The sequence below is a fragment of the Python bivittatus genome, unplaced genomic scaffold, assembly GCF_059951505.1.
Source record: "Python bivittatus isolate LINGU-HERP-01145 unplaced genomic scaffold, Pbiv_v1 ctg000060_np1212, whole genome shotgun sequence".
In the NCBI taxonomy this organism is placed as follows: Eukaryota; Metazoa; Chordata; class Lepidosauria; order Squamata; family Pythonidae; genus Python; species Python bivittatus.
The window spans coordinates 8,120,191-8,264,369 of NW_028277044.1; the positions used below are offsets into that span (position 1 = coordinate 8,120,191).

Here is a 144,179-nt window from a genome sequence, read left to right on the forward strand (position 1 = left end):
GATAAAGGTCATTAAAAGACAGAAGGATAAACAGGGGAGAACACTGGACTACAGATGTTTGGATAGTGACATCATCTGGATTCTCTGGAAATGTTGGGTGAGTAAATGATAACTGTTCCAGAAGAAAGGAGTTATTTGGAAGGAATCTTGATGAACTTCACTTGGGAATTACAAACCTACAGCGGTGCTTAAATGTTTGTGAATCCTTTTAGATTTGCTGCATAAATATAACCTGAAACATGACATGTTCTCTTCACAAGTCCTAAAACTAGATAAAGAGAACCTAATTAAACATCTGAGTAAAAAAAAAGATTAGATGTGTCCACCATTACTTATTTATTTACTGGATCAATTTAAATGTATATTTATATTGATTTATTATATTAATTTATGCATCCAATTTAGAAAAATAAGCAGTCAGACAAGAAAGGCTGGGAAGTCTTGTAATCAGCATCAAATCCCTAGCCTTCTCAATCCACAAAAACATCTTTTCCCATGCTACCAGTGTGCTGAAAAGACCTCTTCATTTTGCAAATATTGTCCTAAAGAATCATGAGCACTAATTTGTAATAATGTATTTGCTAATATTATTAAATTACTCAGCAATAGAGCTATTCTAACAAAGCTTTACTCCTCCCCAAAATTTTACTACTGTTATGGGGAGGAAATGTACATGGTACATGGAGCCTATTTTGCCTTTTCTTCAATGCTTATCATTCTCAGCCATCTTCAGCAAGTCGATAGAAGTCTATGAGTAGATCTTGCTGCCACTTAAGACTGCTAGGTTGTCATGTGATTGACAGGAAGCATAGCAGCTGCAAGAGGAAATAACTATTGCTCTTTACACTAATATTATAACTCAAGGTCATTTCTATTTCCTCACTTGTTGCATGTTAAAAGCAATTCCCTAGTTAAGTGCCTACATTCCTCAATGAAACTTCAGGCTGACTCAAATCCAGTTAATGTTCCATTCCAGGTTCCATAACTCTTAGGCTGTCTTTAATCAAGCTGTACTTGTTGCTTTCTCTTGTTGTGTCTCTGGTACAGCCTTAAATAAATTATACACTTTTTCTGTTGTTATTAGTTCCGGGAATATTGCTATTTACCCTTACTAAAGAGCACTTCCCAGCATACGTTATAAATTTGTTCATCAAAGTTGCTACACATTTAAAGCATGATTCAGTCAACATGAATCACTTTTAAATTTGTATTGATTTTAACAAATTAAATGCAACTACTAAGGCCACAAAGTTGGTGCATACTCTCAAGGAAGTGCATATAACTTATGCTTTATAACTGAAACCAGGAGCAATTAAAATATAATTAATTTTGGCAGGATCAAGCACTCATGAATGTGATATTGATCAAATAATATCATATTTTCTGATTGCTAAAATGCAGATTTTTGGGCTAGTATTCTAGTCACTGGATTTTCCATACAGAGTTCATATATATGCAAAATAAAAGAATAAAAGGAGTAAGAGTAAGAGTAGAGCAGTGGAAGAAGGAACAACTTTTTTCCAAATTCAATGGAGTGATAGTAGGGGCTTCATGTTCATACTGTTGCATGAAGATGTTCTGTTGACCATCTTTAAAGGATATGGCCTTCATCTCATCTCCAGTCTCCTGTGGAGACATCCTAAACCCATCCTTAGCTGTTCAGTTTTAAACTAGTGTTCTCTATCTCTTCCTGACATAGGTCTCGGCATATGAATAATCAACAATATCTCCTTCATAATCATAATGATGATTCTGTCAGTGGTTGACATCTGCCAAATCACATTGGCTCCTTCAGGTCACAGAACTGGTTCCTCCAAGCACATTTTGGCTTGGGTTGTGGATGAAACCACATATCTGGTTTTTGTAGAGACATGTGCCTATGTATGCCTGGCTCACACTTCACAAAGTCCTATTCAGGCATTACACAAGCCTGCTTATATACTGAAATATTAATCTTTGGGAAGAACATTAGACCTATTGTTAAACCTATGTTCAGAGATCTTTGAAAAGACTGGTAGGCCAGTCTGTAAAATAAAAGATTTTAAACTGGGAAAGTTGTGGGTTACTGGTTCTCTCTCAAATAAATGCATCACAGGTTTTCTGTTGCTTCTTACTGGAAGAAATTAAGCAAACTAATTTAATGATAACTTTGTACTGCATTTACTACTTTGAGAAATGGTAACGCCATTTTTGTCTAGCCTAATGCCAATTTGCTTGTTCCTTGGGATACTTTCAGGTACTCCCAACTGTTTCCTTACATCCTGGTATCTATCTGGGAACGAGGATAAAATTGATAAGATTTCTGCTAGTTTCTGCTTATAGCCCAAGTGAAAGACCAGTAGCCAGGTTGACAGCTCTGTGAAATGAAGGATGGCCCAGGTTGAAGCAGGAGGGATCTCTCTTTATGTGCAATGTGAGTTCCCTCCCAACACCCCACAACTCTTCTCTGACCCACAAATCCATCAGTTTGGCTACCTCTGGACATGATAGACAACCCCACCAGAATACTGGTAGACATTCAGAAACAGCCTAAGTGGCTGTTATCAGCAAAAAGCACCACTGCACTGAGAATCTGTCACTCAGGCAACTTAAAAGGTGGTTAAAGCCTCTGTCCTGGGCACCCTTGCACCCTCCTCAGTGAATGTGCTTGATGGAGATTATTTTTTCCCAGCAGTGGGTGATGTTGGATAGAAGGGGAAACATCAGCACATCAATCTTAAGAATATACTATCAAGGGTTGCAAAACTCTGAATGCCGAGTAGATCATTTAAAGACATAGAGTTTTCTGTCTCCTTGCTGCCATCTAATGATAATTAGATGTTTTATAGCCCAGATAGGTTTGGTATGATATGATTCAGTATTGATTTAAATTTATTAAATTGATTTAAAAATATTAGAGCCAGAGTACAAGAGTAATCATTAAACTTGGACTTGGACAGATGAGATTCACTTGGCCAGGAAGCTTACTGGGTGACTCACTCTATCTCAGCCCAGAGACAGGTTTGGTGTTCTATAGATAAAAATAGAGAAGACACTCCCTTCCCATTTAAGCTAACTTGAGCTTTTTTATTATAAATGCACTATATAAGTTAAATAAATACACAGTGCATAGGATTATACCCATTGTTAGAGATGTTCATAAAGTGCAAAGTCAAATGCAGTTGGTTTAACATCCTTTTACTTTGCCCATTTTCCAACATGACAGTCCTGTGCCAAAGCTAGCTATAATGCTCTGACCCAGTTGCTTCAGCCAATAGTGCTCAATCCCTACTAATACACCTGCTTATGGTGTTTCTACAATATTTAGAATACTTAGAAGTACTGTAAATGTAGAAGTATTTACAGTGATAGTTTATTGTGGATCACAGATCTAGGCTATATGTTTTCGATTTGAGTGTAGAAAGCCAGTAAGAAATGGAATGAAGTTCTGACTGCTCTTCTCAATTTCTTCTAGGTGTCCAAAGATTACTTTTTTTCTTTTTCTCTTACTTTGCTATTGGATAGATTGTAAGATTAATTCATAGGATTGTCCCAGAACAAATCATTTAAATATTTCAGATATTGAATTTCTGTGTGGGAGGCAAGAAAAGGGGTCAAAAGTGCTTTGAGCTCCTCTTTCTGAAATGTGGATCAATGTCTTATTTTCACTATGATCATTTTTTAAATAACTTGCTTCTTTTATGTAGCAAAGAAAAACACTCAGTTACTGTAGAAAGAGAAATGGACAAAGGGTGGGGATTAGCCTCTGATTGATGCCGACAGTCAATTAGTACTTCAAAGGGAAACTGACTCCTTGTTTTATACACAGACTATAGGATTAGATGTCTTGTAATCTCTGTTGACCAAGACAGCATGATACGAAGATTTCTCATAAATTAGAAAAGCCCCACGTCAGCCTCTGATGAAATGTAAGCATTGAGAAAGATGTTGATGTTCTCTTATCTGTTCACCTGGGCTTCACTGTAGTGTCACAAACTAATCTAACTCTCTGAAATTCTGTCTGTTCAAGTCAAACAGTGTTCTTAGTCTAGAAGCGCAGTATCGTCATCCCAAAAGTCAAATTGTACCTTAGTCACAGGGGAAAAAAAATTCTCCACAGCTATAACATTCTATATAAATAAATTGAACGTTATGGGCTAGAATCTATATCCACTAGATCCTCATAAAAAAGCAGGGATCCGTATAGTTAGTATCAAAGCACGCTGCATTTTGCAAAAATGCAAAATTTCTGGGCCTGAAATTCTAGGAATATCAGGAATCCGAATGTTGCTTCCTGATATAATTCAGAAAAATATAGACTGGCCCTGAATCTTGTCTGAAAGGTATGTTCCTTCTGAAGTCTACATGGAGCGTGGGATGTTAGCAGCACTTAGCCAACCTTGGCTGATCCCCAAAAGCTGGACAAAGTCAGATCTGATCAGGGTTAGTTTAGGATACCACTAAAAAATTTCAAGGCTAGATTGGGAAGCCTAAAACAGGATCCTGGAAGGAGTCACTTCTGAGCTGCTGCCAGTATAAAACTATATGGATATGTCCTTGTAATCAGTACAAGTCAAGCTTGACTCAATGTACTCTTAGTTATCTTTTTAATCTGTTAATGGTTAAGGGTTGCATTTAATAGCTCTTGTTTTTGTTTTTGAACTTATTCTTGTTTTTTTGAGGGTGCCATGACAGTCTCAGTAGGCAGGTCAATAGTATGAATCTTCCTTCCTTCCTTCCTTCCTTCCTTCCTTCCTTCCTTCCTTCCTTCCTTCCTTCCTTCCTTCCTTCCTTCCTCCCTCCCTCCCTCCCTCCCTCCCTCCCTTCCTTCCTTCCTTCCTTCCTTCCTTCCTTCCTTCCTTCCTTCCTTCCTTCCATTAAAACTATTTTAAAACTCACACTGCGAGTTTTTTTCCCGTGTCCTGCTTCAAAATAATAGGAAACTGCCCTACCAATATTCAGCAATTTGATGGTGTGGCTCCACTGATATTTGAACAAACTTTATTGCAGTCAGTGACCAGTACAAAACTGATATTTGACAATTATGTTATATCAAAATTTGGTGGTATGACCAAGGAGCTGAAAATGCTGGGGGGGGGGGGAAGGAAGAGGAGGAGGGAATCAGATGTTACGTATCCGCTGCTTTATCTATCTATTTATTTATTTATTTATAACCCTAGTTTAAAGATAAAGAGTCATAAGTAGGGAAAGCAAACACTTTGAAGTAGCAAAGTAGCTCCTTATCACACTTGGATTATGTATTAGGGTTGTAGAAGAAAACTGTCATGGATTTCTTTTAGAATGAAATAGCATAATTTGCTGCTTAGAAAATCTGCCTCAGTATTGTGCAGAATCCATTAATCATGGATATTGGCTCAGAATTTTGAACTAAACAGTGTACATTTCAAAATATGATATAAAAGTAAGAATACTGTAGAAAGAGAAAGTTGAGAAATAGAACAGTGAGAAAGTTACAAATAGAACAGCCTTATGTTACTGGTAGTTGCATAAAAAGATATAGAAAGCTGCATATAAGCAAAGAGTATGTTAGAATCATTTTGTTAAAATACAAGTAATTGTGTTAAAGCAACATATAGCTAGAAAGCTGTATACAAAACTGGTTTGGTCAGGGAAAATAGTGTATTTGAATACATACTTTTTTTTCAGATCTTTCAAAAATAACTTTCAGGAACTAGGACACAATTGTCACAAGTAAAGCCAACCAGATAAGTCAGTGGGCATTTCCCCTCACAAGAATAAGATATGTTGTATTCTGTTTACAAGATTACAAAATTTGCATCAATACATACAGATTAGCATGTGTACATTTTATGTAAACCTGCCCCATTTTGCTTTCTTTGGAGATGTATCCCCCCCCCCGCCCCATAATATGATTAAAGGAAGCCTTTGATGGAACGTCACTGCATTCAATGTTTCCATTTTATCAACTAACGAATTGGAGCAACAGGTGCTGTATGTTTCCAAATTCATTCATGAACATGTGCGGCGATGATATGCTTCAGAGACGGCCACATATTTTTATATATCACATAGGTACTAGTCTGTCTGAGGACTCAGAGAAAAAAAGGTGGATTAAAATATACTGTGTTGAAAGTACTGAACCCAATAAGTGAGTGAAAAAGATGATCTGTTCTTCATTTGGTATCTTTGTACCTGAAAGGAAAAATTTAACCTGAGCAATGATTAGTGAAGCGGGTTTTATAGCGATTACAGAAATGAAATTTATTTACAGGAAATAGGAATAAGCACCTACCTCACTATAGCCTATCAGGAAAAGTGTCAAACACCATGTGCTCCATGCACGTGCACCTGGAGGCAAAGGAAGTAATCTCAGATCAGACAAAAAGCAGCCAGAATGATGGAAAAAGAAGAGACACAGATTAAACACCTATTCTCCACTACATCTTAATTATATCATGAGCTGCTAAAGAATCAGTGCCACTTGGACTGGGACCTCCAACAAAATCAGTAAGCCATGGGTTAGTGAACAAGCCCAGTATGTAAGACAGGCCTTGCAATATGTGACTCATCAACCAAGAGAGACCCTTATAATTCACTTGAAATTCAGTTGAACGTCCTGTTTATACTGTTCACTGGGGTGGGTGGGGAGAAAGGTCACCAAAGATCTGGCAGGATGCAAACATGAAATGTTTCTTCTACATTCAAATGCTAGGCGGAAGACATAAAAAAACTGTTAATAGTTCTGGACTGTTAGTGTAGTCTAATAATTCCAAATCTGTGTGTGAGATGTTAAAAAATGAATTAAAATAGCAACAACAAAGGTGTGTGTGTGTGTGTGTGTGTGTGTGTGTGTGTATGTTAGGACCTAAAGGGATTTTAAAAAAATGTCATGGGACTGATGCAAATTTAAGTATCAGTGTTGGGTTCATATAGGTTGGTGTTGCCCAAGACATCTTCAACATAGTAGCATTAGCTTTCTAAGACTTCCTGCTAATTTTTTACTTCCTGCAGTAAAATCATTATTTGCAATTGGCATGGATGTCTTGCTTTTAACCAGCTCAACATTCAAAGTCTGAGTGAAACCCTCACAGCAAACAACAGGTTTATTGATTATAAAGCCCAAGTTCTGTTTTCTGGCCACAAGAGTAAAAAAAAAAAAAAAAAAGTTGGAGGGGAGCCATTTTTATTTTAAAAGCCTTTTTCCTCCGAATCACCCTGTTGCCTCAGCAACCACTCATTCCTGTTATCTGGCAGAAGAGGGCTTTCTTTGGTTGAATCGCTTCCCGAAGCTGAAAAAGGAATGGAGGGCAAGCTATGAAAATTCCCCGTTTCATTATTTGGAAATGTGAATTAGCTTGAAATGGAGCTGCTCCGAGAGCCATCCACAGTGCCCTTCACCACTCATTCAAATTCTTCAATGCCATGATGCTTCATTTCCGTTAATTAAATAATTATACCAAACTGTCTAAAAATAACATTCAGCTGAATTCATGCATTCTAAACTGCTCTTCGGTTTAAATGAAGTTCATATTGTTCTGCAGTGGGTCGATGAAAGACTTGGGCTATTAATTTATTTATTTTTTAAAGCTTCCTTAACATACAGTAGGAATTGTGGCACTTTAAATAAATAGCACACACACACAAAAGTTGAAATAAAGCTCTTCAGACTTCTCAGCTGTTCTTTTCATTTGCTGAACATGAACTTAAGACTGAGTATAATTAAATCATACAACTCTAAGATGCAAGACATTTAGAAAAAAAAAGGCTAGTGTTTGTCTAAGAGGGGGTCCAACAATATTAATTGAAAAATTAGAAATAGTGATTTGGTAGCTCCTTTATGAGATGATCTGATCAAAGTAAAATGTTAATTACTGCAGGGTTTTTTTGTTTTTGTTTTTTCCTTATCAGCCTAGAAAACATCAGCTTACATAGAGCTCACCTCTGAATTAACATGCACTGAATTGTTAGATAACCAATATTCTGTTTTCTTATATCATCCAAATATTGAAAATAATGCCTCAGTAATTGTTTGATGAATCTGCAAGTGAAAATAAGAAACATGTTGTATATTATTGAAGGTAAATGATTTCTGAAGGCAAATATAAGTCATGTCAAACTATATGAAATAATAGTTAATATTGTGGATATACAGTAAGTTAAAAAGAAAAGAGGTCTGCAAGTCAAGTTCAACTTTTGGAGACTACATGGACACGTCATGTAATTTTCTTGGCAACAGTACAGAAGTGGTTTGTTACATGCTGTGAATGCATCAGAAATAATTAGGAAAAAGTGCTTCAGACCTCTCTGCTATTCATTAAAACACACATTTTTTTCAGGCTTCTTCACAAGCCAAGTCAAATTATTCATCTTTAAATACTCAATAGTATGTCAGATTTGTAAGTACTAATGTAAGAAGCCCCTGCCAATGCCAGACATATTTAGAAGAATCTCTTCTGCCATTCTTTTAATCTCCAGGCAAGTTCTTAAGGAGACAGGTGGATTCTGTGATGGACAATCTTCTCAGAAGAACTTGTTCTTTAAAGCAAGTTTCTCTCTCTCTCTCTCTCTCTCTCTCTCTCAGGTTCTACCACAACAAAGACAAATGAAACAATAAAGTCATGGGAGAGGCAGGAGAAATATGTTCAGTTCTCTTTCAAACTAATTCATGTGGCTGGAGAAATGTAACACACCAGAGACTTATTTGGTGTTAATTTTGCTCTCAAGTGACAAAAAATTGAGTCACATTAATGAGTAGTTTGCTACTGAATCTCAGTATTGTGAACTTGGAGTGGGTGGGAGGGGCCTGAGAGATGCAGTAGATTGGCTAAGGATACATTCAGTCCAGGGTTGCCAACTCATTTTCTTAACAAAGGACTGAATAACAATCTGGGGAGAAAATATGAATTAGAGATGCTGGCAGAACTCACACTATCTGGTTTGGATGACTCACTACAGTAGCCCCAAAGATGGAAGTAATCCTTAGGACCATCTTGTATGCTCATGTAGTGTTTTGCAGTGTGCAGAAGGCTACAAAAAGGAGAGAGATAGTTTAGACAGAGCTTCCTCCTCTTCCCTACATACCTTAAGAGTTCCTGTTGCTAGCAAATAAGAGAAGGCAGAAGAGGTTGAAAGAAACAGTCAGAGATAAGACCTCTCAACATCAAACTTGAATCTACAGAATCGTAAAATTCTATAACTAGAAGAGATTATTTAGGCCAATTTCCAAGCATCCCCAACAAGTAGCTATCTACCCTATTCTTGAAGAAATCAGAAAAGAAGAAGTTGGTTCTACTATTGAATTGTCCTTATGTTAAGAAGTTTTTTTAACATTCAATCAGAACCTTCTTTCCTGTAACTTAAGAACATCATTCCCCATCCTGCCTTCTGAAAACAGTCCTTGACTATCTTCTCTGTGAACATTTCACAGAAGGTTCCATCCCAGCTTAACAACCCCAAATCATAAACCTTCAGATAATGAGATCTTGAAAATATATTTACTTTATGCATATGCAAAAGCTTGTCCACTATTTTGGACATATATAAAATACATATATACACACAAACACAAGACCAAAGAACCCCCCAAAAGTCTTCCAAACAGCACCATGAAGCAAAATCTACACACACACACACACACACGAACACACACGCATATACACCTTCACTTGCATAATGAGATCTTTCAGTATATAATAAATACAAATACACGAAATCCGAGTAACAGAACTACAGATAACAAGTACTACCTCTGCTTGTAAAGGACTGCCATATTCCCCATTTCAGATGTATTTTCAGTTCTCTCATTCTCATAAGACTTATTTCCAGTCCCCTGATTATCCCCATTGATTTGTTTTGCTTTTTTCCCAATTTCTTCCTTTTTTCTTGGATTTTTTTTTTTTCCCCTCCTTAAAGTCTGGTGCCCAAAATTGGACATGATGCTCAAGATGGGATTCAACGACACAGAATAAAATGAAAATATTAGCTTTTGTGAATGGGAAATGGTATCTGTTTATTTATTTCATAGATTCATAGATCCAGCCTACTCAAACAATGTGACTCTAGGTGGAATACGACAAAAACCAACAATAACAAAGAACAATAACCATACAACATTTAAAAGAAGAAGAAGCCAATATATATAATATAAAAGGCAACCAAACAGGTAATTAGACAATTAAAAGGATACTCTTTTTGTATCAACGCAGCCTAACATAGTCCTTGCCTTTTTTTTGCAGTGACATCACACTGCAGACTCAGATTCAATTTGTATTCAATTATTGCAAAATCATTTTCACAAGATTAACAAACCAGATATCTCCTATTCTACACCAGTGCATTTGCATTGTTTCCTAAAACTATTGTTGGAAGGCATGCAACAAACTATTACTTGAAAAGCAGATGATGATGATGATGATGATGATGATGATGATGATGATGATGATGATGATGATGATGATGATGGTGGTGGTGGTGGTGGTGGTGGTTCATTCCCATTTTAAACTGCTGTGAGTGAACAGGAAGAAAATAACTATCATTAATATGAGTGTCTGACCTTCTTCATCAATTTGGGGATGAAAGTCCTTAAGGACAGAGGTAAACTCTTTCTCCATTTTCCCAGTATCTCCCTAAAGCTCCTTTGAGTAATAACAGAAAGATAAAAACCAGTTCTTGGGAGTTGATGAACTACTCCTTATTAAAATAGAAGTGACTAAAGCACCATTTCTTGCAACACTCTTTCTATGTTGAAACATTTTCTCCCAACACTTACAGTAGAAGTGTTTAGAAATAAGTAGATCAAGAGCTTCATTTAATTCATAACCTATCAAACGGACTCCACAGTAGTGGGTAATGGACAAATTAGGCTTGATTTCTGGGCAGTGAATTAAATTAACTGATTACTGACCTGAAAATTAGTGTGGTATTATAGTTAAGAATTCTGGATTAGAACTCAGAAGTTTTCCATTGAGCTTTGGTCAGTCGTTATCTTCTAGGCTAATGTATCTCAAGGGGCTAATAAAATATGCTGTGGAAATACATACATTACTCCATCAATGTTAATAATATTGTCTACTTTTTAATTATAGGTTTCTAGGTCATCTGTGAGCACCAGATTGTTCTTATTCCTAGTCACCTGCTCAAGATGTTTCTGCATTACCTCTATTTCTCCTGTCACTACTGCTGGTTGATACAACCTGTGTCCCAGTGACACAAATTACCATGATATTAGGGATGCAGTAAACTTCCTATTTTACCTGCTTATCAAGGGCTTCAAAAATACATTTTTATATTGATAGAACATAAATTACAGATTTTGATTTACACTCTTGGGATCTAGAAGCTATTTCATTCAAAAAGCTTTCATCACATACACACCATGTTCAAATTTTTACTTTAAACTTCTAAAGTTTCAGATACAAATGCCAATGAAAAACTATTGCTTTTCTTTCAAACATTCCCTTGCCAACTTTTACAATATTTTTTTTTCTTTATGAAACCTCATCCCATTAGATGTCTTTCTTAACAGAACTATTAAACTGATATGTTATTTCATGTTGAATTAGAAATACAGATGTAGGATATCTGCTCACTGAGGCTAATCAGTTTGGTACAGGCTGGAGGAGAAACTACAGCTTTCTTAGGAAGCCAACCTGAAAGTATCATCAAAGTGTCTTCAAGTTCTATTTAAATTAAATCATTCAACATAAAACCATAGCAAAATGTAACTTTAAGGAGACCAAGCACCAAAACTAAACATGGGTAAGAACCTTCATTAAGGATTACTTGTGGCAATAAGAGTGAAAACGTAACTATTTTCCACTCTTATCACTGAGATACAATCCAGGCTGGTTATCTGGGAAGAATTTTAGGTTATTAGTCTTGAGGAAGTGGACAAGGTACTTCTAAGTGTAGCTACCATTATATTAGATTTATGCATCTCCTGGTTGGTAAGGGCCTTCTGGGAGATGACATATGATTAAACCAAGGCAGTGGTAAATTAATCCTTAAGTGAAGGGGTGATTCTGATGGTAAGTTGTGGTCTACCCCCTCCTCAAGAAGCCATTGCTGGATCCAACAGGGTTGGACAATTTTCATTTTGTGTCCAAGCTTTCCCTTCTAGCAGACTTTAGTACTATCAGCCATAGTATTCTTCTGGACCATCTTAAGCAGTTAGGAGTGATGGGCACAGTGTTGCAATGGTTGTCTTCCTTCCTCTGGGCCTAGTTCTAGTTGGTGCTGATTAGGTGGGAAATGGGGGGAAGAAGTCCAGCCTAAAACCCTACTTGTGCAGATCCTCAGGGGTCTATTCTCTCTCCCCACTCCTTTTTAGCATATACATGAACCTGCTGAGTGAGGTCATCCATCACCTGGGTTTAGGTTTAGTCAATATGCAGGTGAAATCTGCCCTGTGGAACAACTACCTGCTGAGGTTAGGATGGCTCCAACCCTGCTGGCTGTTTGTAAGGTATTGAAAACTTGTTTATCCCTCAAGTACTAAACCAGGGCATTAGGTAAGCCCATCTTTAGGAGTTACTAGTTTCAATGACAGTGGATTTAGACATGCTATGTTTTTACATGGGTTATTCTTGGAGTTCTTTTTTTTTTTTAATCATTATTTTAACCCAATATTTATTGCCCAGTATTACATTCTGCAGATGGGGTGTTTGTACAAAATGAATGAATGAATGAATGAATGAATGAATGAATGAATGAATGAATGAGACATTATTAGAAGTGACACTGAAGGGCTTGGATTTAAAAAAAGAAGGAAGAAGAATAAGAAGACATGCATATTTTGGCTTGAACAATTTGAAGTTGACTGAAGAGGAGAGGAAATACAATGGTAAAAACAAAGTATTGCTCATCTTTATTGTGGTTGAATTTCAATCCATTTCTGTATTTAAACATATTACTGAATTCATCCCTCACTCTTAAGATTTTAAATACCTTAAGTAATGAACCATATTTGTCTTCACTACACAGTCCTTTTTCCTCTGTATTACCATTATTGATAAGGGGCAGCTCCCCAAGCAGTGGATAAACAATCTCCTAGCTTTTCTTTTATGACCCAGCCTTTCCCATTTTCTTGATCAACAGTTCAGCGGCTGTGATTTTTTACTTCTTGCCAGAGCTGGTCCTGTCACTAGGTAAAGGAGGCAACTGGCTCAGGCAGCAGATGTTAGAGACAGGCTATTGCAGCGATCCCTTAAGGTTCCAGGAGAGATGAATTCCTTCAGCTGCTTCCTGTGGAATAGAAGAGAAGGCTCCATTTTCTCCATCAACTCAGGCAACACAAATGTTTTTGTGTTGTTGTTTCTTTCTGGCTGCCTCACCCATTTATCTGCTTGCAAAGCATCACACAAACAACACAGTTAGAAAAAGGCCCTGGTTGGACAAAGAGTAAAAGAGGGGAAAGCAGGCTAGATCATACATCCTAGCAGAAATTATACTTGGGTTGGTAGTCTCCATTACAGCTACAGGGGATAAGCAAGCATCAGGCAGAACTGGGTACAGAAAGTGGTGCTGTTTTGAAGGATAGAGTTCTATGTGCCACATGGCTTGATCTCCTAAGTTAACCCACCTTCAGATCACCACAGCTGAAGGTCTCCCATCTTGAACTTGCATACTCTTGTTGCAGCAATCATTTTATAACAGACTAGAATAATGTGATTTTTAGTAAATAAAGGGGGTTGTTCGGACAAGCACAAAGTCAAGAAATATTAGATGAATAACTGAGAGGTAATGTGTAGTAGTGATGGTGGTTAAAGAGTAGGACTGAGAAGATCTACGTTCAAATTTACGTTCTGACTTGGAAGCTCACTGAGCAACTTTGGACCTGTCACTCTCTCAGTCTATGTCACACAGTTGTTGAAGTGAGGATCACCTTTGAAGTGGAGGTGCTATCTAGGCTGCCTTGTGTTCCTAGAGAAAAGGTAAAATATAAATCTCACAAAAGAATGTATAATGTACAACAGAAGCCAGTAGACTAAAGGAAAGAAGGCCTGAACCAGACAAAAGACTGAATGGATGGCTGCTACCAAAACCAGAAGATGCATGTTTGGCTTTCTTCTTCCCTTTTAAATGTCTCATAGACTATATTCATATACCACATTTCCACCATTTTTTCCAGCACCAGCACACAGTTATGTGGAAGAGTAATACATTGGAATAACACATGTGTCAATACATTGGAATAGCACAGTGTGTTAGGATTCCATTAAATTATGGTCAGTGTAACAGGACTATAATAAATATGGGGACTTTTGTTAATGGTTTAATATCTACTTGGACCTGAGACGACCAGTTCTGAACAGGCCTGTACAGGATGAGATCCAACAAGCTAAACACAGAACACCAGTCATGTAGTACATCCTTCCAAGATTTCCATATCAGCTCTCCTTCCCTCCCCCCAACCTCCCCCCACAATTTTCCTGAGCTGGCTAACAATGTGCCAGCTGTGGCACATTGTGCCAGAGAGTTGAAAAGTAATAATTGGCTGCATTTTAAGTTATGGTACCCTAATTGCATATTTTGGGATGGAGCATTGCAAAAGCAGCGTTTGCTGCTATCTCATCAATTCTCATGTGATACACAGCAACGTCCCCTCACCCCCAAACCCAACTTGATCCCATTATGGACTGCATGAGTCCTACATTTCCTTCCCTTAAAAAACCACACTCAACACAATCATTGTTTTCTGAATTGATTTTGCTGCCTCAGCCACACTAAAAGATAGATGCTTTTTTGGCTTCTATGTGAATGAACAATTTCCTAGTTAGACACACTGGATTTGGAGCTGGGTCAATAAAAGCTTTACTGTGCCCTTGTCTCTTTCCTCACAGAGCCTACAAAAGAGAACGACATTCCATTCATCCTTTCACTGGGCCACTGTGGAATATTGAGCAATGCCATTTTGGCTTGGAGGAAAAAAAAGAAAAACATGGAAAGAGCTGGAAGCGGCACAAATAGGAATTCTCTCATTTCCCATGCTCACTGCCCAAAGATCTGTCACTGCTTGGGATGCATGCAAATGTTTTGCACTTTTACCACTTTGTCTCTGCTACCAAACTGCTTGGAAAACAGCACACATTCAGTATCAAAAGAAGGTTCAGCTTAACCTCGCTGCATCTCATGTGGTTAACTGTAAGTTATTTGCACAGCATCCACAGTGAGCTCTTTTGGGCCGTCGATTTAAGTGCCAGAGAAACTGGAGCCTTGGAAAATTTTTCCATGCACGCATCCAGTCAAGGTTTGGGTGAGTGAGTAGGAGGCTGAAAAATTGTAAGGCTGAAGGTTAATATTTAAACTGGCCTCAACCTTACTGATCTTTTAGAAGGTCCTGAAGGCATGGTTTTACCATCTGGCCTGGAGATGTGGTGGTGGTGGTGGTGGTGTGGAGCTCACAAAATGGCTGTACTGTTAGTGAGATTGATTGCACTCTCCCACAAATTTTGGTTTTTTTAATGATTTTATTGTTTTTATTGTTTTTAATGTTTTCATGGCCTTTTGTTGTTACAATTTTGGTTATTTTTATATTGTTTGTGTGTGTGTTTTTAACTCTGTAAGCTGCCCAGACTCATGTATGGGCAGCTATGTAAATTAAACAGGTAAATAAATAAATAAACACATGTATACATACAAACATAAACACACACACACACCTCTTAAGTAGCAATGCTGAACTTTCCCCAAAGCAACACAGCTGCTTAAATGATAGCATTCATTGTTGAACTGCTTGCCAAATCGGAAGTAAAAACAGTTATTATACATTAAAGGGGGAAAAAAAGAGTTCCAGGTAGTCCTGGTGATAAATAAGGCATTGAATAGAAATAGAGTTTTATCTAGAGAACTGGTGTTTCTTCATTAGCTATTAGTTTACAATAATATATCTTATTTCCAGCCAAAGATAGACATTAAGGAGGTAGATTTCTTCTACCACTCTCTCTTTGCCTTTGCTGTTAGGAATGAAATGCTCCTGGCATTACCAGTCAAAAGATACACAGTTTGTTCTTGCCTCAATAGTAAGAACTTAAAAGAATTCTCCACTGATCCTGCTGGAAACATGGTTGTGACTGCTGTTGTTGTTGTTTACTCCAGCAGCAAATATATTCCAGCATCTCACACCTTTCTAAGCCTCCCTATGAAGACTGCAGATCTTTTGCATTCTGGAATGCATTTCAGCTTAATAGGCCTTGTTCCTCCTTCCCACCTCAAAAGAAATGCCCAAAATGCTGGTGGATAGGAAGCCAAGAAGCTTTAGGGAATAAAGAAGGAATAAGGAGATAAATGGAGCTAGAAGATGAAAGTAAGAGAGACAAAATAGAAGAGAGATACAAGGATGCAACAGGAAGAATTCCTCTGTGTCATTGGTCTCTGTATGTGTGAATGCACAAAAGTACACCAAAATTATTTATTTATTACTACAGCTTAAAAGTCGCTCCACTTCCAGAGACTCTAAGCAGCATTCATTGTTAAGATCAGGTGTCAATCTGGGCAAAGAAGACAAAAGAGTGTCCCTCTATGTATGTAAGTGTATGTATCTGTCCACTGGAAAGAATGAGTATAGGTTATCCCCACCCTCCCCACTCCAAATTTTCATACACCCTTACTTTTAACCCATATGAAATAAAGGTCTGATGAATGAGGTTCAGCCAGTTTACTTACTGTAGCATGTTACCAATTTGCAATGCCCTTAACAACCCTAAACCTGTAATGGTATGTGGGAAAGACCTTGGGAGACTGGACAAAGAGATGCTGCCAAGGGAACAGTCAGATAAGAGGCAGCATAGCCCACAGCTGGATAGTGGGTGGGGCAAGAGGCTCAGAAGGGACCCTCCCTAGTTTCTTGGGCTGAAAAGGAGATGGGGTGGGGAGAATTGTACTTTAAGATTTGCAAGCTTCTGTTAATGCAGTTTTACAATAAAGTAGAATTAGCTCATCTAGTCACATTTCCTGTCTGTACTCCCTTGTAAGGCTGACAAATCCCCTTTTTAGAAAAGGCACAGAAATAACAAGGGTCATCTTTAAGTTGACATTTAAAACATTTTCTTTTAACACTTCTGCAATGAGCTCATTTTCAAAAGGATTATTGGGATGTTATGTTGATGACCAGCATGGATGAGTTCTGTCTCTCCCATATTAAGCCAAAATGTTACTATTTAGGGTGTGAGTCATTTGCAGAGAAAATCAAGCATTACCAATCTTTCCTTGTACCTCCCACCTCCAAAATCAGCCTTAGCAAAGGGTTTTCCCTACTTAATTTCATTACTATATACATCAATTTTGGATTGATAACACAACCTTAATTGTGTTATCAAGAGAGATAACAGAACAGAGCAACAGTTTACATAATAAAATGTGAATATACTCATATATCTATACCAGATATATGATACCAAATCCAGAAATAACAGCTATAATACTAACAAAAATGTATTAATACCTTGCCATGATGGAGGAATGTGGTCACATGACATGTCTGCACATCTGTCTTCCAGATGCTAACTATGATTGACAACTTGGAGGTCCTAGGTCTCTGAATTTGAAATGGACAACTCAAGAAATGCAAGATTTGATATGTGTCTGAAAAACTCACTGAATGAATGACTTCAGGTCAGGTACCTTCTCTCAAACCCATCCCTTTCATAGATTGTTTGGGGAAATGAAATTAAGGGAAAGGATACCATACAGTATACATCACTTTGAAGCTTTGAAGAAAAGGTGGGGAGGATGGGTAGATAGATGATAGACAGATGATAGATAGGACTGCCATATATAAGATATGATACATGACCACCATATTGCTATATAGCCTGAGAAGTATGAACAGTAGAAAGGTAAAACATGCTTCCATTTCCTCCCCACCCACCAAAGACCTTCCTATACAGCTTGGATGAAAAACTTTGATCCATTGATTAAATTCAATCAGAGCTTTGGGTTTCCCCAACTGGCCTCTTTGGGGCTTTGATGGTGGCCTTTCCACTTCCACAAACCATTAACCCTAGAAGAAGAGAAACAGGTTCTGACTCTGTCAGCTATCAACCTTAAATAACAATTGTCAAAGTTCTATGTTTGCCTTAACTTATTTACTGGAAAAGGTGACACCTGAAAGGTCTTCTCAGGAAAGGGGAGCTGGGGAGCTGCTGCTTCAGTGTGAAGCTCCTTAAAATACAACGTTACCAAGCTAACTAGCTTAGAACATGGGAAATCCTAATGAGAAAACATTTAAGCCCTCATGAAATCAGCTCATCCCTGGGAAGGTCCTGCCAAGGTCCAGCTCATCCCTGGGAAGGTCCTCAAGATAGGACTTTCTCAGAGTAGCACTCTTCTGAAGTAAATATTGTTGGCCACACAAAGTCCTGTTTTAATGAACTGAAAACAGTTTTGTTCACCTGACTCCTTGCAGAGTAATAACTACTCCAGGACTAAATTACTATTTTTAATCAATTTTGTTTTAAATGTTGCATTTCATTGTCTTTTATTCTTTTTTTTCCCCCCTTTTCAGCTGAGTTCTTTTTATCAAACCCATTTTACTGAAGTGTTACTTATGTATTGATTTCCCCCCCCCTATAATCTTTGGGAGGAAAACAGTGTCAAAATGAATAGTAATAACGATCTCTCCCATGGGCTGTAAATTGTCTGGTACAGCATTTGGAAAGGGTACTTTACGAAACATATGAGCAGACCAAAGGACCTGTGATGCATTGAGGCAGCCACATCTTTTGGAAGGCTCAGCACAGCTGTTTGGAAAGCTGTCCCCAATGATCTGTGTGTGTGTTTGTGCACACATCGCAACACTTCCTCTAGGACCACCAGTGAAGTCAAGTGGTTCTGCATGCTCCCACACATGCAAACAGTCAGAGAGAGTCTTCAGAGAAGCCACATGAGCTCTCCCTAGGTGTAACTGCTTTAACACTTTGAGACAGGTGCTTTGCTTGCAAAAATATGTTTTAGAAAGAACTTCTTGATGCTATTATGTTTGGGCATGAAAGCTGCTTCTGCCTTTTAAACACCTCTGTGTGATTTCCTCCTCACCATTTTGTATAGCCTTTTTATAGCACATTTTAATTTAAGAAAGCTGCAACCCACCAGCAATTTACTGAAATCAGAATATTTCAAATCAGTATATTTCATACAGCTCAACTGGTTCTCAGTTAGGCATCTTAGTATTCAGCAATCCTTATAATAGAATCCATATTAACTGCTGCATTATTGTGATGCAAAGAAGGTGTCACAGTAAAGATATGGTAGCTTGTCTACATTCACCTAATGAGTTTGTGAATACAGTGACATCTGAACTGAGGACATTTCATATCATCCCCTTAGGAATTATACTATGTAAGATTTAACATCAGCTCTTCACTTTAATTATTCTGGCTCAGATAAAGGGCTAACTCAGGTGCCCAGAACTTCTAAAGTTCTTCCAAATGAAGCCCCACCTGAGCACAATGTTTTGATTTATTGAAGTTCACATCAAGCCTTTTCTCCTTGAAAAGTAGGAATTCTGTACTTTTTCTAAAAGTGACAGACCATATTGTATACGTCCTTTTCTAGCTTTCCTTTCCTTCTCATCGTGGCATAATCAGAACACCAGAAACTCAATGGAATAGTGGTCTCACATCTGGAGCCTGAATGTTTATGTGCACATGAATCCCTACATAGACCACTGCTTAAATGGAAGACAAAGGGCATGATGGGTAACAGGGCAATGTGCAAAATACAACCAAAAGTTTGCCTCTGACTGGCATACTAATTATCTTTCAAAGCTGGGTCCTAAGAGGAAAAATAAATGCAATGGCGCCTGGATTTTGCAACCTTTCATTCATTCCAGTGACGTGGTGATTCTCACTGTTATTAATCCCATAAAATACAAATTAAAATATTCTTTTCCCTTTGTCCAATATCCAGAGATATTTCTTTGTCAACAGAATGTGATTGAAACCATTTATATGCAAAGATCATTGGCTTCATCAGAGGGGGAAAGAAACCAAAAGCCTTTTTTAATGTGTGTGTCTTTATTTCCCCCATAGGCAGAATGTCTTGCCAATATTGTGCATTCCCTCCTGCCCCACCTGGTTTTAAACTGAGAACCAGATGTGTGGAAGGAATAGTAAAATAGTCAGCATAAATATATTTGAAGCACTTTAAGTTGCCCCCCCCCCCCAGCAAATTCCAAATGAAAATTCAAATAACAGCCAAGCACTTATGTTTTGTTAGAGTGGGGAAAACTGTACTGAAAGCAGATAGAAAAAGATGGGGGGGGGTGAGGCCTAGAGGTATCCTGAATGTGCCAGTACATTGCATATATCTCCTAGATGCTGGGATGCAGGCAGCAGCACATGGCTTACAAAGTAGTTCATATATTTGATCTTAGCTTGCAATAGAATAGCTTAAGTATACTTGAAGTAAAACCAGGTTTTGGTTGAGCATGTAGCATGCTCATCAAAATGTGCTTAACTGACTGGTACTGTCCTTAACATTAGCATGGAATGGTGCATATGTACAGATATGGATAGACGTTCAGTGTCTTGCTAAAAACCATTATTTCAAAGTCTTGATTGACTGCCCAAGCCATGATGTGAAACAGATGTCAGTGTCTATGGGTCTGTATAGAGATGAGCATATGGAAGATCGTCTTGTGGAATGTTAAAGAAGTAAATGGTTGAGGGCATGAAAAAGGGAGGAAGGAAGGAAGGAAGGAAGGGGAAGGGGAAGAGGAAAGAATTTTGCATGCAGATAATGCCATGCTGTTGGCTGAGAACCCAAAAGAGTTGCAGATAACATTAGCTGTGTTATATAAATAAATGAGAAGTTTGGATCTGAATATTAATGTAGTAAAGATCAGTTGTGTATGACAGGGAAAACGAAGTGCCCACATTAAATATTACATATAAACAGGAATAGAATGTTCACTAAAATAGGGAAATGAATGGAGAAGTTATGCAAATGAGAAATAGTTTGGTGTAGTGGCTGGACAAAAAACAGGGAGACCATGTGGGTTGTTGTTGTGAGAAAAATAGAAGGAGGTAAGAGCACTACGTATGCCATCTTGGGTTGTACAAAATAAAGGTGGGAAATGATGATGATGATGATGATGATGCAACACCCCCAGTGAGGCACTACCTTGATGTGGCTGTGGGGCTTGTGTCCTGAAGAGGATGAGAGCTATGCCAGAGGTTCAACCATATTGGACCAGTCTCATCAAAGGAGCCAGATGAAAAGTGCCTCTCTCATAACAATATGGTGAGGCGTAACTTACAGAAACTTATACCGGATCAATCATTGTCCAGGTTAACAAGGACCGCACTAGATGTTCTAGTTCCTGGACATCTGGTGACAAGTCAGCTACAGGACTCAGGACTCTTGGCTGAGCAACCAGGGCCAGCAGCTACAGGACTACTGGAACAAAAGTTGTTTACTCACTGCAAATATATGAAGGCTGAAAATAATAAAATAATGATCTGCTATTACAAATCAAGTCCAATGAGAAGAGGATATCTGAAAAGAATGCACCAGTTCTGGAAAGAACAACATCCAGAATCAGAAATAATAGAACAGAGGCTAGCAGATCAATGTCGATTTATAATATGAAATAATGTATTAACAGAAGTAGAATTGGAAGAACTACAAAGGTCTACCCAGGACAAAGAAACTAAAGCATTTCCAGAAGAAGCTCAGACTGTAGAGGCAAACCGGGGGAGTCGCCAGTAGAGCCAGCATAACTATTGAATTGTTTTCATTCCCAAACCAGACACCCTGTCCTCTGCCTTCTCTTCAGAAAAAACAAAGCCCTCTAACTAAAAAAACAAAAAGAATTGAAACAAAGAATAACCGAGCATCTAGAACAGCACAAAAAGAACAGAATAAATTGCATTGCCTGCACTGAAGCTTGTTACAAAGAAATAGCTAGCACAAGTATTAAAATATGCCAATACCGTAATATCAAATATAACCACCAGCTCCCTTCAAGAAACAAAGCAACTAATGTACAGCAACATGACTGCAGTTATAACTGAATACCTTGGAGGCAAAATCAACAAACAAGAAAAAAAGCCAAACAGTGCACCACTAAAATGGAAGATCAGGTTGGAAAATAAGATCAGCCTACTAAGATCAGATGCAAGCAATCTAGAACATATGAAAGAAAAGAAACTGAAGAACAAGAAGACCAAAGGATACATGATCAAGAAGGATCGCCTAGAAACAAGGAAGATTAAGGAAGCACTGGAAATAATAAAGCAGCAAATAAGAGCCATAGCCAAGAAGATCAGCAAATACAAAGCTTGAATTGCACACTATAGGCAGAATCTCCCATTTCAGCTGAATCCGAAATGTTTCTACCAATCCATCAATGGAGAGACTGCATGAACCAATCAACACCTGACAAAGAAGAAACAATGCAGTTCTGGGACAAGCCAAAGAAATACAAGAATGTAGCTTGGGTAAAGGAGGTGGATAAGAATAAAAAAGAAGCTGAAATGAAAGAACTTGTAATAACAGCACAAATGGTGGAGAAAAGGGCAAGGACTAATTGGTCTGACCACGGATTGCATTGTTTTTGGTCTGACCAAGATGAACTGCATGGTTTTTGGTTGTAACATCTGACTGGTAGCACCCACTCATTGCCAAGCAGTTTAACAAGATACTCCAAGGAGGTAAAATTGAAGATTTGTTAACATCTGGCAAAACCTACCTGACAATGAAAGGTCCAACAAAAGGTACAGCACCAGGCAACTACAGGCCACATACATACTTACCAACAACTTTCAAATTCAACATTCAACTTTCAAAGAAATAGAATGACTGTGGCAAAAGAAAGCAAAGATAGCACCAATAGTAATAGGCATCTTGGGTGCAATCCCAAAACATCTGGAGCACCATATGAAGACCATCAGCATTGACAAAATCACCATCAGTCAATTGCAAAAGGCAGCTTTATTTGAAACAGCTTACATCCTGCAACAATACCTTCAACACCATCAAAGGACTTGATAGGTGGATAAAAATGCCAGATCTGGTCTAAATATCTGGCTGACTGTATGACCAACAATAATAAACAATATGGTAGTGGATTGTATGTGGTCTGTTGCAAGACATAAATATTTGTCACATGCTAGAGGAGGATGGATAATCAGAAGTAGTACAGATTACCATCATGTCCTAACTTCATCCATAGAGATGAATGCATGTAAAACAGGAGTAAGGAAGGTCTCACCATTGAAGAAAAATATCAGAAAAAAAGGAATCATAATAAAAGCAACCAAGACAGGGCAAGTTTGGAAGAGTCATTACCAGTATTACTACTCTCAACATCATGGGAAGAAATTATATTTTATCTAGTCTTTCTTGAATAGTTAAGAGCTAAATATGTTGTTGGTTAGAATATGTTTGCCTAATATATGTTAGTAGCTGCTGCTAGCTATTTGTTAAAGCATCTTTCTTTATTCTATTTGATTGTAGGAAAATAATATACTAAGAATATCAGAAGATCCTTGCTAGATCTATGCAGCCCTAACTCTAACCCTAACCCTGTGATTTGGAAGGGCTCTACAGTTCAACAATGATTCAAGTGAAGCACCCTTTCAAATCTGTTTTGTGAAGTAATGCAGTCTCTAACAGCGAGGCAAAGCTGTCACATTGCTGTATTTTGAGGGACCATCTACCCCAGCATAAACAAAAGTTTCTTCTGGTGACTGGAAATGCTGGCAAGCACTTCTAAAATGATGTGAAGCCCCTCCTTTAGGTGAATCATACCATCGCTGTGCCTGAAGAAGATGAATAGCACTGTTTTTGAAGTGAAATAGCACTGAGTGAAGTGCTATCACTCAGGCAAAGTTCACCTCACACAGTCTCCACTGCCTTGGAACAAAGATCCACCTAGTTCAGTGCCCTGTTTCTTTTAGAGTCAGTTCCACTCATTTATTTTTTCTGCTGTCCATGCCTAACAGTCATTTTATGGCTCTTTCAGTAGGAAAATTTTCCTCTTCCTGTCGTTGGTGCTTGCAGACTTCAGGATTCTTCTACTTATAGCGATGTGTAGTCCCATTTTTTTTCAGCATAGAAGAATTGAGTTCACTCTCTAGTAAATTATTTTTACATGTGCGCGCGCTCTCTCTCTCTCTCTCACACACAGACACACACACAGACACACACACACACACACACACAATTCCTAGTCCTTGAGGAAATGAAAATAGCATCTATTCACAAACACACTTAATTTTCATGGGGATTGTAATTCTCCTTGTTTGATGATGATCGCAGTGATTAGAGAAAGTAACACCCAGGAAGCTCAGTGAAAAGACTGCAACAATACCAAACATTTCAATCTAAGGACCAAGCCCTTTTCCTGTATTTTGTCTAGCCCTTGACTGGCAGAGTAAATGCTTGAATTTTGGAGAAGCAATTTAATTCACTGCTGATTGCCTCCGGTCTGAGTGCTGCAAAACGATCTCAAGCAACATCTGTTAATGTCAGCAGGAAAGCTTTTCTTATCCTAATTGTATCAAGGTAGGATGTGAAATGTATCAAATTGTTACATAAATTATAGCTGCCTTGCCAAATCCATCCATTATTCTGGACATCATTTAATGGTCATTTGCAAGACAGATGTTGTAATATACTTGAAATTTTTATTCATCAAGTATACTTAAATTTATTTGTTAAGAAAAATGCATGTGTGTGTATATTTCAAAAGTCATAAAGCAAGCTATAAACAACCATTCTACATTGGTTCTGGGAATTATCTGTTTATCTTTTTTCATTTATTGATCACAGAATAATCTGTGATAGAATAAATATTTTAAATTTAGATTCAGTGGATGTATATTCAAATAGGAAACCCATCTCATTTGCTGTTTCCTAGATGACCCACCAGTGTGCATCAGCTATGCAGTATAATATTTCATATCCTCCATTTCCACCAGTAGTAGAGTTTTCTAATGCAACTTCTACCTTCTATAAGAACTAATTTATTTTGCAGAGGTATAGGTCTGGGGAAATAAAGCATCTCTCTTTTATTCATAGGGATAAAATATTCAGATCAATTCATCTGATCAAGAATTTGTGTTTGTAAAGGAATTTCCACCATACAGTTCTTCTAGGGTCCAACAAGCTTTATGATATAATCAGAACAACTTAAAGAAAAATGTCATTGTCATCCTTTGAAGAATTTGAACTCTGGCATAAATAAATTTCTTGTGTGTTTGCATATAGTCTGTGCTTACCAAGACTGGCAAATTGTCACTAAAATCCTCCCCATTGAACATTGTCCTCACTGAGGAACATAGTTTGAAAATTTCTACATTGAAACTTTTAAAATAAATTTAGAGGACTGTAAGTCTGAGGGTATGTTTTCTTATGCTTCACATCTATCATCTCTATCTATCTATCATCTATCTATCTATCTATCTATCTATCTATCTATCTATCTATCTATCTATCTATCATCAGTAGTTTTAGACAGCCCCAATTTTAATGACTCTGGGTAGTATACATAAGGAATCCAAACAAAAAATATCTCCATACATTAAAACAATCCATACTCAAACAGACAACAGTCACAAACAATAAAAATTAAATGCATTGCAGAAACACTTTAGACCCCAAAGACCCCTTGAAATAAAATCATTTCACCATATGTAGGTGAACATGTTCTGTAAAGCAGGCTACTACCAGAAAAAGCTTTTTGTCCTTGTCCTACTTCTCTTAACCTCCTATAGCAAGGGCTACTCTGAGCAGTCCCTCCTTTGATGTTTGAAGTAGGCAGGTAGAATCATGTTTGGCAAGGAGTTCCCTGATGTATCCCAATGCTACATCAGAGAGGGTTTTACAAGTAATAATCAACACTTTGAATTGGGCTTGGAAGCCAACTGGCAGCCAGCACAGTAAATTCAATGTTAGTAATGGGTCTCCTTGAGTAGAAGTCTGGTGCTGTATTCTCTACAAGCTAAATATCAAAGGCAGTCCCACATTTAAATAGATGCTGTTTCCATTTCCTAAAGAACTAGGAATCCTCTCTCTCTGTCTCTCGAGAGAGAAAGAGAGAGCATGTAAAAATTATTTACTCACAATTGTGAGGTGATCAGGCATGAGTGACTGTCCCCAAGGAATCCTGGGCCAGGTAAGGCCACTATTGACACACCAGCTGAAATTGGGCAAAGACCTTTCCAGTCATGGCCTCCACCTGCTGATCCAACAGGAACTGTATGTCTAGGAGGAGGCCCATTTTGCTAATGAGAAAAACTATGGATATGAATATAGGAAGCTGGTATTTATAGACATAGAACCACTGTTTTTTGCTAGGGTTTAATATGAGCTTGCTTCCTCCCATCTAGACCTTAAAAACCTCCAGACACCCATTCAGGATCTCAGCAGCATCTCCAGCTTATTCTAGGTTGGTGGTGTATAGCTGATATCTCAAACCTATAGATGACCTCTCTCAGTAGCTTGATATAGATGTTAAATAGCATATGGAAACAGATTGATTCCTGTGTACCTTGCTTTAAAGCACTGAAGGGTTTGACTGCCATTCCCCTGCTATTACTTTCTGATATTGACACTCATGTAGGAGCAGAACCATTGTAAGACAGTGCCTCCAACTCGCAAACCCTGCAGGAGGTCCAGAGAATATGACTGATGGCACTGGAAGCTACAGTGTGAGCCAAAAAAGGGGCACATACCCCCATCCAGGTCCTGATGAAAGTTAATTACCAGAGCAACTAATGCTATTTCTGTCTCATGGCCAGGCCTGACCCCTAACTGAAAAGGATCCAGATAATCCACTTCCTCTAGTATCCATTATAATTGAGTCCCTACTAACTGCTCAGTAAGGTAGGAAAGTGGTGAGACTTATCAAAGATGGTGGATTAAAGGGTGCCTTCTTTAAGAAAGGATTCACTATGTTTGCTTCAAAGCAGGAAGCATCAAACCACCTTCAAAAAAGCATTTATAACCTTTCAAATCCAGCTGCACATGCCTTCCCAGCCATCTGAAGGAGCCAGGAGGGGTATGAATCTAGATCAGAGACTGTGCTGCTGAAATCATACTTCTGAGGATCCTACTCACTTCACCAGGTTGCACAAGCTTAAAAGAATCCCAAACTGAAATGCAAGATACTACCTCAATCACTTCACTTGGCTCTGCCCAAGTGGCATCCAAACCAGAGCAGATACAAGTGAATTTATCTGCAAAGAAACCCACAACTCATCCAGTCAGCCTAGCGGTGTCTTATTTCACCCATTCTTTCCAAAAAAAGGTCTAGGTTATTCTGAACATCAGGCAAGAATCTACATTCTCTGTGCAAGAAGCATAGAGAAGGATGTAAAATGAATGCTTTCCTTTCTATGAAGGTCAGAAATTCCTATGACTTGAAATATTCTCCATATAAGAGACAGAAGAAAGAAATTTTGCAAATATTATTAGAGTTTTTTGTAAATTATAAATATTAATAACTGGGATATTGCAGTTGTCTGTTTTTGTGAACTGTTCTTCACAAATAAATATTATTAAGCATCACAGTATGAAAAAAAAAACATAAATTTTAGGAATATGCAAGGAACAAAAATATAATAAACATGAAACAAACCTATCATATTTATATTCACACTTTCATAAACTTCTAGCAATATTCTTTATTTAGATGTTACATTATTCAGTTGACTTAAATGAATGTTTGCATCAAACAGAACTGAATGAACTTTAATGCATTGTGGAAAGAAAAAAATGTTTGCCTGCGGAAACACATTCTGTTTCTGTGAGCGTGTTCCATTCAATAAATTTCAATGAACTAAATATTCCCAGGATTGGATAGATTCATCCATGTGACTAATCATTAAGAAGAAAGCAATCACAGCCAGCACTGACACTGAATAGGACTGAAAACAGAATGAAAGGAAATTGGTACTTTCTATCTACATATAAAATATACAGGACAACAAAAAAAGGTAAAAGAAAATTGGTTTCCTAAATCTAAATGGTAAAAAGCCACTTTAAAAAAGGAAATGGTTGATTTGGCTAAAGGTGAAGTGAACTAAGAGATGCACATTATAACCAGTACCTACTAGCAAAAGAAACTAGCAGGAATGTAAAAATCCTCCATGTTCTGTAATGAGAAAACATTCCTTCATCTTGGAATAATGATGCAATGAACTATATAAAGGCATATTGGCATGGTCTAAAAGTGTGTTCTATGCCCAGATGTATGAATCTAGTCATTGGCCCCTTGACCTTGGTCATGCTACATTTTGCTCTTCAGCAGTTCCTGTAGAGAAACCTTTGCAGAGCAGATTTTCTGTGGCTCTCCTGCTGTGGCCTCTTGCAGACCCAAGAGTTCATGCAAGGTCCATCTGGTAGGTAAATATTAAGGTAACCTAAAGGTTGTCCATGTAGGTGTAGCATATGCATGTGGTATCTCCTTATGTCAGATAGATGAGGTATCACAAACACAGTACTATAGTCCTCTCATATTTTTAGGAAGTTTGATGTCATGTTGCCTTAGGGCAAAATAACCAGATATGCCCTGTACTTTTTAATCAGAGCAAATAAGTGACTTCTGCAAAATTATAGCATTTAGGCTTAGAGAAAGAAAAAGAAAGAAAAAAGTCCGCTCTGGATTCATGTGGGAATGAATTTGAAATTTCATTTTCAGTGGAATCTGTAGTAGAATGACCACCAGAATCTAGTGAAGTCAAGCTAGTATTCAACCTCCCCTTTAAAATATATAGGGGCAAGAATATAAGAATTTCCATTATGAGGGTGGATATACCTTGTGTGTTCACTAGTGCTTTCTTCTCACAGAGCTTCTTCGAATACCCAAGTAATCAAGAAATGTCATGTGGTCCCACAGAAGTTCCATGAATGCTGCAGAAGCCTCTGAATGCCTAACGATTTTAACAGTTAAAGGAAAAAACCAGTGGAGGGCACACATACAGTCAACTTGTATTCTAAACAAATTCCAGCACCCTAAACTGCCCAGAATTTCTGGTAATCAGTGGCTTATAAATGTAATATATTATTATTATTATTATTAATGGTTGCACAGGCAGCCAGCTGTTTAGCCTGGATTTGGCATTTTTATCCATCTATTGAGTCCTTCCCAAGGACCTATAATAGGCAGATGTTGGTTGTGTTAAAGGTATCATCGCAGGACATAAGCAGTTCCCAGCAAAGCTGCCTTTTCCAATTGACTTATGGTGATTTTGTCAATGCCAATGGTGTTCAATTTGCAGTTGAAAGAGCTCCATATTTGCAGTTCTTTGTATTTTGTGATTTTTTCCCAGTTTTTTTCTCTTCCCTTCTGCTGTCTCCAGGTATTGCAATGTCCACTATCCAGCTTTTTTGTCTTTCTTATCAACAATTGTTAAGTCTGGGGTGTTGTGTGGCAGGTGCTTGTTTGTTTGAATTCTAAAGTCCCAGAGCACTTTGGGTTCTTCATTTTCTATTACTTTGTCTGTTTTGTGGTCCCACCAGTTCTTTCTTGAAGTCAAATGGCATTTCTTGCAGATATTCCAATGCACCATTGTTGCTACTTTGTCATGCCATTGTTTGTAGTTAGTCTGTGTGATCTTGCAGCAGCTGACTAAGTGGTCCACTGTTTCTTCAGCTTCTTTGCAAGGCGGCATTTGCTGTCTGTTGCTGTCTTCTCAATTCTGGCTTTGTATACTCTTAAGGCTTGGTCTTGGGCAGCCAGAATTAGCTGCTCTGTCTTTCTTCAACTTTCTTGCTCTTAGCCATTGCCAGTTCTTGTTGTTATCTGTTTCTCCTGCTAGTTTGTGTGTGTGTGTGTGTACTGGTCATGTAATACTTTACCTTGCCATGTCTCTTTTCTATTCTTCATTTGTCTTTCTTGTAAGCTAGTCTGGACTCTTCAGTATTCAGTAAGCCTTCATAGTATACTAGCTTCAGTGCACCTTCTTCCTGTCCTTCAGATATTCTTCTAATGTCCTTTTTTCTTCTTCAACTGTCTGGTGTACTTGCAACATTCCATGCCCACCAATGCTGCTTGGTAAGTAGAGTCTGTCAACATCACTGTGTGGATGAAGGTTGATTGTCATTATTTTTCTGATCTTCCTATCCTGGGCTTCTAGTTCTGCTTGACTCCAGTCCATTATTCCAGTGGTGTATCTAATAACTGGAATTGCCCAGGTCTTAATTACCTTGATATTTCCTCCACTGAGTTTGGACTTTAAGATCTTCTTTGCTCTTTGCTCTTATGATGTATTCACTCCTAACCTTCTTCTTGATTTCAATGTGCTTGATGTTGTCAGCTTGAAGGATATAGTATTTGTAGTGATCTTCTTCATCCAGACTCTTGGTGTTATTTCTATAGGACATCTTGATTCCTTCAGTTTTCAGTATCTTCCCCATTGATGGTAAGGGTGGAACATTTGTCCAGTCCAAACTCCAGTGCAATTTCTTGGCTGTATATTGAGACAGTGTTGAGCAGTGATTCTATTTCAGACGGTGTTTTTCCATACAGCTTCAGATCATCCATGTAAAGAAGGTGGCATAGCTTGGCAGATGTTTATGATGTTTGGTAGCCATGGCTTGACTTGTTTAATACTGTTGACAGAGGAACCAATGCCATGACAAACAGTAGCGGTGATAGTGAGTCTCCTTGAAAGATTCCTCTCTTGATATTAACCTCTCCCAGTCTATCACTATTGACCAGCAACTGTGTCTTCCACTGTGCCATTGATCTTTTCACAAAGCTTCTGATGTTTCTACTGACTCCTCTTATGTCTAGGCACTTGATTATCCAGTCATGTGGCAGGGAGTCGAATGCCTTTTTGTAATCAATCCAAGCTACATTCAAGTTGGTCTTCCTTCTCTTACAGTTTTCCAAAATCATCTTGCCAATTAACAGCTGATCTTTTGTTCCTCTGCTGTCTGTGTTATTATTGTTGTTGTTGTTGTTGGTCACACAGTCAGCCAGATGTTTAGACTGGATTTGGCATTTTTATCCACCTATTGAGTCCTTCCTAAGACCTGGAATAGGCAGATATTGCTGTTTGATGGTGTTGAAGGTATTGTCGCAGGATATTATTATTATTATTATTGTTGTTGTTGTTGTTGTTGTTGTTGTTGTTGTTGTTATTAGGTCCATCAGGTTTTTTTTCAATGATATCATGGAAAATTCTGTGGGAAAAAATACCAAACTAGAAATCTGTTAAATAAAATGGGCAACACATCTGAGGAAACTTTTACTAATCAACACATTTATTGGTTGATTGACTTGTATTTCTACTCCCCATTTTTTTTCAACAATTACACACTCTTCAACACATCCTAAGCTATACTATGTCATGACACAAAGTTCTGCATTGTTTCTTCTGCTTTGCGTTGATTCGAAATTGCTGAACCTTGCCCTGTTGTACCCCAATAGCCAGCAAGATGGTCCTGTGAAGATCTCAGATCCACAACATCATGCAATAACCCCTTCCTGTTTCTGTTTTCAGCAACTCCTACAGTACATAGAGCCATACTGCCTTGAACACTAATATATAACTGTCAGTTATATCTTATCTTCCATCCAGGAAGTATATAGAATTCCATGTTCCCAACTATTTTCCCATCTAAGCACTTAACCAGGCCCAATCTAGTACATCCATAAATCTGTTTCTACTGTGATAAATCTTTGGTAAGTGTATCTTTTAATATGGTTTGTCTAATATAAGATAAGATGTAGTAACATTATGATAACCCTTTAAAAGGAGTAAGCAATTGTGCATTGCTGTTATTATTATTTATTTATGATCGTTCATTAATGTTATTGTTTTTGCAAAACACCCTGGGAGCGCTATTAAATCTATAAAATATGTAAAGATAATCTCTTTTTGTTTTTAACTGTTCAGTTATGTACAACCCAACTTTTTACATAATTTTTGATATAGCAAGCGACCGAATATGATAATAGGGTAAAAACTTCATAAGAAAACAATGTAGTAAAAATAGCACCAGGCAACATAAAGTCAACAGATCTGCTGCCAGTAGAAATAAAGGACAACAAGAGATTTCTCCAAGGGCATAATTAGTGCTATTAAAAGCATAAGAGAATCAGGGGGTTTCTTCTACTAAGAATTGTAGGTCTAAAATTATGATGCTATCCCGAAGAAGTACTTCTTTTATTAATCACCTATGAAACCATTAGAAATCCAAGACACTGAACTGCTGAGAAGCTACACAAGGGAGAATGTGGTCTTTTTATCATACTGTCTTTGTATGGCTTGAAAAACAAAGCTAACTGCTAGCTAAATCTGAAAAGAAACTAGCAGCTAATGCTGCTCTTCTCATTATACCATAATGGTCTCATGATGTCCAATTTCTGATCACTGCATTCTGCATAAGTTGAAATGTTATTCATGTGGGACATCACAAGGCATAAATATCTATGAGGAGTTCATCTCTCTCTAGGAGTGTATACAGTTGATGCACTAGATGAAGGTAATGTCAGTAGCTTGAACAACTTGAATCAGTTGAGTTTTCAGAACACTTGATCAGCAGAGACCTGATGGAAGAGTGAAGTCTTATCCCAAACCACTAGATTGATCCTTCAGAAATTCAATACTTCTGACCTTCAGTTTGTTAGCCTTCTGGGTGACCATTCCTTTTTACTGAAATTCTTTACTGTCTCACCTAGTGCAAACTCTTTTGGTTTCCAGGCATAAAATGAAAAAAAATGTTATGTTTTTGCTTGCTTTATTTAGCTGTTTTTGAATCATTTCTCTCTCTTTTAATTGCCTGATGTGTGTGTGTGTGTGGGGGGAGATAATTGTGTCTTTTAATTATGGTTAAATGATGGATGTTTAATTATCTTGTTTGCTGTTTTGAAGTAGACGCATGGAACTACTTCAACATCATTACCAAAGAACACTACATGAGCCCATACAGGTAGTCACCAGGAGTTGAGCCCAACCTGAAGGAATCTTTTTCTTGTTACTTTAAATCATTACAGTCTCTGCATGTATGTATATGTATATAGAGGTTTGGTATAGATAAGCAATAAAGCTGAGTGTCATCAACACTAATAGTACACAACTTAACCCATCCACATTAATAGATAAATAGCATGTAGATGATTTTTTATAGCCATAAAAAAGCAAGTACACAAGTCACATAAAACATTTTAACAAAGTGGAGATTAGAACGAAATGCCTGATTTGTCCAATATTTGGGTTCTTATTTCAATGGAAAATATTATCAGATCAGGTTATTTCCTAACAAAGTAAGTCCAATGAATTTCTTTCAGATCTGTTCTTTCTAGTACAGGGTATCCTTCCTAGCCTTTCTTTAAGCACAAATATTGTGTATATTGCTACCAAACTTCAATCTGCAAAGGTTTTTTTTTTTTAATTACAAAAGTAATTCCAATGTTCTTAGATTCCTGTTAGTTTTTCTTGGTTTCATTACTATGTTCATTTTGTTATTCATGTATGTTTATTGATTTGGAAGATTTCTTGAAAAACGTGATTAAAATTATTTGCCTTAAAGAGTGAATGAAGTAATAGCATGTAAATTCTCATTTACCCATATATGAGAAGTTCACATTTCTCTCCCTCCCCCTCCCCAACTTCTCTCCCTCTCTCTTTTTCTTTCATAACTAGTGGTGTTTGGAACAACTGACTTTGAATCATATGATGGAATATGATGGAATATTACTTATAGTAGTCCTTATTTTTAAAGGAGTTCTAATGCTGCAAGTATGGATTGACAGCAGGTAACACAAACTGAAACTAAGCCATGCCTATATAGGACATCACAACCTAACAAAAGCTAATTAATGCTGGGAGTAAAGCTAAAATACCAATACTCGACTGAATCCAGCTATATTGTTCCATGCATGATAATGGTGTACTTTTTCAAAATACAGTAGACTAATGAAAGAGAAAAAGACATTCTGCTAATTCCTCCTCCTTCTCCTTTTCTCTGAAAATCCATCTGAAGAGTTGGGAGATATTCAAGAACAGTATAGTGGTTTCTGAGATATCTGCAAGGGAAAAGAGAGTGAGTGAAAATGCCTTTTCCTTCTCTTCTATCAGTGTCTTATAGAACAAATTCATTCTGTAAATATCATAACCCTTTTGGCCCCCACCCTTATTATATATATATATATATATATATATATAAATATATATATATATATATAGTCATTCCTGTATATAGCAGAATAAGAGGTTTCTGTGGATAAATGGCTCAATTAAACTGCAGTCCAATGGACTTAAGGAGGTCATCCTAGGGACCACCTCCTAAAACCACAGAGAAAAGACAAATCTCAGAAGGAGAAATCTTACATTGAACAAACCTCCATTCCACCTCCAGGGGATCTGCAGCTCTCTTAAATGGTAAAATTGTTTTGCCTATCTTTATAGTAAGATAACATTATCTCCTCTAGTCTTCTCATTTGTACAATCAATTTTCTAAATCAATGATTCTCAGACTGTCCATCGTGTGGCCTGCACAGCCTCCCCACATTCACTGTCAATCTGCTAACAAGGTCAGACCTTCACCTCTGCTTCCTCACATAGGCCACAGCTGAACTGGTACATGAAAAGTGGATAAAAATTGGTCCACTGAAGCATACAAGTGATAATAGCAACAAGGGAACTAAGATTCAGGAAACTGAAGGTCTTGAATACAATAACTGACTCACATGTGCTGGGTTAAATGGAACTGTGATCTTGTGCAAGAAACCCCAAAATAAAAGAGCAAATAGTAAATGTGGCAATTATCTAAAATGTGATTTTATTAGGCTGGTGATCCATTCACTTCTAGCTCTTTAGTTCTCTGAGATTTCTATTGAAGAACATGGTTTATGATTAATGTTTATGTTTTCTAAGAGTTAATGTCATTATGTCATGGGGAACATTAAATAATTAAAGTGGTAAATGCATACTTAAGTTTGGTTAAAGTTTTAGTACTAAAATTAGTTGGACCTCTGAAAGTGGAGACAGTGGATAGGCACAAAATTGAAATGACAATGATCTTATTCACCAAAATACATTGTATTTTTAAAGATGAAAATGTACAGAGAGGTTTTTGTTTTTAATTGTGCAGTCTGCACATTTCTGAATGCTTTTCAAATGGTCATTTAGTGGTCCACAGTTTCAGAAAGTTTGGGAATAAAACTTCCAAATAATTTTTTATTCTGCTATCCCTTATTCAGTATTTTCTCTATATCTTTTCTTGAAATTGGTCACTGTAATGTTTAGTACAGAATACCCAAGAAAGATAAAAGGCTCACTCACTATGGGATTATTTTGGGAGGTGGAAAAGGTTTATATTTCTGTTGGTGAGTGACTGCCACATCTGCAATTCGTATTAGAAATGAAATATCTGAACTTCCCGTTTCTAATATATAATACGCTGGAAACTCTATCCAGAAACATTTCCACAATTATCTGAGTTCAAAATATTCACATCTCAGAAGCCAACAAAACTCTCTTTTGCAAAGCAGATCAGAATGAAATTTCCTGCTTTGATAAAAAAGTGGTAAAAAAAAAAATCTAATCTTTTTCAGCACACATTTCTGGAGAGCTATATTAAATTGCATGGCTTTGGTCTGAAATTTTAAAACTCAACTTATCCTACAAAACAGATTCTGATGTGCAAAACAACAGTTCTGAACCATGAAACAAGACAAATGCAATGAGTTTTGTCAGTTCTTTTATACATATATAAAGAAATAAGAGATAAAATGTGTCATCTGTTTATAATACGCAATATAACAGAGAAAGGGGGGGGGGAGGAATGTTTTTAAGCAAATAATGCCTTTCAGGCAAAGTCATTAATTCCACATAAAATGGAGTCAATTATTTTTCATCACACTTTAAGACTTTTTTTTTCTCCAATAAAAATAATTTAATAGTTCTGTATTGTTTTACAACTTCCATTCCCTCCCATGCAAGTTTTATATGATTTTGTCTTCATGCCACAAACAGACACTTCAGTTAGCCTGTTTGCACTACTTTATACACATTTAGGAAAGACAGTTCAGCCAGCTGGTATCCCATGTCAATAGCTGTTGATGAAAAACAGGTCCATATGTTTGGGAAGTATGATGAATGGACATTCATACTGGCTTCTTGCTAATGAGCCATCAGGAAAATATTTCATTTTCTGATTTATTTAAAACAACAACAACAACAAAAACCAATCCCAAATCTTGTTGTAACAGGATCTTTTTCTTAATTCCTCGATGTCAATGGCTGAAGTTAATCCTTTAGACTTAGGAAAGTTAACCGTAAAAAAAGAAAAATCCTTTGCATTGAGTTCTTTGGTCTCCTTTACAATCCACATAATCAAAAGCTTCCTCTTATGATATTTGAAATCCATAATCACTGTTGACAGTGAGGCGCTCAAATTAAATTATATATTGGCCCCTTAATAAAACACAGCTGAGATGGAGTGAAATTAGCACAAAGAAAGGACGAGGGCAATTTGTATAGTGCAAGATTGGGTTTCAGAATACTTCCTGTACTGTCAGTCTTCAGCTTTTCCCACAAAGGAATAAACAGTTGTGCTTTGGGCTTAGGGCCAAATTAGACAATAAACACGGGCTGCCACCATATCCAGCAGTGACGTATCAATAGCAGTGACGTATCTAGTTCCCTTTTCTGTAAAGTCTAATAAAATGCATTTCCTGCTGGTCCTCCCCTCTGCCTTGTTCAGTTGCATGATCTGGAGGTAGGCAGCAGGGCCAGGTAAAAATGCATGGGTTCCAGAGCCTCCCCTTTCTTGTATTTAAGATGACCAAACAGAAGTTGAATCTTATGGTCAATAGACCAGTGTCTTCCACCGAAGCTCAGTCTGTTAGGTTGGTGGTAGAAAGCTGCATGCGACCCATTCTGCCTTCAAAATCCGGATCTTCCAGGGATTTTGTTCCTCAGATGACCATCTCATTCTGCCTTATGGAAGAAATAGCCCTGGGGTAGGGTATCAAGCAGGAAAAAAAAAAAAGTACTGTTAGTAGCAAGCACACCCAAGGCTTTGGGTTGTAATGCAGGTTCATTTCAAACAGTTGATGAAAAGACAAGGATGGCAGTGCCAGTGAGATTTTTACAGCAAAGGAGGAGGCCAGACAGGCGTCCATTTCTTCATTTATTCTACCTCACATTTTATGGCCCCTTCAATAATGGGTGATAAAGTATTTCTATAATTTGACAGGTTGATTCAGATGAACAACCTGCTGCACAGAGAAACAGCTTTATCTCATCGTAGTTTGGTAATAAGTATGGCTTTAATGTGTGGGCTTTTCTGGAAGTGATGCTTAATAGCAGATGGGAAAGGAAACCTTACAGCCCTGGAGAGAGGGTAAAATATAAATGTACTTATAACTGCTGTTAAGATCAGAAACCACTTCTTACTTTTTTCTTTTTCTTTTTCTTTTTCTTTTTCTTTCTTTTCTATTTCTATTTCTTTTCTTTTTTCACGTTCTTATTACTTTTCCGTATTCTTTTCTTCATTTCAAAATTTATATTGTTTTTATTCTGTTGAAAACTTCTTTAATAAATGTGGGAAAGGAAACCTTACAAGCATTTTAAAATAGACATTAATACATAGAAGCCCCATATGTACGTTTGTGGGTTTGTTTGTTTTTTAATCTAGTACACTTAGATTAAAAAACTTATCCTGCCTTTCTTCCAAAGGGTTTTTAAAAGATTATATTTATTATTTATAAATTTATAATTTATTGTTATAGGAAAGGCCTGTATATTTGTTACTGACATTCTTCAACCTGAAGTCTGCCTGATGAATCACTGATGATGAGTCCCTAGCCAGCATGTAAATTGGATATTGGAGGTTATCGTCTAAAGTTTCCAGAAGGCTCTGGAGAAGGCAGTAGAATGAAGTTGGGTATCTGTAGTCTAAGGACTATAGATCTGATATATAAATTTTGGGTTTTGACAGGAATTTTTTTTTTTAAGTTTCAGATTTAGTTCCCAAAATATTTATGCATAATAATGTTTTTCTGATTGGATTTTTTTTCTTCCATATATATCTTTAAGGCAATCCATATTCTGATTCTTCTATTAAATAACAAAAATTACTGTTATCTGTATATATCATAATCACATTCAAAAACAGTTACAGGTTGTTGTAATTTTCAGTCCTACACATATGTAACCAGTAATAAATGTGCTTATTTCAGTGGATTTTTCTGCTTTAGCAAGAGACAATAAGACCACAGCTTTCCTAGTATCCAGTGTATGTGTTTGGCTGCAATTTCACAGTGTCTTGTCCATTATGATGTTGACTAGATTTGATGGGAGTGAAGTTCAAAGTATTTGGAGTGTGCCAGGTGGCACTCCACTGCTTTTAGCTTTACCATAAGAATTCCTTCCAAAGTATCTCATTAGATGACCAATTCAGAGGAAACTTTGGCAACTGCCGAAAAATTATCAGATAAAAAGGGGAGATCAAGCTTATGATTAATAGAAGGCATAAGATACCTTTATCAATACTTTGTAAGTACAAAGATGGGCCTTTCCTCCCCACCCAATGAACTCAAAATAAGAGTAGCTATTTTGCAAATAAATGACTCACTGTCTACTGAAATTCTGCTGCCATTTCATCAAGACATACTGTAGCTTCTGCCTTTTAGGATCAATCATCAACTGTATTGGAACAAGCAGGCAAGAAATACGCTGCAGACTAGCCCTTGGTAGAGCAGCCATGGAGGCCGACAAAAAAAAGAATTCAACTGCCGTGATGTGTCTATATGTACAAAGATCAGAAGAGTGCAAGTGATGGTATTCCCTGTGACACCTTGTGGAAGAGAAAGTTGGTCTTTGGGGAGGCAGGATGGAAAGAACGGTGTTGGAGAAGACTCCTGAGAATACCATGAATACTGAAATAAAAATAAAAATGGATTATCCAACAAATCAATCCAGAGATGTCACTCCATGCACAGATGACCATGCTCAAATCATCCTGTGCGCATAGACACAATATGCAAAGACATCTAATGCTAGGAAAGGGAGGAAGGGCGGAGGAAGAGGAGCAGCAGCAGCAGCTATGTATGTGGTCACTAAGTGTTGACATCAGCTTGATGGCAATCAGCAAAAGAAACTGGCTTGCAAAATAGCTTCTATGCATCAATTGTTTTTGCAGGTTTCGATCTGTGCATTTAGCTTCAATTCAAATATTTATCCAGAGGCAAAGGGGCCAATTCAAGGTCGGTCTGCACTATTCAGATTGCAATGAGACAAAATAAATTCTAGCTACATAGGATTATCAATAGAAGAGAATATCTGAATATAGGATTATATATATTATAATCCTAATATTTCCAACAACACAAGAGACGACTCTACACATGGACATCACCAGATGGTCAATACCGAAACCAGATTGATTATATACTTTGCAGCCAAAGATGGAGAAGCTCTATACAGACAGCAAAAACAAGACCAGGAGCTGACTGTGGCTCAGATCATGAGCTTCTTACTGCAAAATTTAGGCTTAAATTGAAGAATGTAGGGAAAACCACTAGACCACTCAGGTATGACTTAGATCATATTCCTTGTGAGTACACAGTGAAGGTGATGAATAGATTTAGAGGATTAGATTTGGTAGACAGAGTGCCTGAAGAACTATGGACGGAGGTCCGTAACATTGTACAGGAGGCAGCAACTAAAACCATCCCAAAGAAAAAGAAATGCAAGAAAGCAAAATGGCTGTCTGATGAGGCTTTACAAATAGCTGTGGAAAGAAGGAATGCGAAAAGCAAGGGTGAAAGGGAAAGATATAAGCAACTGAATGCAGATTTCCAGAGAATAGCCAGGAGAGATAAGAAGGCCTTCTTAAATGAACAATGCAAAGAAATTGAGGAAAACAATAGAATGGGGAAGACTAGAGATCTCTACAAGAAAATTGGAGATATGAAAGGAACGTTTAGTGCAAAGATGGGCATGATAAAGGACAAAAAAGGCAGGGACCTAACAGAAGCAGAAGAGATTAAGAAGAGGTGGCAAGAATACACAGAAGAACTCTACAAGAAAGATCTTAATGTCCCTGATGTCCACGCTGGTGTGATCACTGACCTTGAGCCAGACATCCTAGAGAGTGAAGTCAAGTGGGCCTTAGGAAGCATTGCTAACAACAAAGCTAGTGGAGATGACAGTATTCCAGCTGAGTTATTTAAAATACTAAAAGATGATGGTGTTAAAGTGCTGCACTCAATATGCCAGCAAGTTTGGAAAACGCAACAGTGGCCACGGGATTGGAAAAGGTCAGTTTACGTTCCAGTTCCAAAGAAGGGCAATGCCAAAGAATGCTCAAACTATCGCACAATTGCACTCATTTCACATGCTAGCAAGGTTATGCTCAAAATCCTACAAGCTAGGCTTCAGCAATACATGAACCGAGAACTACCGGATGTACAAGCTGGGTTTCGAAGAGGCAGAGGAACTAGAGATCAAATCGCCAACATTCGCTGGATCATGGAGAAAGCACGAGAGTTCCAGAAAAATATCTACTTCTGCTTCATTGACTATGCAAAAGCCTTTGATTGTGTGGATCACAACAAACTGTGGCAAATTCTTAAAAAGATGGGAATACCAGACCACCTTACCTGTCTCCTGAGAAATCTGTATGCGGGCCAAGAAGCAACAGTTAGAACCGGTCATGGAACAACCGATTGGTTCAAAATAGGGAAAGGTGTACGACAAGGCTGTATACTGTCACCCTGCTTATTTAACCTATATGCAGAGTACATCATGAGAAATGCCAGGCTGGAAGAATCACAAGCCGGAATTAAGATTGCAGGGAGAATCATCAACAACCTCAGATATGCGGACGATACCACCCTAATGGCAGAAAGTGAAGAAGAACTAAAGAGCCTCTTGATGAGGGTGAAAGAGGAGAGTGCAAAAGCTGGCTTGAAACTCAACATTAAAAAAACTAAGATCATGGCATCTGGACCCATCAATTCCTGGCAAATAGAAGGGGTAGAAATGGAAGCAGTAACAGACTTCATTTATTTGGGCTCCAAGATCACCGCAGACGGAGACTGCAGCCATGAAATTAAAAGACGCTTGCTCCTTGGGAGGAAAGCCATGGCAAGCCTAGATAGCATATTAAAAAGCAGAGACGTCACCTTGCCGACAAAGATCCGCATAGTCAAAGCTATGGTTTTTCCAGTAGTAATGTATGGCTGTGAGAGCTGGACCATAAAAAAGGCCGAGCGCCGAAGAATTGATGCCTTTGAACTGTGGTGCTGGAGAAGACTCTTGAGAGTCCCCTGGACTGCTAGGAGGTCAAACCAGTCAATCTTAAAGGAAATCAACCCTGATTGCTCATTGGAAGGATCGATAATGAAGCTCAAGCTCAGATATTTTGGCCACCTAATGCGAAGAGAGATCTCTTTGGAGAAGACCCTGATGCTGGGAAAGATTGAAGGCAAAAGGAGAAGAGGACGGCAGAAGATGAGATGGTTAGATAGCATCACTGAAGCAATGAGCATGAAACTGAGCAAACTCAGGGAGGCAGTGAAGGACAGGAAGGCCTGGCGCAATATGGTTCATGGGGTTACGAAGAGTCGGACACGACTTAACGACTAAACAACAACAACAAATCCTAATATTTTCACACAGACCAACTTCATCCACTTAAAACAGTGAGTGACACTTTCATTTTCTTTTTTCTCCTTCATTCCATCGTGTAGTGAGAAAAAGGAGATTAAGTTTTTATAGCTATCTGCTGTAATCCAAGAAATTCATTGTACCTCCTCAAGATGTAATTCTTTTTTATTGCCATACTTCTATGTGCTTTGCAAAATGAGCTTTTAATTTTAGTTCTCTGAAATCATTGGTTTCTCCCTTAGAAGATGTCTCATCACAGAAATTCAAGCTTAAGTACATGAATTAAATTATCTCCTCTCTACCTCCTCTCCCTCATTCATTGTGAAGGCTTTAATAAACTTGTAAAGTGACTTCATTGTATTATTGGGGCTTTCTGGCTTGAATGTATATAGATCTTAGGGTAGGGTAGGGTACATAACTGTAGCTAAAATTCCAGAGATCAGTCTTCCACTTAATATGGTGCTTATTTGCCCTGCTGTAAGTGTTATACATTCTCTATTAGCATCAGTGAAAATTGCATTAAAATCTTTCTTAGCTTCCACTAAATTATGATAAAGCATGGTCTCTGGATTGTAATCTTCTGTTCATAAATGTAGTCAGGTAATCCTTGACTCTCTTTGGTTGTCTTGGACCTTCTGGAAAGCTGTGAAGATCTGGCTCTTCCTCCCAGGCACTGAGTCGGGATGTCTGTTGAGCCCTGTGTAAGTATTGTTGCACAGGAAGTGTTTTGTGATGTCTCAGTTGTTGTATTATGCTTAAGCTTTATAAGTTTTTTTAATGTATTTTTAATGTATTTTCTATGTGAACCACTCAGAGTTTAAGATAGGCAGCCATGTAAAAATAAAGCCTTGCCTTTGTGTAAGTAAAGGTCTGGTGCAGAATAATTAATCCACTTTTCTTTCTTTTTTTTTTCCCCCTGACCGGTATAATGAAATATTCGGAATTCTGTTCTGAATTTTATTTCAGAGGAGGAGAGAATTTTAGAAAAATTCTCACGTGTCTTCTCAAATCTATGGGATGACCAATAAGAGTATGTAACCATGTTGCCTTTATATTGTGCCGTGATATCAAGACATCTTGAAGGAACTGGGAAATGGGGTCAGCCAGGGATGCTAGAATGGTAGAAAAACATGTATCAGAAAACAAGAACAAATGTACCATCTAGCACTTTTAACAATAAATCGATCTCAAAAGCTTCAGTAAGACAAAGTCTAAATATATTCACAAATACCTTGACAATTAGGTTCAAAAGCAGAAGGCTTTTTTGCAGAGAATGACAAAAACAAGAGCTTTGAAAAATTACAAAGTAGATATGGCCCAGCAATAAATATATAGCTGTTCTTATTCTGTCTTTCAATTTATGAAGTAGAGGAAGCTTCCACCCTTTTGCTGCTAAATAGAAAAACTAAACTATTGCTTTCAAGGACACCATTATGACATGAAGCAATATTTTCTCTCCCTGAGATTGCATTCCATTCAGAGTTTTCCAGGAAATATTAGTTTAATTTGCCATAATAGCTGACCCTATACTTCAGAACTGATTCACTGGGAAACAAGGCAGAGAGTTGTGTTGGAGGACCCTATTAAGAAAAACAGATTCACATACACACAAACACACACACACACACACACACACACATACATACACGGATGCTAGGAACATGAACAGGTGTGCAAATGCTGGGAGGCAATGTAGGGGTATGTGGAAATGATCTTGGGAGATAGGGTGAAGAGATGCAGCCAAGGGAACGGTCAGATAAAAGGAAACTGCCTGCAGCAGGAATGTGGGTGGGGTTAACAGCTCAGAAGGGACCTTCCCTAGTTTCTTTGGCCATAAAGGGGACAGGGGGAGATAAATACTTTCAGACTTGCAAGGTTCTGTTAATGTAACCTTAGAATAAAATGGAATTAGCTCATCTGGCCATGTTTCCTGTCCAGTCTATCTTGCAAGGCTGACAGGTAAAATACATTGGACCATTCTTGCTGCAATTATCACTGAAAAACAAACTGGGATATCTAACCCCATTTGAAGAGAAACGGGGCTGTCCAAAAGTAAGATAGTCATCTCTACTCCTTCAAGGGACTTCCAAGTTACCCAGAGGAATTAGGAAGTATGGAAAGCTATACAGTAGAATAAAGCAAAATACAAAAATGGCCTTTTGGGTATTTCTGAGTTTCCAGGATGTATGGAACCCCAGAAATACTTGTGCCCTGGAATATTAGGAGGTTAGCTAGGAAGAAAAAAAAAGGCAATAGATGGAAGGAATTGGTTTCATCAGGCACCGGCTTTTCTGACTCTGTCAAATTTTTCTAGCTGAGACGTGGTTTTCTTCCTCATGTTCCCCTTCACCACAGTTTGTGCTCATACAATTATCAAGCTACCAAACTGGATCAAAAGTAGTGCTGTCAGATATGATTTCCAGCAGAAATAATCTGGTCCGTAAGTTATGTTTAATGTACTTTTCCCATTACAGTATAATTAGCATTGAACTTTACTTGGTTGAACCCCATTTTCCCTGTGTATGGATTTATTGAAATAGAACCAAAATAGAACCAAATAGAACCAAAGGTTTAAAAAAAATGTGAACACATTCACTTTGAACAGATTTTTGTGCTTTTAAATTATACAAAATAAATGGTACACAGGCATGACTTGTCTCACTTCTCTCCCTGCACAGGCACAAACCTGAAATTAAAATTATTTGGGCATAAATAGATGTCTGGTTGCTGCTGAAAAAAAGGGGACCATTGAAGGTACAGGCCAAAAGATGGACATAATAGATAGTGAAAGATGTACAGTAGCAATCTCTCCTTGAGAAATCAGTTGGGCATATTTTCACTTACTCCACACGATAACCATCAGTGGTTCCAGTGTGGGTCACTGTCCAATGTCAGCCAGTAAATAGTTTTTTCAAACCTTCGGGCAGTGCGCAGGCATTAGGTTTCATTCATCTTCTGCACAAGGTTGTCTTTGTTAGACTAGCTAAAAGTTACACGTATCGCTTCGCAATTTGCTAATGGGTTCTGCTACATTACTATTCCATTATCAGACTATCCTTGCACTTTAATCAAAGGCTAGATTTCCCTGCTACAGCTGGAAAAAAAAATGCTAACTTAGCTATTTGGGGGTGGGATGGGGCAGAGGAGACAGCAAAGTTCAGAACAGTTCCTGCATATTTCTTGTGATACTCACCTCTAAGCTGCAGTTATGAAGAGAGGGCCACTGGGGCAATATTTTGGTAGGAGAAGATAAAATGCCACAAGCAACAGAGAAAATAAGCATTACACATTTTATTGTGCTAAAAACAACAACACAGCAATAGTCCTTTTCATTTTCTAATTCAAGAACCAAGACGCCTTGACACATGATCTGTTTCCCAGTAGTTTTAGGCATTATTTGACAAGTTATACAATAATACATATATATAAAGTTCGCTCATATTTGCTAAAAAGCTTCCAGCAGTTTATTATTTGCCATCACCAACCCTGCACTCCCAGGAAGTTCTGGAGAAACAGGAATGAAGTCAAACGTATAGTTAGAGATGGGAGAGAGAATGCCGAGCACATGTGAATCGCGTCGTGTTGCCCTCTCTGTATGCTGTATATACACGTCTATGCACTTCCTGTCTTGCGAAAACAACCACATAAATAAATAAATAAATAAATAAATAAATAAATAAATGACTGTATTTGCCCTGTTGGTAATAGAAGCTTTGCAGATTTGTAGACAATGGGGCAACAGACAAAGTCACCGGATCCACCTTTCAGACCTGGTGAGAACTAGAGAAGAAAGGAGGCTACCAGACACCTGAAACTGCTGGCATTAGGCACATTTCCTGTCAAAATTTGGTTGGTCAACAAACACAAAGGCTGCCCTGTAATTAAATCCCACCCTGATCTACATTTTGCAGTCATGTAATTAATACTTCCTCTCTGCAAAGCAATGGAATAATTTAAAAAGCAGATCTCCCCCTTGCCCCCACCTCTGAAAATCTCTCTCTTTCTCCCCTTCCTTTTCTCTCATGTCTGTAAGAGAGCTTGGCACGCACCTTTTAGCTATACGGAAGTGATTTGCCAGTTCCATCTGCTAATATAAAGCTACAATTAGATACTCAGTGCACTCTTTGTGTTAAGAGATGAAAACAATATTTCCTTCCTGTTTAAAAGCTGTGAATGGAGCAAGAACTGGGATTGGTAGAATGCTATTTATCCAGGGAGGATTTATAGAATTTGTAGAGCAGGGACTAAAAAGGTTAACCCAATAGAGTGAATATTACATAGTTCCACAATTTTGGATCTGAGTGGGACCAATATTGAGTGGGGCATCTTATTCCCTGTGATAGCCTTTGTATCAATTTTTCTGCTTACCAGATGTCTTTAATGAGATCAATGTGGCCACAAATTTCTATGTGGCAGGCTTTACTGGCCTCCTGTGCATATTTCCTATAAACAGAAACAAGTTGTTTTTCTGTACATTATACTCATTCAGTGATTAAAACCAGACAAATGTGTAGAATCATGGCCAATCTATCTCAATCCATGTTAGTCTCCAGGCAGCCAAAACCAAGATGGTTGAAAGACCACCTTTCTGGACCAGGCCTACAGTTAGGTATAGTTTGGCAGCACCTCAGATGCAGGAGGTCAATAAAGGTGGGATTCCTTGTATCCCAAGGATACCTTTCCAAAGGATAGTACCAGCACAAGGGACATTCAATGAATAGCAAGTCAGCTTTGATGGCCAGAGATTCTTTTGCTGCTCTTAGACTACTTGTCAGAAGTTAGTCTATAGACTATAAATTATGAAATTATATGAGAAGGTGGTTTTAAGGTGCAAGGCTCATTTAGCCATATATATTTCCATAGCATGAAAACTATCCCATAGGTTATACCTTGCAGAGCTATAAATAAAAATAAAAATGAATAAAAATCAGAGTTCCTGGGGTGGGGGGATCAGAACAGGTTCTGGATACCAAATAAAGGTTAGTGTCAATAATCCCAGTATGCTTCATAGCAAGCCCAGGTTAATCCATGGTAGTGTTCTCATTCATTTCTCTTTGGGACAACAAATTCCCAGCTCCATGCAGCTGCTGGACTTCTCAACCCAGAACATATCACATCTGTACTATATATGTATTAGTATGAATTGCAAAATAAAGGAGAAAGACCACTCCCTTTTCTGACACTTAAATCAGCTACAGTATCCTGAGATAAATTAAACATGGAATGTGAAAGTACCAGATGTCCCAATTTTAATGAGTTTTTCCATCCTGAAATATAAAATCCCTATGTCCTTTTGGCAGGAAGAATTGGCAAAAGATGTGCACATTCAGCGTCTTCCTAGATACATTGTGTCAAAGTGACATGCACTTAGCTTCTTGACTGTACTGGGAGAATCTCAGATTCCTGCAGCTGCATCATATCTGATGAGATATCTGGAGTAAGGGAAAGAGGAAATCCCTGAAGTTAGAAAACTAGACTGGGAATAGAATTGGCACGTGACTGAAGAAAATGGGGGAAATAACATGAGCAACAATAAACTATTCATTGAGGGCTTTGCCCCAAAGTCAGAGTGATTCTTGTGATCAGGCCACTAACGGGGAGAGGGTGCTGAGAAGAGTTTTGGAAACTAAGAAATATCCTTGTTTTTTTCCATTTATTCCATCTCATTGTTACCCAGCCTTTTACTGAGCAATAATATGTGAAAATATTTTAAAAGCTACATTTTTTAACTGACCAAGTTTAGTGATGAATTAATGTTAGGAATACAATATGTGCAATGAGTTAATTTTTCTTCTTCTTCCTCAGCTTCTAACAATTAGATCTGTTGCTTTCAGGAAAGGGCATAATAATTGTTTGCAAGCACCTTTATCCATTTCCTCAATGTTATTCTGAAATTTGACAAGGGTATTCCCATTATAGGTTCTGTTATTGCTTCAAAATTCATCTCATTTTTCTTATCACCACAAAGGTATTGGCATATTTTTATGATGGATGGATGGATGGATGGATGGATGGATGGATGGATGGATAGATTATATGCAGATACACAGAGATATAGATACACATATTGGAATATTTAGGGGATAGAGAAAGAGAGAAAGATTGGTTTTAGAGAAACATAGCTCAAAATAAAATTTGGTATGTTCCATCTTTGCTTAATGTAAAAACTGAAACAAAACAGATGTTTCAGCCATTTGTCATTTTCCCCATACTGGACAATGGAGATCATTTTGAAAATCTCACTGCTGAGCCAGACATTGTGTTAAATTAGAGCACTCCCAGAAAAACCTGGCCTGGATCAGACCCTTAGTCCAGATCTGGTAGTTAGTTTCTAAACAGCTCTACAATTGTTTGGTTTGACATAAACATCTGTCTGTTTCTTCATAAGGTTTGGATGCATTGTGAATGTAGTATCTTTTACCCCAGAAATTCTTTTCTCTCTTAAAGTGTGGGAGGAAATTTTCATTTGTACAGCCAACAATTCATGTAGCCATGCTTTTCTAGGCAAATGTGCAAATTGGGGTGGGCGTAAACAGCCCTTCAGAATTCTCCCCTGTATTTGTTGGCATAGGAATTCGGGGATGATTTCTGTGAATTTCAATATATAAAGGAAAAATTATTCCAAAATTTCTCAACAACAGGATTCCCACATAGCCGTAACAATATTACTGCTATGAAATAAACACACTAGGATAAGTTTCCTCATGATGTCTTTTCGTGAGATATAATAGAGGCATGGGAAGCCAGCAAAACACTGGGACATCATTGCTACAATGAAAGACAGAACATTCACTTATACCCTTTTTGCTCCTCATAACTAGATAAGTGCAGACATGCAACGCTTCACCCATGAAAGTCTCTTTAAATCATTCTTCCTCTTTGTTTTTTTCTTTTCTTTTCTGCTTTCTTTTCCTTTTCCTTTTTATTGAAGAAACAAAAACAGAACAAAATTATGTTTTTAAAAAATGCCAGGGACAAAAGGAAAAGGGGAAAAATTGAACGTGAAAAATTGAACACACAAAAAAACACGTATATGTGATTCTAAGGAGAAATATACACATTTTAAGTATCCATATTAATATCTCTATCTAGAAAGACATTTGTATATACAAAAGTAAATCTATCATGAAAAAATTAGTTAACCACAGCACCTAATCAGTGATCAGTTTTGAATAAATTCACCCTTCCACTGTACTATTTTGAAAGCTCCTTGTTTCAATTTCTTTGGTTAGCTGCCAAGTTTGCTATCACAAAGCTCACATACATATTTCATTAGGTCAGTGGTACTGAAAAGTTTAGGAAACTGTTCTGGCTAAAAAGTAACACAAGCTCTCATCAATTACATGCTTTAAAAATGAAGCAAAGGAGCAAAACAGCATTCATTATGAAATAATGTTGTGTGATTTTCCCAATTTCTTCAAAATCTTTTAACCAAAAGAATTGCCAGAGCAGATTCTCTTCCTTGAGACTAAACTAAAATTGGTAAATGTAAAATGGCACGAACATTTATTTGTCCTGCACAAGCATCAATGTACTGTGGAATACTGTGTCAGTGTTGGAGTCATACATATCTAATGATTTATAGTAATGCAGTATTAATAAATTAATTGGGGGAAGTTTAAACATCACACCATTTTGAGTTTAAAAACTGTCCTTTAACTACTTTAAAAAGTGCCTTTATGAAGATGTTTTCTTTTTTTTCTTTTGATAAAGTAATACAATTGGACATAAAATACTAAAGTCAAGTAATATTAAGTTAATTTAAAAATATATTTGAGAACCAGTTTGGTCCAGTGGTTAAAGATCCAGGCTAGAAACCAGGAGACTGTGAGTTCTAGTCCCACCTTAGGTGTGAGAGCTGGCTGGGTGATTTTGGGCCAGTCACTCTCTCTCAGTCCACAATGTCAGGCTCAGGTGACAAGCGGGTCAGTCAATTCCTGTCGCAACTAAATGGATAAACGTTAGGTTGATCTGGAAAAGGGGAAAAAAAAAAAAAAGCAGACCCTGCACCTACAGGAAAAATGTTAGGAAGAAAATATATATATATATATATATATTTTTTTTAAAGCATTGTGCCATTAGCATACATGTCACTAAATATGAGAATTATATAAATATAGCAATCTGATACAATAACAAACACAATAGTACACATAATCACTATATTTCCAATCATAGGATAGGATAGGATAGGATAGGATAGGATAGGATAGGATAGGATAGGATAGGATAGGATAGGATAGGATAGGATAGGATAGGAAGGAAGGAAGGAAGGAAGGAAGGAAGGAAGGAAGGAAGGAAGGAAGGAAGGAAGGAAGGAAGGAAGGAAGGAAGGAAGGAAGGAAGGAAGGAAGGAAGATTTGAAAGACCATTAGAGCACTGTTGCCTTCACTAGCTTTAAAGAGCTAAAGCCTTCTCAAATCAAGCTCAGATACTATATTATAGGTTTCTCAGAGCCTGATAAAGTAGATAACAGTTTACAAAACATTACTAGTTTGGATAATCTGTACATTGCTGGGTGAGTCACCTTTCCTGTCCATCCAAGTTATTAACAAAAGAATTAAGAAGTCCCTGCCCTGTCATAGAAATTCTGTGCTAATATGAAAATATCCAGTTGTTGAGGTTTCTATATCCTAATCCATTTTCCATTTCAATAAACATCATTAAAGAAGACTTTGTGAGAATCTTGTGTTCAGTTGCAAGAGTCTAACATCCAGGTATCTACATGGACACAACCACAAGCTTGGCAGTAGTACTGAAGTGGTTTCTTGCTTTCTTCTCAGATATTTTTTGAGTTTCCCATCTTGCCTACAACCCTGATGTTCCTTGGCCGTCTCTCATCTAAAATAATTAGGCCCAACCCTGCTTAGTTTCCAAGCTCAGTCAAGGTCAGCTAGGTGGTACCATTTACTAAAATTTATCCCTTTTAGTCTTATTGTAATAAATAATCATCTTTGGTTTTAATTTGTTTTATGTTATAGCTATACCTTTTTGCACTGAAGAAACCACTAGGGCAATGGGACATGTGGGCAATAATGGCAAACTAAGTAGGGTTGGATGGAGCACTTATGGTGTGAGTGTGTGCAGAACATGGCATGATGTATGGTGTGTCACCACTGAAATCTTCAGCAGTGACCTGCATGGGATGCCATCATCTCTATTCAGTTGCAGCTCCAAAAACCCACTGTGACATTGAAGAAAAGAAAATTTATGTCACTTGCTTGATACATAGCTTTAAATATCTTTCAAAGATTTTTGAAAATAAAAAATGCTGCTGTCCACACATGTAGATTTATGAGCAAGTGTGTCTACAGACATTTCCTGGTTTTTAATCTTTCTCCACTATTGCAAATAAAATCAGTTGAAAAATAATATTCTGTTTGCTGACAGGTCATATAGGTCACTAATAAAAAGAAAGTGACTTGTCCTCCAGTGCATCATTTTTGATGACAGATCTTTTTCATTTTGCACAGGTGGGTAGCCAGGGCTATTCATTTACATCTTTGTCTTTTTCCTTCTTTACTGCCACTTGACTTCCATCTACAAATAAAGGTAATATTCCAACATTTTGCAGTTTAAAAAAAAAGCCTCATTTTCATTTGATTGACAATAATGTATTATGCATAGGTACAACTCTTCAACTGGTCAAGCAAAGAATGTTAAGGGTAGGGGAAAAAAACAGGACCAGAGGCTTTAGAAAAGGAAGAACAACTCAGCAGCACTTCACATTTCAGAAATGGCCAAGAATTCCCAGAGCTGTTTCCACAGTCAAGCTAAACAGCTGCTATTGGAGCTCCTACGCAACTCATTTTCTTTCCAAACTATGTTTCGGGGGAAACAAAGACAAAGGGCAAAGAAAGGGCAGCCAAAATGTTGCATGAAGAGAGGAGTGAGGCACCAAATCACATCGGGTCAACACTGCTAAGTGTATAGATCTTTGCTCATTCCTCTGAAAGACTGGCTATTTTCCCACCTCTGGAACTTTTAAATATGCACCTCTCTTTCCTATCATCTGTCTTTCAGGAATAATGAAATCAGCCGATGAAGACCCACTGTATTTGAAAGATCCTCACATAACCTCAAAAGGTCTCTATTCCAGGAACAGAATTCTCATTTCACTCAGAGATTCAAGGGAATGATTCAAAAAGTTTCCAATATGCTCCAATCTGTTTGGAGTTATCAGTTCCAGGAATTATCTGCAGGTACTGTACTGGCAATGTTTATATCTACTCCATACAAAGCCATAAAATCTAAGCAAATGGGATAATATGAGGTATTTTTAAGCTGCAGCACATTATATGACGATCCGATTCATCCAGACAGAACTGATTCTCCAAGGACCAGAAACATTAACAGAGTTTTAAACCTTCTGCTAGCAGTGGTTCTTTGCTTGTTTAACTTCTTATTCCATATTTAGACCTTGCTTTCTTAAGTCCCAGCTCTTCCCCCCAAATTCTTATCTACTTTTGGTCTAGGTTGTGTCTTTGCTAAACATTATACAGTTATTAGATCAGCCACTTCCACTCGTCTACAGACCCCCAAGGATTTCAAATATCTTGAGTTCCCTATTAATAATTCCATATTCGAAAATGCAATGATGCAGCTCATATGATGTATTGTTTGGCTTCAGTGATGTCTTCCCTTAGCCAAAATTGGTCATTGAATTAAGAAGGAGTTTTTTGTTAGGGGGGAAAAAAAAAACACCTCTGATGCTAAAGCTGTAGCCAGTTGGAATTCTGAGCAAAACAAAAATTGTAAACTCTGGGGGATCTTTGGGCAATCTCTCAGCCCCTCAGGTCTGTTTTCCTTCTATAAATATTTGCAGGAGAACATTCAGCTTGGCTCTGAATTTCCTTTACCAACATAATGTGTTCAAAAGCTAACCGGGAACACCAAATAACTATTTCATTTCCCCTATAAATAGCAGCAGCAGCAGCAGCAGCAGCAGCAGCAGCAGCAGCAGCAGCAGCTTCTTCTTCTTCTTCTTCTTCTTCTTCTTCTTCTTCTTCTTCTTCTTCTTCTTCTTCTTCTTCTTCTTCTTCTTCTTCTCCTCCTCCTCCTCCTCCTCCTCCTCCTCCTCCTCCTCCTCCTCCTCCTTCTTCCACAAACACACACTACAGCAGGGTTCCTCAACCTTGGCGACTTGAAGATGGGTGCACTATAGTATGCAAATTCACTCAGATCCATAAAACTCTATAAGAGGGATATTAAATATTTTTTATCAGTAATCAGTAAAGCAAGTGAAAACTTTAAAAGGTGCCTGTAGTATGCCCCACTTTGCAAGCAAAGACTTGTACTTCTATTTAGTGTCAAAATAAAATCTGTGAAACATATAACCTGTTTTATTACAATCAAAATAGTGAAATAGATGTACACAACAGAAACACACTCTGAGGTGAACTAACATGAAAAGGTATTACAGCTGGTTATGAGTTATTTTAACAGTTCCTTAAAAAAGAAACAATCCACTAAATATAAGACATCCACTCCATCTCCTCTGAGCATTTTTAATTTCCTTGCCCTCTTACTTTCCATATTAGATCCTATTTCTTCCATTAATTACATAAAATGAGTAAATGATATACCATTTTTCCGATATAAACTGATTTTTCAAACTTATATCCTCCCTCTTTCAAACTCCCATTATTTTTTTTTTTCCAAAAAGAAAGGAAGCTAAAAGAGGAAATTGCATTTTTGGCTGGTAGCCATGCTGAAGCTGAGAACATGTCTTTTAGCAAAGAAAAAGCAACTCAGTGAATGGCTTGCTTTTCAAAGGCCCAAATACAATCTTCACAGTCATTCAGTATGAGCTGTTTCTTTAATGGAAGAAATAGGGACAACTTCCCTATTTCCCATGTGTACTTTGGTGAACATCCCATTAAGTAAAGAAAAAAAGGGCTTGGAGCCAATTAACATTCCATCAATCAACATTTGGAATCTTTTAATTAAAAGAAAAGATACTTCCTACAACATGCATATACACACACAATACTCTGGTTTTATCCATCTCTTAGCTCTCTCCCTCTTCTTCCTTTCAGCTGCAGACACTGGTTCTCGACATTGATTTGAATTTAAGGCCAAACACAGTATCTACAGTAGCTTTTCAAAAATCCATAGGGGAGAAAAACAGCTTTCTCACTGTTTCTCCATATAAGTTGGACAATTTGAGGCCCTCTTCAACTTTGGGTGCAGATCATAGAGCTCTTTTCAATCATTAATTATATAGGGAATAATCATATAAAGAGAATTTAATAAATTTAATGTAAATGTAATCTGAAATTACAAGGAAAAGTCTCTTGCAAGTTGAGCTCAATTTTTGGTGAGTTCATGAACATGTCCATTCAGTTTTATTGGCAGCAGAATGGTTTGCATTGCCTTTTTCTGGGAAGTTTAGCTTTGCTTTGCTTTCCAGCCTGGCATTTTCTAGAGGAAATGATTTAGTTAGAAACCTCATCCAAAAACTAACCAGAGTTGATGCTGCTTAGCTTCCAAACCAAGATAGAGTGTCCAGGTGGTACTGTCCTAATGAGACTTGAGACACAAATAGAAATTACATTATATTCCATTTAGGTTTGGTCCAGGCTATACTTCATCACAGAATGTGCCTCCCTCCCACCACTACTCTGTATGGAACTCAAAGGAAATTGCAACTTTGGGTTTATAAAACATTGTATATTTATTTTAAACATCTTTTAGAAAGCCAAGAAAAATGGCAAAATTCCTATGTAAGTGTGTGGATACAATAGTTGGTCTTTCTTATCACAACTAGCTGGAATGGAAGTTAACTTGGAGAAAGATGGTTGTTGTTTATCTGAGTTAATGAAGATAACTCTGTCTCCTTACCTCTTCCTCTGATAAAGTCTAATGATCATCCTACTGTGGATGATCATGGAGAAGAAACAAAACCTGATAAAGCTGACTTAAGAATTAAGAACTTTGGAATTCCCAAAATATGAGATAGGCCATGATGTTGTGGCCAATGCTATTCAGCTGTTCCATAAACGATCAATTTATGAAACAGATGAATAGCATTAGGTCTAACATTTGAGATGAACAACTGAATAGCACTGTCCCCAATAATTAAGATGTAATACAGGAGATGTACATTGGAAGAAATAATACTTTGCACATAAATTGACATGATCTGTGTTGGCAGCTGCCAACCAATAAAAAGAGTTTTTGTTGCAATTATTACTTCCTACTTTTCATCCAGCAAAATTCTCAAGGTGCTGAAGATCTTGATTTAAAGCTCCATAAAAATATCAATTCAAGTGTCAGCTGTCATAAAAGGGAAAATTCAGAAATGTGTAATAACACAATTATCCAAGGCTACACTGCATTTAGAATAAAATACAGTGGTACCTCGGGTTACGAACGCCTCTGTTAATGAACTTTTCGGGTTACGACCAGCTCAGGCTGCAAAAATTTACCTCGGTTTGCAAACTCCGCCTCGGGTTACGAACCGGATCCACAGCCATTTTCCCTCCCGTGACACAGTCCGTGGCCATTTTTCCGCCCCTGACACGTGGTCCGTGGCCATTTTTCCACCCTGACATGTGGTCCGTGGCCATTTTTCCGCCCCTGACACGTGGTCCGTGGCCATTTTCCACCCCTGACACATGATCGTAGGGAGGGGGACTCTCCCTCCAAGCAATAGCCGCCTCCCTGTCCTCCACGCCAGAATGGATTAACAGTAATTACATTGAACCTTATGGGGAAATTTCCTTCGGGTTGCGACCAATTCAGGGTGCGACCAGAGTCACGGAAGGAATTAAGTTCGTAAACCGAGGTACCACTGTATACAGTTCTGTCACCTGAGTATCACAAACCATCAAGGTGGCAGAAGAGAAGTTCAGCCATAATCATTAGACAGAGAGCACTATCCCATTGAAGACTTTACCACTCCCCCCAAGGGAAGGGGAAGAAAGGAATGATAGGATGGTGGGGATATTTGAGATTTATAAAATCATTCATTGTCCGGTAAAAAGAAACTAACTGGCAACAGATCCAAGTAGGATCTATCTATCTATCTATCTATCTATCTATCTATCTATCTATCTATCTATCGTAAAAATACAACAACAAAAAAGTTAATATACCATTATAATAGTACACAGTTCTAATTCTATATATGCTTATCTAATACAAATACTATTCAAGTACATATATATTTCTAATAGAGTTATATGTCTATCATGTTGGGGGTTTTTTCACCCAGTGTATTTTGTATAAATGAGTCCCATATTTCATTATACTTGTCCGTACAAAGTCTATGTCTATAGGCAATCTGCTCATAAGTAGCAAGGGCAATCAGGTCTTCAATCCATTGAGTGAATGGGGCCATGCGTTTATCTTTCCAATGCTGCAGTATCAGTCTTTTGGCCACAGTAAGGGCATGGAGAATCCATTTACATTGCCCGATTGTCAAGTTCCATGTACTAGGTATATAGTTCAAAAGAATATTGTCCTCTGAAAATTTTAGCTTTTGTCACACAATCATATTTATATAGTCCACTACTTTCTCCCAAAACTTAAAAGTACAGGACATTGTGAAAATATATGTTTTAAAGAGACATTCTTTGTTGCAATCTAGCAGTCATCCAAATTTTTGTAGCCCATACATTCTCTTGGCAGAGCAAATAAAAATGCCAATATCCCAAATGCATATGTTTGCGTATGAATGAGAGAGATGGGAGCCTGAGAGAAAAGTGTTAATGAGAGTTAAAGTCTGGATAGATTTGGTGAGGTCACATTTAACACTACAGTATATTTGATAGTTATAGTTTGTATTAGAGGTGGATTTAGCTGTAAAAAAAAAAAAAAAAAGACCTCCTCAACACCATCCTCTTCTTTCGTCATGTTCTCTTTTGTTAGGGTATTTTAATGGCCATCCTGGATCCAACAATGAAATTCCTTGCACTGGGATTAATGCTTCTCTCAACATTTTAAATATAGACATCTGGAGATTTATCACTAATTTAACACATTGTTTCTTTTTTTAAAAAGGTACATAATTAACTAAATCCTACTGTGTATGTGGGCCCCAACTACTTGTCTATCATTTATAGCTATTTGAAGCAGTTCTCAGATATCATCACATGAAGATATACCATCACAGAAAGATTGCATGTGTCAACCAACAGATGCTGTTGACCACCACCTGTCATGACTAATAGATGTGTAATAAACAATCAAATATTTAAGTTGTCAAATACTGATATTGGATATTAAATATTAACTGATAGTAGAGAGTGATTAACTTAAAAATATATTGAAAAGGGGAACCTTACAAATTAGATTATCTGCAGGAATCTGTGCTTTTGCAATATGTTTCAAGAGGAGCTTTGTTCATATGCTACTTTAAGGATATGGATATGTTTCAGGATGACCTAGCACTTTTTCCTGAGGTAAAAACCATATGGACTTTAAAGGATCAGGATAGAAAGAGGATTGACATCTTTGAACTTTGCTGTTGGAGAAGACTCCTGAAAATACTGTGGATAGCCAAGAAAACAAACTGATGGATCATTGAACAAATCAACCCAGAGTTCTTACTCAAGGCACAAATGACCAGGCTCAAATTATCCTACTTTGGATACATTATGCAAAGGCCCAGCTCTCTGGAGAAGGCTCTAATGCTGGGAAAGGTGGAAGGAAAGAGAAGAGGAGGATGACCAGCAGTAGGATGGATGGACTCAGTTACAGTGGTGAAGAGTGCACTGTTGGCAGACTTGAAGGAACAGGCTAGGGATTGATTGTTATAGATAAAACCTGTCTATGTGGAGTTGAAAATGACTTGATGGCACATAATCAATCAATCAACCAACCAACCAACCAACCAAAAATGCCATATGGATAGGGGTATGCAGAGTCAAAATGGCAGTCATGACAGTGTGATTGAAACTCTGCCATTTTATACGTGCATATGGACACTTCCAGACACCCCTTCATATGAACAATTGCCATTTTAAGGAGAAAGAATTTTGTTTCACTGTCTGTCAGGAAAAGATGGATGCATGACATTCATGCATGTTTAGTAAAGTATCAAATAAGTCTCTTTAAATTTTCATGGGCATCAGAGTATGGGGAACAAAATAAGCATGTATTTAAAATATTGATAGCATCAATAGGGTGTATATTATGTCTTCTGTACTTCCACATTTATACACAAACCCCTTACATAAATATGCTCACACCTAAATTTGTCCCATCTTGTTGATCTCTATATAAGATTCACACCCTGACAGGTATGAATGTAACCCAGCCATGAAATTAATTTGTTTGTGAGTCATAGCCTCACAAATGTTGATCTAATTCTGAAAATATCTCATTTAAGTTTGCAATCTGGGACATAAACTTTCCACAAGCATGCCAAATGTAGGAATAATGTTCCACCCCCAAAAAAGTTAAAACTCTTTTCAGAAATTTTTTTTAAAAACATTTGAAGACACCTTTAAATGTTAGTCTAGAATAAAAATGAAAAATTAGAATAAAAATGAGATACTGACTTCCTAATATAATACCTATTTGATGATCATCATTAGGTTTGTTATTTATTCAAATGTTATTTTATTTCTTTTTATCATTTCCTGTTGAACTGGATGAAGCTGTCTGCTATTGTGTAACCATTCTGGGACTTTACTGTCATTCTTATGCTGTTTCGTACTATACAGCATGTTTTCCATAACAGTGTGATTTTATATTTGTATGACAGAAAGTATCTTCTCTGAAGGGAATTTTTCCCCAAAGGCAGATAATAAATTATCTAGATAAAACATGTATATTCAATTAAATGCTGTAGTAGTTCACTGTAAATCAAATAAAAGTCTGTATTGGATTAATACAGTTTAAAAAAGTCAGCTAGCAGTCAAATAAACAGTCAAACAAATACTGAAAATCCTTAATTTACCTTCAACTGCAATGATGGCAAGAATAGCTGAAAGCCATGTGGAATTAAAAACAGAAACATAGAAGCATTTTGGTTATGTATGGTGTGTACGTTTACACTTTTATACGGGAATTCTGCTTTCATCTTAAGTTGCAGAGGACTTCATAGCTTCAGCTCCAAGCTATAGCATGGGACTTGACTTTTTTTTTCTTTCACATACATGAGCACAACGGGAAAAAATGAACACAAACGTGATATGAAAAATGTCAGCAACTAAAAATGAGTGGGAGGACAGTTCAGTTCTCCGTGACATTTTGCCATTGACTCCAAGATTGTTATGCTTGAGAAGAGTAATTAGGAAGTCAGATTTCATTATGGAATAGTGGAAATGGAATTTTTTGGAAACAAATGTGAACATGATTTCCCAAGAATTAAACGCTGATCAAAGTCTCTTACCATTCCACATATGTTCATCAACTCACCAATGCGAAAACAAAATAAGTTCTGTGAACGACCATTGTTATTATATATCTGTGTTACATTTCTACGTTTTGTTCTCCTCCAACTTCTGCTTTTATTAGTTCTCAAACACAAGTACAGGTATGGTTCTCACTCAGGCCATGTCTCCCCTTGTACCTAACTATGGCACGACTTTTGCCCTTGCAATATTTTTTTTTTCTGTTGTGTCCCTATAAGAGTGCCTTCATCTCTTCTCTAGACTGTGAATAAATAGCTTTAGTCAAGTTTAGTTTTACTTTATTTATTTTTTTATTTTATTTTATTTATTTAAAAGATTTGGATGGCCACCCATCTTATATGACATAACTCTGGGTGGTTCACAACAGTCATAAAAGAATAAAAACAATAAAAAGCATAACAACTTACAGAAACAGAATGTACCCAGCACCCCAAGCACTGCATATGCAAAGATTTATCACATCTGTAGAGTTTCCCTGGGCTCCAGCGTCTAATCACTCTGGGCTTGCAGGAAAAGTCAGGTCTTAACTGGTTTTCAGAAGGCCATGATGGTAGGGGTCTGCTGGATCCTTGGCGGGGGGAGGGGTTGTTCCAAAGGGCAGGGGACACTACTGAGAAGGCACTCTGCCTAGATCCCATTTGATAGTAACATAATATATAATATTGCCTACATCCAATAAACTAGTCAGTAAAATTATATAGAAAATACTTTTTAAAAGTATGGTTCAAAATTCTTTTTGGCCCTGGAGGATACACAGGTTGGTAGGACTGGGATCAAGGGTCACACAAATCCATGTCCATGTGCACAGATCCATTTACATACATAAGCACATGTCCTCCAATATACACATATGCATGCACAACTTATTAGCATAAAAAGTCACCACCTCCTTAATGCCTCCCTAATTCAAACATACATCTTGCTGGGCCCATGCAGCTACTGTACAAGACCTGGAAAAGGCATGGCTTCTTTAAGGAACTGCCCACACTTCTGATAAACACACTGGGGCAGGATCTATAGCACTTTCCCCTTTTTCATCAGAATAGCACGTACCTGTAGTGGAAACTGACAACGCTTTCCCAATGTCACTCCTAATTTTTTTGTTTTTTGTTTTTGTTTTGAATTACTGTAGGGAAGCTGCAAAGCTGTCCAGCTAGCATTTCCCTTTAAGGATCCGAAGCTAAGGAGCCAAGAGAAAATGTGGGGCAAGAGTTCTTTCCAATGGGAAAGGCAAGCTACTGCTTTAAAGGAAAAGAAAAGAAACCCCAAATTTAACTTCCATGCAGTTTCAACTATGCTGTTGCTAAGCTGGAAACAAACCAGCTCAACAAAGAAGTCCTGGGATTGTTTCAAACTGGCAGTGAATCCTTCTACGGAAGAATTCTATAATAAACTTGCGTTAAGATTTTTTCTAGAGTACCCATAGGTTTCTTTCCCCACAATCAGAAACCTGGTTTATTAATCCTCAGCAATGATAGTCAAGTAGAGTTCTAGTGCTACCAAAGAAGAAGCATGGGGCACCAATGCAGAGGAGGATGGTGCTGAACAGCAGCATCAGAGGCTCTCCCTGCCTCCACACACCCCTCTGTGCTCTGTTAGCTGGGCAACTTGACAGGTAGCAAAACCTATCATTTTAAGCATCTAGCTACAATCACCCAACCCTGCCCAAGCTCATGAGTGGTTACAAGTGGGAGGCGGCAGGGGAAATGAAGCCAGGGGAATCCACTAATCCCTTGGCTCACATGAGGTGCGTTACAACAACCTTCTTTTCCAGCATGTTTACTGTTGCAGAATAAAGTTCAGCAATGTGGACAGCATAGTTTATGCCAGCATATTTTTCTGCTAACTCAACTAGTGCATAGAACTTCACCGGTGCCATTGGTTAATTGCTATAGCTCTTTGGAAGAGCCCGATCAAATAGCATTGCATGTATGCATTACAACGGTTTGAGTACTGTAGATATAACTAACTAAAAATGCAGATCTACTGCTGTGACTTTCTATTTATATGGAATGCCTCCCATGCATTTGGGGCTCATTTCAACTAGGTACATAAGAAAGGAACTCTGAAAACAAGTCAGTGCAATGGTTTTTGATACACTTGTTCTCGTAAACAAATTCTTTTGCATACATAGGGTCAGGGAAATATTCTTCCTTTCTAACAAACAATTGCAACAAGTAAGAAAAGAACTCTAAATATTCATTTCTGGCATACATAATGTACAGCATCTTCCCAAATTGCCATATAAATATTTGGACTGTGGCTCCAATTGCTATTCTCCTACACTACCCTTTTTCTTCTCCAAAGATGGATTGTTCATTTTTGTTTCCAGTATATTCAACTTCCTGATAGAAAACAGGGGGTGCCAAATATGCTCTGATGATTTAGTGTTGTCTTTATGGTTCTTTTAAGAAAGAGATGATGAAAACAGAGACAAATGACTTGCCATGAGTGGCTTTGTGTACTCAACGGCTTGGCACGTGACAGCAAAGCAATATGTCTGGAATGTTGAAGAATTCTTAGAAACTTGTCTCCTTAACCAAACATGGGCAACAGAAAATGTTTATTAAAAGCAATGTGTAATTGGGGGGGGGGAGGTTTTTGCTTTCTTTAAAAAAAGAGGGGGGGATGAATCAAGATGCTTACAACTTGATAACAAGAAAAAAGCATACAATTACATTTTTTCTTCTATTAACTCTTGTTGTCAAATCAGATCTGTTTCTCCTCCTAGTTATGAAATCTATTTTATATCCCAGAGATAAAAGTAACTGAACCAAAGGTCTAGTTTTGTGCCCTAATCCAGTTCTGAACAAACATAGTTGCTTGCATTCAACAACTGGGTACATTCATCCCCTTCGTTTCTATGTATCCTCCATCATTTTTATGTATCTAATTGATTTAATAGAACATAAACTAGCATTATGATACACAGCCCCACCACCCCTGATTTTTTTAGATCCAGAAGCCATCTCTAACAAAGGGCAAGAAGTGGACTTTCTCATTATAAGAGGTCTTACAGATGTGTATCCCGTACATTTGCAATTGCTCTGAATATTCAGGGAATTGTTGAGAAAAAGTGCTGTAATCTACAACCTTGAATGCTCATCTAGAAGCAAGGGAGAACAAGTCAGATCCATTCAAGGGGTCCACTATTAGAATTTCAGAAATTAAAATTCTAATTTTAATTTCTACTTTAGAAATCTTTGTATAATAATGAATAGGACTCTCAATTTTCAGTAATGGTCCACATTCTATGGAATAGCTTCCCCCCAGGATATATGGGTTATAGTTTTCATTGGATTTATGAGCTTGTGTTTGAGGGTACTTCTACGTGATGAACCCAGGAATGTAAAGGACCTGACTCTGTGTGCGTGTCTGTGTATGACGTGGTGGTTCAGAAGATTTTCATTGTGCTATTGGAATGGAAACCACGGCTTTGTGAAAATGCCGTTACAACAGGTTCCAGGCTAAAATTATGTATTTTGTTTAAAGCTTATTTCCTTTTGGTGAAGAGAAATCTAGATTGTGCCAATCAGAACTGGCAGAAGCTTGAGTAGGGCACTGATTGAATTGTGTTTTTGGCAGACTCCTGCTGGTCAGCTGGAGAGAGAACACACTGATTAATTCTCTGTGTTCTCTCTCCATGTTCTTAGTTTGTCAGATATGAAGACAATCTGCTTCAAAGTGTTTTGGAGAAATTAAGGAGCAGAAATTGTGAAGTGTGGAAATGCTGTGAGCTAAAAGACATCAAACTGCAGATGTGAAACAGGACTCCTGAGACCAAAGTTTCTTTTTATTAAACACAAATGCTGTATATATAATCTAAGAATCTAGTTCATGGAGAAGATTTTAATCTACCCTTCTCCATGGCATTTTCGTTTTACATAGGTAGGGATATTTTTTAAAGAGTTCCGTTCCATTCTGAGTCACCACCCCCAAACCAAACAGGTTTACCCTTCAAAGATAATGAGGTTGTAGGGGAAAATAATCTTCCTTTTTGAATCAAAATCTTTTGCTTGTTCTGGTGTACCTTTTGCTGTCGCTTCTGTGACCTTTTTGGTTCAAACACACAAAATATTCAGCATAGCTATTTGAATTTTGGCAGCATCTGGACACCTTGGAAGTTCCTATATGCATTATCTTGGAATTGCCTACATGTAACTATATACAATGGCCATAGCCAACTTGCTCTCATTCTTTAGAACAGAGGTAGTTAATCAGTGGCTCTGCAGATGTTTTGAGAACCTAAACTCCCACCTGTCCAGTAAGCATAATCACTGATTGTGGGACTTGTAGTCCAACAATGTTGCTATACCCCTAATTCCACATTCCTGCCCTAGGAACAATACAATACTGAGTGACCTTTAATATTTCTTTTGAGTCATCCTGTCATGCTCACTAGGCCAAGCTTGTTCCTTTGTTGGTTGTTGGTACATCCTTCCTCTTTTGCTAATCTGATGCCAGGTGATAGGCTTTAAATAGTTGAGCTGGGAAAGGGGACTTTGAAAGAGATGCATTGCATTTACAAAGTACGCAAACCTGGTGCCCTAAATGGATTGGCCAGGATGGGCGGGCGGGGGGGGAGTGAATAAAATGAATAGCTGAATAAAGTCATTTGTTTGAGCAGCCCTGCAGCCCTGATACGGTGATCTGTTTTCTACAATTTCCCTCTGAGGATTGTGTATCTAAAGACAGCAGCCACTTTGTTCTCTGTGTGTTTGCATCCGGTTACAGAGGAGACATGCAGTCTGAACTCCCTTCTGGAAATTTGTTTTATTCTTTACCTTCGGATTTAATGAAAAGCATACTGCATATGCTGTTGCCATTTCCTCAGAGGAGAAAACAGTGTGCACCACTTAACAACCTAAAAATCATCATCATCATCATCATCATCATCATCATCATCATCATCATCAGTATCATCTTCAGGGCACAAGGCATTAGTCCTTCTCAAGCATAATCTCTCATATGATGGGTGAAAACAATCTTTCAAAAATAGCATTGAGTTCAGGGTCAACCTATCTTCATTTTCCTCACTTGAAAGTATGTTGACGAAGTTTTAACTAAACTTGATTGTAAAGTAAATTTATAATGATCACAGACTCAGCTGCTGCAAGTATATGATCTCATTGTGAGCTTAGACATAGACAGTAGGAACTGATGAGTAGAGTTGTAGTCCAATAGTGAAATGCACTCTCCTCATGCAGAAAGTCTCAGGTTTAATCTCTAGCATTTCCAGTACACTTAAAAAAAATTCCTAGATACATTCCTAACCAAAAATCTGGAAATCAATCATTTCCAGGCACACCACCCTAACAGCCACAAGGACTGGCTCCTGAAAAGGGCTGTGGAACATTCCTTGCTTAAGAAGCCTTTCTTGAATCTAGCTATTTTGGACAATTATTGTATCATCTGTATTCTACCCTTCGAGGGAAGGCTATTAAGACTATAATCACTGGGCAGCTAAGGAAACTTTTCAGTCAGGATTCAGGCATGGGATTGAGATAGCATTGCTTGCTGAATGACCTTTGTTGGGACCTGGATGGAGGTAATATTTCACTAACAATGAACCTAAAGCTTTATCTTTCTGGTCCTGCTCTATATCTTCTCCACAAAAGTACCCCAAAAGAGTATTTTGCAATAATCATAATCATAATATTAATAATAATAAACCATCAGCATTGACAAAATCACCATCAGTCAATTGCAAAAGTCAGCTTTCCTTGAAACAGCTTATATCCTGCAACGATACCTTTAACACCATCAAACAACATCTGCCTATCCCAGATCCTTGGGAAGGACTCGATAGGTGGATAAAAATGCCAAATCCAGTCTAAACATCTGGCCAAATCCAGTCTAAACCCTATCATAACATATTAAATTTATATGCCACCCAACTTCCAGCAACTCTGGGTGATTTGCAGATTGTTAAAAACATTTAAAAACAAGGAATAATACAAAAATAACACAATGCAAAGGAACAAAGACGGCAGAGAAAACAAATCGAGATGTGAACAAGGAAAAGGAAGAAAAGGGCATCAGTTGTTCTCACGAAAGGCTGGGCAAGAGCCACTACTTCAAGGCCCTTTGAAATACCAGTAGGATGAGGGTCATTCAAGTCTTGGGGAGAAGCTCATTCCAGAGGGCAGGAACTGGGGAGGCTAGAAACCAGCTATTCTCTGCCACACATCTGTCACACTTTTTGTCAATTATGTAATAAAGTGGTGTATCCAGGTCACTGCCACTGTGGACAGTTTCAGAGAGGCTCTACTCTGGCATATTCCCTAGTTGTCTATCCCATGGCTATGAGAAGGTGGAAATTGGAATGGTAATAAAGGCAGTGATTCTAGAGAGGCCATATTTTCACAGGAGCTCTCTAGGATGACTAGTAATCCTCCAGATAGTAGTTTGCATGATATGGCTGACTGGGAGGAGTTACTTTAGTCTCAGACAAGATTAGATCTGTTTACTAATGGATCTAAATCACACAGTTAATTGTCTGGATCAATTATATAAAATTTTTAATTTGTATTAACAATTTTAATTACGATAGTAAAAACTAATATAAACTAAACTTAAAGAAAGAGAATGGAAAAAAGAATAAAAAGTGCAGGGAAAAAGAAAAAGAAAGAAGAAAATGAAAAGAAACAATATAATAAAGAAAAAGAAAAGAAATATATAAAGAAGTGACTTCCAGCCTTCATCACAAGTATAAACAAATATAATAACTCCTTATAATCTCTTCATCCGATATTCCATCCTTTATCTATAATATTAATTTTTCAGTCCTGGTGTCAGCAAAAAGACCATTAAGGTTTGTGAGAACTTTGCAAAAAACTGTCCTATTTTAACCTTGATCAAATAAACCAACTTTATATTCCTTCCTTTTACTTGTAACAGTCTTAATATTTAATTCAATCAAATATTGTCATAGGATTTGATTTCTCTCTAATTCTTCTTTATCCCATCACATAGATTTCTTCAAGGCTTTAACAAGACTCTTTTTTAGATCCAGTAAGAAAACATTTTCCAGGTTATTCTCTTGGTTTATCATTTCTATTTCCCTTTTAATTTTTAAAACTTTAGCCAGATTCTTTTGTATATCCAGTAAAGCATCCTTTCCTCCTGGCCTGTCTTTTGTAGTTCCACTTTTGGTACTTTCTCTGTCTTGTCAGATAAAATTGGTTCCATATCTCTCATTTCTTCATTACCATATTTTAGACAGTCTATCCATAGAAGCAGACATCACTATTGACAGTGTTGATATTGTAGTTACTAATTTCTGGCTGTACTCGTCAGAAATCTCCTTTAATATTTCCAATGTTATAACACTTTGTGTCATTTTGCAAGTCCCAGTATTACCTAACATCAAGGACAGGCTTGTATTTTTTTTTTCTTCTGCTTAAAATCTTTAGTCCCCTCTAGTGTCCAGTTATTTTTTATAGTTAATTCCAAAATCTCATAGTAAAAGTCAATATTCCAAATTTATCTGGACCCTTAATCCATTTATAACTTTCTTAAATCAAAATCTTATTTAGTTTTTTGCTGTTTATTTCAGATTATTTAAGTTCTTAAGCTTACAATTAGTTTTTATTTTGTTCAGAGACGAAGACAAACTTACCCAATGAAGACTTTTCAAACTTGTCATTCCAAGGGTCTCTAATAGCTTTAAGGAGGTTTATAGGTAATTTCTAAAAGTGATTAGAAAGTGAGGTTTGTGACCTTAGTGCCCTTTAAAAGGCTCCGCTGCAGTTGTGAGCAAGATGGTTGATCCTGTCATCTCCTTGTGCTCAAACCCATGGACAACCACTGTCCTGTGGTTTCCTCATGAGGACCAGCTGTCCAAAGCACATGTGGGTGATCTCCTGTTCTCTCCTTATTCAGAAAGATTCCAAGGAACCAGTCTACTCACTTTAGCAGAGCTGTCTTCAGTTTGCCATACCTTCCCCAGAAGCCACTGTATCAATTATACCTGATTTCCTCTTTGCCTGACATGAAAACCCTAGCCCTCTGCCACTATGACCCAGTCAATAAACTGTGAGCAGGGTGAACAGGGCCAAAGAGAAAGAAAGAGGGAGGGAGAGAAAGTACATTTGCTTATGGAATATTCCAATTTTCAAAAAAATCTAAAAAATCCATTGGCCACATTCATTACATTCTGTTTGGTTTCACAACATAAAAATCTCTCTCCATTCTTTTAAACTTCCCTCCCATCTTTTAAACTTCCCTCCCATCTCATAAAGAAGTTAAATATGCTTAGCAAGCCACAGCAAGATGTTGGAGACCAGAACAATGATTTACGTTGTTTTATGCCAACATATTTCATAAGGACAATAAAATGACTCACCCCACCTTTCTAAACAGGCCATTTGCACTTTTATTCCTTTGGTTTTAATTCTATTCTATTGGAAGGGCAACCCACTCCAATTCCAATTTAAAGCTCAAAGAATCACAAAAAGAGAAAGCAGGGGCCCTGGAGACTTTGGGAATAAGGTAACTCTTGAACAGCAGAGAGATAGCATGCAGGTCACTAGATCAGTCTTTATGGTCAGATGCACTGTATTTCTATTCACAGCTACCATTTTTGCTGTTGCTCCTGAGAATGTCCTTATGCAGAAAAAAAAAAGGCCTATGCTTGTAACTGGAGGCTCCCTTGATTTTTCTTACAGGAAGTACTGCTTTTTGATTGTTGATTACTGATTGCTGTAAATGTCTCCATTAGAGAATCAGGTCTTTCTCCTTTGCTGGACCTCTGCTTCAGGACATGTTCTATACATCTGGCTCCAGCTCTTGCCTTTCTATTGGAGAATCTTGACTCCCAGGCTACCATCCGTATTTGGAAGCAGCCGGGAGTGATGAAGAGGATCATGAGTTTGGGCTGGCTGTCTTTTGGGAGCAGTTTGTGTCTACAGTAGGTTGTGTGACAGCGAATATGAGAAGCTGGGCCATGGAGGAGTCTCACCTTCCTCAAAGAGGACATCGTAGTTTACAGCCCTAGGAGGAGCAAGAAGACCATATGCTCCGGGAACTATGGCATAATCTGGACCTCCCTATTTGACCTATTTCAAGGCCATGGTTTGAAGCAATGCCTGTATTTTCATTTCTTCTTCCTATGCTTCCTCGTTATACACCCCCACATAAACATAATATGTCTTTTTAAATAATAAGCTTGAGAACAGGGATTGTCAGAATAAACACGCTTATAGTATTCTGTTAGCCACTTGAGGATCCTTTATAACAAAACAGTGAGATAAAGGATATACTATAAGCAAACAAAAAAAAAAAAACTTTCATTCATAGAAGTAAATTAGTGCATCAAGTTAATTTGCTATTCCATTCTCTTATTAATAGCCACAGTTTATGGAGTCTCAGTTAATAATGAATAAAGTCCATCTTCCAATTTCCCAAAAGCTTTCTTCTCCTGCCTTGTATTACCACCTCATTCTTGAGTACTTAAGAATTTCTTTTTGTGGTAGTTTGAAGTTAGGAAGTGAAAATGATTGCATGTGTTTCTAATCTGTTAATGTTCCATTTTCTTCTTTTTGTACTTCTTTGAGATTTAATGGAAGCACGGAAAGCCACAGTTAATAGTAGAACTTCAAGAATATTGGAAAGACTATTCTACCAAGAAACAAAGGATTTTCACACGCTCTCCTTTGCTAACTTAAAAACTAAGGTAAGTACAACAATTACACATCCTACGCAAAAAATGTGCCCAAATGTTCTTATCTTTTGAGGGGAAAAAAAATCAAAATCAATTTATATTTTCCCGAACTGAATGAGGGCAGTAAAGGAAATCATGCAGAAGAAAAGTTTTGGAAGACTACAGTTATTCAGAATAAGCTCCAATGCACAGATGACATTATAGTAGCCCTAGGAATAATAAGATAAAAAACACTCTTAGGTTTAGTCAGAATTATAGATATCAGAATCCCAACTATCATTAAAGTTCTCTAACAAAAGGAGACATACAATAAGATTCAATCAGACTATGTCAGCCCTTCAAAGTTGACCAAATCAGGAAACTAAAGTTATGAATACTAATACTACTTTTATTATAAGGGATTTTTGTTTTGTTTTGTTTTCTTTGGTGACTTTAAGTCAGTTTTTGACTCCTGGCGACTGCCTAGGCTAGTCCCTGCAGTTTTCTTGGCAAGATTTTTCGGAAGAGGTTTGCCTTTGCCTCCTTCCTAGGGCTGAGAGAGAAGGACTGGCCCAAGGTCATTCAGCTGGATTTGTGCCGAAGGCTGGACTAGAACTCATAATCTCCTGCTTTCTAGCCTGATGTCTTAACCACTACACCAAACTGGTTCTCATCATAAGGCTACAGTAACAAAATCTTGCAAGTCTGAATTCGCTTCCCCCCTCCCTTTATCTTCATGAAAACTAGGCAGGGACATGTCTGAGGTGCTTTCTCAAATTACATTTCTACCCCAGACTCATATCTCTTTTATCTGATAGTTGCCTTGGTTGTTGCTCTTCCTTCAGTTCCTCAAGGTTATTCCTTCTTCCCATTACAGACTAGGACATCTCTCAGGTTGCAGACCTTATACAGTATTTCTCATTGGGCCACTTAGGGACATATCCATTAGCAACCTAAATGGTAGGCTGAACAATAATCCCTAAGTTCTCCTTCCTGCCTTTCTGGATTCAGATCAGCAGGAAAGGCTATCTTGAAAGGGATCTGTCTTCCCACTGAAGCTGCTGCCATCAAGAATCTCTAAGTACAGTTCCTGATACACAAAAATGAGGTCCTTAATATATATCAGCTACTTGGAATGCTTGAACAGAACCACTTTGCCTTCTAGGAAATGGTTGTTTGGCAACTGGCTGTGCTCATTCTGCAGCAATTGCTTTAATGGGCAGCCATTCACCCTTCCCACCCCCACTCCCCACCTATAATAGACATTACTCTACAAATTCCAAATGAGTGCCAAAAGTTGGAGGGCCTTGAAATGAAATCCCATAAATGCAGTTTTAGTATAGTAAGCAGTTAAGCAAGAGGAATCGGGGGGAGAGCGGGAGAGAAAGACAGAGAGAGAGAGAGAGGGAAAAAAAACACCTTGCAGAATTGTTGCAGGAAAACTCTGTCATTGCAATAGTATGTTGAAGAACAGGGACACCGCCTTTGTGTGTGGACCAAAAGGCAGAATTATGTTTCAAGTGAGAAATGTTCTGACAAAGGACTTTCCAAAACTAAAATATTCAGAAAGGTGGCAGTGATCAAATAAACAAGAGGAGCCTTTGATAGTAAAGATGCAGTAGGCAAGAGGTAACTGGAAACAAGAAAAGGAAGACTTGTTGGTAGACAAAGACATTTCCTCTCCACAATTTAATGAGAAGGCTGCTGTGAAGTAAAGGAGATAACCGTCTTGAAGGATTTATATAAGTAATAAGTAGAAGCTGCTTGTTCATCAGCTTTGGATGGCCTGTGGCTGCTTGCTACTGGGTGTCACCTGCTCAGAAAAACAATTTGAACTGCTGGGATGTAGCCAGTAAAAGAAAGAAGATGTTTTGCAGCTGCCTGGTTAGAAGGATTCTGGGCCAAAAGGGAGGGGAGAGAATGAGATCTATAGACATACTGTTTGCTTTTAGGGAACTGATGTTGTTTTTAGGAACTGCCTGGATGTTTGCCAGCTTTTTTGTAAACTAGCAAACAGCATGTCTCCACCATTTTCTTCTTCTCACCAGAAAATTTTAAAAGATACCCCACAGAGAATGGCCTATTCTTGGAATGGTCTCTGTATGGATATATATGTATATGTGTGTTTGTGTGTGTATCCTCAGAACAATTACTGTATTTCTTTAGGCTCTTTAAGGTAAGAATAAAAGTTATGATTATGAGTAACAGCCTCAAGAAAAGGAAAGTATACCGTCTTCTGCCCTGAAGTATCCTGAAAGTATCCTGAAAGGATACTCCCTTCTGTCCTGAAGTATCAACTAGAGCCTTTTCAAGAGACCTGGACCTTTGCTTCCTTAAATGAAAAACATTAGAGCTGTGCAGTATTCCCAGCTGGGCTTCCAAACTGGTGATTTGGAACTCCTCCACTATCCTGAGCTGGAATGAAATTGAAAGCATTGGTTTCAGTTATATTCAGTATGTATTGAATAACAGGACCCTCCATGTGGGCAGTCAGTGACTCTTGTCTCTTACTCCCCTTTAAATTGGCTCTGCAGGTAACTACAGGCTTCAGTTAAGGAAGATAGTTTGAAACCATCTGGCATTTTTCTTGAGCCAATAAGAAGCACATGCAAATATTGCACAATCGTGGAAAGACAATTCAGCACTCTAAACAACTCTGATATCACTGCTGACCCAGGCTGCTGTTTACATTAAACAAGCCTTACCAATCTTACTACATATTGCTTTTTCTCAGGCTGTTTTGCAATGCAGGATATACATCAATACAGATAGAATAATTTAAAACTGATGACTGTTTAGGTAATTGTATTCTGGGCCAATTCAGAAGTAAACTGATGATGAATGTGAGAGCACACCTTTAGGGAGAAAAACATCCATTGTTCCCCCCACCCAGCAGCAAGATGAAAGCCAAATTCCAAATGCTGCATAACAATCAAGATGATATAAATATTTCGTCTTCTTCATATCTACTTTAGCATTTACAGCCAAACTATAATTTACAATGGAAGTCCATGATAACTAAGAACATCTGTCTGTCTGCCTGCCTGCCTGCCTGTCTGTCATAAACTTAATTGGGAGAACAACAAAGGGACACAAATATTGAAGTTCCTCATCTTTTCTGGGCTGCAATTTTTAAAAGTGCAGCTTGTGATAAATGCATAGATTTTTACTGTCATGGCCATCATAGATGGCTTTTCATTCAAGGAACAAGAACAAGAGCTGGATAAGACACCAATTCAATACTAGGGAAAAAAGGCATGGGAGAAGGACCAACACCCACAAATTAGCAACCATGGACTCCAACTCAGACACAAATTGTTGATAGTGTACAGCCTAGGAGAGAACTGAAGGACAAACCTTCTGAGTAATGATCTACTTAGTAAGAATTGTCTATTTGGGAGCAGGTTGCTGTTCCTAAGTAGCCCAGCACTACAATAGCACCAGATATACTTGGATCTACTTGTACCTCTATATTTAAGCATCTGCCTAATAGCATTTAAGTATCAGAATACCACTGGATTTGTACCATTTGTCTTGCCACCAATGAAGCCTTGGAAATTTTAACCCTTGTCTGGACCTAATGACATCTTAATATTCTACCCTCTAAAACTTGACTATAGTATACAGCTTGTATATATTGAACCCTCACCTCAACTGTGAGTTTACATTTACCTAATTGTTTAGAATGACTGTGCCTTATAATCTTGGACTGCTTGTTTTGTCAACAGTTAGCTGTCCAGTTTCTGAAAAGAATGGTTGGCAAATATTTACCAATGTAATTGGGACAAACATGAATCCAAAAAATTAAATTCTGATGTCTGAATAGTTCTGATGTCTGATTAATGAAATAAAGAAGCTACATTCATCTATAGCATGTCCTCTGAATTGTTTGATAAAATGTCTGACATTTATGAATGATAACTGGCTTTCTTGGTAACTCTACCTGCTTAGGAAGCTTAAACTCAAAAACATGGCCCACATAGGCTTTGTAATTCCAATTCTATCATAAGTACATTTGACTTTTATGCTCTTCATTTGATCTGTACCAGCAAAGAGAGAAGGAGGTGGGGAGAGAGAGGAGAACGGAATATACTCAAGTTAAATGAATAAAATCAATGAGACTGAAAGAAAAGCCAATCCAGTTATTGCAGGTTTAAGAGTACAGCATAATGGGAGCACATGCAATCAGGGCACCAAGACCACAGCCAAATGTAAAAAAAAAAAAACCCTAAAAAACTAGTCTTCATTGTTCCTAGGCTAACATACATCATCCCTCATTTCAGATTATTTCATTCCTGAGAATTGGTCATGATAATAAAATAAAGGTATGGCCAATACGTGAACAATGAGAAATTTTGCAAGAAAAGGAATTTCACAGGTCTAGCACATTTTCACCATAACAGAAAGCAAAAGCTGCATTTGCTTGGAGGAATTATTTAGCCTAAGACAAGGATAGGGAATGTGGGTCCCCAGATTATTTGATCATGAGCTGTTAAGGGTTTGAAGGATCACAATTTTCCTATCCCTACCATTAGGTTTTCTTGGTCCAGTAAGCCTTGATGTGATAATGGGGAAAAGCAAAATTTTGAATGTGTAGAGAGAAACCATTGGTTACTTCTCTTGTGCTCAAACAGAGATGGGATAACAGCCCATACTGGCCTGCCCAGAGGAGATCTGCAGGGCTTAATCGATGAGAAGGTGCATGGTTACAGCACATGGTTGCAACATGTGGCTCTCAGATGTTGTTGAACTATCATTCCTCTCAGGGTTCACCATTCAGCATGCTGGCTGAATTTTCCACTCCAATATACTATTTAAAACAGAAGGACTCTAATTGGGGAAAAGTCTAGATTATTCTACAAGCCGTGGCAATTCCAGTCATTTTACACATCAGAGTTGTTAGTGAGGATAAACCAGTCTAAGGCAGCTAATCTGATAGCCTGAAATCATTGCTATGCAAGCTGAAATAAAATTATTAAAGCATACTTTTTTAAAGTAAAGTTTGCTGCCTGAGCCAAGAACTTCCATGTTAAGAGAAAACATTTCCTGAAATCTACTGTAATTCTGTCATGCTTGGTAGAGATAATAAGGGAGGACGGTAATTTTAATTGGTCCTATAAAGCCAGCTCTTATTAAGGTGAATGAATGTAAAAGGTAGATCAAAGGCAGTCCTTCACAACCAGCCTGTCGGCAGTATCATTGAAACAGAATTAGCAGGCTTTCCACGGTTCATGTTGGGAAAGACTGTGGCGTTGCCTACAGTGATCCTCAAAGCTTTTTTCCCCCTCTTCCATTTATGTTTTTAAAGAGCTTCAGCTTCATTGATATTTAATGCTGCTTGACGGAGGAAGAAGGGGAAGATTATAAAGGAGAACAGAAGAGGAAAGGAAGGAGGAAAAGAAAGCAGAGGTTAAGAACCAACATCTTTTTCAACTAGTTCTCTGAGCCAAAGGGGCTTAGGTCTTATTTTTCTTGAGCAATAGCTACTTATAAAGCATAAAGTCTGCTTTCAAAACCAAGAAGACTTTCATATGCAGCTTCTAAGATGTTTATTATTTGTTTACATATTTGTTCATTACAATCTCCTCCTCCTCCCTTTTTTTTTGGTGAGGGGTGACTTCAAGTCAGTTTTAATTCCTGGTGACTGCTTGGACTAGTCCCTGCAGTTTTCTTGGTGAGATTTCAGAAGTGGTTTGCCATTGCCTGCTTCCTAGGGCTGAGAAAGAGGGACTGACCCAGGGCCATGCAGCTGGCTTTGTGCCTAAGGCAGGACCAAAACTCATGGTCTCCTGGTTTCTAGCCTGATGCCTTAACCACTACACCAAACTGGCTCTCTTCTCCCTTTTAAGGTAAATTAACTGAGAGAAAACTAGCCAAAGTCACCCACTGAGTTTTAAGAGAGTAAAAAAACTGCATCCAAATTTATTTGGAAATACTTTAAACATGACTAAATCTAGATCTATGCCATTATGCTGGACTAGTATTAGCTTAAAGATCGTCTTAAACTGAGGCAACTTTGAGGGTAAAGAAAGATTCTAATTGTCCAGAGGTGGCTCCAGAAGAAAGGGTAAAAAAAAGTCAAGATGGCAGTTGAGACCATGTGATTGAAGTCCTGACTTTTTTTTTTTTTTTAATGTGTGTAACACAGATAACACATATCAGAAAGGGAAGGGCTTCAGTTATACAGCCATGGCAGCCAACTTTATTTTTCTGTCTCCCCTGAAGACGCCTGTTTGAAACACCTTATTCTTGGATGACAAAATGGAATATTACTGTATCTCTGTTCCCAACTACAAAGTGCTGTCTCTGGCCCAGGGTTAAAATGAAAGTGCTATTATTGAAGTTTTGCCTGAAATAAGTAAAAAAATATTTAAGGGATATGGAGTAAAACAGATTGATAATAAAGTACTATATGTACTGTTTTCAGATTTCCAAAGCATTCAGCATAGTATGTCATGTATCTAAAGCATGCCTACCCAATGACTTAAGCACATCCAGCATGAAAGATACACACTCAGAAACTAACCTCTGACTCAATCCAAACATCTGCATACATACTTTCAAAGGAAAGGAAAAGTAGAGTGAATGGGAAGAAAGAGATAATAATCACCTCATCAACAATACAAAAGAACTTTACCATGCTTTATATAAAAATTTTGTGTAAGACTGCGAACATTCCTTTGATCTTAAATGATGTGGATACATACATTCTTCAAATATTTTTCTAATGTGCCTGATTAGTAAGATCTCATGGGCTTATGAAGAAATCGTTGCACTTGTTTCATTTGAAACCAAGTTGGGACTTGCACACAATTCTTCTGCAAGATATATTTAGCAAGGTTCCCATTGAAGCTTGAATCCTATAAAATCTTGTATCTTCTAATTACTTGAACTGATCAGATTTATTCACAGGTTTGCAATCTGGGTGATGAATGAAATGGAGAAGATGGAAAAGATCAATGGTTACAATTTGTTTCTACCTTTTGCAAATGTCAAGGTAAATTGTAAATATGGATTAGTGTTAGCAGTAGATATTAATTCCTTTATAATATAGAGAAATAGTATTGCAAATCCAACACTATGTCAGCTTGCATCCATTGACCAACTTTGAGTTCCAAGTTAGTTGTATTAATTGAATCAGATAAATGTTTCAAATTTGGTATACCTAAGCCTACATCACAGTTTTCTTTATATATGTACCTGGTCCTGGATGGATGGATGGATGGATGGATGGATGGATGGATGGATGGATGGATGGATGTTCTTTATCATGTATAATGCAAAGGCAAAATAATTGGAACTATTTGAAAGATGAATATAATAGAATGTTAAGAACAGTCATTCCAAGCCATGATAAAGAAAGATCCCTGTTTCTTGATATGGTTCCTTCTAAGCATCCCCAGTCTTATATTTAAGCCTTTAACACTCAGTGGGATGTGGAGGGATTATGGTTGATGAAGCATGAAGGCAGGTAGTGTGAGTTATTATGAGAGGAGATGTGATGAAGGTGTCAGTATAAGGCTTTTGCCATATCAGTCAGAGAGAAAAAGAAACAGTAGGTTTCCTTTCTGGCTGTGCCTGCACAGAAAAATCCAGCTACTGGATTACTGTTGGATGGCTGACTCACTGTCCAATAGTTCCTGGCAATGTCTTGATAGCATCTGAGTTCCATTCTGAGCAGTTTGATTTGGGTATTTATGTTCTGCAGCAAGGCTTCTCAGATTCACGCAAAATTTACATCACTGTGAGCAAATTCATAACTAGTGTACCTATCACGGTATCTAATTCCAGTTGTATGAATCAGTTTCATCAGGAAGTGGGTGAGGTGCTTGGATCTGTTTGTACCACTACTAGCATGTTAGATGCCATCTTGGCTGATAAATTCTGTGTCATTAATGATCAATAAATTCATTAATACCTCTCTTTTGCAGGCAGAGTTCTCCATCATCTTGAAGGATGTAGTGATGAGGCTTTTGTGTTTAAGAAGCCATCTCTGGCCCAGCTGAAATGAAGCAGATTATCTTGAAACCTCCTAAGTCCAGGTTCACATATATCTCTCTGTGACTGTTAATACAAAACTTGTTGGACTGCTGGAAAGAATTGGGAGTTGGAGGCAGCTGGAGCAGAAAGTGGTACTGGGAAACTTTTGTTTGATTCCTTAAGAATTGTCCTGAGGGATTCTACAAGGTTCTGTCTTGCTTCCCATGTAATTTAATATCGATATGAATTCCTAGGAAAAAGCATTAGTTAGCAGATTTGGTGCTGGCTGTCATTAGTATGCTGATGATACTCATCTAGACTATTTCCTACAAACTTGGGTTTAGACATTTCCAGACTATAAAGGAGTGGATGGAATAGACAATGTCTCAATCTTGCTTCTAAATTATGACTAAGTTACAGTGTGTCGCTATTCACTTTTTGAAGAAAAATGAACATTTCATCTGCAATTTATGACACGTTGCATTGTTTTCATAGTATCCTTTTCCTCTGAATATTCTATGCAAACACCTCTATAATGTGGTTACGTTAAACTGAAGAAAGTGGGCATTCTCATTTAGTGTCCTTATTTATTGGAAGAAACACTTGATCCATTTTGTTGATACTTAATATCGCATGGGCTGGGGAATGCAACTGGATACTTATAGAAATAAAATTATGCCCAAATCCCACTTCCAGTAACAAACATTTCAGGAATTTCCACTCTTTCAAAGACTTTAAAGTAATCCAAAGACAGCTACGGAAGTAGGGTTTTAATCTGTTTAGTATGATGCGTTAAGTACTCTTTTACTTGAATCAATCATATTGCTATTACAAACACATCCAGATTTATAAAGGAATATGCAATTGTTTAGACACTTGTTTAACTGATAAGCATGTAAAGCAGTGAGTTTGCTAAGTGATGTGTAACAACTGCAGACAGGCAGGAACCCCCTTTTTTCCTTCTCCCCATGCAGGCTAACTGCTGAGTTTAAAAAGGAGTAACTGGGAGACTAACCATAATTCCTTTAGCTTCAATCTCTTTTTCTATTTAAAAAGGAGAGGGGGGGAAAACAGATTGCCTCATTAGTTTCCTATCCCCATCCATGAAGAGTTGACTGTTGCACTTCCTTGGGAAGAGAGGAAAGAAAGAAAGGGCTTCACCAAAGCATTTGGGGCTTAGTTGTAATAGGAATAAAGTGGGGAATAGTTACTTTGGAGTTAGGGTGCTTCAGGAATGCTTTGGAAATTAGGTAGCGGTATAATATAGCTCACTGTAAGGGAACTTTCTTTGTAAACATTATCATCATACATGGAAAATCAACTCTATTCTGCCTTAAAATTTGACATTATAATAAGGATAGTCAGCTCACCATGGGATTGCATGAACTGCAGAAAGTCTACCAAGTAAATGATTGTCTGTATTCATTCTTAAAAGGTCAAGTCTCCCTAGAAATAAGTTTGATTCTTGATGATTTTGTGGTTCCTTAGCAATAGTACAAAAGTAATTTGCCCATTGCCTTGTATTATTTTTAAATTATTCTTAATAGTGAAATACAAGCAACTATAACACCAATAAGGAAAAAAAAATACAATATTGGTTATCGGTGAGAAAAGAATCTACATACTTTGGTGGTGATTAAAATAAACAAAATTAAAGGGGGGGGGCAGGGGAATTTTTGAAAGAAAAAAAGATTCCTATACTATTCATGTAATACCAGTATAGAATTAAGTCTGTCCTTAAGCTTGTAACTAAATATAGACCATATGGAAACATGTTGCTTCATCTTTTCATTTTTAGAACACAAGACTTGTTCAAAAATGGATAAGACTTATATCTTGAATCCATTTCTTAGTACTTGGAGGATAAATTTCTTTCAATTTAAGTAAGATCATCTTCTTTGTTGATTTCCAGGTTCAGTAGAGTCAAAGCTCTTCATAAAATGACAAATTCCATACTTAAGGAAGATAATTTAACATCTCATTTAAATCTTAACTATTCTATTTTTCTCCAAGGTTATATTAACATGTGCTATGATTTGAAGCAAAAATAAAGCTATGGCTGGACAAGACCAAATCACATGAGTTAAAGAATCCTTAAATTTCATACATCACCAACATAAAAAAGCTGATGTCCAACCTTTTAAAACATCTGAGAGACCAAATGAACACAAAGTAATATTTTCTGATGAACATAAATATAAAAGTACTATAAAACATACTTGTTATTACTTAAGAATGAAATTAAGTCATAAGAAGTATGTTTTATATTTCTTAAAACCTAGTCCCACTGATTTCCAAGACTGGGTATTCAGATATGTAATTAATGCTAACCATTCTGCTTTTTAATTCCTTATAAAATTGAATTATTAGTTCAAGAAGAGCTCCATCTCTTAAGACCCTAGGATTCCAGGTACCTCTGAGGCTGATAAAACATCTGAACCATACTGTTTAGATAGGATATGTTTCAATAATATATAATGCCAAATGGATGTTATTGATAAATCATATTCAGAATGTAACATCTCACAGTCTTTAAAACAACCATTATAAATCAACTGATTTAAAGTATTTACCCATTGTTTGGCCCAGGCGTTCCAACAGAACATCTGCTATCTTCAAGTCTGGGTTATTCCACAAAGTCAATTCTAGTTTAGCTTTCAAGGATAGAAAGGAAGATCCTTGTTTAATATACTCGGACCCTAAAACTTGCCAACGTTTCAAAAGGGTTACACATTTGTTCTCCAAAAAAGCCCAAAGAGAACAATTAAAAAAAAAAATCTCATAATATAGATGTTAAAATGAGAGCCCAGTAGTACAGTCGAAAATCTGGTAGAATAAGGCCATCTTCATCATAAGGGCAACCTCAGTTTGGCCAAAGATATTCTAAGAGTTTTGGCTCATTAGTCAATCTATCTGGTAAAGTATCTGATAGGAATTAATACTGAAAACTCTCTTAAAATCTCAGTGTAATACTTCTTTTAGTTACATTAATCTTAACCCAGAGACTTAATGGAAGTTTTTGCTATCAAGTTATATGAGGGGGGACCCAAAAAAACCCAGAATTTATTTATAAAAAAATCGTGTATTTATTTTTACATGTTCAAACTTCAGTCACCTTCAAAGTACTCTCCATTTGATGCAATACACCTATCAAGATGTTTTTTTCCACTGCTCAAAACAGGTTTTGGACTTGTCGATTTTGAAGCCTTTTAGTTCTTCTGCCGTTTTTTTTTTTTTTGTTTCACTTCCTCCACATCAGCAAAATGTTTCCCTTTGAGGACTTTTTTCATCCAGGGAAACGAGAAAAAGTCGCACAGGGCGAGATCGGGTGAATTGGGAGGGTGGGGCACAAGGGTCATGCCATTTTTGGTCAAAAACTGCTGAACGCTCAGCACAGTGTGTGCGGGTGCGTTGTCATGGTGGAAGAACCAGTCACCTGTTTGCCACAACTCGGGACGTTTCTTCCGCAAATCATGACGTAATCTTCCAGATAAAACTTTGGTTGACCATTTCACCCGGAGGAACACATTCCGAATGCACATTCCCTCTCACATCAAAGAAACAGATGATCATTGTTTTCACGTTCAACTTCACTTGTGCTTTTTTGGATCATGGGGATGTGGCAGTTTTCCATTGGCTGGATTACTGTTTCATTTCAGGGTCACAGGCGTAGCACCAAGATTCATCTCCAGTTATGACTTTTGAAAAAATATCAGGGTCAGCCTCCAACTTCTCCTTCAAAGCATGGCATGCAGTCAAGCAATTGTCTCTTCATTCGGTGTGAGCAAGCGAGGCACGAATCACCCATCATGATTCAATGCAAAAGCATTGAAAAAAAAAAAACCCACTAAAGCCGAATGCAGCCTCTCACAACAACCCAGCTGACACACTGGTGCAGATGGGTTCCTAGAACACTCAGCTAGTGGGGGAAGCCTGTGCTACAAGGGGCCTGCCCTCCAGAAGATAATTCTGGTTTTTTTGGGGGGTCCCCCTTTGTATCTATTGAAATTACATCTATACATTTAGATATATTTCATTCAACATATTGTGATATATTTTGAGAAAAATATAAGCCCAAATATTTTACGGAGTCAGTACAAATTGTAAATCCTAATTTCTTAAAATAGTCAATATATATTGTACATTCCAACTGATAGTATAACCAGAATATAAACCATATTGCTGTGCCCATTGCCTTCTTTTAAGATCTTTGTCCAACTTCACAGTCTGGTCTATAGCAATAGGATTTCCAGGTTGTCTCCATCTAAGTATTAACCTGGGCTGACACTGTTTAGGTTTCAAGATCAGCCAAGTCAACTTGTCACTAAGCTGAGTCTCTGTATTCATTATTAATTCCATATAATTTTGCCTAAGTCCATACATAAGTCTAATTGGCCTGTTTTCTTTATCCTAGTTTTTTTGTAGTTCAACAGGAAATATGAATTGAGTAAAAAATGAAAAGAGCGCTTATATCACCATATTCTCAGCAAACTTAGCAAGTAGTACAATCAGCTGAGCCTATTGCAAAATGAACTAGTGACCTGCCCATGAAAACAGAGAACCAATAAAAGTCTAGCAGAACTATTATCCATCACGCAAAGGAATAATATAGTTCTTATCAGATTGAGAAATAAATCCAAGAAACCTCTGATAATAATAATCTTCTTGGCAGGGCGTGGTGAAACTTGACATGTTAATGTTTGTCAGATGGATTGAAATCAAGAAACTGAAGATTGATAGGGCTCCATGGCTTGCTTTAGAAGACTTTGTTACAGATTGCACCTGATCACTGTTAATATAGCCTATAAACCACTAAAAGGGGAAAAAACATAAAAATCAAATTTAATTTTCAACTAATCTTTTGTGAGCTTTGATCTGATAAATGGATCAGTTGACCAATTTTAGTATAATGTTGATGTGGGATCTGGCACTTTGAAGGAAGAAATACAACAAGGAGAAGAAAAATTAAATTGAACAAATAAGGCTTAACTCACTGCAGATGTAACTCCACACTGTATTAGATCAGTCTTCCCCATCTGCAGGTCAAGCAGATAAAAATGCTTGACATTCATATATATTACACAAACCTTGGACTTAAAGGACATTACAAATTATATATTCGTATTATGAAGCAAGAGACAATAAATGTACTAGTCTACAGATACACTTGCACAGTCTGTTATAATGGTCCTGTCCCCAAACCCCACCTCAACTCACCAAAATCTTTTAAGATGAACTCATGTGGTATCTCATGCAAGACCTTAAAAATCTTATGAGGTTACATTCTCAACTGAGATGAGTAAGATTTTGGAGTTGTCACTTAAGATCTGTGATGTCAAAAGACATTGAGAATATGTGTGTGTGCATGTGCATGTGCATGTATGTGTATATCTATATTTTAACAAAATCCCCTCTCGCCTCTATGGGTGTCTTCCTCAATCTTGGGTCCTCTACCAGAGGCCTGGGAGTTTGACAGTTCTGCACAGGATCTGAGCTGTTCCTAGCACTACACCCTTCTGGACAGAGAGCTCTGATGTTGTTCCTGGGATCTGCTGGAGCCACTCTCCCAGCTTAGGAGTTACAGCCCTGAGTGCTCCTACCACCACTGGGACCACTTTGGCCTTGACTTTCCACATCTTCTCTAGTTCCTCATTCAGGCCCTGGTACTTCTCCAGCTTCTCATACTCCTTCTTCCTGATGTTGCTGTTACTTGGCACTGCTACATCTATCACCACCACTGTCTATTTCTTGATGAGTAATATCTGGAGTGGGTATATCTCTTGGGATCTGGCAGTGAAGTATGAAGAGGGGCAAGGCAGAGGACAGAACATGGAAATAAATATTTCTTTTTTCCTGATACCTACGGAAAAGGAAAATAATACTTATTTCCATGATGTTCTGTCCTTCTCTCTCTTGGCCCTCTTCATTCATCACTATCTAGTCAATTCTAATTGTTTTCTCCGTGCTTGCCCATAGTAATTTGGCCCACTGGATAGGACTGTGAGGTTTCAATCAAAATACTAAATTAGAAAGTTTAAAAAAAAATTAAAAATTGTTAAGCAGCTGAAATGGGCAAAATACTTATCTCCATTTCTTTCTCTTTTCTCGTCTCAAGCATGTTTGCCTTGCATTATGGTGCTTTGTGCAACTAGGAACATAATGATGGAATAAAGCAATGCTTTACTGTATTTATAATAAATTAAGGAACGTGAAACACTCATAGTACTTCACCCTTTGCCTGTGCAAGCGGTTCATAACTCCAGCAACCTGATGAGCCTTGGGGTTCTGATAAGTTGCAAATCCCCAGTTATTTGCCTAAGTCCAAGATGAATAATAGCATAAGGGTATAACCCAAATGGAACCTAGGGAGAGTTTCAGAGTAGTGACTAAAGCAACACACAGCTACATCAGGGGAAATTTGCAAAAGCTAATTGTTCCTTGAATAGTGCATTTAACACACCCAACATGGTGTCAGATATGGGTCTCTATCAGGCAATTAACAAAGGGGCATAGATATAGCCTGAAGCTGCTGCTTCAGCTTCAGTTTTCATTTCCAACCTTTAGCTGACAATATAAATAAGCACGTTTATTCTGATACATGACTACTGGCACAGAACATCAAGGAAATGCATAAGAACAAGCCATTGTGAGCCTGGGACAGAGGACTACATTGGTTGCCCTCTGGAATGAGGTTCCTCAGGAGATTAGAATGACCCCCATCCTACTGGTGTTTCAAAGGGCCTTGAAGAGCTGGTTCTTTGCCCAGGTCTTTGCCCAGAATAAGTGAAGCTCCCTTTGGATTGTGTGGGTTGTTTTCTGTTGTTCCTGTCTAGTTTTGTCATTGTTGCCATCTTTACTCCTCATTTTTGTCTCTTGTTGCTTTTAATGTTTTTAATGTTTTAACTGTAAGCAACCCAAAGTCACTTGGAGTCAGGTGGCATAACCATAACAACAACATCTGCCTATCCCAGGTCCTTGAGAAGGACTTGATAGGTGGATAAAGATGCCAAATCCAGTCTAAACATCTGGCTGACTGTGCGACCAACCATAAATCAATAAATTGTAATAATAATAATAATAATAATAATAATAATATCAGAAATAATGGCAGATTAATGCAGAAACTGGCAGTGTGGAAGAACTCTTAATCTGACTTCTTGCCTCAATGCATTGTGCCGAGAAACAGAGGACCCACTTAGTGCATGTGGTGGAAAATTCACCCAAATCCATGCCGACACCTGGAGAGGATTCAATTATTATTTTATTTTCTGAAACTATGAAGTTATTGTTCTCTTGCACCTAGATGAGCCAAGAGCATCTGCTACAAGGTTGCATAGGTCTTATATTGAATGATTAAAGATAGTTTGAACATGGGTATACATTAGAAAACTCCAAATACAGAAAGGATTGCTTTTATGTATATAAAGAACTGAAAGGAAGATGTGGATATTATTCACAGACGTATTCTTTGAAATGTAATATAGCTATTTTGATATATGAGGTGGTACAAGGACTCTAACTGTTATCCTATACTTTACTGTGGAAGGAGGGAGAGATAAGGAAGCAATATTACACAAACTTGTATCAAAAGCCATGTATGGATTCTGTAGGTATTTAAATCATTGCAGCATGTTGGCACAACTATAAAAATGCCTTACTTAAAAGAACTTCATGAGAAATGCAACTAATGGCAGTACTATGGCTTTATACAAAAACAATTATAGCAAAATACAATCAATTAAAACTAAAATTCTTCTTTCAGTTCTCCAAAGGAACCACTAGATCAGCCATAGAGTGAATATTCTCCCAACAAAGGAGACTCATGGCACAACTCTTTTTATCTACTCCCAGGAAAGTGGACAGATGATTGTACTTTTTGATAGTTCTCTAATTACAGCTGGTCCTAAGACCTTAAACAATGAATGCTATTTCCAACCCAAGACCAGTAGCACTTGTCCAGGTGCTACAGGCTGTTCATAAGCACAGCAGGTGCTACTGTATGACCCAGAATCTGATATTCAAAGGTGCATTTCCTTTATATATACCAATGGTCCATTCAGTAGTTATAGCCAATAGCAATTGATAGGTACATTCATGAATGGTAAGATCACCATTCTTAGTATCACTCTAAGCATGACTATGGCTCCATAGCTACATGCTTCCAAAGATGTCTACAATCCAGGGGAAACTTGTTGCAGCCAGCCAAATACTTCAGTAATGATGTAATTTACTTCTGATGTAATTCTGTACAGGTATGAAAGCACTTTTGTCTTTCTATTTCAGGGACTGACTCTCTGATCCCCCTCCCGCATCTAAGAAAACAGTTTGCAACTCATTTTGTGAGATCCTTCTGGGTTGCATTAACCCTCCATTGCCATCTGTTTCCAAAGTTTGCCTACCCAACAGAAGTGAACGTGGGTTCTAGGTCTCAATCCAATGAATTAATCTATGGCCATTTTTTGACAAATTCTATACCAGTGACTCATAGCATCTTCATACCATCACCCAGCCATTGTTGACATGATACAAAGTCTATCCTCATTACTATTATTCTGGCACATTGATGGCTTGGTGACTCTAGAAGATGCTATACATTGCTGCAGGGAAATGACATTAACAAGACATACAGGAAGAAAAAAATGCATTACCACAGCAGAAGTCATGTTTTGCCTAAGCTCAAATAAGAAGGAAAGCCTAAAATATCTAGCCTTGGATCTATTATGGAATGTGTGACATAATACATCACTATCACTTCTTAGGTCATACACGTAATTTTGTGATAATGTGCATGTGGCTAATGTTTCTGTAACTTAACTACTCTGTACATGATTCAGTCAAAACGTTAAAACTCTCTTTCTCAGGTCATTCCTTGCTTTAGGAACAGTTGGATTCTTTCCCCTTTGGTTTCTGGAAATAATTACTGCTATCTAATGCAGGGGGTGAGCAAACTGATGCTGTTTAGATTTTGTTATTATTATTTCAACTTCCATCAGCTCAAGCCATCAAGGCCAATGGCAAGGGATTGCGCCTGGATCTCAGAATGACTTGGTAAGTACAGTTATGAAGGTTAATCAGAGAAACAGCAACAAAAATATTTTGGATGGGGTAAGAAGGAGGAAAAACTGTTGTCACTCAGAAGGGTAAATTCTAACATTTGAAAACTGAGGGAGTCTAGAAAACTGGTTGGGAGCATCTCCTAATGTTGAGAAACCATAACCAGGTGGCCTTCTTATTCCAGTGCCCTTACAATAATATTTTCAGAATGATCCCATATAGAGCATATTTGTTAACCTGAATTTCAGCCAGAAACTCTATACTGATTTGCCAAAAACATGGAAAATTATCTTCACAGTCCACTTACAATTGAAATCATTTCAGGCAGTACTAACCCAAGGTCATCACCTGATTCTACTTGAGAGAAAGAGTTTGTTTTCCTTTTAAATACACTTAAAAAGTTACCAAATTTCTTGGTCTAGAGAACCATGTTTTCTTCAAACTTCTGTCCTTTCTCCTACAAAGTTATAATTTCCAGCATTGCACCTACCTTTTCTTACATTTTAATTCTCTTTCTCAGCTACAGATGAGTTGCTCAACTGATTCTCTCTGTTATATTAAAATCTTCCAAGGCTAGTTGAGGATTTGTGGCTGACTGATTATTCAGTCAAGGGCCACAGTTGGCCATCCAAAGATAGGAAAGACTGCTTCCTGGAGGCTCATTGGGGCTTTGTCATCATACAGTTTGTGAGGCTTTTTAAAACCTGCTTCCTTTCTGACAGCTTTTGAGAATTAGCTTTTCTGTGCACTGTATTCTATGACCCATGCTGATTGCTTAACTGTTATATTTTAGGTTATGTGATTGCTTGTGTATTTGAGCCAACATTATTCTTTGTTTTCCATTATGCTCACACAGAGGTGGACAAGTGTACAGCTTCAGGATGCATATGTCTGTCTGTCTGCCTCCCCCTTCCCTCTTTTTTTTTTTTTGTTTGTTTTCATTGTCTTCAGAGCCCACTAACCATCATGGTTGAAAACCCACAGCATAGTCTATCTTACTTTGAGATGGGTACACCCACACAATGTCTGTTAAATCAGACATCAAACTCCACCACCTACTCTGCCCCACCCAAACGTATGATGTCAACCCACCCATTTTGCAGCCCTCAAGCACATCCCACATGCTAAGTGCAGTTCTAAGCCAGTAAAATTTGCTCACTCATGTTCTAGAGTATTTACTGTTAGCGTTCAAGCTGAAATTCTAGGTCTGCAATGTAAAGAAGCAAATAAATATAGGCCCTGATTAGAACAGCAATTGATTTAATACATTTGACATCAGAGACACCATTGGCAGTTTTGCAGGCGTTATAATGAGAGGAATCTTCTCTTAGTCACACTTTGAATAAACCTATTGAAATCAGTGCAATGAGTCATGGATCATCAAGTCCCATTGATGTGAATGAGTCTACCTTGAATATAGCGAAGACTGGCTTCAACCCCTTGCAGAAATGGCAAAATGGTGCATGAATTCTAAAGATTAATAAAGGAAGAAGACTGCTTTCCTTTTAACAAAACCCGTGGCTTATCCCTAATTGGTGTCATGTGTCTTTATTGCAAATGCCATTCAAGTTTTATTTTGCTTGGAGGCAACTAAAGCTAAGAATACGACACTGTACCTTATTTCATGTCCAAATGTATTTTGCTACACATCTGAACCAATCAGAAGATATTTTTTCTAAACACTGCAAAGATTTCCTCTTGTTGTTTCAGGATATTTCTGAAACGTGCCTCTGAGCTGAAGGCTTGGGTTTGATTAATGTATCGTTTCCTTTTTCAAATTAAAAACAGGGATCCTGAGTGATGGTTTAATAATTTTTGTTTGCTCTTCTGCTCTTTCCATGTGGTCTTAATTGCAGCCTGGTTCCCAGGCCTGATTAGGAAGATTGTACATCTGACTGCAGTTTAAGGCAGTGCTTTGAGGCAGGAACTCAGACTTTTTTTATTTCCAGTAAATGGGAACAATCTGGAAGGGAACCAGGAATATCATCTACCTTTCCACTATCATTTCTCCTGATTAGAGAAACTGCACAACAGGAATAGAACAGTATTGGGGAGCTCAACATACATTACACATAAGCGTCTATAACAAGGCTATTGTACTAGTTTGGTGAGGGGTTGTTTTAATCAAAAAATTAATAAATAAAAACCTTTCAGGACCTTAGATCAGTATTGTTGAGAGGTGTTCCCCCCCCCCCCCCCCGCATGCTATATTCCCTGAATTCCATGTGCACCATGATGTCTTAGGGAGGCAGACTGAGAAAAACTTCCTTCCATATTCCTCCATGAAATCATCTATCATCTCTCTCTCTCTCTTGCTCTCACTTCCAGTTTATTCTGTGTAACATGGGAGCCCAAAGTAAAACATTTTAGGGATGCCCTGATTCCAAGCAAAGGTCAGTTCCAGCCACCAGGTCTTTAATGCCTAGGACTATTGCCCTAATCTGAGAAATTTTCCGTACTCTAGGAATCCTGGCTAGGAAGATTGTACCACCTATCTGTCTATCCCATTTTTTAAATGTATTTAGGATCCAACTAGACATTATTCTGTGCATTTTTGGAAGTGTGTTTAGATTGCCTGTTTCCCTTTCTGAGAAAAAGCTGTTTCTCAGAAAGGGAAACAAGCAATCTAAACACACTTCCAAAAATGCACACTCAGAGAAATGTCTAGCTGGACCCTAAATACATTTTTAAAAAATGAATTTTAAATATAACCTGATCTATACAAAACAGCTACTTATTGAATGGTTTAGGGCACATTCCTTGCCTTTTCTTACTGCAAAATGCCCAATGCTTAGCTATGGGATCAGCAAAGACATCATTCATGTTATAAAAATATAGGGGGATCATGACAGCAAGAGAAAGCAAGTTTCAACAGAAAAATGTGCAACTCTAAAATGCTGATTTTCTTCCTTATATTTCTGTACATTTTGCTCCTCATCTCAGCTTGGCGACCATATGGCTGCTTTCTCTCAGAAAGAAAGGTAGCTTGATAGCTAAGACTACCTCCTGATTCAAAGACAACATGCCTTAAATATCAATTGTAGGCACTATGCTTGTGAGCTTCCTGAATTCCTCTGCTTGACCAAAGTGATAGACTACAGAGGTTGTTTGCTTGATCCAACAGGAGACCTTTTATGCTCTATCTACCCTTTTACAAACACATTCTAAGGGAAATATGCATATTGATTGAGCCTCAAATTCATAGTTTAACAGTGCAATCTTATAACCCATTTCTTTCAAAGACCCATTGGCTTATTACTAGATAAATGGGCACAGGACTATGCTCCATCATTTTAAATCACATAGTGCTGTGCAAATGGGTTATACAACTGGCTTTCAAAAATAAATTCAGAGGAGGAAAGTTAACATAGTAATCACTGGTGCATTAAATTGCAATATACAGTAAATCAGCTCTTTAATTTCAAGGTGATTACAAGGGAAATTGAGATCTCTAGGGAAAGCGGGTTGGTAGACAGTTCTGGATTTGGCTGTTAAAAAAAATCTGATTACCCTGTCAGAGAAGTTTCATCCTGTAAAAAGGGAAAAATAAAACAGATGGAAGTGGATGGGAGAACTGATGGTGATTAGATCCCCCCCCCCTTTCTTGGAACTGAGAGATGTCTGAAAAAGCTGTTGTTAACATTTTGGATTACTCTATGACACCATAATATATTATGCTGTTGTCTACAGGACTCCCATTGGCCTACTAATTATCTAAGTGGTCTTCAGACTAAAACAGATTGGAGCATATTTATAAAAAAAATAATAAACTGTCTGGCTTTTTGATGACAAACACAAGATGCTTATTAAGAGGAGCCTCATACATGTTGTTGAATGTATTATTGACCTACTTTCTAGACAGAAAAAGAGCCTAGTGTATTTTATATTTTGTCATATTTTTAAATGCTATACATATATTTCCATTGTTGTTTCCCTATTATCAAATCCTGTTGATCTTTATGCTATTATACTCCGATGCCCATCAGTCCTCATCATTAGATTAAGTGATTAGGGCTAATGTGGGTTACACCTCAACAATATCTGAAAGAAAGCATGAACAAACCCTAGTAAGAGTTCATTGCTGAACCTATTAGTAGTAGTGACAGAGATGAAAAGGCGTTTTTCGTCCTCTATCATTGCATCTCTCAGTGTTATCCAGTTTTTCTGAGCACTTACGGGCCTTTGGGAATCTGGCCCAGCATAGTACAAATTAACTTGTTTGCAAGACACTTTGAAAGAAAATCAGTTACTTTTTCTTTTTATTCATGTTGTCCAGATGGCAATCTTGTGTTAACATTTTAAAACATGTCACCAGACATGAGGGGAGTGGAGATAATAGCAAACTTTATTTCAATGGTTTACTAGCATAAAATAAGCAAGGCAGATTTTTCTTTCTAAATATTAGAAGATGAAGAGAGTAAAGTGTATGGAAGAAGGAGGAAACTGAATGTGGAAGGACTGAATGAAGGAGGAAGGGTAGAGATGACAAAGATTTGTTGAGAAGGAAAGGAATCTGGAGGGATGAGGAAATGGGAGATGAGAAGTGATAAGAGGCAAATGTAGATGTAGGGGAATGAATGTGTAACATTAGAAACAATAGAGTTGTGTGGGGGAAGGATAGGAATGTAGAGGAAAGAGGAAAGAGTAGGAAGAGACATTAAGAGCAAGCTGGGATAGCTGGAGATGAACCAGGAGTAGCTGAAGTATTGATTACACTGGTTCCCCAAAAGAAGCCCTGTTTGGAGTCACTGTGTATGGTGTTGGCTGGAAAGTGATGAGAGGGCACAGAGGCGAGGTGACCTCTGGTACTGTCATTGCCGAGGGATGAGATGGTCACTGCTGCTGCTGCTGTTCAGTAATCCCATTGCTACTACTGTGGGTGCATGGACATGAGAGTACTTCTTCTGCACAAAAGGTTCTAGGTGCTGCCCTGCTGGATGTTAGTGGGCCCACTGTGTTCCCTGCCAAGAGCTGCTGCCTCAACCACTCTTGCTGTTATTATCACCATGGTGGTGAATAGCTCGGTAAGTGTCCTTTCTGAGGATTAAGAGGAGCTGTGTTGGTGCTTTTTCTCTCCATGCGACCCTCTGCCAACAGGATAAGCATAGCTTTCAAACCTTTCCTCTCTGGGGATAATCAGGGTGGTTGTGGAGATCTCCCACTAGAATGAAAGTAAGACCTGAGGGTGAAGATAATGTGCTTTGTAGAATTCAATCACCTGCTTGCTTGACATTTGCCCCCATGGTTTTTACATCTAGTAGAAAGGGAGTGGCTCAGCTACTTCTAGAGTTTAACTTTTTTCTTACAAGGAGTGGCCCCAACCTCATTAAAAGAAAGTGCAAGGAGACCATTCCTGGAAAAAAATAATAAAACCCAGAAGATTTCAATTATTATAGACTTGTAGCCAGCATCCATTCACTGGTAAACTGCTTGAGTAGGTGGTAGCTGATCAAATTCAAACACTTTTGGATGAAACAGATTTTCTGAAACCATTTTAATTAGAGGTTAAGTTCCATTTTGGCTCTGAAACTGCCTTGATGGAATGTTCTTTGAAGGGAGAATACAACCATATTAATTCTTCTGAACATTTATGTGGTTTTTGATACCAACAACCATAGCATCCCTTTTCCGCACATCCACCAGATGCACCCACCCTCACCCACAAATCCCCAGAAGATTTATTGAAGCATCCTACAAGGGTCTCACCACTGTCATTGTTGCAAGATTTAGTATTTCCTATGATCCAGTGAAAGAGGTTGAGACTGAATAAAAATTGCCCAAAACCATTGGATGCAATGATGACTTCTTGAGTGGAGTGCATATCACAATGGTCTTTAAGTAGTAAGGTCCACCCTTTCATTCAAGGATGAATTCATCACCACATGGAGGCCTTAACCAACCAAGAGAAGCATAAATCTAAAACACAAGTTAACTGTCCTAAGGACCCTGCTCACTTCTTCAGATCAAATACTTCCTAGTTAACAGGAGATCGTGTCTTAGTCAACTTAAAGGGACCTGCCCAGACAGAATCTGAGATTGGATTCAAGTGACTTTATCCATCAGAGGCCTAGAGTATTCTTCATAGCAACAAAGAACATCTTCATAGATGTTCTTATGGCTCTTCCCTCCCCTGCAGGGAATACAGTAGGTCACTTTAAACAGTCCACTGGATAGCTATGTGAAGATATGGTAAGAGTGGAAACATAGTCACTTTTGCCACTCTTATCACCACAATGTAAGCCACAAAGTAATCAAAGAGGTACTGATTACTGATTACTGATGACAAAGTACTGATGATAATTCCTTCACCTTCAGATCATGTCACAACCACTCTCAGACAAAAGTCATCTGTAATGTATGACCTTGTTATGTGTTAGGCGTTTGTTATAGTGGCCATGAACTTCTGGGCTACTCCAGATTCTAGATCACATGAGGGCTAGTGACATGGAGACTTCACTACCATTTGGCAATGGAGTCAAGCAGTTCAGGCAGGGATATCACTGTGCAGCAGGGAGGCTGGTATAGCAGCAACAAACCCAACTACTCCCTAGAGCCCAACTTCAACCACTGGTCTCACAACTGGTTATCTGCTCTGAAGTGCTTCTGAAAGTTGTTAAGGCTTCCTGGATAACAACTCCTACCCTGGGTTTGCAGCTGGTGTCACATTTGAAACCAAGGTGGGCACATTTCCAGGAGGGAAACATCACCCTGTGGACCCACACAGGTTTCGATTATGAATCCTGGGTGGGCCATCTTGCTCACAATAAGATCATTATAAGGGCAGCCTTGTTACAAACCAACCTGGCATTCAGCAGCAAAAGCCAGAGGCCAGGGCTACTAAGGACCTGGTAAACTGGCATCAAGGCTGCATATTGGAGGAATCTGGGGGAATACAAGGGGAATCTGGTTTCATAGATTGCCTCTGTCTTCCCTGTCAGCACCCTGGCCCTATATTCCTCCCATATGACCCTCTGGCCTTCACCACTCAAGTATAACTGCCTGCTTTCTTTCCACTTTCCACCTTCCACCCCCACCCCCACCTCCACCTCTACCTCCCCTTAGGCATGCACATCTCCTGCCATGCTTCTCCCAGGTCCTGGGTATCATCTAACATAACTACCCAAACATCCACAACCTAACCACAAGTCCACAGTATTCTCCAAGCTGCTTCTCCCTTGCACCGCATGCTGCAGCTGCAGGACATGCTTGTCTTTTGCAGGCCACCCAATCACACTCTTCCCTACACATTTCTTACATCCCAGTCGCAGCAGGGCTAGCATCTGAAACAATGCCGTTCTACATGCCTAATCACCAATTCCCAACACAGAACAAACCTAAGATCTTAACACTTCAGCAGGCAGTACAATATGCAGTCACAAGGCAGTCTTAGCAGCTGGTAGATGGAAACTTGACCTCCAGGATGATCTAAACAGGTGGTTCTCTGGCTGCCAATGCAGAAGTTCTGTGCACAGGCAGCCTCAGGGCTCAGGTAAGTCTGACTCTTGCACCTCCACTTGACTCTACTCCCATGCCCTGACTCCTCACTGCAGTGCCTCAAACTCGAATTTTTCCTCCCCACAATTCCTCCCAGCCTGACAAACTCCTCAAAATGGCAGACCTCTAGCCAGATCTCCTCCTCAGTGACACAACTGTAAGAGCATCAATCCTAGACAGGCCTCCTAATTGAGGGTCCAACTCCTTGCAGCTGGAAGGTCATCAGCACATTCCCAATGCTGCTCCATGGTATGGATCTTGAAAAACTAAGCAGGGTCAGACCTAGTTAGTAATTGGATGGAGGAGTAGCAGAAATCCAAGCTGGAGGCTAGAGTGGGAAGTTGAAAATAGACCCTAGAAAAGGCAATGACAAACCACTGACATACTGTTGCCAAGAAATCTACACAGATGTGCTCATGAAGTTACTGAAAGTTTGACTCAAGGGAGATTTTAGTTGTGTTTTTACTGTTATAGGAGAAAGTATCGCTGGAACCTATGGGAGCCTCAGTCACTATTTGTCTATTCCTCTGTCTTCTACTTACATCCCTTTGAGATGAGAAGAAAGTTCCAGATTTCAATCTAGAATAAACTTTGATAGCTAAGTTATAAATCCCATAGGAAAAAAAGGAGTATATAATGGAAACGCTGAGTACAATATCATAAATAAAGGGCTGCCTCAGTAAAATGTGAAGGATTCCAAGTTCATCAAAGGTTTAATGCTTCCATAAGACTAACATCAAATGCTCCAGATTAGTGTTAAATTCTTCTATAGAAATTAACTTATGATGCATAAGTTAGTAATTGTTTGTTTTGCTGAAGGATGAAAGCATTCCCCCTAAAAATGGGTGGATACTGCAGATTCTAGAGACATACTTCCTTCCAGAAGGATGTTTACTGCACTTTTAGTTCAGTCAACCCCTATTTCTTCACTGCAAGTATTTTCTGTTGTAAAATAAATGGAATTTATAAATCCACTCTGCTACAGCTATGTCAACAAAACATTTAACAGCGCAAGATTTGATTTTGCAAATAGCTACACTTTACATTTTTATTTATGATTGCTTTTAAAAAGTATGCTTGGATTGGCCATTATTCTGCTCCCCTTGCCATAACTTTAAATTATAACTTTGCAGTGCAAGTCTGCTTCTTCCATTTTCTTCAGCCTAGCAATCCTCATCAACCCCTCATTTCTATATGTTAGGTTAAGGAAGTTTTATCTGAGGCCCCAGGAAGGGACGCAGCAACCGTCATTCTGCTAAGCCTTCACTGCTGTTTCCAGAACCATTACAAAAGCTGATACCAAATTCAATTTTTGTGAAACAACTAAATGCATGGAGTAATCACATGCAATTATTTGATTAATTACATTTAATTCCAACTTACATTAAAGAGAAATTTAAGCAAGCTAGATATACTTATTTACTTGTTATTTTGTTGGTATTATTTCAATTTATATACTGCTATACGTTATTATAATTTAATCATAGTAATAGGATTCGAAACAAAACCATCATTTATAATTCAATCACCCAGGTGTGTCTCCCTTTGGGATAGCATGATCTTCATGTTTTTCCCAAATGCCTTCATGAAAAACCATATTTTCTTGGCTCTTTGAAAATATAGTAAGGTAGGGATGGCCTGGATATCAAGGAGTAAGCTGTTCCAAAGGAGTGGGCCATCACTGAGAAGGCTCATGCCCAGGATCCCTGAGATGACATCCCCTTAGTGGTGGGATCTTCAGCAACCCATTTCTCCCAGATCTTATTGGGTGAGCAGACAGATTCATCTTGGTCTTAAAAGTATCCAGTTGCTGAGTCATACATGGTTTTAAAGCTATCTTCATTACTAACCTGCCTGAACCAATGCAAAGCTGAGAAAAAGTTTTTATGACAACCAGTGTGGTATAATGGTAAAGGTGTTGGACTAGTGGTGAGACCCAGGTTCTAGTCCACTCTCAGTCACAGAAACTCATTCGGTGACTTTCTGGGTCAACCACTCTCTTTCAGCCCAATACATCTCATAGGACTTTGTTGTGAGGAGGAGGGAGCACTATGTGCACTGCCTTCAAGGATATAAATTGAATAAATAAATGACATTAGTGATGGGAGCACAAAATATGGATTTGACACAGAGTTTTTATTTATTTATTTATTTATTTATTTATCTATCTATCTATCTATCTATCTATCTAACTAACTAACTAACTAACTTCTGGAGTGAAATGTGCATGGTGGGGAGTTCTCTAGTTACTCTCAGCCCAAGATAAGTGACTCCCTCCATCCAGGGAAAGTTAATTTTAGCAACATAGTTTAATTCAAATATTACCATGTGTCAAACCATTACTTTCTGTGCCACATCCTAAAAGTATCAAGTACAAATCAAACAATAAAGGAAAGGGGGGGGACCCTGTATTTATTGGAAACCAGTAAACTAAGTTAGATAACATTCCCTTAATGTTGCCTCCTCCTCTTCTTTCTTCTTGACAGAAGAATTTTAAAAATTATTATTTATTTTAAAAATTGGATTTATAAAATTTTGAAAGACTAAAAAATACATATTGCCTATAAATGTTATCAAGGGCTTTCTTTGCATATAACTAAATAATCGCAATAATTCATTTTAGTGTAATTAAAACTAACAGCACAAGGAATAATAAAATACCAAGGCCAGAACAAAGCACACAGGTATTTTGTCCCCTAAACCTCTAATTTTATACTAGTGTATCTGAATCTTACACCTTACCAGATTCCCTTAGTGAATATATTACTGTAATTCCTAAACCAGATATAGATAATATACTGTGCATATTGCCAGCCCAGTTCATTAATTAAGGTAGATGCTAAAATATTATCTGGCAGTCCTGATAACTAGAAATACTTACAGTTACCACTTCCTGATCCAGCAGGATTTATGTGTCACTGACAAGGAATTGACAATCTGAGATTATTAAATCCAGTATATTACCTTCCCACCATCCATTTCTCTTTCTTTTGCTCTCTCCTGTTCCATTTTTAAAGTAAATTTGAATTATTTACATTTAGGATATTCTTAGTTACATTCTAAATCAGGGCATATGTGGATTAAAAAAAAAAGAATACAAACTTTGTTCCATTGTTTAAATACAATGGAAGTCAATTCTACTCAAAATGATTGTAATTGTTTTCCCTTTTGACATATCTTCTTTCTGCTACATGGAATCAGTATTTAGCTTTATTAAAGAGCACTTATTAGAAATCCTAATGTGGCTTTAAAAAGAGAAAAGACAGGATATTTTCTAACAGTGCTCTTCTTTTACCCAACACCTCAGCATGTATCTCCAAAGACAGTCAAAAGCAAGAGGAAAAATAAAAGAATGGAAAAGCTAGCATTTCTGTTGTCATCTAATTAGAAGATCGACAGAATGGGGATTTTGTCTAACAATACTGAATGAGTTATCCACTGCTAACTTAATTGACAAGAAAAAATCTGAACAAACTATAGAGAAGTTCAAACGAACCAAAGGAGTGTTTTGGTTAAGGGTTTTGCAGTGGCTATTGGTTTTGCTCCTTGCCAAATTTGCCTTGATCATATGAACTCTGCTGGGTTAGGTCAACCTGACACTTTTCAAAAAAGCTTGAGAAGACGATGGACTTCCATGACATCGGTGTCCCATAAATAAGTGATGTTCTCCAGTGTAAATTTGTTTCTTGGCAGGCTATCCCACCATCGGACAAGAAAAGCCTTTCATTTGGAACTCTAGAGAGGAAGAAAGCCTTTCTATGTGGATTTACTGGAGAGCAAAACATTAAGTGGAAGAGGAAAACCATATGTGTCAGTTCTCCTTAAATATAAAGATGATATCACCAAAAGGATGTGGATGTGAGCACCCCAGACACTTTAGTGGCACGTAGGATTTTATTCTTGAACTCTGTCTCTCTTTCCTCCTCCAATAGTTTGTTCAGTTAGAGATGTGCGTACATATATTTGTGCAATGAGTAGTCCTCATGAAAGCAGAGAAAAAATAAACAAAAAATTAGGAACGTCCATATTTAATCAAATCCAAAGCTATGTTGATGACTTTACAGAATTCACTAGGAAGATACAGAAAAGCGAAAGAAGAACCCTGTGGTTGAAAGATATGCTTTAAAGATACGTAAGATCCAATTACTGTATTTTGGCACATATAATACAAAACAAGACTAGGTTACGAAATAACATCACTTTAATATCTTAAGTAGAAATAAAGCTCATGGTGATCTGCCTTGCCATATCTCAACATTTTTCTTCCTCTGAAAAAGGCTTCTATTTTTCAGAGTGCATGAGAAAAAATTTTGCATTTCTTTTGGTTGTGTGTTAGATGTTATTTTATTGTTGGAGGTGAAAGCAGACACTATTAATGAAGCTGCAATTCTCTGTTACATATCTTTCCATCATTTTGAAATCTTCTTGGTTGCCCACATTTCCAATCTCAAAAATTCCAGATGTCCTTCATGATGTCTTTTCTTGGAACTTAACAGAACCCTGTAAAGCTAAAGAAGCTGTAGACTGGGAGAGATTACTATGCAATGAAAGACAGGGCATTCACATACACCCCAAATTATCTTTTTATTTAAATTCATGCTTTTCCATTTTTTAATCCAATGGATTTATAAATGGGCTAGAGCTACGAAGCAGACAACTCTAAAAATGTATTAATATTCTTATAAAATTAATGTATTCATAAACATAAAATAAAATCAGTTACAATATTGTAATAAAACTGCAACTAAAACATTAAGAGTGTAATATCTCATTTTTCGTTAGAAGTCTGAATAAAAATGTGCTTGTATTAAAAACAACTATAATGACAATAACATTATTTTTGCTTTAAAAGAATGTACAACAAACCCTGTTCCTAAGTCACTAAGGATAGGAAGGATAGTAAAGTTCCCTAGTAGCAATGAACTTTGGTAAAGAAGATAAGAATCAGTACATGCACTTGAGAGTCAGTTTAGTTTAGTGCAGTAGTTAAAGCAAGGGTTCTTCAGCTTTGGTCTATGGACCATCAATAGTCCATAAGGACATACCACAGACTCCTCCCATTCACTGCTGGTCAGATGGTTCATAAGAATGGATCAGTGGCTGAAAACTGGTTCATTGAACCATGTAAGTAACAAAATGAATACTAAAATTCAGGAAATTGATAATAGCAAACTGATCTTGAGTATGAACCCATATATATTGTGCAAAGTGGGAATGTGTTGTACAAAGCCCATATGTGTTGTGCATGGCATGGGCCCAGGTTACCTGAGGAACTGTCTCATCCTGGTTACATCCCCGCATCCCACCCAGTCTGGCAGGAAGGGCATGTTACGGACCCCGTTGGCGAAAGTATTTCAACTGGTGGGGTTGAGGAGACCCTTCTCCACTGTTGCCCCTGCTTTGTGGAACATCTTGCCCCCTGAGGTGGCATTGGCCCCCACTCTCATGGCTTTCCAGAAGAGCAGGAAGACCTGGCTGTGCCACTTAGCATGGGGATCTAATGGGGGCTCACAGAACTGGGGGTGGTTGGTGGTTTGATGTCGCTTCCCTAGTCTTTTAAGCCTGTATTTATATATTTTTGTAAATATTTTTATTGTTTTTATTATTTTTTATGTGTAAGCTTCCTATAATCACTTGTATAGTGAGACGGGTGGTGTATAAATTTGACAGATAGATAGATAGATAGATAGATAGATAGATAGATAGATAGATAGATAGATAGATAGATAGATAGAATGTGATCTTACACAAGCAAACCAAAAAGAAAAAAAAAGTGTAGAGAATATGACAATGAGTATTGAAAAATGACATTTCATTGGGATGGAAATCCTGGGTTGTGTGGCATGCAGTTCATAAAATAATTTTAACTATAAACACATACTTAATTTTGAATTTAAATTTGGGGACAAATGTTGGTTTCAAAAGGCCTTTAAAAATGGAGAGGAGGAACATGCGTACAAAACTGCCACTGTAATTATTTTATTCCTAAAAATACACAAATTCCTATTGCCTTAAGGATAAAAATGTTGGGAGAAGGAGTGTGTTTAATTGGATGGCCCCATATTTTCCAAATGTTTAGTCAGTGTTCCATGACTGCAGAAAGTCTGAGAAACACTGGGTTAAAATGTTGGGCTGGGGAAACTCAGGGCAAGGTCACGATTCATCCAGAGGTCAGTTTGGGTCAGTCATATTTCTCATTCCAGCCTACCTCACAGGGTCTTTTTTGGGGAATAAAAGTGAGACTCATACACAACCCTTAAGTTCCTAAAGGAAAAGTAAGATATAAGTGGAACAATACAGGCTTTTTTTTTTCCCCTCAGTGTGGGAACCCCTGAAAGAACCCTTCTTGGAAGAAAAATAAGTGGAAAACTGTTTGAAGTGGGGAGGGGAGGAGAAATATACACACATGATGAACTTTACAATATCTCTAGTTTACAGGTACATGGAAAAAAACCTTCTTGACTCCAGACTATTTAAAAATAACTAAACATAAAATCTCCTTCATGTCAAACTCAGTGCTTGATGATTTCATGAATGTATCCATGTACTTTTCTTGGCAACATAGAATAAATTTACCACTGTCTTTTTCCAAGTAGTAGTAGGTAGCAGTAGTAATAGTACTTCTCCTCCTCCCTCCTTCCCTCCCTCCCTCCCTCCCTCCTTCCTTTTTCTTTCTCCTTCTCCTTCATCGGCTCTACAGCCCTGATTAATTCGGTCCAGCCCTGTATTAATGACAATGCAATGATTTGTTCCTCGGTTCATTCCCCCATCATTTTTGTTACTGCTGAAATGATGAAATTTAGAGAAGTAACCCAGAGTGGGTTGGGTTGGCCATAGATTCCACTCAGTTCTGATATGACAAGTATCACTTATTTAATTTTTTCCTTCTAAGTTGCACACAATTTCATTTGGTGGACCTTAGGGTTCTAGTAACTGCTTGCTTGTTCTCCTAATTATTAAGGGAAGAGATGATACGACAATGCTCTAAAAAGTTTAATCCTGGTTTCTTTGTTCTGAAGTGGCAGCAAACATTTCAACTCTACCCTCCAATATACCAAATATCATTGATTCTACATCATATTGGTTCTTACAGGTACAGTATGAATTTACTACACATGTGTTTATGATTTCAATTATGTCTTTTGGAAATTTCCTTAGTACTTTTGTATTTATAGCAGCTGCAAAGATAACATCTAAAAAACCTCTGCATTGAAGATCACAAGAAGGATGTTTCAGTACCATCTTTTTATTTTTAAATCAGTCACATCGTAAGAAAGGTAGCAACATAAATATCAGCTTTGTCAGGGAAGGCAAAAACAGAATAAAGTGAACTAGAACAGACTCCAAAAGTAGTCCATGGCATCACGAATAAATGTATTTGGAAATAAGCAGTGATTCGGTCCTTAGTTAGATTATTCAAAATCCATCTCTTAAATCACTGAAAGGGGCAGCTTAACCATGTGAAGACTGCAGGCTTGGTCTGAGAATATACTGGCTGAGAGCCATCCTTGGACTTTTTTCTAGTCAAAGGCCATATTCATTCATTCTAAAATGAATTCCATAAAATAAAATAAAAATATTACCACTAAAAAAATGTCCTACCAATATGAACTAGTATATCACATTTAATGAGTTAGTCTGGAAACAGGGAGATCTGGGTTCAGTCCGATCACTGAAGTGATGAGATAACTTTCGGCTGGTCTTTGGGTCTTTCCCGCTATTGAACTGAAAGGTTCTCCATGCATCCTTGGATTGGGAAAAGCAATACCAGGATGAAATTCTCTGACTCCACTGCCAACCCTTTACAGCCTCTGTTAGATTGGGTAATTACAGCCACCTCACTTCCCTGCAAGGTAATGGGTGACAAGGCCTAGCAGATTTTATACAACTTGAGGCTGTCTTTGGATGGTATCAGAAAAAGAGCAGAATTCTGTTCTGTTCTGTTCTGTTCTGCTTGTTCCATTCCATTCCACTATATCTTGTTTAACATTCCACTTCCATTCATCATCAAGATTCACTGCTATACATATTTTTCAATGACTTTCCAAATAAAAAAGTAATTCATACTGAAAGGCCTTCCTTTAATAAAGATGGACAGTTCAAGTAGTCTAGTCTAAATGATTTGGCATTCTCCAGATACTTGATATTTTTTACTAGATTCTAGCAGAATCTGAAGATGTTCGAAATATAGCCTTTCCTGGTTTGATGAAAGACCTGAAAAATTATTTATCTAAAATATTATTATATTGTATTTCCAAGAATGAAATATAGCCCTTATAAGATTATTTGCCTTATTATGTCCTCAGAGTAAGCTTAGGTAATCAGGGGGGAAAATCAGTGGGAAACGTCTAAATCAGGGCAGGGGGCGGGGAATGTCTCTGGCCCAGCTATCAGAAATCTGGAGCAACAGTGCCATGAAGTATCTAAGAAAAGGAAGTAGTTCTGCTAGTATTAACATTGTGGCAATGAATGAATGCCATTATTCTGACACTCCACTTTTAGGGACTGTGTGATGTAGATACATTTAACTAATATTAATAAAATTTAAAAGTTATATACATTTATTAGAGCAATCAAACAACCATCCAAATATAGCATAATTCTACCACTGCATTAAAATGCATTATCAGGGGGAAAAAAAAAGTTAACGCATTTACCCAGCCTATGTTACAAATTTAGGCACAGATCAATAGGATTTGACAACATTTATTTGGAAGGAAGTTGCCTTCTACTGAGTTTAATCATTAGCTCATCGAACCTAGAACTGACACCCTTAACACTTTGCTGAATCTTCTTTTTTTGCCTTTCATATAGGATGGGAGCAAACTGAAAATATAAGTGAGAGAGATAGGAAGAGAGAATTTCTTCAAGAATTTGCAGTGGAAGGGGCCACAAAATGTCCTACTTGTCTTTTTTAAGTAGATGGTAGCTAAGTGAATCTCTCTCTTTTACTCTAAAAGTGGAACAGACTGTATTTCTACACCTTTAAATCAGCAGCAAATCCTGCAATGATTTGATCATACATTCATACAAGATCATCATGGTCTTGGTTACAAGACCACCCTTGAAAATGCCAGTGGAAGAAAACTGGGTATTAAGATCTAGTCTCCATACACAATCCTCCAGTGTTGCAGGAAATAAAGCCAATATGTGAAGAGCTGATATTCACAGAAAATGTTCTTTCTCTGCACAATATTTTGGATAATCCATGCAATGTTGTATGTAGGAAATAAAGTGGTAAGAACAGAAGTTCTGCTGCTGTGAATACAAGTAATTTTTTGTATAAAAGAGATACAGAAACTCTAGGCCACCTCATGCACTTAATAAGGTAACCACAACCTTTCTCGCATCCCACCTTTGCAAATGTTTAAAGATATTGTTCTACTTACTAGTAATGAGATAGGGGAAAAAACACTTTCACAACATACAAAATAGGGCAGAATTTACCAAGGAACTCCCAGGAGTTCACTAGCCCTAGTCGGAGAGGTTGACATTAGAATTTTCTGTATATCAAAGCAAATAACAGACCTGTAACCACAGCACCCATGTTCAACACTACATCATCAAAACCATGTTAAAGGTCCTGTAATAACACCGATACTTCTTCACTAGTCCTTTTCTCTGGCACTGTTCATCTAAATTTCTTTCACCGGGGAATCAAGATGATGTCTCACCCCTTATTGACTTGTATTTTTTTTTCCTTTTATTTCTGCAAATGTGATTTACAGAATCTTGGAGGGAGGTAAAGACTCCCTGAAGTCCAGCTTGTCTTCTGGTAACTTGCCTTGGCAACAATACAGTAGTGCTTTGTCAAGTGGGGTATTTTTTAACTAGTCAGTCTGGGATCCCCAGTGCTTTCCTGTCCAAGTACTAATCAGTCCTGATCCTGCTCAGCCGTTTTTTATGATCACCCAAGGTTAGTTCGATGCCCCCACCGATTGCAATTGTTGTGGAAAGACAAAACTTTATTAGAGCTGAACTAGATTATCCCTTGGCCATTTTCCAGCTTCAGATATGGCCTCTGAAAAGATAAAAAATCTCTTAAAGTCACTGATCTATCTTACTGTATTCCACAAAGTTCACTCCCAAATAAGTATGTATAGCAAGACTAGGCAATCTGGTGCCTTCCAAATGCTTTGGACTTCAACTCCCATTGGCTCCAGCCAGCATGATCAATGGTAGGCGATTGGGGGAGTTCTGATTCAAAATATATGAAGAGCACCAGTTAGTCTACCCCTGGAGTATAGGACTTCAGCCTCATTGTGACACAAAGAAATATCCGTAAATTTGCATTGCACTAGATAGAACATCATTTGTGATTCTAACGCATTTATGCAATGTAGAGCAGATTTTCCAGCAATGGCACTGATCTGTGGAACTAGTAAGGGGTTTGTCCAATTTTATCTTCACAACTGCCTCATTTTAGGCATTCCCCTAGGAAATAAAGATATCTGTTTTATTAGATAGTTTTGTTTTTTTTAAGTGTAAATAGTCACAGTGACACTGAATTTTATTTTCTACACTAGCTGCTTTTCAAATCTGGTTTCCATGTTGCATCTTTCCTTCACTCTTTTAGTGTGACCATGTTTCAGCTGATCTTTTAATTACCAAACAAACTTTCAGGAATACTCACACAAAAAAGCACAAAGCCAAACCAAAACTCTATGCATCAGTGTTTTGCCCATATAGCCTTAAGACTGTTTTGCATGGACAAAACATATACACATAATATTTCTCAATATTTATTTACATACCCAATAGTGTGCTGGTGAAGTATAGCTGCTTGAATTCAGGATTTCACCTAGGCAGACTCAGCTTCAGATTCTTCATCAATCAGCCAGTTCACTGGATCTTCATGAGTCATTTTCACATCCAAACCTAATTTATAAGCATGTTGTGATAATAAAATACAGGAGATGGATCTGTTGCTTTGATAATATTGGTAGAATGAAAAGATAAACGTAATTAGGTAAAAATTAAAAAAACAACAACATTATTTACTGTATAGTGGCCCGTGTAGATTGGCCGTAATTTGTCTTGATGAGGTGTTTCATCAATTTTGACCAAGGTGGAGTCAATCAGCCTCAACAAGGAGCTTTGCTTCTATGCATGTGCTTGACATGCACAGAGTCATGTTCTGTGAGATGGGCAGATATATAAATATGATAAATAAATAAATAAATGTCCCTGGTATCCAGTGAAGCATTTTTTCACAGCTCTTCAGTGTGCTGTATACATGCCAGGCACTGCTTCATAGTATTGTCTTCAGTGTGTGCTTCAGCCTGAGCGTTTCCACCAATATTCTGCCCCCATTTTATTCTCATATCAACCTTGTGAAATAAAGGAGGCTGAGAGATAACCATGTCATCAGTGAGATTCCTTCATTGACAGGGTATTTGGACTGGTTCATTCCATGCCTAGTGCACCACTTTAACTACAATCCTACATTGGTTTCTATTCATTCAGTAAGGGTGTAAGAAGAGTAAAAGGAGAGATTATTTTAAACAAACCAAGTAACTAATTTCAGTTGAGTTAATTTAAATGCAGGAACCTCTGAATGAGTTATGGTGGAACTTTGGCCTTGTTCTTGTGTGAACAAGCTATGTGCCAGCCTGCATCTCTTTCACATGGTGTTGGCTATTTCTGATTTCCTATATTTGTTACGTTACCCCTTAAAACTCCACTGTTACTACTGATGCCCTTGCCAAAATATTCCAGATTGTACCAATACCCCAGTGAATTGTTAAGTGACTACATGTCATTTGACAAATTTGCACCCTTTCATTATAGGTATTGGCATAATGTACAGATCCTGAGTTGCTTTCTTCATGGGAATTTCTTGGAAGTTTGCATAATCAAGGATTACTTCAGCAGCAAGAAACCCAGCATTTAGTCTCTTCAACTATTTTGCCACCTTCAAACAAGGGTGAAGAAAGGAAAAGAGAGATACTGGAAATGAATCAGTAGATGATCTGATAGAGGAGACAAGAGAGTTTCTATTTTGCAGATCCATAGCATGTCTTCTGCAATGGATTAGGCTGTCTCCACTTAAGCAAAGAGGTTGCCAACCTTTGAGGTTGAGAACTAGTGAAGCCTGTTAGGCAGGCTTTAAAAGCTGGGAGGAAGGGAAGTGGAGAACTTTCACTCACTTAAATAATCTGTTATGTTCTTCCAGCATTTAAATTAAGACAGAAGCTAAAGTAATCTGAAACTGAGAGATAAAAAATAAAATCCCAAACTCCATGGGGTAAGAAGCTAGAAATGCAAATAATATGAAACAGTAATAATGAGGAGGGTGAGTATCATGAAGCTCAGTGGAAATGCTACTTAAATGCAAGAACTATACAATTAAGACATGATAAGGAAAGCTTCTGGAATTCTTTCCAGCTCCTTTACCAACATGGACTGTAGGAAATGTCTCTATTTTCTTCTGAGGAACAAAGTAATGTGTTCCATGTGGGTGTGGGTTTCTGCTCTTCCCTCATACTGCATAATAAATATAATATAATATAATATAATATAATATAATATAATATAATATAATATAATATAATATAGTTTTAAATATAACTTTAAAAAAGAAAGATAAAAACTAATAAAACTAATATAAGTAAGGAAGAAAAAAGAAAAAGGAAGAAAACAAAGAGAAAGCTAAAAGTGCAAAACGGGGGGAGGGAGTAGAAGAAAAATAGAAAAGAGAGAAAAAATGGTACAAAGAAGTGGCTTCCGATATTCTTCACAGCAGTTATAAGTACAATTGTATTTTAACTTCTCTCCCTACAGTTACATCATGATTCTCTTCTTTCTATAATCTATCCTGTCTACTCATCAAAGCCATAAATCACAAGTTCATTTTTTTTTTCATTTTTATGCAAAAAGTCCATAAGGGGTTCCAGTCACCAATAACCCTCATGCTGCATCCATGTGCATTTGTGTTTGTGTGTGTCCTAGGAACCACAGAGTGAGCTACAGACATTCCACTCCGGGTCATGTGAAGAGGACGGAGGGGCTTACAATGGAGCCATCTCAAACATTCCAAGATGCTGCCCATCTTCTTCTCCCACAGAGATGCATTCGAATATTATTTTTCCCCTGGGACTTTTTCCCCCTTGAAACCCTTTGGTTGGATCCACTCTATTTTTTAACTTCATCTTCCTTTTGCTGGCTTCTCCGTCCATGGAAAATGTGATCCTATCTCACTCAGTTGCCTGTTGACTAACAGATATTTAGCGTTTTCTACAATTTCTATACAATTTTATTGGGTTGGAAAGATAAAAACCAGATCAAAGTAAGCACCCCAAATTTAAAAGATAAAAAACACTTAATGTTTTAGGACAATTAGCAGCACGTGAGATGGCAGTTTTGTTTGAAATTCCACAGCAAATTAGTTTAAATGAATACCTATTCTGTTGTCTCCCCTCAGTCTAGGAGACAACACAAATGCCTTATTTATTTATTTATTTATTTATTTATTTATTTATTTATTTATTTATTTAGCTAAAGCTTTGCATAAGAATTGTGGCCTCTAAAGAGAGGTTTTGGATAATATCCTTTACAGAACAATCCTATTTGTGTTCCATATTGTTTTATTTGATTTACTCATAAGTAACAATGGCTGCAAAACTATATCTCTATGCCTGAGAATAGGTCCACTGTGCACAGTGACTTTCACCACTGTGTAGACATCAAAAGGACTGAAGTGTATATAAGCTACTTCTCAGCATCAAAGTGCTTTGTGGCCTGATGGCTGAGGGAATTAGGACAACAGTTCAAAAGGAATGCTTAGGAACACCAATAATATTAATGTGAATTTACCCAAAAGTCCACCAATCAATAATACTTAGTTGATTAGCTTTCTATTCAACTGATTTAATTTAATCAATGATGTTGGTTTCCCAAAACGTTTCCAAATAGCACTCGCTAATGTAGATGGCCCTTTTCCAGGTCAGCTTCACAAAACTTCTAAGAGGTAGACTAGACTACAGAAAGTGATGAAATAAAGTCAGTCAGTGATCACCATGGGTGAGCTGAGCTTTGAATCCCAAACTTTTTAGTCCAGATTTAATGCTCTGTCCATCTCTCTGTCCCGGAACTTTCTAATAATGGTATATACTGCTGGACTTCACGGCAGAGTTCATTTTGAACTACAGGAATAAGCACTACAATCATTTATAAGCAGACACTATTACTCACTGGTGGAAGGAAGAGCTACTTTTAATCCTTTTTATGCACACTCTTTACAAAAACATGAAACACCAACCAAACTCAGAACACAAATGTCCTGCCGTAATATTTTGTCCCACCTCTCAAAATTCAGCTTCCGTCAGGGCAGCTATCAACTAATTGAAAGCTAGATATTTAATTCCATTTTACAAATGCTAGTTTCATTTTAGAAGCGCTTAATTAAAAAAAATCAATCATACACTTCATCAAAAGTGCAATGTCTATATAGCAGCAATGCAATAATGCTGCAATCACATAGTTTTAGCAATCTTAGGTAGTTAATCACATGAATTTTTATTGAATCAAAAACTGCACTGGAATAACAGTAGTTCTGGGAAAAAAGGTAATAACAATTCTATGTCCAGCTAGATGTCAGCACCTAACCAACCTTGGCTAATACTGAAAGCTAAGCAAGAGTAAATCTGGTTAGTTAATACTTGGGTGGGAGAGCACCAGAATTCCCAAAACTGTAGTGAACAAATTGAGCAAGGTCATTTGCACATTGTTGCCAGGAAACTACATGGATATATGTGCATTATGTCAAGTAAGCCCAAGTTGAAAGAAAGTTTATCTTTTGTATATGACAATCCAATGCAGATTATTATTATTCTTTATGAAGCTAGAACCACTTTCTCCCTTGTCTTGCTTCACCTTCAAACCAGGAGCCTGCTACTTAAGTAATAAACCAGGAAAAGAAGTCAGAAATTTGGCCAAGGGGAGATGGCCTCTTCTGGGACACTGCTTGCTGTCTACTTTCTGTAAGTGCTTATGTTAAAAATAATGAATAATTTTTAAAATCCCAAAAAGTTGGGAGTCCTTCTAAAATTTGAAATTTACAATTTAAAACCTGTGGTTTTCTTAATAAATTAATGTAATAAATGACTCATCAAATACAAATACAAGCCAACAGAAGGTTTCATAAGACATCCAAACATGTGTAGCAATGGTTGAAACAGACAACCATAGTCTCTAGTTAACAGAATCAAAATTAATGAATTTCCCATACACAGGCAACTCAAAGGATGCAGAGAGGAGTTTCCAGATGTTTACTGTGTATCTTTACTAACAACTGTATACTGGCAGGGAGATGAGTGAAAGGTACCCACCAGGCATTTTCACTCATCCCTTTGATCAAAGAGACATAATGGGAGACAATCCTTCTAATTGCTTTCAGGAGTTTCAGGCTGAGTGTGTTATGTGGGTTTTAGCTGTCTATCAAAGGAGAACACTTGGAAGTGAATTTTTAGAGTAAGAAGGAAGGAAATTATTCAGAAAGTCTTATCACCTTTTTATGGTTTCGTGTTAAAGAATCCAGCTGCAGAGAAAATGCTAGTTGTTGGGGGTTTGAGGCTCTGGCCTGTGGTTCTTTTCAAGCCGGTTGGTTGAAAAAGCAGTTGTGCTTATTTTTAAAATGATCCTTTGCTTTTCTTGCTATCAGCTGGGCAAATCTATAGGATATAATGTTCATTTTAAGCTGGGGCCTCCTTCACTTCACACTTCAGACTCCAGCAACTATCTTCTCCCATCCTCCAGGCTTTCCTTAGCCAAAAAAAAAAATTCCAAACAAATGAAAAGAAAAACCCCTACATGGAGGATTCAGGGTGCATGGCTGAAACTGCTGGATGCCATGTGGGAAGAGCTTAGTTTAAAACAAAGAGGCTGCTTTGCTGCAGTGTGTGCACTTCAGCTGCAAACCACTGGTATGGATGACCTGGGAAGGGACAGGAGCTTTATACAAATCCTGTAAATTTTGTCCCTTTTCTTCTTAAATGGACTATCTATCTATGTATCTGCTATCCAACCCCCCTTCAAAACCTTGAAGCCAGTTGCAATAAACATGATTTATTTGACTGATCATATTTATATAGCCTCCATCTCACAAAAAACAGTTAAAAACCCCATAAATACATATAAAACAATAATTAAAACTATAAAAAAAATGCACAACAGGAAAATATGTTGTTAACCATAGTAACGGAGCCATCACAAAATCTCCCTGGTGCCCTGGGATGCCCAGGCCTGATCATATAGCCAGGTCTTGAGGGGCACGTAGAATGTTAAGAGGGATGGGGCTAATCTCACTCCCAGGGAGAGAAGATTCTACAAGGTGGGCGCCACGGCAGAGAAGGCCCACCTCCTGGGACCCACCAAATGGAATTCCCTGGCAGACGGGATCTGCAGCATGCCTTCTCTGGTAGACCTGATGGGATAGGCAGATGTAATCAGGGAGAGGCAGTCCTGGCCCCATGCCATGAAGGACTTTAAAGGTCAAAAACAGCACCTTGAACTGGACCTAGAAGCAAACTGGGAACCAATGCAGCTAGTGGAGCAGGGGTGTAACATGTGCCTAGGGGCACACATAACTGCCCGCACTGCTGCATTTTGTACCAGCTGAAGTTTCTGGATACTATTCAAGTATTACAGAAATCCAAACAGGAAGTGACCTGGGCATGAGTGTCAGTGAGCAGAGTCCCCCAATCCAGGAATGGCACAACTGGTGCACAACTCAAAGCTGTACAAAGGCCAACCTAGCCACAACTGCCACCTGCTCTTCAAGCAGGAGTTGTAAGTCCAGGAGGACCCCCAGATTGTGCATTAATTTAATCTTTAATTATTAAAAAGAATTTATCTACTGATTCTTATTACAGAAAAACTTAGAGTGATTTAATCTGGTCACAAAACCATTAATTCATTATCATTAAAACAGAAAAAAGGTAGCTAAAATTCATCACAAGAAAAAAACAGTATAGCATAAAATAAACAAAACAAAAAACAAAACAAAACAAAATAAAATAAAATAAGATGAAGAAGTAGGGGTCAGGTGTTGGATAGGACCAGCAGCATCCCCAGGAGAGGAGTCAAAAAAGCAAGACAATCAATACTGTGAATGCCACCTCGCCTTCTTTCAACTGTTGGAAAAGAGTAGGGAGACCCAGATTTAAGTACCCTTATTGCTGTGAAAGTTTACTGTGTGGCTTTAGGCCAATCACTCTCTGTCAGCACAATACCTCACAAGGCTGTTGCAGGAATAAAAAGAATAAACAGCTGATATGATCCACCCACCTTGAGCTCCTAGAAAAGAGAAGAGACAGGATATATAACTAATAAATAATAAAAACTCATGCAGAAATTTGCTGGGGCAGTGTGTGTGTGTGTGTGTGTGTATGTACGTGTGTATGTATATGTGTGTGTGTATATCACATAGGAAGGAAGGAAGGAAGGAAGGAAGGAAGGAAGGAAGGAAGGAAGGAAGGAAGGAAGGAAGGAAAGAAGGAAGGAGTTAAAACAATATCACAATCATGTCAGCACTGGGATCAGCCACACTGTAGATTGGATCATACCACAGCACAGATGACACATTGGAGAAGGCCCTTCTCTATATCATCACCAAGAAGCAATGTGAAAACATAGTGGAGGAGTTTCAAATGAGGAGATTCTAGGGCATGATTTGGTAACATGGGAAATTAGCTCCTTCTCAGTTAGCATGTAAATTTCAGTATGAAAATCAGACCTGTAAAATGCAAACTGGGAAAGGATCCACTTGTTACACCCTGTTTCCTACAACTCCCTGCATCCTATTGCTTCACCATCTGCTGTGGGGCAAAATTAAAATCCTGTTTGCTTCAGTAGGGCAGGCAAAAGAGGAGATGAGATGGAGATACAAATGAAATCTTGGCCTCTATCCTCTCTTGTTAGTAATCTTTTTGAAAGCTCACTTGTAATCTCCAGATTACTCCTGTAGAGATTGAGTCTCCTCCTCCTTTCCCTTCTTTTCTTCATTGTGTGTGAAGGACTGAGGGAGCAGACAGTGAGGGATACTTCAATAGGTTTGGGGGCTGGTGGACTTATATGGAATTTAAGGAACAGATTATTGATCTTCTCACAGTATAATATGGCTGCCATGAGAAGGAGTTTAACAGTTCATAAAATTGGCTGCTTTCAATGGCATGGCCATTTACAAAATGCTCATTTCCTACCAGAGAAATTGATGACATTGCTTTCTATCACCTCAGCTTTTCTTTTTCTTCTTTCTTTCAGAGCAGTTTCTGCATTTTCAAACAAAGCAAAAGGTTCTAGCCATCTCTCTATTTTCATTTTCTAAAAATTTCTGTATAGTTCACATGGAGTCCAGAAATTTAGGTACAGTACATAAACAAGATCCTTTGCTTTGTAGCACATTAATACCCTGCTAAGAGAATTTCCACTCAGCCACTTCAATTTTAAAGATACAAGATGTGACCCAAACTGCTCCTTTAGGTTTACCCAAGAGCTTACCTGATTCAAATGGGCTGAAGTTTGGTTTGCTTTTTTCATAAGCAGTCTGTCATACACGACAAATTTAAAGCCACCTGAGTTCATGGATTTATTGTTGTTGTTGTTTAAAAATCTTTAGGTTCTAGATATAGGCTGGACCTCTTGGCTGATGCCTGGTAACACTAGGGGTAACTAGAAGTCAGGTAACATTCTAAAAGTAATCTTCTGTAGCTGACAATAAACTTCCTGTGATATTTATTTTGGTTCTCATAAAGTCAGCTCCAAGAGTCTCTTTTGTGTTAACAGTGGATGGACTGGACATACCACTTTTAACTGTTTGGTTAGCTATTTTATATCTGTGGGGTTATTTTCATAATGTACTTCAGATAGTAGTTCTATGAATTCTTGTGAACTAGGAAATGAGTTATACATACAGTACTATGGAAAGGTCCTTTTTGGACTTTCTGAATTCTTGTATATTTTCACCACTGAATGTTATCAGAAATTGACCAGCAGCAAGATGGATGGACTCAATTACACTGGCAGTGGGTGCACCACAGGAAAATTTGAAAGTCCAGGTTGGGAACAGATAATCTTGGATAAATTGTATCTATGTAGTCATTAAGAGTTGACATTGATTTGATGGCACATAATCAAACCAGTCAACCTTAAAGGAAATCAACCCTGACTGCTCATTGGAAGGATTGATACTGAAGCTCAAGCTCAGATACTTTGGTCTCCTAATGCAAAGAGAGGACTCTTTGGAAAAGACCCTGATGCTGGGAAAGATTGAAGGCAAAAGGAGAAGGGGATGGCAGAGGATGAGATGGTTAGATAGCATCACTGAAGCAATGAGCATGAAACTGAGCAAACTCCGGGAGGCAGTGAAGGACAGGAAGGCCTGGCGCGATACGGTTCATGGGGTCACGAAGAGTCGGACATGACTTAACGACTGACAAAACAAAAACAAAAATCATATAAAACCAGGTGAAGCAATATTTTGAAAAACATTTGTGAAACAATGCCGTTTGAGACAGATTTATGCTTCCTCATGTGAAATATTCTCTCAAGAATTACCAGTCATAGTGTTCTTCTACAAAAGGAGGAAGAAGGGACCAAACACCACAGTAGTCAGGTACATTGATCCAGTGGACAGTGACAGCCACTGTACAGATGTAAAATATATAAGAATAAAAATCTGCTTCTCTGAGACCTACCATTTTTTTTTCTGATATTTTTTTTCAAACTGTTGAATCAGGAAAAAAAAAGGTAGTCTATTTTTAGGAAAAAAGATAGAAATTATGGCATTTATCTTATTAACATTACAATGATTTTCAATAAAACATGATGGTCTTACAGATTTATGTACACTGCTATTTGGAAAAACAAATAGTGAAAGATGCATATTAATATACTAACACTTAGCGATGAATATATAAGTTTTACTATGCAGAAAGAACAGTTAAGGCATCTAGCTATTTCGTCAACTGTGTGTGGACTTGCTAGAAAGATTGATTTTTGTGGAAGTAGTTCATGATTTTGCAATTTAAAATAAAATTGAATTAAGATGTTTCAATATTAAAAGCTTAGGAGAACTGGTTTTGTTTAAATGAAACTCTACTTCTGTCAAGTCCCCATATATAAGAATTATTTGTTATGGGTTAGGCATATCACCTGATTAAATAAACCACTGTCAGGAAATCAATTGAGTCTTACTCTGTTAATACCTCTGTTCTCCTCCCCTTCTTCTACATTTGCCAGTGTCTCATGGATTGATTCCTCCTTTTCAGAGCTTTTAAGGTTAGGAGGGGGTGAAGTTATAGATGGTGACTGTACCTGTTTATTAATCAACTCTTCTCTTAACCAGGACAATTGTACTATGATATGATTTTGTTCCATAGGGGCAAAACATTAAAAGTATTTACAAGCTCTGCTTCTTCAGGTAAGAAATTCCTGTCTACTACTCGATTGTGTAAATTAAGTTTATCTAGAGGGATTACAGAAATATTCTTAAAACATCCAGTTACTCCAAGCCCTCTTGCCTGAAGGAGGTATTTAAATTGATAAACTATTTGTGCCATATTAAGAGTCAAAAGTTACCATTGCTCTTGCTATCACACCATTGTAATACAAGTATCCCACCCTTAAAATATTATCTGAAATGAGTCTAAGTGAGGTGAAAGTTTGAAGTGCAAATGCAATCTTTTTCCATCTGTAAGAGGATGCCTCTAGGTTTTGGGAAATTGATAAATGCTAGCTTAACATTCACTTGTTGCAAGTACCACCTTCTACATGGAACTTTTTTCTTAGTCCTCAGAAGAAAAGAGTTCATTGACCTATTGGCTAGATGATTTTGTTCAATGATAGAATCCTCAGTGAGTATTGGACATTTTAATCTTATTAGAGGCCTTACTTGCTTCATTGAGTACTTTACATACATTGGGCATGTGGAAACTATCTGGAGCCCCTCTTTGATAAGAAAATCATTTTGGCCTGATTCATATAAAATTGAATATCTAATGAATTTAGGCAAGGAGACAATGCTATGGAAATTGCCAAGCTTTGCACGGACTGCCGCTAAACAGAGAGAATATTTTATTAAAAGTTCTTAATGTTTTCTAATATTTCATTTGCTGTAATAACACTATTTTAATGTTTTACTGATTTTGGTATATTTTAATGTATTTTATTAATGTTTGGCCATTTTTGTGCAAGTTTTATCTTATTTGTTACAACTGATGATCAAAACAATAAAATTTAAATTTAAAAAAAATTACCCTGTTAACATTTACTATATAAAGTAATTAAATAAATATTCTGAAAGTGGAAAAATGCCTCTCATTTTTAGTTCTTGCATATATATGTTATATGGATCAGGAGTTAGGGTAGAAGAGGCATTCCTCTCCTGAATGAATGGGAATGCCTCTTTTAAGGTTGCTTGCCAGCTACATTTGAAAAAAGAAGAAAAGTTTGCCAAATCAGTCAGGTTGCTTTTTTTAGATGATGAGTTAATATTTTTAATCGAACCAACTGATTGACTGTAGATTCCTCTTCGGGTATAATATCAGGAGTCAAAGTTTTATTGATTAATAATTGCTACTGTAAAGCCAGTAGAGGGAGCGCTACTCATTTGCTTCTTGCTGCTGTATTCTTAAGGGTTCCAAAACGAAATTAGCTAATCTCTGGTGGTTTTTCTCCCCTTCAGGACTTGAGCATCCTAATTTCTGTGAGAAAGTAACTTCCTTTCTCAATGCATAAGAAAATGAAGTAAGGAAACTGGTTTTAAATTACTGTTGGCACATTGCAATCAAAAGATTGAGATTTATATCTCAAAAGATTTATATCTTGCTTTTTTATTTACACTGTAAACTTTCTGCATACAGTGTATGTGCAACCTCCATAGTCCGCTGCATTACCTAAGCACCGAAAATGTTGAAGAGATCCATGTTTATAATGTCTGGCCTAGGTCCACAAACAGTACTAAACGAACGTGATATTTTTGGCTTAGTGTAACGTATATGCTTAGCCATTCAATAAATCATAAAAATAAAAAAAACTAGTATGATGTGTGAATCTTGCATCTCATTCCAGTTCAGATGCTTCCAGATGGTAGGCTATTCTTGCTATCAATCATTTTTATTAGTTTATAAATTGCTAGTGAAATTACTATCAACCACCTAGTCTTTAGAGTTCTAACAGTTTTGGAGGGGTGGGGTAACTGCATTTTACTATATTGTGTTCATACTATTTAAATCATATTTATGCTAAGAAGTACGCTTGGAGCATCTTAAAAATAGTAGCAGTACTAAGAAAATCTCTGTCTTCAGACTTATAATAATGAACATTCCATTGTCCCCATACCTCTCTCCAGCTATACTGGGTGCTGCGTAAAACCTTCTCCTGACATTTTTAAGTATGTACTTTGTAGTGCCACGTTAGAACTGTGTTTTGTGTGCATCCATAACATGTGAAAGCATCACACACACACACACACTGCTGTGAATAAAAACAGTGCCTGCAATACAGGAAAAGAATCCTGCAAATAAACTTGTCTACATATTGGGCCACATGACTCATCAATTTTACTTGAAAATGCTTAATTTCTTGACCAACCAATTGCACAATGAATTTTCAGGGCATAATCCACAATCCATCAAGCTAGAGAGTTACCAGATGACAATGATTTTATCCCCTGTGAGGTGGGTTGGCCTGAGAAATTGTTACCGCCGAAAGTCACTCAGATGGCTTTCTAGAAGGCCTAGAACTCAGTCTCTTGGTTTCTAGGCCAGCACCTTAACCACTACACCAAACTGATCTTGACTGATTTTTAAAAACATTTTGAAAATTGCTGTTAGAATTCACAAACTGAGGATCCACCCTGCCCATCTGTACATTATCTTCCTAATTAGCAGGTGTTTTCCTGCTTGCTGATGATACTTAGGCATCAAATGAGATCAAAAATTGATTTGCTCTGATGATTAGTTATGCTTTTTATCACAGTATGGTTGCAAATTTTTAAAAATAAAATTAATATCTGTTGAACAAGACAGATGTACAGATCTTGTACATATTCAGTTAAGCTTCCTTCTAAGTAAGTATAATTGCAAATTAGACTATAAATTTCTTAGGACTTCATTTGAGACTGTTTCATTTCCATTTAACTTCACAACTGGATCTAATCAGGCAACACAATCTACTCAGGTTTACATTCTGGCTAGAAAGTTGCCTTTGAAGCCATACATACACAGTAAGCATTACAGAAAAAAAAGAGTATTTCCCCAAATTTTATTTATTTAAAAGATTTATATGGCCGCCCATAAACAACTCTGGGTGGCTCACAACAAATGTCTGTTGCCTTTCAAGAAACAACTCTTCCATTCTGCGCCTTTTGCATATTTTAATCCACACCTGCAAATGTGGACGGATTAACCTGTTTTTTCTAATTTTTCTAGAAAGAGGATAAGATGATTAACAACTAACCAAGCAAAACAGGAGTTAAATCCCCATGCAGCTCACTGGTGCCATTCTGCACTAGTGACTTGTAGTATCTTCTACCATCACTCAGCCATCCTTCAGGTGACATTAAACCTATCCTTATTACAGTTAATTCAGCACAACAGTGGTTGGATGATCTAGAAAATACTATTAATGGTAATACTGATTTTGGCCCTTTCCCCTCTGAGAAGTTAGTTTTATTTACCTGTCCATAACCCCATAAGATTTGAGGCATTATTATTACTCCCTATATGGCTTCTATTGCCTGTTTGTCTTTTTGACAAATGGTAGTTCCTAATTTTGGGTGTGTTATGCAAAACAAATTGGCTTTGCTGCCATCCACCTTTCTGAGTATAATCAGCAAGCCGGAAAACATCTGCTAAATAGGAAAGTAATGCACAGGTGAGCAGGGATGGATCTTGAGTTTATGAGTTCTAACAGCTACTTAAATTGTTTTCAAAACAATTTATCGGTTATTTTCCTTTTTTATACATGTTACTATCCCCAAACAATAAAGGTAAGCCTGAAACTATTAATTATTGTAAAGCTAAAGACAATGTACAGATCTGTGACTGGATCATTCTTCATATATGTCCAAATGCATTTCATATATACGTAGATTCACTTCCTCGTGAGATGGGTGGTGTCCAAATTTTAAACATAAATAAATATAAAAATAGTGTGTGTTTGTGTATGTGTGTGTGAATGAACGAATGAATGAATGCTCTCTCTCCTAATAGACAGAACTTTCACAGTTGTCTATCTAAATATCCATATTATCTGGAAGCTTAACAGCCCTGATTACTGTTTCCAGTGGTTTCATATTAATGTGAAATAGCACTGGGGAAAAGAAAAGTTCCTAGTGGTACTCTATATCATAACTGGCATCCTGTAGAGCAGTGTTTCTCAACCTCGGCAACTTGAAGATGTGTGGACTTCAACTCCCAGCATTCCCCAGCCAGCTTGCTGGCTGGGGAATTCTGGGAGTTGAAGTCCACACATCTTCAAGTTGCCGAGGTTGAGAAACACTGCTGTAGAGTTATCTGAGACTTCCTGTATGTAAAAGCAGAGCCACTGGTAACACTCTGCCCCCAACTCCCAATTCACAGGGAGAGTCCAGGAAAAGCATGGTTAACAGCACTGAAATGCACTGAGAGATCAAGCAAAATTAACAATGTTATGTCCCCTGTCCCTTCCAGAAGGAGAACCACTATCAGGATGACCATTGTTGATTGGAGACCAACTATCAGATCAAAACAGAATCAACCATTCAATCAATCTTCATGAAAACCTACTCTATCAGATCATCTTCAGTTTGAATGGTAACAGTTGGTCATTACATAAAGACTAATACTTGGCATTAAACATTGGTGCCTGTGTTTTTTCTTAATCTTTTTCTCCAGTCATCCCTTTTCCCTTTGTACTTTGGGTTGTTAATTACATACTTACAAGTAGGATTATCCTTTTTCCCATTAATGGCCTGAGAGTTTTTTGTTTGGTTTTGCCTTTCTAGTGTATCATACAGCCAATATCACCTGACCAACCTTGTCTCAGCACGGGAGCTAAGCAGGTTGAGGCCTGTCTAGTATTTGGTTGGGAGACAACCATGGAATTCCTGCAGTTGTAAATTGGAAAGTTGAAAAAAAAAAATGCCCTGGAAAGGGGTGGTTGCCAATGAAGCCAAGAAACCTGTATTGATGAAGTCACCAGGAGTCAAGCTTATCTCTGAGACATCTTTATCTTTTTAAATTAAATTGATGGATAATGGGATAGGGAGTCTGTTGACAATGGAGGCGCAAATTTATGGACTCCTGAGATTGTTCATTTTCCCCACCATGCTATTTCCTGATTATTCAGCCCTTGGAACTACCATTAGGCCCCCCAGAGAGACAAATATAAAAGAACTTTTCTCTCTTGAGGCCAAAAGGAAAAGACACTTCTCTTGGTTCAGATTGTAGCTTAATGCTTCCTTTCCGAGTGCCATCAACCTGATGTAAACCACTGTCACTACCCATGGCTAATTTTAATTGCAGGGGAAGAAGAAATCAGGAGATTGTATCCTGGGTCTCCTGCATCATGTCCTCTTCCATCTGGTCTACCCCAACTCAAATGTTTAAAGGCTGTTTTAGTTTTCCCACAATATATCAGTTCCAAATGACCTACTCAAAGCTATATATAATCAACCATGACATAAGAGAGACTGGGTGGCCCTACACTCCAGCCAACAGCCCAACTCTGGACCTTGTCTTAGCTCTTCCTTGCGGTCTCCAGAGATACCTCATGTAAAGGCAGAGAATTAAAATGTATCTGGATAAGTGGATGCAAATGTTTAGCCTGCGAACAGAGTTTGCTCCATAGATATTTCACTTGTTTCTATTAAAGCAATGGTCATTTATCCAGGGCTTAATTTGAGGCAGGGTTCAGCTCTGGAATATGTATTGCATAAAAAAGGACAAGGAGAGCTATAACGTAATACTATACAAAGTAAGGTTTCTTTGTGTATGTGTAAAGTGCCTTTTCCTTGATCGCTCACACTCAACTAATAGGATTTATCACTTCTTGATTTAAAAGGATACTTTAACTTTTCTAGTTTTAAAAAAATGAATATTGTTTCCTGTGACATGTGTTGTTCAGATGTATTTGATTTTTCATGTAATGGGGAAGATTAAAATTCTACTCAGCCACTTTCAAGATTTCCTTTTGGTGTTTTATGGTAACATTTGTTCCTTGACATAGGGTGTCTGTATATAGATGTGTGCATGTCTGCACGTGTGTATGCTTTTCTTCTATTTTAATTATTTATTAATATGGATGATGACTAGAGTTGCTCTGGTGATTGAGGCAGCCAATTGATTAAAACTACAAATAAGCAAACAAAATCCATTAATGCAGTTCTATGATGTTATCAATGCAATTTCGGTTAAATTATACTTTTTCAGGAAGGCCCTTGAAAATATTTTCTGCTGCAAAATTATGCCACTGGAGAACTGCATAGTCACTAACAGACTGCAATTTCCCTGCAGTTGGTGAAACATTTACTCTGACTTGCATATATTTGCATGGATTGCAGAGCTGACCTCTTCAAATGGATCCTAGCGACCGCAAACATTATGCCTCCTTTTATTTTGCTTATCCAGCTCCAAGTCTCTTCATTCATTCATCCAACCTTTTAATTGTTGATGAGAATTAATGAATGCTCCCTAGAAGCAACAGGGAAATCGATATAGCTATTCTGAACTGGTTCAGACCTAGGAATCTTTACTATGTACCAGGAATGTATTCCCAGGCACCTTATATTAAGGAATTTCAATAGCAAGGTTGGGAATTACGTCTACCTAAAATCTTAGAGCTACTGCCAGTGCAAGTCCTAGCTAGAATTCCACGGCACTAATTTAAATAAAAATCGCTTTATGAAGTAAATGTTAGTGGCTCAGGGTAAATTGAGAGAGTATGGATTAAGCAGCATGTAAACCTATTCCCTGCAGTTTGCACAGTTTCAATGGTAGGAGCATCCGTGTTCATTGGATCTCCAACACAGCATTTGCCAGAACAATGCAACCCTGCAGAACTCCATAACTTCCCTGCAGTTGGTGAAACATTTACTCTGGCTTGCATATATTTGCACGGATTGCAGAGCTGACTTCTGCAAATGGAGCATGGAAGCCTATTCCTTGCAGCTTGGATGGTTTCAATGGCAGGAGCATCCATGTTTATTGCATCTGCAACATAGCATTTGCCAGAACAATGGAAGCCTGCAGAACTCCACAAATGCCTGTTTTATGGGCTCCTAAATCAAAAGACCAGACTAGCTCAGTTCCTCTTTGGGGAATATATGATCCCTCCAAAACAGGGAACTGTGGTCAATTTTCTTTGCAAATTACTCAGCTCACTTCCTGTGCTGCGTGGGAGACAGGAGATGAATTATAGACAACACAGCAGCAGAGGGAGACATGATTGAAGGGAATAGATAAAAACTCAGAGCAGGGGAAACTGGCCAGGGTCTAAACTATTTGAGAGAGAGGGATGTTTAATGCTAAATCACCCGAAATGTTTTTGCCAAACTTTGACATGCATGATTTCCTGGGCTTAATTCTTTTTCTTTAAAGAGAGTTGGAAGAAAAAGGGGGTAATAAAAATAACCAGCTGTTTCTTGTATAGTCCAGGAAATCAGGGTGATTTATAGTTTGAAGGGGTTGCTTATGGCAGCTGTGATGCCAGAGAAGTCACTCAGGCCTGTCCACTTGAAGGCTCAAAACCCATTTCCTGAACAGCTCCTTCTACAGTCATCACCTCCGACAGCTATTATAGACAACAGTTTGGCTGGGGCCTGGGAGTATTTTAAAGCAGCAGGGATCCCAGTTAGACAATCCAGCTGTCAATTACCTTTTCCCCTGTTGTGAAAAGGGGGCCTCTGGACAATGGCAAAGGCTCAGCGGGTGGGTGTGTCGCTTCAAGGATGTGACCCATTCTGCATTCAAAACTGCTTAAACGGCAGTGCCTGCTCGTTCCCTGCCCCACCCCCTTGGATGAGGATGACTGGAGCAGAAGGTATAGGTGTTGCCCTGCAAAAGTTCAGAAGTCTTGCTCAGGCAGAACCAACTTGGCATCTTATTAGCATCTGAGCGCTCTTTGCAAGGAAGGATGTGGAAATAAATCTTTTCTTCTTCTCTTTGCTCAAGCAGCCCTAACCACAGAATGCTCAGACAGCAGTACCGATTTTGTGTCTGCTGGCTTGGGGGCGGGGGGGTGAGAGAGAGAGAGAGAGACCAAAACTTCCTGTGAACATAGATGACTTGCTGAGCAGCCTGTCCATCATACAGGCAGCTTTGTCCAGCAGTCACTTCCCATTTGAATTTGACTGAGTGAGGAGCCCAGAGTTATTTGTAAAGAACAACAAGGCTTTTCATAATTTCAGGAGGGAAGTTGGGGGGAGCAGGGTGCTAATGACTGACCTTGAATAAGTAGACAATCTGGTTTACCCAAGGCAGGAAGATGCCCAACTGGTAAGCCAAACGAGGGGGAGGAAAAAAGGATGGGGCAGCTTAACAATGAAACTGAGTTCACAACTGTATGTGAATGACACTTTTCCCCCTTAATTTTACTTTTTTTAAAAGCATGAACAAGATCAACAGGAAGAAAAATCCAGGTTCTTCCATGTTGCAATGTGAACTAACTCTGCCTCTTCAGAGACATTAGCCCAAAAGCAGAAAGGATCAAGCAGAAATGGTCCTTGTCTTCTCTCCTGCTTCAGGGAAGGAAAGCCAAAAAATGTTTTCAATCTGATAGAAATCCGCCCTCCCCCCAACTGCATTTTGGAACTTTTGAAGATAACAAAACTGTTTATTAGAAAAAGATCGGTATAAGGAATGGGTGAAATACAGAATGGTGTGAACCCTGAGGCCCCACATTCCTTGCAAAAGACCATTTTCCCACTCTTTCAGCTTTTTTTAATACAGGGTAGACAATATTGAAACTACATGACAGAGGCATCACATTTTCAACACCCTAAGCTGCTTAGTACTCTTGTGAAAAATATAATTTTGAAGGTGACTTGCAGTTCTTTTATATGAGAGGGGAGGTCAGCTTACAAAGTCTTGCCAAGAGGTAAATATAAAAAAGGGACTGCAAGTCATCTGTACACCCAACTGGCAGGATATTGTCTTTTCTGACCCAATGTGATAGCTCCCTTCTTCATACTACTTTCCTTACAGAATGCCCCAGATAGGTTCAACCTGGACAGCTCCATTTCCCCCCTTCTCTCTGTGTTGTTTATTTTTTTAAGTTCCTCTTATTCTGCCAAGCCCAGTCTGATTTTTACTGACCTATCACTGACCGAAAGCATCATTGTACTGCCATTTTTAAGTTGTTGTTGGTTTTTTTAAGTTGATCCTGGTAGTATTTTGACAGTTGCAATTCAGTTGATTATTGCAGTATCAGATTTGAGAAAGCATAAGTCACCTCAAATACTCTGTGGATGACTGGATGGAAAGCTTGATTTAAGTGCCCAAGAGACATAGCTACTATGGCCAAAGTCCATGTTAGCTTGGAATTCTGGCAGCTTGAGCCAAGTTTCAAAAGGACTTGCCTCCTTGTTAATATGAACAGTAATGCCACCATCATCACACAGCCTGTAGGTTTCTGCCATGTTAGTCCCAGTGCATAAGGAGCGTTGAGCTCATGAGTATAGCTGAATGGCTGTCCTGAAGATCACTGATGCCTCTGCAAGGCACCCTCCAGTAAGACCTCTCTGCAGGAAAATATTCTTAAGCAAGGATGATTACCAGTTTTTAACCCAACACAATATTGATCAGGGAGAAACCAAACATCTCAAGTGGCCCACTCATCCATACTCCAAAAGAGCAGTGGTAGATGTTGAAGGTAATACCCCTTCTTGAATTAGAAATATCTAAAGTGAACAATAGATTTGTTTGCAGTTCAGGAATATATAATTTGCAAGACAGAACAGTCTCTCCTCTACTCTGCCTCCTCAGCATTCCCCACCTTTGGTGCATTCTAATTTTGATCTCTGTTCTTTGTTTTAATTTTCCTGGAGAATTCCTTCCCTCAGTCTGAGCCTTAGGCAAATTGCAGCAAATAGCTAAATCTCTTGGTAACTGGAGCCAGATTTGGAAGAAGTGTTCTGAAAGCTTCATAAGAAAGCCAACACTGAGCCAAGCTTAGTTGAACCCGGCTGCATCAACCATCTAAAAGACAGCTGGAAAAAGGCAGTGGGGATACCAGAAGATACCACATTGCTGAATGAAGAGACAGAGCTGTCAGGAACTGCTTTGCCTGGAAGCATTTACAGCAAAGATGAACAATCTTTGGAGAAAATTTAGGAGCATGCCAAGAGCCACAGTCAGCAAACAACTGTGACTAGGACAGAAATTTGGCAAGCTTGGAGGGAAATGGTAATTTTGGAAAATTACATATATTCCTAATCTCCCAAATATCAAGAGAAAGAATTGCCCTTTAAAGTGTTACAGCTGTTAAAATTGCATGGGCAATTTTAGATAGCAATCCCCATCACCAACAGAAGTCTCAGGTGGGGAGGGGGGGTTAGGCAAGGTTTTTGAGGAGGCCTCATACCACTTATCGGCTGAATTGATCATTATGATTTCAAGGCAGGTGAGTCCAGGCAAAAGTTGGAGAAGGGTGGAGCCATCCCGACACCTGCAAAAAGCTCCATTCCTGCTCACAATGGTTTCATGGCTTTCAGAGCAAAGGGTGCCAGCATGAATCTTGCGAATCAGGTCAAGACTCCAAATGCTGAAAGAGAATTCAAAGATGCGTTGCTAGCTCCTGAAACAACTCACTGGATTGCAGCTGAGATGAACTCCCAAGGCCACTCACAGAACTGGTTGCTAATAGAGATAATCAAGCCCTTTCCTTTCCTTAGGTGTATTATTATCCTTTTGGTTCATTATTGCCCTTTCAAACGCTAAACTTAAAAAGAAAATGTCAAGTGAAGGTTTATGTTTCAAAGGAAATGCCAGCATTAATGCTTGCCTCCCACTCGCTAAAAAAAAAAAAAAAAAAGTGGTCCTAGATCAATATCACTGCATTAAGCCATGAGACGAGATACAAAATGCTCAAGGGACATACTCGAAAAACCATCACAGCTTTCTCTTTGCACTGAATGAGCACTTTAAGGAAACACATCCTGCAAAGAAAATAAAGAGAAATAAAACAGACAGATGGTCAGGCTGCCTTTCTTCTCCTTGGCTGCTCCCCATAGATGAAATATATTTAAATCTTAAAACACAAAAGTATCAGCTTCAGTAGAATGGGGCTGCCCAGCTTTAATGCAGGAGGGCAGCTGAAGCCGTGCTGCCCCAAATCCCAGAGCCTGACTTCTTGAGTTATTTCCAGTTTTATTCCCTTTCCCCATGACACGGCCAGTGTCCTCAGGCCATGCTTTATACACTCCTGTCCTGTTCTTTTCTGTACTGCAAGAGTCCAGCCAGCAGCAAAGCACAGAGGAGAACAAAGATAGCCACAGCCAGAGAAACACATTTTTATCCTGGCTCCTCTTTCGATGGCTACTACAAGGGCTGGGTTTCACTAAGGAAAGAAAGAATCGCTCCGTTGTCAATTCACTTTGGAGCCCAACTCATCACCAAACAGAGTCAAAATGATTGAAACAGCATAAAAGAACTTTGTAAATAAATAAGGAGTGCTGAGCAGCTTGGAAGCTCATGTAGCTTGTGGCCTAATTATCCAAAAAAGTCTCAACTAGTATTAGCCTACCTCTGCTTGAAGATCATCAGGAAAAGTACTTTTGGATATGATGTGATCTATACAGAAACCCTAACCCTAACCCTTCTATACTATGACACCCCCGGCATAGAATATGTTCCCAACAGGGGCACGATGGGTGCCAACATAGCCTTCTTTCTGGTAAAAGCACTTTTTTCTGCCAAGCTGTTTTTGGTTTTTTGAGAGATGGATGTACCTGTCTGTGTGATATGAATGTTACTGGGTTATTATTATTATTATTATTATTATTATTATTATTATTATTATTCCTTTATGTTTCATTAGCTTTGATTTATTATATTTAGTAAAGCAGCTTACCAGGAGAAGATGAAGGACAACATATGGATCACAGTTCTTTCTTTCTTTCTTTCTTTCTTTCTTTCTTTCTTTCTTTTCATTCATTCATTCATTCATTCATTCATTCATTCAGCAACCAGAAACAATTGGAGACAGGTAGTTCAAGAGGACCTCCAAATTGTGCACCAATTGTCTGGGAAGAGCTATCCTATTCTGAATTAAAGATGGGAAGTCTCTAGAAGTCACTCGGGGGACATGGAGCAGAAATGCAGTTGGATACTATCAACATACATCTGAACATGCCCAATAGCTTCATGTAGATGTTAAATAGGAGTGGAAAGAGCGTAGAGCTCTGAGGTACCTGTAGACCTAGACTTTTCACCCTTACTTACTGGATCCAGCCCCAGGGAAAAGAGAAGAACCACCACAACACCATGCCTTCCACTCTCAATCCCTGAGCTGGCCCAGAAGGATACCATGATATCAAAAGCCACTGAGAGATCAAGGAAGGGCCAGGATGGATGTATCCTCATTCCTATCCCACCAAAGGTCATCAACAAGTGTGATCAATGCTGTTTTAGTGCTTGTAAGGTCTGAAACCCAACTGAAAAATGTCCTTTCACAGCCCTCTGGAGTTGCCAGCTGACCATCTTCTCAAGAATCTTCCCCAGAAAGTTGGAGATCAGATGAAAATTATCCAGTTCCATTGGATTTGGCTTCCTGCTTCTTTCAAGCAGGTAGAATCACCCCCTCCCTCAGGCCAGAAATGGACATGGGGTCACAGTGACACACACCTCTTTAAACTACTTGTTTACCTGTATGCATACCCCAAATGGATAATATTTTCTCCACACTTTATGACTACACACTTGGAGACTTATTCTAATCACTCTATTCACATACATCATGCACAACTTATCTATCACATTCACAATCCTTCCCGCTGTAGAGACACAATTGGAAATCACATCCAATAGGCAGAGAACTGCCTATAGAAAGGGGAGTAAGAGACATCCGGAAGAGACCTCTGGTTGGAGATCTTCATCAATAGGCAGTGTGGGGTGAAATGGACCACAGTCCAATTAAGTATAGCATTTCTCATGAATCTAGTTGAAGAGTGCATTCTGGGCTGGATCAAAAATGCTTATTCCTCATATAGGCTTGTCTTCCTGTTCCTCTAATTACAGTGGACCCTCACACATTCCCACTCAGATGTAAACTACACTGATTTCAAAGATAACACTGCAGCCACAGAAGAGTCCTGCAGCACAAACTGAGTCTTTAGAGGGGACAGTGCTTACATACCAACACTGCTATTGCAAATCACATGAAATATGAAATAGCATAAGTGTCCACTGGGGAGAATAAGGGGGATGTTTCTCACATATTGCCACCAGCCAATTCTACATACGAAGAGTTAGTTGAAATGTGTAATGAAGTCATGAATCAAACTTTTCCAAAATGCAGCCATCACAGAAGAAACAGATGCTTGAACTCAATGTATAATTTCTCCAAACTCAAGTACCTACACATTTAAAAAGTAACCCAAAAGGACAATACTCAGAACTTCATAGAGCCCAAAATAATATTTAATATCTTAAGACTTGATTAGATCTAATTTCATACTTGCCTAAATTTGGGATTGAATCTTAACATGAATGCAGGCATACACACTCAAAAGCTCAGTGCTGAGAAGTGACGAGATATATATGCCCAGCCATTCCATTCCTAATTCAACTTCAGAATGCTATAAATCAGCCCCTTTATATGACCAAATATTTTCATAAGCAGTCAACCTTTATGAAAAAAAAGACTATGAGATGATGGACTGAGGTTATATGGAATTCCAGGTACTTGATAGAAGTACTTGATTTCTCTTTAGGCTTGGATATGTAGAGGGGATCATTTTTTACCCTGAATTGTCTAGCAGCAAGATGGGTGGAACCCCCTACAACACATAGCCAAGAGGCAATTAACTACAGACACATTACCCCATGTAGGACACCCAGAGTATATGTCTTTGGGAATCCTGAGAACAGGAAGACATCCCACAGAATCTGGGGGATAAAGGAAATAAAAGATCACACTGAAAGAAGCCATAGTTTCACAGATCATGCTAAACCAACAGTTGCTTTGACATGATTTCCTGAAGAAGTTAGACTGACATGGCTCATGCAAAATGATAAATCATAAACTGATGGGAATCCTTTGTTGATTTAGTAGTATATAAGTGTAATAATAAACAAACAAACCATAATGTACAAAGCACAGTAACAGAATTTATGCATTATGCCAAACTAAAATTAAACATAATGTGGGAGCAATTAGTAGCTACTCTACCTTCTGCAGTCTGAAAAAAAAAAAGAAATTATTTAACAGCAACTCCATTGTCAAAATGGTTAACAGAGGGCAAAATTACTTGTTACTTTAGCATGCTATGTGAACTGTAGGCATGAGGGGTCTAGATCTGTCTAGATCAGGGCTGCAGCAGGTGTCCAAGTATTAAAGCCACCTACCACTCACTCTAGTAAACTAAGAAGACATGAGCTTCCTGTCCTTGCTCTAGAGCAGTGTTTCTCAATCTCAGTGACTTTGAAACCTGTGGACTTCAACTCCCAGAATTCTCCAGCCAGTGTGGAATTCTGGGAGTTGGTCCATAGTTCTTCAAGCTGCTGAGATTGAAAAGCACTACTCTAGAGTAAAAAGGAAAGGGAATAATATAGAGAGCTCCCTTCACCTGGTCATGTTTACAAAAACTGTAAAATGGATTGATCTGGCAGTGAGAGAGACTATCACAAAGTCACTCAGGAAGCTTTAAGGTCAAGCAGAGACCTTGACCAACATCTTAAATACTGCACTTCGTGTAATGTATAGCTGGCTCCCACTGAGGCCTCAACCTTCCATATAAGAGGACAAAGCCAAAGGCAACCCTCACTTCACACCTTGCTTCACTTATAGTTATTAGGTTTCCTCCACTCTAAATTTGCTGTTAGAGATCAGTTTTTAAACTGTATGCCTATTTCAGTTGTTTCTCTTGCCTCCTCTCTTCTCCCCTCTGCTAAAAAAAAGCCTAGTTCTTGTTTTCTTACTTTGTCTTTTTTTATTTTTATTTTTTGAAGTTGTTCATTACTCAACTGCTTTGAGAAGGCTTGTAAATACTGCATGCCCTTTTGGGTCCTGATCTTCCCTAGGACAGTTTGAGTTCAAGGTGCCCATCTCCCCTTCTATAAGGAAAGTACATGAGAGTGTTTTTTAGAGCACAGCTGGGATGGAGAAGTAAAACCGCACACCGACACAATAAAACCATTGTATTGAGCGAATGTACTGGCCATTAAAACTAAAGCAGCTGGCCATGTCTTCTGCCTTGAATAACCCCTGGGCAGTCATCTTAATCCTCCTTTAGTACTGTACTAGATACAAAGCACATTCTCCTCTCTCAGGTATACATATCTCTTACCATTATGGACTTCAACTTCTAGAATTCTCAAAAGCAGCCATATTGGCTGGGAATCCTGGAAGCTGAAGTGCACAACCATGGGAAAGCTGGTCCAGGCCTACATATACTTATGGACAAGTACAAATGAAGTTGCAGCTTACGATTTGTTTAAGTTACAAAACAGGCCATGGATTTAATTATAGAAGCACTAGATGACTCAGGTATCTCCAACAACCCACTCTTTTTGGCTACTGAAGTGGGAGAAAAATGAAGGAAAAGGGTGGCATCTTTTTCCTTGCAGATTAAAAAAACTGCAAGCTGTCCAAAAACACAGCAGGGTGTCTATAATGCAGGTATATTATAGAGCCCTGTCCGTGAAATCAACCTACTGTTCCCCCAGCCCTTTGAACACAGGCCCTTTGGGACTCCTGTTAGAACAAACCACATGCAATGGCAGAACACGATGGTAGAAAATAGTATTTCCTGCTGGGACAGATGCATAGCAGCTGGACAGGGTGCAGTTTGCAGTGCATGCTGGGGAAGTGGCTTTCTTACCTGTTCATCCCAGGATGACCTGGCAAAATGCCCAAGCTGCATTCACTAGTAACTACTGAACAGTTTCCACAGGTAGCCCAGTAGGGCACAGCCGGATACCTCCCACTGACATCACCCTAGAAGAGGCTTCAGTTTTCAAACCTTCTCCCTCCTCAATGGCCTCACATCACAGTGCAGAAGGCAATGGGCAGCTCTTAAGGCTGGTGGTCACTCCAGATATCAATAGAGAAACAAAGGTGTTGGTCTCTTTCCCAACTCTGACATACTTATTTTGCTAGCAGCTCACAAAGCCAGCCAATTAACAACTCCCCCTAGTGGTTATAATGCAGTAGAAATCTAGTCATTCATAAAAACTGGGAAAGAGAAATATCTAATTGGGAAATTGCACCTGACTCTGGACTGAATAAACAGAGAAAAACGTTGGGAAATGTGGTATCTCTCAACTGAACCATGGAGCCAGAAATTTTAAAAGGGGGAAAAAAGGAGGAAGTTAATGAATATAATACAGAATGTGGATAATGAATAATCCAGGGAAGAACAACAAGGGCTTTTGGGGAAGGGAAGGGAAGGGAAGGGAAGGGAAGGGAAGGGAAGGGAAGGGAAGGGAAGGGAAGGGAAGGGAAGGGAAGGGACTAACTCCAGGACATAACATTTTAATTAATGATCAGAGTACAAATTTTCACAATTGTCTAAAAATTACTATTGAACTGTTCACAGAAACTAATGATGTCACAAGTTTCTTTCTTTCTAGTGAACTGCATGATAGATGTTACACAACAGTAAAATGCTCCCTTTAATTATACATAAATGATAGTTGCTAATGAGATCTATTCTAATTAGATCTATGGTAACTCTAGGGCTTCTTATTGACCTTTCCACAAACAGTAGTTTAAGATCCAGATTTTCTGAAACTGAAAGCCACAGTTTCCTGATTTGGACAAAAGAGGAAACTGTGGTTCAATAATGTGATGAGAGATTACTTTGATCTTTAAATGAAGTTAGAGCAACAAAGATGTCATTTGATGTCTATTAGACGCACTGAGGATGTTTAATAAGGGTGGGTTGCAATCACCATGCTGCTAGAGATGCAATTCAAGAGCTGAAACTTGAACGTCTGGTCTTCTATCATGGCCATATTCAGACTTGGGCTGAAATCCACAAGCCTGTTAACATGATTCTGGACTGCACAGTGCATTAAAGACATACTTGTTCTTCTTGGCTATATGCCTAGTAATTTGAATTTAACAAAATATCAAGAACTGTGGGTTTTTTAGGCCTGGGGGATTGCTAAAAAAAGATTGTTCTTCAACACTTCACTTGATATGCAGGAATAGATTGTCAATATGTATCAACATTTCCATTGTTGTGGCTGTTGTTAAAGAGTCAAGGAAGCTGACTTTCAAACAAAACAGTCAATTTGGGAAGTTCTTGTTATGTTCTAACTTTCCAGACTTGTTTTTCCTTTCCTTTCTTCTCATTATTACTATACCTTATTAATACTGCTGTAGGTACACTTTTTATCAATTTGATATAAGAAACTGTGATTAATAAGTGACTTCCTGTCTTAAGCACAGCATGAAGAAATTTGAATGCACCAACAGAAAATTCATGCGTATCTTAGCACACATATTTTCCAAATGTGCAAACCTATCTTTTTCTGGAGACAATCTTTGGTCCTAATACTTTAGTTCAATTCTATGCATGTTTACTAGGAAGGTAATCTAAATAATGTCCTCATTAATTCACCCCATTCAAGTCAATAAACCTTATTTGTAAATATTTGCAGGCCTGGGCATCCATGTGGGGGAAAGGGAGATAAATTGCACGTACAACATGACATCATCATGGAAATGATGTGACTTACACACTTGCATCAGATGGCCAGTCACAAACCACATAAACATGTCAATTGTATGAGATCATGATTCAAGTATCATAATGTTGATATCATTTGGGCTTATTATAAATGCCTCCTCAGATTGCAACATTCAATAGGACTGTGGCTTAATCAACGTACAGAAGACTGTCACCTTCTATACATTGGAGCTATTATAATTTCATCACCCTCACATTTAACAGGAAGAGAACATGGCTTTAAATATATATATCTGTAAGCACCATGACTGCCTTCTCCTCTTTGACCACGGGTATGTCAGCCTGTACAGTTTCTGAATCCAATGACCTGACTGCAAACCTCATAATGCTTCATTGCTCCAATTTTGGAGATACCACATCAATAAAAGTACCTACAGATACCCGCCAACCATTTGCTCAGGATTCCTAATGGAAAATGTAGTGGATGTTTTTTTTTAAAAAAAAAAATCAGATGCCCTAATACTATTTCATATAATAAACTTAGAATAGTAATATAGGGCTAGGGCTATAGCTTCTTTACCCTTGGGTGGAATGCCTGCTATCAAACAGATTCTTGGATATGGGCTCAGACATTTGCAAACTCATCTCTTCAAAAAGTGTTTGCTGCCTGGACATTCTGGAGAAGTGTAATCCCAACACGTTGCCCCATGTTGGAGAAGGCTTCAATGGACAATCAGGACAAATCTCAACAGATTTCAGGAAATCTGAAAGGAATTGCAGGAAATCTTCCTTGCTTTCACACCAGCCAATAAATAAGAAGCTGAAAGGCAGGGCTTTCCAACGACAGGCAGCCTAGTAGGTTCATTCAGAAATAACGCCTTCCGATAACCCCCGTCGAACACCGTTCCAAAGAAATAAACCTCGGATCACGTATGCCTTTTCCCCGTTCTTACGAATGCTCCCCACGCGCTTTCCTTAAAAAACGTGCTTCGTTTACTGAGCGTGGCCCACGCTGCTAGTTCACAGGGCTGAAAAGCAACGAGCTGGTCTGTCTCTCCCAGGCAGCGAACGCCAGCACGCAGAAGGTAAACGGGGCGGGCGGGGGATAGGAAGGGCGGTGGAATTGCAGCTAACACTTGTAGGCAACGTCTCCTTAGGATAATCCACCCAACACGATCCCCACCCTTTTCTCCTCCCCGTGTAGCGCCCTGGAAAATCGGCTAGGTGATTGGATTACCTTCCTCTGAATGGAGGCGGGGGTGGGTGGGAACGGGCCGCGAAGTTACATTCATGATGCAATCCCCCGAACCACGTGTTATTTTGGCCCCGCTGCCTTTGCTAGGTCTCCTTCAGCCTCCTCGGCGTTAGGAGAGGGGCCGGCTGCGCGGTCTACTCAGGAGGAAGGGCCTGCACCTCTGGCATCCATTTGCTCGCGCTTCCCATCCTCACCCAAGTTGGAGGAGGAGGGATGAAGGCAGCGTTCTTGCAACATTCAAAGCCATCTCATGTCACGGTTCTTTGTACACTCAGAAAGTAAGGGCAGGGAATTCAGCAGGATTGATCCCCAAGGAAGGGGGCATTAAACGGCGAGCCTTTCTCGGAGCCTTATTTTAGGAAACGCCGGAAACTCCACGCGTCTTCTCCCGAGTAAAACGCGTGTGCCGTGTAGGACAGTTAGGCTTAGGTAAGAACAGGAATTCCAGGGACAGGGGAAGGAGGGGGTGCGCGTACTTTCAGTCCGCCAGTCTGAGCAGAAAAAGCTCTGCCTCCGTTCAGTTAAAAAAAGACCATTTCCTAAGGTCAAGATTCGACCCGGTCATTTAGAGAGGAGCAAAGCCCATCTGGCTTCAGAGCAAGCAGGCAAATAGGACGGGGGGAGGGGGGGTGTCGAGTCCCTTGCGCTCCTTCCCTTTGTCCAAAATGTCACCGACAGGAAAACACTTCTCCCCTCCCTTTCTGTCTTCCTCCCCCACTCCCGACCCGGCTTGTACGATGGGAGGCATTGACCGCGAACGGGACTCCGCCGATCTCCTCCGATCCTGGGGTGCATTCGGGCTTCTGCCCCAGCCGCGTCCCCCAGAAGGAGCGGGGCGGGGAGCGGCGGCCTCCTCCGGCCAGGGGTCTGAATGCCGACTGCCGCAAGTTCCAAAGCGCCTGGCAGAGAGCTTGGGAGGGGAAATGAATGTAGCCCAGGCGAGCCAATGAGCTGGGACCGGATGCGATATATCCTCTAGGACAACAACTGCTCTGTTCCTCCTCAGATCCACATGACGCCATTTACTTTTGCTTTTGCGGAGAGATCACCCTGCCTCCTCCGGAAAGAAGAAGGGGGGGAAAAAAAAACCGAGAGAAGGAGGGGAGCGAGGGAGCAGAAAAACGCTGAAGCTCTTAGAGACCGGATCTCAAACCTGCTTTTCTGCAAAGATACAAGCAGCAGCAGCAGCAACAGCCGCTAGCAAACCCTGATTTTTTTCCCTCCCCTTTAAAACAACAGCAACTCCCCCCCCCCCCGCGCAATCAGCAAAGCTGCCTTGGGAGAGAGAGAGAGAGAGAGAAATCACGCACTCACGTACAGCACACAAACTCCGAGGAACCAAGCAAGCTCACCGACCACTTAAAAAAAAAAAAAGCTATACCCCCCCCCCACCTTTCCCATTTTTTAAATTTTATTTTGTAACGGCTTTTCAACAGATCGGAGTTGGGGAAGCAAGCAATCCCAGAAAAGCTGCCCTTTGCTGGAAGATCTGAGCGAAATTTCATCCAAGCCACTCCGGGATCTTATTTTTAAAGAACCACTTCATGTCGTTCGCTGGGGCTTCCCCTCGCCCTCCTTCCATGCACGGTGCATTAAGAGAAAGTGGCTTGGGAATGACGAATCGGCCTTTTCATTGAGAAAAAAGAAAGCGACGAGGAAACCAACGTGCGATCGCGAAGCGGGACAAAAATCCTCGCCGCATCTGGGAAGAAGGGCTTTCTAAACATCCGTAGATTTGGGTGCAGCGTGTGGCTCTCTGGTTTGCTGTTTGCTATTAATTTCCCCCTCTGGAGAAGAGAGAAAGTAGAGGGACAATCCCCCTCCCAAGTTCGCGGTGGATTTTTTTCCTCGGTCTAAAGCAAAACCTTTCGATGATTCTTGCTTGCAACCTGGACTCGAAGTGAGTTTGGAACAGAAGAGCCGCTTCTGTTCTCTTTTATTTCCTTTCGGCTTTGGGGTTGCATTGACTCGCCGACCGCAGGAAGACGCGGGGGGAGAGGGGGGTCGGCTTGGCGTGACCTCGCTTCCTCGGTGGGAGCTTTTCCCCTTTTTTGCAAAACGAGCTTCTGCAGGAGAGAAGCGAAGGCTTGCAAAGAAGCGCGCGGATCTGAGCCTTTCCCTGGTGCGAGGCGGCGGGGTTTCCCCGGTTTTCTCTCCCTCCCTCGTGTTTACAGAGAGCGATGGAGCCTGGCGAGTGGCTTGGAAGGGGCGCGGGTGGTTGGGGGTGCTGAAGTCCGATTTCTCGGATGGGCTCGCTCTGCTGGTCCCTTCCTCTTTTCCCTCCTCTGGTTCTGCAAGCGAGGGACCCCCCCCCCCCCGGGCACGATCGTCCTGGGGGGCTGGCGTGGCTTAAATCTGCCTTCGGTTAAAGCTCTGCCTGCAGGACCTTCGGGGAGCAGCTCCGTTGCCCGGACTGGGGCGGGAGCAGCCTGCCTGCAGCGAGACTCTCTGAAAAGCAGGCTCGGTGAAACCGCGAGCCGTGTGGCTTCAAACCTGTCAAGGGTGGGGATTCCGCAGCCCGAAATCTTAATTCGGGCTCTGGTTTGCCTGTTCTTCGGTGAGCTGCTTACATGGAAGCCCAGTTCGTGCTTCGCCGCCCTCTGTTGAAAACTTGCATAGTTGGATCCTTCTCTGCCTGCAATTCGGAAGTGGGAGAATGTAAATCGGGTTTTTCCCCCCTCTCTCCCCCTCTGCTTGAGAAAAGATTGGAATGGAGCAAGGCCACTGCCATACAACTTTATGGGCAACACTTCTTGACATCTGCCCTACCAGTTTTCTTGCCTTCTTTTTTTTGGGGGGGGGTCCTTATTTTGGAGGTGGCTGGCGATCTCCCCCCTCTCCAGTTTGGGCCATTTTCTTGTTGCATAAATTAATCCGTCAGCCCTAAATATCACCTGAAGACAAGGCAATTCAGTGACAGGAATCAGTAGTTGTTCTTAATGGCCCTGAAAAGCCCCCCCCCCCATATGTTTCTGTCTGTAAAAGGAACTTGTGTATGTGCCTTGTCAATTTCCCTTAAGATAGACTTTTTGGGGGGGGGGGGGAAGAGAGAGAGAATTGTTTAAGAGGTGATGGGTGGGGGAGCAGTTTTCCCCCTGCGGATATACCTTGACTTTTGTTAATTGCAGAAAATCCATCCCATTAAATACACAATTGTTTAAATTGTGGGACAAACCATTGTTTAAAAAATGATTTTATTTGCCATTTTCAACACCTGTGAGACATCACCAGGGAAATCTTATCTATTTGTAGACTAGGGAATGTGAATTTTGTCTTATTCATAGGTCAAGCTCCCCTCTACCCCGTGGGCAATGACATTCTGGGGGCTGTTATTTATTTATTTATTTTTGGGAAAAGTTCAGTATGCTGTTTTGTCATGCCTTGAGGACTGGGGGAGAGATTGTTTGACATTTATGCAAATCAACTTAGACCAAACAGTGAGTAAAGAGATGCTGCCTTTTAAGCTTTTCCTGGGGAGAGAATCATGTCCTATCAAAAGTGACACTTGGGGAGTCTTATATGATTTGGGTCAGGGCAGGAAAAGGGAAGAGAGTACCTGCTTTGAAGGTGTTCCTGAATGGAGTTGATATCTAGAAGGCTTTACATAACCAGAGTGAGAGTCTCTGCTTGGCCATCTCCTGCTGGGAGGGGAGAGGAAGAGAGGCAGCAAAGCTCTCCTGATAAGGCAATCTTATTAGAAGCCCCATTCTCACTGCCTTCTCTCCCCCCACACCCCCGCCCAGCCAGGATGTTTCCTGCTTATCTCCAGGTTGTTTGTCTGTGGGGCTTCTTTCAACAGGATCAGGATGGCTTAGAGGCAAATGAGTAGGTTCCAAAAATCCTACCTATCAGCCTGCTTTATTTTTATATATGCAGAGGAAAAGCCTATAATAAGAGAAGGAGCTATGTCTGGGTTGCGGGGAGGAAGAATGGGCTCAAGGGGGAAGATATGAGACTAATCTTTTTTTAGGGCAAAGCTTAGTCATAGAAATCCTAAATTTACAATATGAAGAATCCAAGAGCCTGCCTTTTCCTCTGTATAGGATTAAAAAGAAAACACCCATTTTTATACAGTTATTGCAAAATAGGTCTGTACCTGACTTTCATCCAGCATTACACAGTTACTGAGTTCTGTTTGTTCATGTTCTTAGAAGGCAAATTCAAGTCAGAATTCTAAGTACTTCTCAGAAGTGGCTTCTGAGGAATTAAATACTTACTCTTGCAAGCAAATATTCATAAGACTGCAATCATTTCTTGCAGGTTTTCCCAGAAATAAATCCTGCAGAGTTCAGTGGACAGACATTCTTAAATACCTGCATATTCAAAAGTGTGCTCTGCTGAATTGCAGGGATTATAATAAAGTTTAGATTGTTTGCCTTTACCAGTCAAAGTAAACAATTCACCTTGTGAACTAGATTTGACTAAATCTTGAGACAGTAAGATTTTCAGCTTTATTCTTATTCCAGTTTGACACCTTTGTTACTCTGAGCATAGTTTATTGTGTTTCTACAGCTAAGTAATAGGCTTTAGGAAGCATAGTTTTAAGGTGAAGCAATAGCATCACATGCTGTTCCTGGAATTGTGTGATTTATTGTTAATATGTAGGATGTTTGCCTAGGTAAGCCAAACCACCTTTTCTGGTAATGTTCAGGAAGTGAATGGATTCTCTCTGGGTGTTATGAATGCACACAGCAAACCCTGACAGTGCTTAGGATTGTAATGTGTCTCTACTGGTACTCTGAATTGCAAAGTGGAACACAAATACAAAATTCTGAAGAGAGAGGGTCTGGCTTTTTGTTTTTTTGTTTTTTTGTTTCTTTTTTAGCCTCACTTAAGACCACCTTCAAAAATATTTATTTATTCAATCTGACGACGCCCAACTCCAAACAACCTTATTGTTCTGGATGTCTTTCCTGGTACCATTGCACAAGATCATCTGTTTTTCTTTCTGCATCATCTTTAAGCTTCATGTGCTCACAACATTTTTCTTAGATTGCCATATGATGTCAGAACTATTGTTCTCTGGTCCCATTTTGCTCACAGAGTTTCAGGGCTATTATATAACCCTACAACTTGAAGGGGACTAAGTTCCACCTTTCCCTCGGCTAAGTCTGCAGTCCTATGTCTGCTTACTTATAGAGTATGTTCCAGTGAAATCAGGGGCTGCTACGTGCACATATGTAAGATTTGTCTCCACTGGGCAAGAATTTGAAAAGCCCATCTGGAGCCTCATTCTGACAGGTACAATCTCATTATCTATTCAGATGTAAACCCCAAAAATCAGGTGAATCAAACAGAGACAGGTGTTTGCTAGGTTCATATGTCAGGGTCCCGGGGTCAGCCACGTGCAGCTGCTTGCCGAGTGTACACTTCAGAGCAACTTGAGTTTGTGTCAGGTGTGCAAAAGCTGCAAGCTGCCCTCCATGCGAATCTGTGATAATATTGAAAATCAGTTCTTTTCTATGTTGAAATAATTTGAAGGAGGTTTAGAGTGGTGGGTTTCCATGAACTTTCAGATTTGTTCCAGGTTGACAAATAAAGGTTGGTTTCCTTAAAAAATGTGTTTATTTCAAGATTAAGACTTAAGTTGATTGACTTCCTTTCCTGAGACTGGGTGTAATGCTGCATGTGAAGCTAAGATACATTGCCTGGCAGAACAAACAACCACACCTGGAAATACAAAACAAAAACTAATCCTCTCTTTCTTTAACATAGGATTTCAGATGTGTTCTAAGCTTTCTGGAGGGATAACCATTCAGGATACTGATGGAGACAAGAGCTCAGAATGGCAGTGGGTTACAACCCTTGCTTCAAGGCCAGCATGACACTGGGAGACAGTTTGGAGATTCTGACCTGAGGGATGTCCTGGCACAACAAGTTCATGTCTTGTCCTTGGACCAGATCAAGGCTATCCGAAATACAAATGAATACACAGAACCCCCTACGGTGGCTCCACGACCAGGACTGAAGCCAGCACCACGTCCACTGCTCCAGCACAAGAGTGAAAGGCCACATGACTTGACAGAGCAGCGTCATCTTAACAGGCTTCAACATCCCCAGGTCCATGTTTCTTCCCGGGTACCACTGTCCCGTTCCATTAGCACGGTCAGCAGCACTAGCTCACGGGGTAGTGCAAGGACAAGTACAAGTAGTAATTCATCAGAACAGAGACTTCTGGGGTCATCTCTGGGGACAGTTGTTGAGGGGATAATACGAGTACAGCCGAAGTCAGAGCTGAAGTCTCGGGAGCTGAAACCCCCTAGCAAAGAAAGTTTGCATATGCATGCCTACCGATGTGAGGACTGTGGGAAGTGTAAGTGTAAGGAATGCACTTATCCACGGACCCTTCCATCCTGTTGGATCTGTGATAAGCAGTGTCTTTGCTCAGCCCAGAACATGGTAGATTATGGGACCTGTGTTTGCTGTGTGAAGGGGCTTTTCTACCACTGCTCCAATGATGATGAGGACAACTGTGCTGATAACCCCTGTTCATGTAGCCAGGCCCACTGTTGCACTCGGTGGTCCACCATGGGCATTGTGTCCCTTGTTCTGCCTTGCTTGTGGTGTTACCTGCCAGCCAAGGGTTGCCTTAAATTGTGTCAGGGGTGTTATGACCAAGTAAATAGGCCAGGTTGTCGCTGTAAACAGTCAAACACAGTTTGCTGCAAAGTTCCCAAAGTCCCACCCAGGAATATTGAAAAGCCAACATAGCATCACTAATCGGGTAATAAGAATGATTATAGAACATCAAATGTGGCCAACTAAATGATCTATAACTGTGGCATTGTTTCTTTTGGGGAGGGGGCAGTGAAGAAGGTCCAGCCTCGTGGAGAGGCTTGTTTAGAATCCGCCCAGTGGAGATCAGAGTGGGAATACGCTTTGCAGCCCCTAAGTATTGCATAAGCTAATGAGACTCGAGCTATTTCTAGGCAAACTCGTGTGTTGTGCGTTTGTGTGTTTTTAAAGGAATTAGTACACTTGTAAATTAGAAAACTACTTCAACCCACTCCCAATTATTTTCTGCCAGAGATGTGCTATATTTTTGTATATAGGATATTTTCAACTGTGAAAACACAAGTGTCATAGAAAATATGGCACAAGTCACAAAATATTATACTAATATGTTGTACATTCAAAAGAATGTGAATCAATCCATATGGTTTAGATTGTATTTTGCCTTATGAAGCCCTTCAATTGCAAGACTCTTGATTTTCCCCTTTTGGACAGTTGCAGTAAAATTGAGTCTTTATTTTCTAATTTTTCAATATATTGTTTAGTGTAAAGAATATTTATTTGAAGTTTTATTATTTTATAAAAAAAGAAATATTTATTTTAAGAGGCATCTTACAAATTTCACCCCTTTTTATGAGGATGCCACCATTGCTGCAAATTAGGGGTGAAAAATACATATATTCCCTATAAAATAGAAAATATATTAACGTTTGAAATTAAACTGGGCTGCTTGTCATTTTTTCCCCCCATTCCCCCCACTTCTTTGAACTGAACAATTGCATCTGTAATTATGGCTCTTCTGAACATAAAAAAAAAAAAAGCAACAGGTATCAAAGATACTTTTGTAAGCTCTTGTTTGATCTTCAGCGGATCCAGAAATGCATAAAAAAGTAGGGATGAAGTAAAGGTTGTTAAAGAGCTTAAGATCATGAATAGTGCCAGCATAGATCCAACTATGGCCTCTGTCAAAAAAAAGGCAGTTGCGTTTGATAGCAATGTTTCTTTCCTCCACTAATGAGAGCAAATGGATACAGAGCAGTTGCAGAATTACATGGCCTCAGGAAATGGATTATATTTGTAGATATTAGAGGCAGAGAGGTTAACTGTTTAGATACACAGTTACCATTTTCAACAGCCACATGAATAATGCCTCTCTTTAGTCTGTGTTAATTATTCAGCAAGGTCTGGTGTATGAAAAGTGCAAAAAAAGAATGCAAAGAATAGAAAAGCCAGAAGCAGAAGAATTTGTCCTGGAAATCTGAATGCACTCCAGTTTAGACCAAGCCTCTGGTTGATGTATCATTGCTATAGCTACCTCTGCATAGGTAAGTGTCCTTCTGTTACCAAGGTTGCCACAAGAAAACTAAAAAAGAAATGCCTAGTTGTATTAACAACAAACTTTTTGTCAAAGTACATGCTTCTAAGTCCATAGTTCATAAGTGCTGATTACATAGATAACAAATAAAACCTGCCACAAATGTGTGTGTGTGTTTATAATGGGAGTGTTATTTTTATGAAATCAGAGACAGCCAAACACGTTGAAGTGCCTCAGTATCCTTTCCAATCTGAAATAATTTAAGAATGTAGTCATGATTGTGTTGGTTGGAGCACAGCAGAGATTCTGAAGAGGAATTAGGAATTCTGGTTCCAATGATGGATAATTAAATGCCTCATGAATTAAATTCACAAGCAGGCGTGGAAATGTGGCCTATCTGTTTTATAGGGTCACTGGTATCTAAGGTGCACTTATACTGTCATTATCCATGGAACATGGAAGTTCCACGTTTGAAGAGTTAAACTTAATTATACTGGAAATGATTGCTTGTATTTGATAAAGTCAGTTTTATCTTTGGGCAGTTTAAGCTGTTGGCACATGTTCTGCCTAATAGATCAACTTTGCAAGCTAGTGGCTTCCCTATGTATGTTGCATTTCCTGTCCCAAAATCCTCAGCCAACATGGGACAATTCTGCAAGTTGAAGCCAGAGATATGTGAAGCGCTGCTGTTGATGTAACCTGGGACACTCTGTGACACCTAAGGATGGTTGCACCATTTGAGAAAAGCACGGTGTAAATATATGTAACAATGAAGTCTTGTGAGTTCTCATCATGCATGGTGATCTGCACGTGTAGGTCATCTTTTTCTGACTATGTGGAAAAATGTGGCTGCTATGCTTTCTTTAGCATATGCATGATTCCATAAAGATATATTTAGGCTAGTCTGTACAGAAACTAGTTTTGTACATAAGCCATATTGTACTTGCTAAATTGCAAGTTTGGGGGCATTATAAAGCAGCCTTTCCAAATCTGGTGCCTTCTAAATGTGTTGGACCATAATCTCCATAACTGCCAGCAATGGATGGGAGAAGGCTATGGTAAAGCAAACCAAGCGGTTTATTGCATACTGGAAGATAAAGTGATTGAGTCAATTGTCTCAGCAGAGCAGCTGCTTTTGGTGTCTATCCTCTGTACTCAGATCTACAGTAAGAAGATTGTGATGAAAGAGAATCAGCTGTGAAAGACAACCTAAAGACGGCACATTGATTTACATCCAGACTGCAGAAAGTGAAGTCATCACTTTGGTGTCCTGCAGAGCCTGCAAAGCGGATCCCCCTTTTTGCATTTTGGTGGATATTGAGATACAAAATAGGGATCTTTTTCAATGATCTTAAATCTCATAGGTGTGTAAAGTAAATTAAATATCCCAGGTGGGTCCTGACTACATTTGCATTGTGCTCAAGCCAATGAATGTTGTACACCCTCTTTTTCCATGGACAGGCCTGATAACAGTCTTATTTGAACTGAGCTCCTATTCATAATGGCAAAACATTTGGGTTGTACCATTTTAGACTGCAATAAATAACTCATGATGAATGTTCTATTTTTAAAAAAATCTGCACTTAGAAAAGTAGCACTTCTATTTTCTTACACGGAAAGGTTTTTTTTTTTTTTTTTTTGGCTCCTTTTCCATTTATCATCTGAAGTAGAGCAATGCTAGCATAGTTTTACTTGCAATATGAAGGAGTTTCTCAGAAATAACAGGTAAATTATTTCCCCTAAACTATATGCAGCTGAAGATAATGCAGGTTTTGTGAAAAGTGCAGAGTTTATGGCGGGTCACAACATTTCTGTGTTGGTGTCTAAAGCTTTAAACAAACTTCTTTTGGAATACTTGTAACTACTATATCTCTGATGTTATCCCATTAGTAATAGTAACTAAATAATATTTTACACAATCTCTACTTTTGCTGACTGATATTTTCCCAATAAAATCAAAGGACCTATTTCTGAATTAAGATTTTGTAAGAAATAGAATCCATATTTGCTTTATGTATTATGGGTTTACATTTATGTAAAGAAGTAATGATTAAATCAACTAAATTTCACACTAATCTAGACAAAGTTTCAGACATTTGCAAACCCAAACTTAATCTAGAAAAAACTTAAAACTAGCAAAACTATTTTATTAGAAATTAATTGGCCAGCTGCTCCTTTGTTTTGTTTAAGAAAATTCCTCATGTAGCTGATCCAGTATTATTCTACCAGGAATGAAAGTGAATCGCCTATTCATATTGCTTCTAATATGCAATATGTATTGCAATCAACTGAATCTAATATGTACTTTGGCTTTCCCCAATGGCTGTTCTGCCTGGGGATGATGGGAGTTGTGGTTCCACAGATTTGGAGATTACCAAATGAAGGAAAGGTTGCTTACACTTGACATGCAGGAACCAATTTCAAGTTAATCACTCAAAAAATATAACGTATTTTTTATAGATTAGATATATTATGGTATATGTGTCCATGAATAACCTAACTCATGCAGTCTATCTCTTTTTTGTTAAAAGAAATCAGACATTTCCATACAGTCATTTTATTTATTTATTTATTTATCAATCAATCATCAATCAATCAATCAAATTTATATGGCTGCTCATCTCACACAAAGTGACTGGGCAGCGTGCAATAAAACAAATTCATGTACAATTTGCACATGGATGATATGATAAATGATACCTGTCCAGAGTCGCTTTGTGTGAGATGGGGGGTTATATAAATGTGACAAATAAACAAAATATGGAAATAGATGTTAGGTTTAATATAAAACAGGACTGCTTTTTTTTTTTTCTACTCCAGTACATGTGAAATTTAAGTGGTGATACAGTGTGTATGCACAATGTCTATTTTTGCAATGTCAACATACTCTGTTAAAATGTTACCATTTCAACTATCCACAAGATATAAGCCTGACTTTTTTTTTTAATCTTTGCACCTGATTAAAAAAGTAATTCAGTGCAACCTGGGTGAACAGGGGCTAATAAATGTTCCCCTACAATGGATTAATCTGAGTTGGGATCCTAGCACTAAAACTGGCTGAGAAGCACTAATCATGAGTGTAAATGATTTTAGCATCCATTAAGTGCCATTTGAAGACGTATAAAAATCTAGAAAAAAAACACTGATTATTAATTGCATAATAAATATCCTCCTGAACAGCTTTCCACCATTAAATGTCTTAAAAATAAACCAATTGTTTGCACAAATAAAAAAGTACAATGTTGTCAGTAGCATCCATATTAAGACAGCAAGGTTTGAGATAGCTGCAACAAACATTTTCCTCTATTTTTAGTGAGATTTAGTCACAATTTACACTAATCAATTAGAACATGTATATTTTAAGACAGGTAGATGCTGGTTTCTTGAGAAAAGGAATGAGAGATTTCATTTCAGATCCAAAGCAGAGTTAGGAATACTTGGCCTATTGAAACCAGTGGCCTTAAGTACATCTCAGTCTTTATCTTGGTTTGTGTTTTTGTGTGTATTTTCACCTAAATGTGTGGTCTTAAGTTTTCTGTAACTCAGATAGCCAAATTTTAGATGTAGCTGGACCTCGGTTTCTGTTAACCCTATATTGCCAGATGCTCATGTGTGTTGGAGTTCAACACATCTGAAAGACCACATATTGCCCTCCCTGGCTATAAATGAACAGTTGACAGCTTTGATTTATTATGTACATTTATTACAATTGAGTTAATTATTGACTGAGCCAAAGGAAAAATGATCTGGGAACAATTCTTCTTGAAGCAAATCATATGTTACCTGAGGTTCCCTCAAACTCTTAAAAATGCCTGCTAAATTGTTAAAAATGAACTTTTGTTCCTTTGTACCCAAAGTAAATAAATCTGTTTCTAACATAAAATTGTAATATTTAATTCTGAAGCCTTGCTTTTAAGGAACCTATAATGAGATCATTGACAGTTCTTAAATAGAAGGTAAGTTTGCAAA

General features: G+C 38.4%; 1 protein-coding gene and 3 long non-coding RNA genes across 6 annotated transcripts; 3 read left to right on the top strand and 1 right to left on the bottom strand.

The window, feature by feature from the left end:
- The first annotated feature begins 14,964 nt into the window (after positions 1-14,964).
- On the top strand, positions 14,965-33,507 carry LOC148216427 (uncharacterized). 2 transcript variants are annotated; one of them, XR_015795379.1, is made up of 3 exons: positions 14,965-15,102; positions 17,457-17,576; positions 23,419-33,507. It is a non-coding gene; the product is annotated as an uncharacterized LOC148216427 (long non-coding RNA). The 2 variants fall into 2 exon arrangements; XR_015795380.1 differs by having other exon boundaries at positions 17,457-17,571.
- A 31,280-nt stretch (positions 33,508-64,787) lies between these two features.
- Positions 64,788-78,275, top strand: LOC148216428 (uncharacterized). Of its 2 annotated transcripts, XR_015795428.1 has the most exons (4): positions 64,788-68,579; positions 73,855-73,955; positions 75,459-75,543; positions 76,478-78,275. It is a non-coding gene; the product is annotated as an uncharacterized LOC148216428 (long non-coding RNA). The 2 variants fall into 2 exon arrangements; XR_015795427.1 differs by lacking the exon at positions 73,855-73,955.
- A 25,026-nt stretch (positions 78,276-103,301) lies between these two features.
- LOC148216429 (uncharacterized) lies at positions 103,302-110,364 on the bottom strand. Its single transcript, XR_015795429.1, has 3 exons — positions 110,306-110,364; positions 103,829-103,952; positions 103,302-103,508 (listed from the first exon to the last, which is right to left on the bottom strand). It is a non-coding gene; the product is annotated as an uncharacterized LOC148216429 (long non-coding RNA).
- A 22,801-nt stretch (positions 110,365-133,165) lies between these two features.
- SPRY2 (sprouty RTK signaling antagonist 2) lies at positions 133,166-140,377 on the top strand. Its single transcript, XM_007422981.3, has 2 exons — positions 133,166-134,063; positions 137,879-140,377. Exon 2 carries the CDS (start codon positions 137,930-137,932, stop codon positions 138,872-138,874), a length of 945 nt encoding a protein of 314 aa, XP_007423043.1. The 5' UTR covers positions 133,166-134,063; positions 137,879-137,929; the 3' UTR covers positions 138,875-140,377.
- The last annotated feature ends 3,802 nt before the right edge of the window (positions 140,378-144,179 follow it).

Bases quoted from the DNA above. Each gene is read 5' to 3' on its own strand.
- SPRY2 (XM_007422981.3), top strand. From the start codon at position 137,930: ATGGAGACAAGAGCTCAGAATGGCAGTGGGTTACAACCCTTGCTTCAA.